General features: G+C 38.9%; 11 protein-coding genes and 1 pseudogene across 11 annotated transcripts in view; 7 read left to right on the top strand and 5 right to left on the bottom strand.

Annotated features, from left to right (window-relative positions):
• The window catches only part of LOC145491972 (neuronal pentraxin-2-like), a 5,160-nt gene extending 1,580 nt beyond the window's left edge, over nt 1–3,580 (top strand). The window contains exons 2-4 of the mRNA XM_081471277.1: nt 318–396; nt 1,534–1,744; nt 2,277–3,580. Coding sequence (XP_081327403.1) covers nt 327–396; nt 1,534–1,744; nt 2,277–2,685 — 690 coding nt within the window. The 5' untranslated portion in view covers nt 318–326 and the 3' untranslated portion in view covers nt 2,686–3,580. The remainder of the gene's footprint in view (nt 1–317; nt 397–1,533; nt 1,745–2,276) is intronic.
• Nucleotides 3,581–7,209: 3,629 nt separating this feature from the next.
• Nucleotides 7,210–12,332, top strand: LOC145492761 (neuronal pentraxin receptor-like). Its single transcript, XM_081472148.1, has 4 exons — nt 7,210–7,260; nt 8,789–8,888; nt 9,862–10,075; nt 11,300–12,332. Exons 2-4 carry the CDS (start codon nt 8,804–8,806, stop codon nt 12,222–12,224), a joined length of 1,224 nt encoding a protein of 407 aa, XP_081328274.1. The 5' UTR covers nt 7,210–7,260; nt 8,789–8,803; the 3' UTR covers nt 12,225–12,332.
• A 2,582-nt stretch (nt 12,333–14,914) lies between these two features.
• LOC145492867 (neuronal pentraxin-2-like) lies at nt 14,915–18,073 on the bottom strand. Its single transcript, XM_081472244.1, has 4 exons — nt 18,003–18,073; nt 17,375–17,453; nt 16,072–16,282; nt 14,915–15,577 (listed from the first exon to the last, which is right to left on the bottom strand). The coding sequence occupies exons 2-4, from the start codon at nt 17,442–17,444 to the stop codon at nt 15,175–15,177; spliced, it is 684 nt and encodes a 227-aa protein (XP_081328370.1). The 5' UTR covers nt 17,445–17,453; nt 18,003–18,073; the 3' UTR covers nt 14,915–15,174.
• A 785-nt stretch (nt 18,074–18,858) lies between these two features.
• Nucleotides 18,859–22,143, bottom strand: LOC145493717 (uncharacterized; annotated as a pseudogene).
• Nucleotides 22,144–38,099: 15,956 nt separating this feature from the next.
• Nucleotides 38,100–49,173, bottom strand: LOC145491970 (uncharacterized). The gene is made up of 2 exons (XM_081471275.1): nt 48,877–49,173; nt 38,100–39,283 (listed from the first exon to the last, which is right to left on the bottom strand). Exons 1-2 carry the CDS (start codon nt 49,162–49,164, stop codon nt 38,867–38,869), a joined length of 705 nt encoding a protein of 234 aa, XP_081327401.1. The 5' UTR covers nt 49,165–49,173; the 3' UTR covers nt 38,100–38,866.
• Nucleotides 49,174–55,580: 6,407 nt separating this feature from the next.
• On the top strand, nt 55,581–66,616 carry LOC145491931 (UDP-glucuronosyltransferase 2B4-like). Its single transcript, XM_081471230.1, has 5 exons — nt 55,581–56,856; nt 61,236–61,839; nt 62,467–62,673; nt 64,649–64,937; nt 65,577–66,616. The coding sequence occupies exons 1-5, from the start codon at nt 56,698–56,700 to the stop codon at nt 65,863–65,865; spliced, it is 1,548 nt and encodes a 515-aa protein (XP_081327356.1). The 5' UTR covers nt 55,581–56,697; the 3' UTR covers nt 65,866–66,616.
• Nucleotides 66,617–68,009: 1,393 nt separating this feature from the next.
• On the top strand, nt 68,010–72,844 carry LOC145491932 (UDP-glucuronosyltransferase 2B10-like). Its single transcript, XM_081471231.1, has 5 exons — nt 68,010–68,793; nt 69,317–69,920; nt 70,264–70,470; nt 72,085–72,373; nt 72,554–72,844. The coding sequence occupies exons 1-5, from the start codon at nt 68,650–68,652 to the stop codon at nt 72,840–72,842; spliced, it is 1,533 nt and encodes a 510-aa protein (XP_081327357.1). The 5' UTR covers nt 68,010–68,649; the 3' UTR covers nt 72,843–72,844.
• A 1,311-nt stretch (nt 72,845–74,155) lies between these two features.
• Nucleotides 74,156–78,309, top strand: LOC145491933 (UDP-glucuronosyltransferase 2A3-like). The gene is made up of 5 exons (XM_081471232.1): nt 74,156–74,362; nt 75,332–75,935; nt 76,555–76,761; nt 77,506–77,794; nt 77,919–78,309. The coding sequence occupies exons 1-5, from the start codon at nt 74,156–74,158 to the stop codon at nt 78,196–78,198; spliced, it is 1,587 nt and encodes a 528-aa protein (XP_081327358.1). The 3' UTR covers nt 78,199–78,309.
• A 1,123-nt stretch (nt 78,310–79,432) lies between these two features.
• LOC145493809 (UDP-glucuronosyltransferase 2B17-like) lies at nt 79,433–85,294 on the top strand. Its single transcript, XM_081473284.1, has 5 exons — nt 79,433–79,846; nt 80,853–81,459; nt 81,871–82,077; nt 82,775–83,063; nt 83,351–85,294. The coding sequence occupies exons 1-5, from the start codon at nt 79,703–79,705 to the stop codon at nt 83,637–83,639; spliced, it is 1,536 nt and encodes a 511-aa protein (XP_081329410.1). The 5' UTR covers nt 79,433–79,702; the 3' UTR covers nt 83,640–85,294.
• Nucleotides 85,295–85,303: 9 nt separating this feature from the next.
• On the top strand, nt 85,304–87,820 carry LOC145493810 (uncharacterized). Its single transcript, XM_081473286.1, has 3 exons — nt 85,304–85,568; nt 86,374–86,631; nt 87,616–87,820. Exons 1-3 carry the CDS (start codon nt 85,496–85,498, stop codon nt 87,780–87,782), a joined length of 498 nt encoding a protein of 165 aa, XP_081329412.1. The 5' UTR covers nt 85,304–85,495; the 3' UTR covers nt 87,783–87,820.
• A 74-nt stretch (nt 87,821–87,894) lies between these two features.
• LOC145493811 (uncharacterized) lies at nt 87,895–90,697 on the bottom strand. Its single transcript, XM_081473287.1, has 3 exons — nt 90,305–90,697; nt 88,994–89,224; nt 87,895–88,691 (listed from the first exon to the last, which is right to left on the bottom strand). The coding sequence occupies exons 1-3, from the start codon at nt 90,390–90,392 to the stop codon at nt 88,543–88,545; spliced, it is 468 nt and encodes a 155-aa protein (XP_081329413.1). The 5' UTR covers nt 90,393–90,697; the 3' UTR covers nt 87,895–88,542.
• An 813-nt stretch (nt 90,698–91,510) lies between these two features.
• On the bottom strand, nt 91,511–111,976 carry LOC145493808 (very long-chain specific acyl-CoA dehydrogenase, mitochondrial-like). Its single transcript, XM_081473283.1, has 25 exons — nt 111,219–111,976; nt 109,147–109,207; nt 108,728–108,806; nt 108,279–108,343; nt 107,666–107,758; nt 107,155–107,196; nt 106,639–106,746; nt 106,355–106,381; nt 105,731–105,796; nt 105,472–105,539; nt 103,616–103,661; nt 102,802–102,887; nt 102,109–102,157; nt 100,417–100,462; nt 99,960–100,063; nt 97,095–97,199; nt 96,368–96,454; nt 95,435–95,497; nt 94,399–94,500; nt 93,977–94,071; nt 93,222–93,294; nt 92,766–92,838; nt 92,497–92,569; nt 92,327–92,402; nt 91,511–92,233 (listed from the first exon to the last, which is right to left on the bottom strand). Exons 1-25 carry the CDS (start codon nt 111,314–111,316, stop codon nt 92,096–92,098), a joined length of 1,923 nt encoding a protein of 640 aa, XP_081329409.1. The 5' UTR covers nt 111,317–111,976; the 3' UTR covers nt 91,511–92,095.
• Between the last annotated feature and the right edge of the window lie 14,789 nt (nt 111,977–126,765).

A 126,765-nucleotide genomic window follows, 5' to 3' on the forward strand; every position in this document is an offset into this window, starting at 1 on the left:
TTAAACAGAGCAAAAACGTTAGAGCCAAGAAAAATAGTTGCTACGCGAGAATAAGCATGACGTGGCGAAAGTATTTGGTTTATCATCGAACAAGGTATATTTCTGAGAGAACATGAAACTGAATGTCTGACAAGAAGAATCCATCTGATACAACCGCCCCAAAAAGTAGATGACCTGCAGTCCCTAGCTAAGTGTTCACAAATATTAACAAAGAAGTGTTTTTCGACCCAAACATTTCAGATGAAAGCCCTAACAAAAGGCGGCTATGAATAGTAAAAAGAGGAAGGTGAATCACACTACTTTGTTTTTTCTTACAGGAGTAAATCATGGCCGTTATATTTTTATTGATTTTGACTGGCGTCTTCCATAGTTATGTCAGTGGGTACCCTGCCAAAGGTATGCTTAAGATAATCAACATCTTTTTTTTCGTTTTCTCTTTCTTCTTTTCAGTTTATCTTATTCTTATTCCGTGGAATTAACGGCGGAATCATTAGCTACTCTTGTTCGAGATTAGATGTTTTAACACAAGTACTGCTTACAAAAACTTAATATCATATGAAGGCCGCTTTTTGGCGAGAGGGTCCATTGATTAACAAACCAAAACAAAATCCTTTGCTTTGAAAAACAACCTAAGCGAAATATTTTTACCCTTTCGAGAGTAATACAGAGCCACTTCAAATTATGTGGCTACAATACCCTTGAAACTGATTGGCATAAACTTTTCGTAATCTATTTTCCCCACAAAGTAAAGTTATACTCCCCCGCTGAACCCCTACCTCCAAAAAAACCGAAGGAAATTAATTATCTCTTCTCGATCCCTTACCATTAATAAAGAAAAATCACGCGGGCTTGTGGTTCCTTCTTGTCCAAGCACTTAATTAGAGAACGAGGTGACACCTTTCTAAAACCAAATGGAAAATCAATTACGTCTTTATTCACTGGAAAATTTCACGAGAATCAAAAGTGCCTTGAAAATAATTGGAATAACCTCCTACAAATTAAAATTTCTGTCACTTTTGTTGGTGAAGAGAATCAGTAGAAAACTAGCGATCTCCCTCTTTTGACAATGAGCAGCCGAAGTGCCATTTATCCATGTAAAATGAACAGCAATTAATTCCTATGATACTGATACATTCCTATATGTACACATGCATGACTTTATTTTGTCTCGAAATTTATAAAGTAGCTAAGAAGCTAAATTAATATCTTCCAGAAAAATAACATTGTAAATATAAAAGCAACACGTAAACCTCTAATAACTATTGTTTGACTATTAGAAAACATCTAACCGGTGTAGTAATCAGCAATTATGCCTGAAAGGAAACTGTTTTCGAGACGCGTTTAAAAACTAGACAAAGTACTGGCTCCGTTCTATGTTCTCAGGTAGAAAGTTACAAGTTTTGCAAGCAACATACTTAAGTATGAAGACCATAAGAATTGGAAGCAGTTTTACACAATGAAAATATATCAGGTCCTCTGGGAAGGTATAATATATGTTAGTTGTTTCTTTATTCCTTATATTTTCTTGAACAGGTTATGCTCTCTATTTCCCACGCCAAGGAGTGACTGATTACGCCAACCTCCGGGGCATGCGCAGTTTGACTCAGTTTACTGTGTGCTTCTGGATGAAGTCGAGTGCTTCAAATACTGGCACAGCATTCAGTTATGCTGTACCAAGGCAGGCCAATGAGCTGCTCATCTACAACTACAATGATTTCCGTCTGTACATTGGAGACACATTCATGTAAGCTAAATTTAATTTAGTAGTTCAAATTTAGCGGTTTTGAATTGAGGTGAAACGTGACATCTAATAGTCATAGAGGGAGAGTTTCCACGCAGAATGATTTAAAATTATCCTTCTGCTAATCTGATGAATAATGGAATCGGAAAAAAAAAAACTTTTCTTGGTGGCTGGCCAGCCATTGATATACATGCATTTTACTAAGAAGCTGAGATATACTTTAATAGTCTTCAATACTCATTGTCTAAAGTTACATGAAGCAAAGTCAACCATTATGAACCAATTGTCTCGTTTACAAACCTGAATGTGTGATACGGCTTATATTGGATTCACTCAAGCAGTCATTTGCATCAACAAAAATATTCTTCTTCCATTGGCAAGGATTTTTATGACAAGCATTTTTTTTATTATTCCTAATGATCTTAGCCAGAATTTGAAAAGAAAAAATTGTAAAAACAAGCTTGAAATGTGTTGTGACTGAAATCGTTTTTTCAAGGAACTAAGACCCGGTCTTAATTTTTTTCTACTGTTCCAGGCGAGTACATGGGTCAGCTAATGATGGCAGATGGCATCACATTTGCGTGACGTGGCGAAACAGTGATGGTATGTGGCAATTCTACAAAGATGGGTCACTACGCAGGTACGCCAGAAATCTACGCAGAGGATACACTATAAGAGGAGGAGGATCCCTTATGCTGGGACAAGAACAAGATTCAGTTGGAGGAGGCTTCGTTTCCAGCCAGTCCTTCCAAGGGTCCTTGACCAATGTCAACGTGTGGTCCTACGTCTTGACGGCAAGTACAATCAAGAGTCTGTCGAAGTCTTGCCTGTTAGGGGTGGGGAACGTGTACAGGTGGTCCGACTTCATTTATGGCGTCAATGGAAAAGCCGCAGTTTACGTTGTTATTCCATCTCCTTGTTATCCGCTCAGTTCTTGGGGATGATTACTCCGCGGCCCCAGACACATTGTGTTCAATCTTTTCAAACAAATATGGCCAGGTTAAGTAAAACTATGGTAACTGTAAAGGGAATCCCACAACTGTGAGGGTTTAACGTAAAATATAAAGTAATAGCAGACCAGCTGCGAACACAAGTGTACAACGATCAGAATAAAAGCTGTTTTCATAGCAAATGTTTGTTCCTCAGTTGAAAGCCTCTACAACGTAAAGGGGTACCTAACGAAGGTTTTTTTTTCTCAAATGCTTGAGAACTGGCTCTGTAGGTCAATTTTAAGCTGTGTTATAAAATTGTCATCTGTTTTGTCATTCTAGGGGAACTTGAGTCTTTTTTAATTTATCAGGGAGTTTTTGTCTATTTCACGAAAACCTCGGGTTTATTGCCTTTAAAACAACTCTCATAGCTGATATTTTTTTGCGGTACCCAATACGACGTTTCTTTATCAATTTGTAAACCGGAGGCAATAACTCTCTGAAATCAGGAATGTTTGAGGTGACAATTCTCTTATAGGAAATCGAAGGAGATCGATTAAAGGCAAGAGAAAGTGAGTCATCTTCTCTTGATTAAAGGTCTACCTGAAATATTATTTACCAAAACGATGCGTTGGGTGCCTCTGAATTTTAATTGGCTGAAACTCCATTCAAAGTCATGTCCTCGATCGAGTTGAAATAACACGATGATTCGCGTGATTATCGATTTGAATGAGTCAGTTTTAATTAGGATTGGACTTCTGAAAAACTTCAACCTCATTTTCGTTTTTGTTTTTTGTTTTGTTTTTGTTTTTTTTGTTTTTGTTTTTGTTTTTGTTTCAGGCTCTCTTACTATTCTTAAACTTACCATCTCCATATTGAGATTGGGACCCAAATAACTAAATAGACCCCTCCCCCCCCCCCACCCCCCAGTGGAAGATACTGGTTAGAAAAAGTGGCTATTTCATTCAGACCAGGGAGGGGTAGGGGGTGAGGAAGTTTACCTTTTACTAGGACGTCGGTTTAGTGATTTCCCCTTGGATATGAGATCAGACGAAGGGGATGGGGGATGCTGGAGAGGGGGGTAGAGGGCTGGGCTCCTTCAAGATTGCTCTTAGTTGCGGGTGATTTGGGTGCCATATCTCCATGAGTGTGTCCTTTAGGTTAGACACCACCAGCTTCTGGTTAATTTTAATTTCTTAAAATTGTCCAGAGACGAATGGAACAGCATTTTCCAGTAACTGCATGCTGGGGGAATGGAACGCTTCCAAAATTTTCGGAAAAGAGGAGAACTTCAGCTCGGGAGGTGTACCCAAATTTAATTTTCGCGAGTTTCTTCTCAATTAGAAAATAGTTTGACAGTTTTCGGATTTTCTGGAAATTTTCTAGGAAATTTCGATACCATGCCATTCGCTCCCATTTTTTATTAAATTTTCGGGGTTTTGGTCAAATGAAAAGTCCCCTGTGTAATTTTGTCCCCCTTCCCAACTTTCGTGGTCTACTTACTTTTGTTAAACTTCATCTGCATCGTATGTATTTTTTAACCAGCTCAAACAAAATTTATTTTGATTAAAGACTGATTAACATGAAGTATAAGGAACTCCACTAACGATAGGACCTCGATAGAGCTAATTATGGGCTTTCGGTTGTGCAGCACTTTAAAAATATACAGCTGCCAATTTTATATATCATTCTTACGTATTTCAATGCGATACCTTTCTTTGCTCATGTTAATATACTTAGTGCAAGGAATATGTTAAGAATTCTCTCGCCTTCCGAATCGTGTTATTTAACAGAGCCAAAAGTGTTCTAAAAACAATCATTTGCAATAACCAATTTCACTACGAAACCAACGAAACAAGAGTAAATTTTCAAATGACCAATTAACTGTTAGCTGATGGTAGATGATTGTAATATCCACTGAGCGAGCCCCTTACGTAAGTTGTAGCGAGTAAATGTGTCAGCTTATATCTGACCAAATTCGCAAAAACATGTCCGCATTGACTCAAAGACAGTCCCACCGGCCAGAAGTTCTCTGACCACCCCCCTGGCTAGGAGATTGGCCCCTCACTCATGCACTGGCATGGGCAACTCCAGCAGGGTGTCATGTCAACACAGAACCCTAGAACAAGGTTCAACAACTGAGTAAAATACCCAGAAACACAGTCAATATCAAGGTTATTTAACACTGAAAACTCAAAGTTTAGCTAGCTGGAAGTGTCAGTACAAGACATCCTCCCCTCCCCACTGCTTTTGACAGCTGGCCACCAGCAAACCACTAGCAGATAGGCCAGTACCTGGGCCATGTGCCCAGCCTGGCCTCCCCACCCCACCCCCCCCCCCCCCCTCTTAGCTGAAGGTCGCTAGCTCGCTAGCTTAGCCTGAACTAGGGCTGCGCCCGAATCCAGGCGAAAACCTAGCGGGCATGTTTTTGCGAAATCGCTCAGATATGTATGGCCACTATATCTACACATCGATCTTGTGAATCTACTGGAGAAATTGTTTCCTTAGTTGAACTGGAACGTCACTTGGTCGCCATAAACTGTCTTGCTTATTTCAAAATTGTTGTCTCTGTAGGACTTTAGTTCTATCAAAAAATTCTGATATTAACGTTAAGTTTCCAAAGAAACAAGAGAGAAACCTAATTCGTCGTCTTGGCCATCGTTCGTTTGAAATTATGAGAACTGTTTGTACGGAGTTTCAAACATATGATTAAATATATCTTAAGTTTCTAAACGCCAGATTATTCGTCGTTATAGAAACCTACGTCTTTTTCACGTATTCATATATTTTTCTGATAACTTTGCTTAATAATTATGCAATACTAGCTGAGAAAGTGCCTTAGAAAATAACTCTAAACCTTTTCTGTGTGTAAGCTTTAAATTTCTGACGCCGGCACGTCTGGGCCGTTTTGACTAACCTTTAACAGTGCACAACACTTTTCCTGTTTCCAGATGCAAATTTTAATTTCTATCCTTAATCACAATGATTAGGGTTTCTTAAAGGACAAAGCAACACGTTTTCCTAGTTATGGTAGTGAGGATCACCGTGACGTTAATTTTCACTTGACAAAGTTAATTGTCATCGATTTAATTGACAACTTAATGACATCATATTAGCAACTTTTTGATAACTTGTCTTCAAAAAAGACCAATCACAATGCAAGTATTGTTATCAAACCCCATATTGACGTTCTGACAATATCCCTCTTTTCACACCGTTAACTTTTTTAACCCGTATTGCAATGTATATAACGTGGATGAGTAGCAATTTCTGGCAGAAACTAACAGGATGAAAGTGCACGAAAACCTTAACAACGTTTATAAAAACGAACAGAAACGTTATAAAATCATCAAACCTTGGTTACTCAATAGGGAGCTTAAGCAATGACGACGGCAACGCAAGGACGACGGCTGGAAAAAAAATTAACTTAAATTTTACCTTTGAATTTCGCAATTTTCTAGAACCGTTCTGCAAGCCGAGCGATCTAACGCCAGCGAATAATTCTAGAAGAAAATACGAAAAATTAGCCGTCGTGGCTCACGTTATTCAAAATACCCAAAACTTGGTCATTTCACGTTGTTGTTTTGCAGAGGACGGCAAAGAAATGTACAAAGATTTATAACTCACGTGCACAGCTATTGTTTTGTTCATTAAACCTTTTGTTTGACGGCGTTTTCGTTGCCGTCGTGGTTTGCTTAAGCTCCCTAATGTCCTTAGTACGGGGACAAATACTGTAAAAATTTCAATTGGCTATCTTTGTGCCTTGTAGGCTGTGTTAGGTTCGCAAGGCCGCCATCTTTTTTCCTACAGTGGATATGTCAGGTTATATTGTAATGCAAATTCGAGAAGTAAACTTCGAAGAGAGTTACATTGACATCTGCGTCCTTCACAAATTCATTTACTTTTTTTTAATCAGAAGCCATCAAAACGTTGCTATCAAACGCCAAAAAGTCAACAAACAAATATCGCCGGATTATAAGCAGTAACACATTTAATTTTTTCGTTAGTTCCCGAACTAAAGCTAAAGTTATTTGAAAAAGTCGGTTCATTAAGAGGCAATACTCAGTGCTCAACACTCTGATATGAAGGTTTCGATAAGGTTTTTCACTGGTAGCTGAGAATTGGACAAAACGTTTTATTCTCAGTTATGAAAGTAACGGAGGTCTGAGATCTGCAAAATTTACTAACAACTGAGAGATGGGCTGAAATTTCAATTGATGACTGAGGAATACACCGAACATTCCAGCACGTCTGTAAAGACCTCATATTGCTACTTGAGCAGTGACTGACAGATAGATTCCATAACAACTTCATTCTTACACAGCAATGCCACTTATTACAGATACCGCGTCTAAAGTCACTATAATTTGACATTTAATATTTTCCCTATCATTTCTAGGCGATTCTAAACTGTCACGTGTTGTATTTTTGGGACTTAAGTTTAGCAAAACTTCTGCACGTAGCGGTGTGCTTCCTAGGTAACGCCTGTTAAACCGACGCCCAGTTCTCTATCGAGAGCTAGTCGGCTGCGAGAGGAATTTGCTTTTCAGTGAGGAAAATTCAACTCGACGAAGAAAATTCTAGCACATCGTAAGTAATAAATGTAACTACACTTTCTATTAATAACTAGGTAGTGAAATTAACGGCAAGCAAGACCAGTAGTTTGAGTTTTGGCGTTATCTCGTTTTCGTTTCAGAACGTACAATAACGCTACGTAACAAATTTCACACAGAGCCCAATCGCAACTAATGTAGTTACCTGTACGTGAAAACCTATTTTTTAAAAAGCTGATGAAAAGTTTGCTTTTGTGTGTTGATTTCTGAGTTCCTTCAGTAACAAAACCACTTTATTATACTTGATAGTTCCAGCTTTTGGCTAGAGAGGTCCATCTCAGTTTGAGAAGGTGTACACAGTTATAACTGTTTTGATTTTTTGAATTTTCAAAGTTTGAACCGTTGAATAAAACCATAGTCTGTAGTGCATTTTAGATACATCTTTCGAGAAAAGTAAAGATACTATGAAATTCAAAGCAGTCCCTTTGTCCTCTTTGTAAACAATAGACCTTTTCACAGTTTCAGGCGCCTTCTTGCTTGCGGAGCAAACACGGCAAAAATTACAGTAAATGTATGGGAAAGGGGGAGAATCTAATAATTAACAACTAACACAAAATTTGAATTCCGAAATATTTCTAAATTAAAAACTTAAGACACCAGGTAAAAGGATTTACTGGTCAAATTTTAAAGACAGCTTCTCTAGAAAGGTTAAGATTAACGTTATCGTTTTTCCATACAGTTGTCTGTAGAGCTAAGTCGAAAAGATTAGATCGGAAAATTTAGATACATTTGTACTGAAAATTTTAAGTGGAATTCCTCGCATCAAAACATATCTATGTTCTTCAAACTCGATCAAAATAATCCTTCTGCCACGTATTTTTTCCTTGTAACTCATAAAATCTTTAGAAGCCGTCTGTTCTATGACGGACATAATCTTTCCACGTGATTAAAAAAAACAAAAAAAACAAAAGAAATGAACTTTCTGAAAAGCACATTGTGGAAAACAGGTCAGAGAAATTGAAAAAACAAAACAAGAAAAAGTAAAAAGAAAAATACAAAACAAAAACAAACAAACAAAAAACTACGCACACATTTTGCGAGAGTAATTTTTATGTGCTTATGCGAGCACGCGCGCCTTAATTTGAGGGAATAATTTTATTCCGGGGCGTGAACAGAATTCGTCTATCACAGACTGTCCGGCTAAAATTTAACACTTGATTTTTTTATATGTAGTTTACTTTTGTTGCTTGAATGCTTGTATAAGTAAAACTCGATACGATTATTGAATAAGTGCTTGCATTGTATAATTTTGTTATTATGTGCATGGCCATTTAAATAAAATGGGAAGGATAGCTTTGATTTAGATTACGGTAAGTGGTCTTAAATTCACTGATAATTAACCAGACGCGTTCAAAAATAATAAAATACTCGTAAGAAAGTCAGACCGAAAAATTATTTTAAATTTTCAAAAGCCGCACAAACACGAAAACTTGTTCCGAGAAATGGAGGACAAGAGTCGATTAACAGCTCTGGCGAAAATTAATTGATCTTTGTTATATTCGCAGGTCGCAGAGAGAATCATGGGGTATTCTCTGTTCGCCTGCGTTAACGTTATTTGCTTTGGAGTCGTTTTATGGGGGCATGTTAGCGGTTACTCGAACAGTGGTAAGTCATGCTCGTTACCTCTAGTTCTAACGACATTTTGGACCCAAATTCAGAATTAACCAATTAGAAACTCTAATCTCTACACTATTACTCCAAGCTGCCAGAGGCTGAGCTGCCGGTCACCGCCACCATTCTGGACCCAAATTCAGAATTAACCAATTAGAAAGTCTAATCTCTATACTATAACTCCAAGCTGCCCATGCCAGAGGCTGAGCTGCCACGGTCACTGACGCTTAGGCTGACGCTGAACCTGGCACTGCCACCACTGTACTGGTGCCGGTACTAGTCTGGTAGCCAGTATTGGCAATGCCCGCACTGGCACTGCTACCCTTGTTGTTACTGCTACTTACGTACCAGTGAGGTGCCTCTGCCATTTCTATTGCCACCTGCTAACTGCTAACTGTCACTATTATTGTTACAGCGAGCGCTAATGTCACTTCTACCCATATTGCCTCCTCTAACTGCTACTGCTATTGATACCGCTGGGGTTAAAATGTTTTTTGGATATATCATTCCATTTCGCGCTCTAATCGGTTTTATCCTAGCTCTTCACTGCCACTTCACTGCCGCTTCGATACACACTGTGCATGTGTATAATGACTTAATCTGCAATCGAAAGATGCTGTTGGAATAATTTTTTCCAGCTTTTATTTATATGGAAAGCTACAACTTTGGTCACAAGGGTTGGAAAAAAAATCATTCTATACACATTTTGCCCCTCCCCACCTCTGAGCAATATTGACAAAACACTTTCATCTAACACAAGTTTGCATTTTACCATTTTCCAACATTGAATGGGGGAATGGGGTCGTTGACACTCATTCTGTAGGTATTACGATTATCATTTCATGATTTTGGCATTTTCCAACACTATTTATCCATGATTGTAGCTTAGTTGGCAAGAAAGGTCATGATCAAGTAAACTTTAGAGAAACTCAGATAACGAATTAATTGATATTTTTTCCCTGTGCAGATTATGCTCTGTATTTCCCAAAGAAAGGAAAGACAGATTATGCTAACATCTGGGGCATGCCAAAATTGACTAAGTTCACTATTTGTCTATGGATGAAGACGACTGAGAAAACTAAAGGCACACTACTCAGTTACGCTGTACCCGGACAGGTAGATGAACTGAATATATTGTATGACGATAAAGGCTTTTCTCTGGTGATTGGAGGCAAATCTAGGTAAGATAACTAAAACCCCAAATCGCCTCTATCAAAACCAACTCGAGCACCAGGATCACTACAACCATTAGCACTACTATAATGATTACCTCAAACACTACTATTATACCACCTGAAAGTGATCTTTAATGTGATATTTTCTTCCCGTTTTCATTTCTTGCTTTGTGAATTAGTTTAGTCTTAATTACTATTTGTTTCCTTCGTTCCTTCCTTTCTTTATTTGTAAATAAGCAGCAGTCAACTCGAAAGCTTTGCTACTTTGGCTGTTGCACGCTGACTCAAATTGAACATATAGTTATATAATCTCTGTCATTACGTTTTCTATAATTTCATTTTTTGTCTTACCTTTCTTTTGTACCTAAATAGTGTGAATAAAGATTGTTGTTGCTGTTGTTGTTGTTGTAACACTACCACTATCACCACCACCACCACCAGCACTATAACTACCACTCACCACTGCCACTACTGCTATCACTTTTGCGTCTCGCTTCTACAACTGCCACTAGCATGACGTACTTGACTTCGACCACCACTAAGTGCACCGCCACAACCACGACCGCAACGGCAACGGGAACGTCACTGAACAAAAGAATTAATGAGCAGTACAGTGTGTTATAATTCTTGGTATATTTCTTTGCCGTCCTCTGCAAGAAAAAAACGTGAAATGACCAAATTTGCAGTGTCTGGAAAACGTGAACCACGACGGCTAATTATTTTTTTATTTAAAGTTTATCGCTGTGTTCCGGATTTAGTTTTGCAATAGTTCGTAGTGATAAACAAAGTAAATGACTTTAGAGTATCGTGGGATTCGCAGGTAAAATATAAATTCATTTTTTAATCGACGTTGTACTCGGCATCGCCTTCATGGTTTCGTAAACTCCCTACTATCGTCACCACTACCGCTGTCACGAACATTTTTACCTTATCTTTACTCTACTGCCAAGACCGCTACCACCATCACTAGCTCTACTGCCCTTTCTTCTACTGCTACTGCTACTTCGAATGCCACTGCAACTAGTTGAAATACGGCGCAGCTCTTTTATTGCTATAAAGTTGTTCCCAAGAAAGAGCACAGATTTTAATTTGCTCAAGAATGGCAGAAATTGTTATTCTCCCTTTTCTAGATTTAAGGGTAAGAAGAGAACTTCCGACCGTGATCCCTCATTCCTTTTTAGTTGGTGATTCAAACAATGCAAGTCTCATACATTATTTTGTTTTCGACAGCAAAATCAAAGACATCTTTGCTAATGATGGAGACTGGCATCAAATTTGCGTATCTTGGCAAAACAGCGATGGTGCATGGCAGTTCTTCAAAGATGGAGCATTGCTCAAGCATGACAAAGGTCTGCAGAAAGGTCACATCATTAAGGGGGGAGGTTCGCTCGTGCTGGGTCAACACCAAGATTCCCTTGGAGCTGGCTTCCAAGAGAAACAGGCCTTCCAAGGAATCTTGACCAAGGTCGATGTGTGGTCTTACGTTTCTACGCCCAAGGCAATCTATTTGCTGTCAAGGTCTTGCATGTTAGGCGAAGGCAACGTGTACATGTGGTCTGATTTTATCAATGGTGTTAAAGGAGCTACCGCGCTGATCATTCCGTCTCCCTGCAAAGGCCAGTTTCCCGGTGGTCATCCCCCCGCGGGCCATAAACCGGGAGCCCAGAAGCTCGGGAGCCATAAACCTGGGGGCGAAAAGCCCACTAGTCACCCACCCACGAGCCACAAAACCGAAAGCCATAAACCCACTGGCCGCAAACCCGAAAACCACAAGCCTGGGAACCAGAAACCCGTCGGTAACATTCCCGGGGGCAAGAAGCCCGGTGGGCAAAAGCCGGCGGGCCAGAAACCCGGTGGCCAGAAACCGGCGGGCCAGAAACCCGGTGGCCAAACTCCAGCGGGCCAGAAACCCGGTGGCCAAAATCCCGGGGTCGGGGCTCAACATGTTGGAGGGCAGAATCCTGGATTCCAATATGTCGTTGCCCAAAATTCTGGGGGGCAGAATCCCGGGGGCCGAATTCCCGGGGGACAGAATCCTGTAGCCCAAAATCCTGGGGGCCAAATTCATGGGGGGCAGAATCCTGGAGTCCAATATTCGGGTGGCCAAAATCTCGTGGGACAAAATCCCGGAGGCCAGCATTTAAGAATAGGATAAGCACCCTCTGTTCAATGTTAATGACCAGAAAAAAGAGAATGTACCTATATGGTCACTTGAAGTGAAGTAGAATTAAATTGAAATAAATATAGAAGCCGAGAACACAAGTGTGCAAGAGTCTACATATATAGATATAAATTATTTATGTAACTGAATTTCAAAGTCACCAATTTAAAGTTTTTAAAGTCTTTAAAGTCTTTAACAGCAGTATCTACAATGGTCGCAGTGTAGATCTCTTTCTTTCCCTTACTGCGTATCCCAGCAGCGGTCAATGGAACATTTTCCTGTGTTTTCAAACCAATTTGTTCCACGGGGAGCAAACAAACTGAATGAATAAATAAATAAATAAATAAATAAATAAATAGATAGATCAATAAATCAATCAATCAATCAATCAATAAAACTAGTAAACAAATGAAGCCATATTAGGCCTAGGGCGAACGTCGAATCTTAGTCGAATTTAATTCGTCGAACCTATTAATTTTGAAATAGGCGCGTGAATGGTGCGACGTTTGCTGTAATTAAATGCGACTCAAATTAATTGGTTCGACTCTAGCATAGGTTTGACTTGCCAAGTCGGATAATGCGACAGTTGTTCAGCGTTTCAGCAAACGCCGCTCTAAACACGCGCTGAACTCAATTCATAAATCATGCAAATTACGAAATAACTGATTCAAATGTGATGGACTGGGCAAACGTCACAAAAATACATACTCCTCCATCTGCCAAACGCTATTCCCCCCCCCCCCCTGACGAGCATGCGCTGTACAAAGATAATTTCGGGAGCGGGAATGCTTTCTCGCCCCCAGAGGCCGCGCTCCTTTTAGTGCTGACCAAAAGGAGCGCGTATTGGCGGGAGGTAGTCGAGCCAAGATACCAAAGATTTATACCAATAATTTATTCGGCAATAATGATGTCTTGAGACCAAACGAACCCGATATGGCTCCGAAGCTACATACAATAATCTTAAATTACAATTAGTTATGTAACGTAACTTTTGTTTGCCATAAATCCTCCTGGTTTTCCAATATAATGTAGCTGTGTTAATCTTAAGGAAAGTTAAAGTGCCTTCAGCGTCCTCGCCAATAGTCTCCACAGTAGTCGCAAATGTGCAAATCGCATAAATCGGCTAAGACGGACTGGACAAGACAGGTAAGAGAGTTATTCTCCCATATAGACCTTATCCCCAAGCTGATATCATGTTATTTTTGGCCATGGTACTCAGTTCTTCCTCAATGGTTTAGTGGAGGAGCAGAAATTGTGTCTCAGGATTGGCTATTTCTAGCCCTCTGGGATTTCCGGAAGTAATTGAAAATAGTCTGTGAGGTATGACCTTGGGAATAAAACCTGCATGGGGGCTAAGTCTCTCACCCTTCATCCTCTTGCTGTGAGACATTTTCTCTTCAATTTTAGTTTGCAATCTTTTCCTATTTGTTCTTACCATCCCAGCATCTTCTTAAAGTTGCGTGTAATTAAATCCCATATTAACACGGGTTTGTGAGGTATTTTCGATCTTCCAGAGTAGAAAAGGGGTCGAGTAATACGAAACAAAATCCAAGAACTCGAAACAATGTCGATTATCGGAATATTACATTTTCTCTTCCAACCAAATTGTTTTTTCAGAGGATTAAAACATAAGGACAGTGATGCGATAAATTCTTTAGAATCAAACAAAGTCATGTGAGTTATGTCTACTCTGGCGCATAGTATCCTAACGGTTAATTGATGTTTTAGAAATATTAGAAATGTTGATTAAGCTGCTGTTTTCTGTCGTGCTTAGAAAGAAGGAGGATAATCAATGATACTAGCTGCAATTGTTTTTAAGTGGCCGCTCATTCGTCCCACCAAGTTCAAACCATGCTTTTTGTGTTTTCTCGCGTGAGGAGACTAAGGCCTTTCAGCTTTGTTCGTGTAACTGGTGGAACATATTACCATTTTAAGGACAAAGGACCCCATTACCTCGAGACGTTTTACAATCAACTAGTAATTGCCTCTCGTGTCTGGGGAGCAGATATGGGACAGTTATGAGAATGCTCGCCTCTCATTAAATGAAGGAGGCCAGGGTTCGATTTCGGCCTCGTGTCGTACGTGGGTTGAGTTTGTTGCTAGTTCTCGCCATGCTCTGAGGGTTTTTCCCGGGCTCTCCGATTTTCCTCCCTGGCTCCACAAAAACCAACAAATCCAAATTCCAATTCGACCGGGATAGAGCACTGGCATGAAAACCAGCTAAGGCTGATCTGGCCTCCTCTTTAAATATTGTAATTAAGTTTTTGTGTGTGTGTTGATTCAGAGACTAATTGTGCTCGTAATTTCCATTTTCTAGTTACTAGCTCATGAACTGAACATTTCTTAGTTCAACTACTTTTGCTAAAATCGAGGAAAAGATCACGAAAGTTTGCGAATTTATCCGGGAACAAATTAGTATGGCACTGGCGGGTTAATGCCTATTAGGAGTTTGATGATGCCTCGCTAACCATATTTCAAGGCGTGTAGTTTTAGATTTGGAATTTTTTAGCGGAAGACGGCTTGTTTTAATTTTCTAGCTTCCTTTTATTAGCTTTAATTACTTTGGACACACTTTTGTGGCTTTCTGTTGTCGTACAATCCCAATTATAATTGACTCATCCTAATCGAGAGTATAATCTATAATCTTGTTCTTGTTTGAACGAGAGGACATGACTTTCAATGGCATGGAGTCTGAGGCCGGTGATTGAAAATCTGCGTTGGGGACACATTTTAACTGAAGAACAAATAAAAATTTGCTATGAAGACAATTTTTATTCTGATCCATCAGTGTACACTTGTGTTCATGGCTCGTCTGCAATTACCTTATATTTTACTTTAAACCTTCACAGTTGCGATTTTCGCTTTACAATTACTATAGTTTTACATCAACTGGCCATTTTGTTTTGAAAAGATTGAACACAATGTGTCTGGGGCCGCGGAGTAATCATCCCCGAGAACTGGGCGGATAACAAGGCGATGGAATAACAACTGCGGCTTTTCCTTTGACACCATAAATGAAGTCGGACCACTTGTACACGTTCCCCACCCCTGACAGGCAAGACGTCGACATACTCTTGACTGTACTTGCCGAAAGGACGTAGGACCACACGTTGACATTGGTCAAAGACCCTTGGAAGGACTGGTTAGACTCGAACCTTCCTCCAACAGAATCTTGTTCTACCCCCAGCGTCAAGGAACCTCCTCCTTGAATGGTGTATCCCTTGCGCAGACCTCTGGTGTGAATGTGTAGTGCTCCATCTTTGTAGAATTGCCACACGCCATCACTGTTTCGCCACGACACGCAAATGTGATGCCATCTACCATCATTAGCTGATTCATGTACCTCCCTTGAGCAGTCGAAAAAATTAAGACCAGTTGTTAGTTCCTTTAAAAAAAGATTTCAGTCACAAGACAATTCAAGCTTGTTTTTACACATTTCAAGTTCAAATTCTAGCTGAGATCTTTAGGAATGAAAAATATGCTTATCATAAAAATCCTTGCCAGTGGAAGAGGAATAATTTTTTTTAGAAGGAATAATGCAAATGCCGGCTTGAGTGCATAGTGAATCCAATATGACCAGTAACACACATTCAAATATACTTTGCCTCACTCAGATTAAGATAATGAGTGTTGAAAACTATTAAGGTACATCAGCTTCCTCTCTAATTGTATATCATTGGACTTGCCAGCCGCCAAGACAGGTTGCTTTTTTTCGATTCCATATTCATCGGATTTGCCAGAAGGATAAGCTTATATCCATGACTGACTATTAAATTAGATGTAATGTTTCAACTCCACTCAAACCCCGTAAATTTGAACTGCCAAATTAAATTTAACCTACTTCCTTTCGCCTCCAATGAACAGTTCAAAACCATTGTAGTTGTAGATGAGCAGCTCATTGTCCTGCCCTGGTACAGCATAACTGAATGGTGTGCCAGGATTTGAAGCACTCGACTTCATCCAAAAGCACACAGTAAACTGAGTCAAACTGCGCATGCCCCAGACGTTGGCGTAATCAGTCACTCCTTGGTGTGGGAAATGAAGAGCATAACCTGTTCAAGAAAAAAAAAAAAAAGGAACAAAGAAACAATTAACAGATATTATACTTTCCTAGAGGACCTGATATATTTTCATTGTGTAAAACTGCTTCCAATTCTTATGATCTCTACACTTAAGTATGTTGCTTGCAAAACTTGTAACTCTTTACCTGAAAAGAGTAGAACGGCGCCAGTACTTTGTCTAGTTTTAAAGGCGTCGTGAAAACAGTTTCCTTTCAGGCACGATTGCTGATTACTACACTGGTTAGATGTTTTCTAATGTAGTCAAACATAATAGTTAGTAGAAGTTTACGTGTTGTTTTTATACTTATAATGTTATTTTTCTCGAAGATATTAGCTTCTTAGCTACTCTTGAAATTTCGAGACAAAATGAAGTCATATATGTATACACGTAGGTATGTATCAGTACGTTTTTAAGTGACTATGCGTAATTCATTTTGCATGGATAAATGGCACTTCGGCTGCTCATTGTGAAAAGAGGGAGATCGCTAATTTTCTACTGATTCTCTTCACCAAAAAAGTAACAGACATGTATTTTAATTTTCAAGGCACTTTTGATTCTCGTGAAATTTTCTAGTGAATAAAGACGTAATTGATTTTCCATTTGGTTTTAGAAAGGTGTCACCTCGTTCTCTAATTAAGTGCTTGGACAAGAAGGAACCACAAGTCCATGAGTTTTCTTTATTAATGGTAAGGGATCGAGAAGAGATAATTAATTTCCTTCGGTTTTTTTGGAGGTAGGGGTTCAGCGGGGGAGTATAACTTTACTTTGTAGGGAAAATAGAGTACGAAAAGGTTTATTCCAATTTCAAGGGTCTTGTAGCCACATCATTTGAAGTAGTATTGTTCTTCCCGCGAAAGGGTAAAAATATTTCGTTTAGGTTGTTTTTCAAAGCAAAGAATTTTTTTTTTTAATCAATGGACCCTCTAGCCAAACTGAGCGGCCTTTATATGATATTAAGTTTTTGTAAGCAGTACTAGTGTTGAAGCATCTAATCTCGAACAAGAGTACCTAATGATTCCGTGGTTAATTCCACGGAATAAGAATAAGATAAACTGAAAAGATGTTGATGATCTTAAGCATACCTGTGGTAGGATACCCACTGACATAACCATGGAAGACGCCAGTCAAAATCAATACAAATATAACGGCCATGATTTACTCCTGTAAGTAAAAACAAAATAGTGTGATTCACCTTGCACTTTTTAGTATTCATGGCCGCCTTTTGACAGGCCTGGGGCTTCCATCTGAAATTTTTGGGTCGAAAAACACTTCTTTCTTAATATTTGTGAACACTTAGCTAGAGACTGCCGGTCATCTACGTTTTGGGCCGGCTGTGTCAGATGGATTCTTCTTGTCAGACATTCAGTGTCATGTTCTCTCAGTAAATAATTGGCTAGGAAATATACCTTGTCCGATGATAAACCAAAGAACTTTCGCCACGTCATGCTTATTCTCGCGTACCAACTACTCCTCTTGGCACTAACATTTTTGCTCTGTTTAAATATATATATATTAGGATGGAACGACTGTGATCTGTAAATTGTAGGGTTTTTTAGCCCTGGATGAAAGGCAGTTGCAGGTTATATTTCAAACCTTTTCGGTGCTGAGGCTAACTATTTAGAAAACCAAAGTCAATTGGTATGCATCGCTTACAGACGCAGTCATACTGAACTTACCAGCTCAGATCAATCACTAATTTATCACAGTTACCTTTCAAATGCCAAACTGGGGATGCGAGGCCTTCGATAAGTTCAGCGTAAATCAACCTGTGTAAATAAAACTGATGTTCCTTAACTCGCTGACAGTGTCCACCTTCCAAAGTAAATTGAATGAAAAATGCTAATAAAGCAAACAGGAAATTGCCTCTGAAACTTGTTCAGTATAACCCCCGAAGCAATATTTATTGTCCTTTTCTTCTTTGCTTGTTTAATTATTGTTTCATTTTATGCATTGCCATTTATCAGCAGCACTGACTTCTTTTCATAACACTAGCTAAAGAGAAACTTAGATATGCGAGAGACCGTGTCGTAATAAGGATACTAAGGTTGTCAGTGGGCGAGATTGAGAACGCTTGGCCCTCAAAATAAAAGTCGATTAATTCATATATTTTTTTCGAATCATAAGATGTTTAGTCTAAAGGCTTAATTAAGTACTAGAACAACGTAGTATGATATATAAACAATCGCGGTAACATTAATATTTTACTTTCTTCGGTGCACTGTTGGCTCGCTACGTAACAATGTTTTCTTCTGCGAAGACTTCGCTGATGCAGTACAAAACTGAATTAAAGTTTGCTGAATTACAAACGCATAGTTTACCGAGGAAGCAAGCCTAAATTATTGATTATGTTTCCTGTGAATGTGATCGTTATTAACATATGCAACGCTTTACTGAACACAGAGATCAATTGTTCTTTGTAACCTATAAAAGGCAATTTTTCGAATTACAGCAACAGACGCTATGTATACTTTAATTCATTTTTGTACTGCATCAGCGAAGTCTTCGCAGAAGAAAACATTGTTACGTAGCGAGCCAACAGTGCACCGAAGAAAGTAAAATATTAATGTTACCGCGATTGTTTATATATCATACTACGTTGTTCTAGTGGGTGTTAAATTGTTTTTAGCTCTTTAAGTCGTTTGTAAAAAGCTTGACCACGTTTTCTTGTTGTCTCACATTCATCATTCGCCAACCAAAGGGCACCAGTTAAAACTGTACTTAGTAAATTGTGAGGCTCAGCTAGTTTCACTCTTACACTGGTTTCTCCTGTCAAATGATGAGACCATTTTAGCCACGGAAAGCCATCAGTGTAATCCATTAGAATCAGACAATTATTGGCTGTATTGATTACACACTAAGTACCAGTTTGGGTAAGAAACAATGAAATGTACTTTTCAATGTCAACATGACCTAAAACCACTTCTCCAAATTCAGTGAATTCTAGTAAGACCAATTTGTTTCAGTAATTCTTGGCATGTGTCATTCAGATGACCAAAAATCTCATCCTTACTTAAAATTGGATTGATGCCAATGGGCCCTTCCAATTTTTTCCCCCACTTGTTTCTCAGTACATTTTGGTTTCTTTTTGTCTAATCGTAAGTGACCTCACAATTCCACAAGAAAATTCCATAAATGCTGAGTGCTGTTTTCTAAAAACACAAGGCATAACAACTTCCTTAAAGTGCCACTGAAACGAAATTTTCGTACTCTCTTTTATTATCCCAATCTATAGTTTCAAATGTGCTTAAAGTAATGGTGAACTTTATTTCTGCCAAATCCTAACGGAAAGTGCTTTTTTTAGATGTTGAAATCGACTTTTTGGAGCAAAACTGTGTCCGGGCTCTGGAACCGAGTTTAAGGACCTTGTGACGTCACTGGTTGTATTCACGCAAGAAGCGCTATAGATTCTCTCTTGTTTTCACTTGAGTTATTCAAGTTTATTCTTCATATTGTCGATACCTACTAGTTTTCTACCTTATAATTTCTGTCCAGCCTTGACAGGAAATACACATCATAAATGTTGGAGGGCGCCAGAGAGGGTAGATTCACCAGAATAAATGCTACAGATTATAACAGCTCAGTATACTTTTCGAACGTCTTGAGTACTCGATTGGAGATTTCGAAGACGAGTGTGGCAACTTTTATATCACGTCCTGAAGCCTAAACACCATATTTCGTCGTCTGTTTTCAGCCTGGTTCTGAAATTTGGATTCTCGCGTTTATCTAAGGTCTATTAACAAGGTTCGAATATATCCTCGGCAACTTTACTGCATTAAAAGTCGTAAGCGGATCAGCCATCCGCACAATCACGAAGTTATTAACGGTCCACCATCTTTGAGTCGAGTACTTCTTTGCACACTGAGGGCATCTTTTTATGATACTAATAAGTGAGAGTTCTTGTGGTAGACAAAATGTATCTTTGAAAATTGTGATCCGCAGCAGGGTTTGCCTTATCGCCGCATACGTATCAGTGTAAACAAAGCGGGAATTTCGCTTCTCTTTTACACGTATCTCCCAATTGCAATATTTCACGGCCGATGGATTACTTTGAGTTCTTTAGCACATACTTATGTCTATGATATTCATTTAATAATATCCAAGTTCAAAACAGTTCGTTAAAACGTCACTAGTTTACACTCCTTTCGAAGGTTCATTAAACAGAATTTGAACTAATTTGCATATATGACCTTTCGCCGCCGACATTGTCACGCTTTCTCTCGTTTCCTGAAAACATACCTGTAGGATCATGGCAGCTTAGTTTACCTTTATAGTTTAAATTCGCTCCCTCATATAAAAGAAGAGGGTTTCTTAAATTGTTGCTGTTGTGATAACTTGTAGGATGTAGCAGATACAACTGGACTAAAGGTCACTGTGGCACAATCTCGTCCGCCGTGAAACTCACAAAGCGTCCGGTTTCCTCGAAGCGAAGCAACTCGAAAACTCGAAGCGTTGTTGCTGCGATTCGTGCAGCAGCAGTCCGGATAATATTTTCAAAAGCCGCTTTCTCTTGTTTTCATGTCTTTTCTTTTTTACTTTATGAGTGTAGATATTGTTTAATTGAGTGCTGGCATTTCACCAAGAGTCCCGATCATTTTTCGATCTAAGAACTCCCACTCGTTTGCTTGCTTACATAAAATATCCTGCAAATATCCAATTAAATAGACTGGAAAGCCCCAGGATCGACTCTCGACCTCTTCATGTCTAAGGCTACTGTGATTATCTGCTTTACAGCTCTGAGATGTCCTAAAGATGTTTTTTGGGGGGCTTCGAACAGTAATCTCTTCTCCCATAATCACTCTAAATTTTCAGCGCAGCATGAGAGTAATACAACCAGTGACGTCACTAGGCTGTTTTGGCCGCGCCAAAATGGCCGCCAATTTTGGGCTTAACCAGCCAACTTCGAACGGCTGAAAAAGCAGTTTTCGCTTACCGCATGCGAAAAAAAAGTTTGCAGTGTTTCCAAGTAAGGTTGAAACTTTATTACTAAGCAAAAATCTCACATACAAAAATTTCGTTTCAGTGGCACTTTAAAAAAAGAACCATTGTCAATATCGAGGAGTTAGTCGCAAGAATAAGGTTTGTTTTGTTTCTTTTGAACTATTTCAGTTAACACTTGCCTCTGATTATAGAAACCAGTGCTTGGTGAGAGCTCTGGACAAAACAGCGCTTGAAGTTCTGGGTAGTGCAGGGACAGTAACTTGCTGTGAAAATCGCGAGTTCCAACAGTTCCGTGCAGTACAAAGTCGACAGGTGACACAATTTTGGCAATCCTTGTTAAAACTAAATCCACAAGGTCTTCATCGTTCAGACAGTTCAGCAGCTCGCTGGCCCTTTGCTTCCTTGAATAAGGATTACTCTCGTCTAGAAATTTTTCTGCGCATTGTCTAAATGAAACCCGTTTCAGGGAGGTTGGCAAGCTACCCGGTTTGTGCCCCGGATAAAGACGAAGATGTTCGTTTAAACTCTTTGTTTTTGTAAAATTTACCAGTTTTGAAATGGGCAATGAAGACGAATTACTGACTCGGTGTTAAGCACATTTTCCTTAGCTCGACAAGACATCCAAGCAAACAATAAAAAGCCATGATAAAAACAATTAGCCGGCAAAAGAAACAATACTTAAGTTCTTGCCGCGTCAAAATGCCCGCAAGAATTGTGCCACCCGCGACAATGGAACTGACTTCGAGAGAGCAACGAAGGCTCCATCGAAACTTCTTTAAAATCAGCACATGAAAAATAGAATTAAGACAAACACACCATCCCCAAAAACCAATAACAGCTTTAATACGAGTAACATTTAGTGTTGATAAAGCCAATGTCCAGTACATAACAAAGAAATAAAAAAGCTAACTTCATACAAAGCAGGAGTACATCGAGCTTACGTTTGGATTGTCTGCAACGCTCCTCGCCAAAAGTTGTCAAAGCATTCAACAATGTGCTTTCAATTTGTTGATGCTGCTTTTAAAATACTATCATTTTCTCATTTAGATGCTGTTTTTTGAATTATTACCGAGAAATATGTAATAATAATAATTCTACACGTACTACAAATTTTTATATCTGTCGAGTAAACTTTCCTACAACAGTTGCAAGAGGACTTTCTTAACCCGTACAACTAAATCTCGTGACTAGTGCTAGATTAGGCATAAAAAGGCGGGAAAAACAATTTGGAGAGTCTTGAACTGTACTATTTCACTCTACATTACGAATCACTCTACATTACATTCTCCAAACACTACCTTATACCAACTGTAAGGGTAGCAAGTGGTGCTGGCCAGAATGTGACTTGGTCCTAACTCAACTAAATTGATCGGCGGATCATTTCTTCCTACCACAGCTAATAAAATGTTCCCCTACGGGTCAAAATCTTGCGGCCTAGACGATATTGCCTACGATACGTTTCCAGATTCTCAGAACTTGTCATTGACCATTTTCAATCCCTTATTCTACAGAAAACAATATATTTTTCTACTGAGCCAATAAAACGTTTTTATGGCTGTCATACTAATAAACCTCACGTATAGAAAAATGTTTGCGTTATAGTGCTGTCAGATCCCATTAATCAATAGAGCGGTTTTCAGTTGAGTGTCGGAACTAATCAGGCAATTATTTACTTTGGTTTGGTTTTGGTTTTACTACTGTCCGAGATTGGCTGAGTAGTCTAATTAATGTAATTGGTTTGGTTAATCAATTGAAAACCACTCTACAGAGAAATACCTTTTTTGGAAACGGAATACCAATATGGCTGCCTTGACGTCGTCAGAGAATGCCTTCCATGGTCGATCATTAAAAAAACGTTCAGCCCATGCTTTGTCCATTGACAGAAAACAAACTTTTCATACTTCAGTTCTGTTTGCATTGGATAGTCCCATGTCCATCTCAAGTGTACCCGATCTTAGGACAGGCAGTAGTGGGCCTGCACAAGCATGGAATAACTGGGTAATGGAACTGTGCTTTCCTGAAGAACGTGGGTGTAGGCTGACAGGTTTATGACAGATCAGCATTTCTGTGGTTGCTCTCAGAAGGCAGTACGTTAAATGTCTGACTAGCCGCAGGTTAAATAACTGTAGGCAGCGGGCATTGACGACTGGGCGAACCGCTCTATCAACTGAAAATAAAGAGGGTAACAAGATAGGTTAAGTCTGCATACGAGCCACGTGGCCCATCAAACTGGCGATTATCTCCGATTTTCAGTATCCTGAAGCGACTAGGAGTATTTCTACCCCATTCCCCCCTGGATGGGATGTTAGTCCATCTCAGGGTTTCCACAAGAATTAAATTTTCCGGTACCCTTTTACACACCCTGGTGGAGAGAGGCACTGTGAGAGTAAAGTGTCTTGCCCAAGAACGCAACACAATGTTCCCAGAGGGAGGAGAGAGGCTACAAAATATTTTCAGCAACCGTTCGAAAATTCCTGACAAGCTAAATATATACGGCATGTGGGCAACACAGACCACTTCACACATACTTACAAGTTTCTATCGTCAGGCGTCGTTTTTTAACACTGATAGCACACCGAAGGAGCAGGAACATTCAATAGGCCTGTCTGGTGGCAGGGGCGACAAATCTCGCTCACCCTCTAAGCTGGACTGCAAGGTGTTACGCGAGAGAGCTGACCTGTCTTGTCCTGTATGCATATGCCAGTGTGGAAGAAGTCTGTACATGGCCAGCTGGGAGTAGTATGCAGACTGAACTAGACTGGACTGAACTGGATTTGCAAGTGGAATGATGCTGATTACGTGACACGCTGCAAAATATAAACTGCAGATCGGATACAAAACTATTGGAAATTGCTGGTCATTCGACAATACCTGCACATAGCTTCAGTATTTCGGGCCTAGATTTCCGTTGTCTTGACGATGTTAGCAGTTATAAAACAACAGGTCCCCGTTAAAAAGAGATCACTTTAAACTTTTATATAATACTGGTAAGCGTTTTTGTATTCAAAAGTTACGAGGCCCACTTCAAAGCCTTCAAAGTCTTCCATTGTAACTGTGCAATGGCTCAACTGTCCATAATGTAATCTATGCCAGGTTTAAGTTATTTAGAGCCTCTGTACAAGGAACGTTTCCAGTTGTCCGGAAATTAACAACACTAAATAAAAGGATACTGATTTTCTGCCAAGTACAAGGTGAAATGCGTCCGCACACAGGAGGTTTGCTTGTCTAGGTGACCAGAACACCCCCAGTGCAGTCCTCTCTGTCTGGATTTGCTTTGGCTATATACAGCTGAGAGGTCAGGCCAGACTCTGTACTGATTGGTTACATTTGCTGTGTTCTTCATCAAATCAGAACTGACCGACAGTGCATTGCAATGGGTGAAATGTTTGTTCCTGCTGGGAGCAAACTGCATAATTTTCATTCAACTCAGTCATTGCCGCTCGGTTAGTCATCTAGAAACAACCCAAGTCTGTAAAAAAACTTTGGAGAACCATTAGTATAGATACCACATAAATATACATCAGAAGTTTAAAACGACATCTGCATGAAATGTGTAACGTGACATCCATCTGCACCACAGATTTGAGCAATTTTTCTTGAGGAGAATTTTTTAACGGCTGTTTTCTCAGCAACTAGAACAGTTTTGTTTGATTGATGAGGTTCATTGAAGAAAGAACACGAACCGGCTACATTCCTCACGGTACTCACAATTAAGCTTCACTGGTGAGAGATCCATCCTTCATACTTGTCCATGATCTTTGTCTTTGTCTCAGCTTCATTGAAACAGCGGCAAAAGAAAGAAAAGCCTACGCAGACTTGACTAGAGATGAATGAATTATCAATAATGAAAACATTACCCAAATAGCTCACTTTGATTCACTTGCCTCGATGATATTTTTTCATTATGTATAGATCATCGATTATCTTCTATGCAGTCGTGAGGCACTGTTCATATTTAGTAACAGCAGAAGCTGATATGCGGTTACAGAGATACCTCAAAAAAGAGTAGTAAAGAAACTGCCAAACATTTGAAACCGGACCACAAACCATCAAAGCAAGTTAAAGTTTTAGAACTACAAAGGATTACTTACCAACTTACCTTTACTGGGGTAAAATGTACATTGTTGAAAACAATCATGGTGGTGGCTTGATAGCTTACAGATGGTTGCACGGTTGTGTCTACACTTCACCCCTGACCAAAAAAAAAAGAAAGACAATTGTAAGATAACCGCACACGAGACAACGCATGTAAACTTACCTCGCATTTCAACGGCGTGAGCTCCTTGAATTCTTTGCTGAAGACATATTTGTGTTGATAGCCGTCAACTTCGTCTTTTGTTCGTTTATCAGCTGAAGTAACGCAACTGAAAAACTGGGCTGTTATACTCGTTTATACCCGCGCTAACGCATTTCACGACGACGAAACTGCGTCCTTAGAATAACAGGGCACGAAAGCAGAGAAATTCGCTCAATTCGTCCCCGAAAATGGACGACAATTAACTTAATTCATATTTAATTCGGACGTTCTTAGGTACTTTAGATTCTTCGTCGGATACAATTGAACGAAATAAATGTGTCCCCGAAAATGGACGCTCGATATAATTACATACGTTAAATAATTTTTAGTACTTAACCACCTTCGCTTACCACCTTCAAAAGAGCGAACTTAATTCATTTGCGATGTGGTTACGTGCAAATATCTAAAAATAAAAAGCTTAAGAATTGTATTTATTTGTTTATAGTATTTAAAACCAAATGACACACAAAGCATGACAAAGCAAGCGTTCGGTATAGCAGTGTCAGACTTTATTTTCAAATTGAGAACGAGAAAGTTTAGTACAAATAGATATTTAAAACAATCTGTTATACAGTTAACTACACGTAGGTACGTTGCAGTTCTTCATTCCGACAAAAGAAACGCAAAATAAAAACAGACATTCTAAAAGTTTGTTGTATCGGTCTTTTCTGCTCCCGAAAATGAGCTACAACAGAGTGCCATTGCCACAGATATGATTTAAAAAAGACGTCTCTGAAGATCAATAGGTGACTGTAACCCTAAGTTAAAATAATGCTCGACACCCTCAAAATTATACGAAACATTTTTCGAAGACCACATTTTAAGAGACAGTGTCTAATGATGAAAAAAATTAATTGTCTTGTAGTGAGCGTCCAGTACCGGGAGAAAAATAAGTTCGGCCTAATTCGTCAGTGTATTTGGACAAAAGAAACACAAATAAAGACAGACCATACCTTTTGTTCAAAAGTGAATTTTATTCTTACAGTTTGTGTTACATGCATGCAAGTGTTCAAGTCTTTACTGCTCCCGGAAATGAGCTCCGACAGAATTCCATAGCAACAGATTTAGTTTAAATGAAAACTTCCCCGAAAATGGACGAATGAAATTTGTGATGCAATGACAGCCGCAAATCCTGAAAAAATGTGTCAAGTGTTAGCAGCTTAATATAATTATATTTATTCAGACAAAAGAAACTACACATTTTAAGGACAAAGGACACGTTCAAAATTGCTTTTATTCTTTCAAGTCTGGCTAACAACTGATTCTGCTCCAGAAAATAAGCCCGGAGTACTGACTGCCCACGGATATTATGCAAAGTCTCCGAAAATGGACTAATTAATTTGCAATTGTCAACAATTACAGACAAGTTAATTCAGAAGCGCCTTAAATATATTTGTGATTGGATGAGCGTGGAACCCTGAAAGACAATTGAGAGTTAGCTATTTATTCAGATAAAAAGAAACACACAAGCAAACGTACACTTGCTCAAAGCTGAATTTTATTCTACACAGTCTGTGTTATACAACTGTTATCAGTCCTTACTGCTCCCGAAAATGAGCTACGACAGAATAAAAATAGCCACGGGTATAGTTTAAATGGAACGTCCCCGAAAATGAACGAGTGAGCTGTTGTGTTCCGTGAGCCAGAAATCCTGAAACAAATATGTTATAGTCACTTACCTGTCCAATGTTTAGAAAATTAGAAACACACAAAATAATGACAAAACACACTGTTTCTTCAAAAGTGGTTTTATTTATTAAATTCTATGTAACAACAGTGGCTTTTGCTCCCGAAAGTGAGCTCCGACATCAGACGTTTCCAAAAACGAACAAAAGAAAGTTTATAAAACTTAACAAACAAGTTAACTAAAAAAGCACTTGAATATATTTGTTATTGTTATTGTTAGGTCAGAGTTAGCTAATTATTTAGATCAACGAAGAACCAAAAAATACAAACATTTGCTCAAAGAAAAAATATTCAGTAATAGCCTTCTGAGCGGATGAAAACTTACGGTTTATAAATATATACAGATATTTGAAAGAGTCATTGTAAATGTTAGTCTCAAGTATGCTTAAAATTCTTTAGTTACATCAGTTTACATTATATTCTACCGGACCTAAAGTAATCCATTAGGGGGTGCGCTCCTAAGTTTTTTTTTTCATGTGCCAAGAAAAACTAAGAACTTCCCTGTGTAGAAAAAAAAAAAAAAAAAATGAGAGATTGACACTTCTTTTGGAAAACTCAGGGCTGCTTGGACACGTGTCAGGGGTTTGAATTGGCCTGCTATCGAGAAAAACGCGATTCCAGGCTCTTTTAATAGATTCATGGTTGAGACCGAAAGCTGAGGACCGAACCATAGACCGAAGTGTTCCGAGAGGATCTTAACCGAAACGTTCACCGAGCCGAAGCCGAAGCGACGCTATGCTGTCAAACTTATGAATACTCGCTCCCGCACCATGGTCCAGACTGCATGTTTCGCACTGCTTTCAAATACGAGTACAAATCTGGTAATTAGTTTTGTGTAACAGACAATTGTGAGTCGACTCACAATGGAAACAAACATTGTGGCCCAGAGAGAGCGTTTTATTCCAATGTCCAACAGCATTCATTCGCGCGCGTGGCGAAAAGGACAACCACAAGAACCTTTATGTTATTATTTTCATCAAATATGAATAAATACCACCTAAAGAAAGTCTTACGTAAATTAACGATTATTTACCGACCTCAGAGTGAATAATTGTTGTAGCATGTACCAGATCAGCGAATGAGGAGGAATGTACGTATAATAATTTTGTAAAATAATTCCAGATTCACCTGAAACTGTAAAGAATTGAACGAATTTTGTTTAACTATTGATCAAACGAATTAATTCAAGCACCCGCACTCAAACTAATATTCACTAGTGTGGTACATACTAGTTCTATGATTATTCTCTATGCTGTCTACACGAAGTTGTTTTTGACCAACTCAGATGTGGTAGAAGCCGATGTTGTTTTGTCATCTTGTTTAGATATTCCAGAATGTTCAATGTTGTCTTGCTATTCCAGTTGTCCTGATCCACGTGTTTTGTCGGCATTGCGACTACTTAACTAATTTGCCCTAAAACTGTCTTGCTATTCCACAACAAATTGGCTTTTCTTCTTTACCCCAGCAATTAATTAGTATTTAACTTTAGAGGTCTTAACAACTGTTTTCAATTTAGCTCGTGTCGATCCAGGCTCCAAGTGATGCCCTCCAGTTGCTCCGCCTGATGTGAAGTCTATCAACGCCAACAATTTGTAGACGGTCTAAGCTTGCTGCGCCTGCGAAGTACAATGCAAGCGGATTCCTTAAAGAGACTCGTCCCACCAGGCAACGCTAGCAAAGAGACATGTGCATATCTGGTTGATAGCGCTGTTTACAAGTGAGATAAGCCCTTCAGGAAATTTTAACTAACTTCCAGGCTATGCTAACTGTCTGTTGACTCTCTTAATAGATGAAGATCTTTTTGCAGGATCCATCTTGTTGGTCAAGTGTCCGGTAGATCCATTTTGGAGGCTGCCTACGTTAAACTACGTAAGCGAGCTAACTAGGGTGTGTGCTCTGTCCCAGATACCCACTACAGTAGAGCCCAACCTAGTTACCTATCTGCAACTAAGTGACAGCTTAACGTGACAATTCTAAAAGTCTGGATGAGCCTTATTAAGCCGAAAGATGACCCTTTAAATAACAACGATAATGCTGCCATTAAAGGGAAACGTTCCTATTAATAGCAGTGAAAATACTGCCATTGATAGAAACTATGGAAACAAAAAAATATTTTTCATAATTGGAAAACACTAAGCGGGAGATGCACAGTAGCCGAATTGTTGACGAAACAATGCCGAACTGTGCCTAAGAAAAGCCGAACAGTAAATCTTGAGCAGAATAATTAAATCAATGAATGAAATACCCGAAGGCCAAATTATGAAACCCAGAAAGGAAAAGGGGAGACACGAACCCAAACCACCCAATGCTAACTAAGCTATTTAACTTAGGTTAAGCCGAATCAGCCGAATATAAGCCGAACGTTTGCCGAATTTGAGGTTCATCCAGAGCTCTAGCTATGTACCCACCCTGCCCTGCCCACAAAGGACTGCACTAACCACTACCAGAAGGGCGAACCTTCTGTCTCTCGTTACCAAGGCGATGCTGATAGCATATCGGACGCTGACGAGTTGAAGTTTGGAAGGGTTGCAATGGAATGGACTGCTAACTCAGGACATTAGACTGACCCCTGGACCATGTGGAGAGGTACTCATCTGAAAGAACAAAAACGTGGAAAAAAACAAAACAAAACAAAAACTAAGGTGACTGAAATTTCAACTCCGAAATAAAATTTACGCTTAGCGTTATACTTGATCATTTCTTAGTGTTCCTCAGATACGAGCAGAAGGGTTGACCAACATATGCATAACTTAATATAGCATAAAATGAAAATTTTGCCCATATTCTCATAATTCTCGCTTTGTCGTATGACTATACAGCTAAAATAAAAACGAACATACATTTCTCTTGAACAAAATATATAGATATAGAGGAAAATAGAAGGTAAGTTTTGTTGAGACGCTTTTGATTATTCTTAAGTTACGAAATTCTGACACACCTTCCTTCTAGGCGATGTAACCGCTTTTCAATATTTGTTTATCAAGAATTGTTCAAAGTGAAACGTAACGACTCAGGTAAAATACACATACATGCACTGAAACTAAGGACTAAAAAATAACTAGAATTACGGACAAACGTACACGTACCTACCTGAAATGAGTACTAATGGGGGATGTAAAATATCAAACACGACAGACAGCGTTTCATCGGGATATCACATGTCTTCGGTGTCATTAAACGCCGGGGTTTATCTGAAATATGTTCCGTAGTTTTGTCGTAACCTCGAGTGCTTCCTTCAAGTGCTACCTCTACATTGAAAAGAGCAAAGACAATTAATTTTATTACTGCAGTTCGCTAAGAAAGTTTATAGTTATGACTTAATTTCTTGGTTCAAATTTAATTTTAACTCTCTCGGAATTGGACAGTTTGGTTCCTTTGACTGAATTGAAACTATTATAAGACACTAGCTTACCTACCGCTTCTTTGTCAGCTAACAGTACTTCTTATGGTTCAAGACAGACCTACAACCTTGAAGCTATTCCTTGGGATTGCCGACATGGACGAACAAGTTTCAGCTGATTTAGACTTGAGAAAATTCACCGACATCTTCGTTCCTTCTCATGTACAATTTGAATAACTAATCATCATGTTCAAGTTGAATGCACGCTCTCGACCAAAGAAGTGCTGTGATTGGTTCACGCTATCAAAGCAGCACGGAATTTCGCTGTCGCAGTGTGGTGTTTAAATGCTAATTATTGCTTTATTTTTTTAACAAAAGGGACAAAAAAAAAAAATAATTTTTTGACGAAAAACCTCGCGAATTCATGTGATCTTCATGTGCTTTCCATGTGATCTCTAAAACCGCTGCCAAAAAAGTTAAAAATAAAATTTTCAAATTCCACTGATTAATATTCAGTCCAATTCGGTTTATGTAGGAACAAATATCAAATTGCGGCCTAGTGAACACTGGGACCCGTAGGGAGTCAGAAAGACGGCGGAAACTGAGTGTTTTAGCAAGTGCGGGAATACCTTTTTTGCATTCTATACTTCTTTGGGAAGTTAATTGTAAACGTCTTTCTGACTCATTTAGCTGATATATAGGGATGGGAACCTCGTACTGTTCTGCTGCAGATGGCTTTAACACTACCATCATCATGGCAATGGACTACTTTTACTTCGGCAATTGTGCGTAAAGGAGCTCCTTATAGGTCCCAGTCCTCAGAACTGTTGGCAGCGAACACCCGAGACTGTCTGGATTGGCCTTCACTTCAAAAGAGAAGAAAATCTGCTATCCTCACATTATTTCATAGAGCTATCCATGGTAAATCAGCATTAGAAATCCCATGCTATATTAAAAGGCGCAATCATTAACAACGATCCTTTCACGGAGACAAGTTCATTGAACTTAAACCAAACACTGAGGTCTGTGGAAACTCATTTTATTGCAGAACCATGCAAGAATGGAACTCATTGCCTAGCAATGTTTTGCTGAGATGTGGCATAAACTTCAATATTTAAGATAGCTCTTCGTTGATAGAACAATAAAATTCTAGTTAGGATGTCTACTGTATTAGTATCAATTGTATTTTTTTTCTTAGTTAAGTACACACAGTTCCATATTGTAAGTGTAGAAACCTAATTTCTTATGACATTATTTCGTATTTTGCGCAAAAGGAGCAACAAACAAATGAACAAACAAACAAGCCAAGTGTCAGTTTTAATGCGTTCACCTCTGCATACAGGGGCGTTCGTATGGAAACATTGGAAGTGTGGTGACCTAACAGTTAGAGCTCTGGACCCCATATCGAGGGGTCCGTGTTGGAGTCACAGCGAATTCAGTGCGTTGTGTTTCTAGGCAAGACACTTGACTCTTGCAGTGCCTCTCTCCACCCAGGTGTATAAATGAGTACCGGCCGCGGCGAATTTAATACTGAGGGTAATCCTGCGATCGACTAGCAACCCATCCGCCTCATGTTTTCATGCTACAGAAACAGGGAAATGAAAATTCTGACTGTACGGGAAATTGACCTGACACAGAATTCACCTCATATGGGAACACACCAGCACTGTAGGGACTGTTCAGATTGTTTGGACATTTTCGAATTTCCCGTGGAAAAAAAAGGTCCCTTATAAAACGGTAACTATTTGCAAGTAGAATTGCCATTGTTAATAGCTCGGTCCGTCATTCACAGATTGTTCTTTATAAACAGTGAAAAAAAGATTGCGGCCAATAAGATAGCAATAGGCTATATGCATAGTCTCTTGTTCGACGGTTGCAGTTGAAGACCTACAGTGAGTCAGAAGTGTCACAGCAAAGCTAACAATTCAGGACCTGCTATCGGCAAAAGAAACGAGCCGATACGGCGAACGGTTGAAGAAACCTTATCCCATATGTAGCGAAGTGTAGGCTTCCGAACGCATCGTCCATAGATTTCATTATCGTAGCCCTGTGAAAAATAAAATTCCCAGTCGCCGTTTCCGGCAATGATGACAAACTCTCCGCCAGGCTGGGTGAAAATGAAGGAAGCGTTGCTCAAGTCTCCTCCGACATCGATAACTTCCGGGATGAAAGAAATTGAGGCACGCAGAAATTTAAGAGTTGTTTTTCTTCTGTGGTCAAGGTAAGGGTGTTGCCCTTCATTCCCACACCGTTTTATAATCTCTCTTCCCAGGACTGGAGAGGTTATTTCTTTTACATGGATTCTGACGTTTGGAGAGTAATGCTAAGAAACAAACAAAACAAAACAGTGAGTAAAGCCTACAGTTAGGTTAAACATCCACGCTCTTTTCAAGCTTTTGAAATGAGCCCATGAAAAGTTCTTGTTCTTTTGAAGGCCATCATGGCTTCACGTTTAAAGCACTGTACTCACCACGCCGGGAGGATTTAAAAACGAAGGTTTCACTCTGAAAACAAATTAACTGTTTTCCGTCCACATTACGCCGGAGGATTTTGAAAACGCAACAATAATCGACCATTTTTGGACTTGTGCTTTAGGAATACTCAGTCAGGGAAATCACATTACTATCTTGATGCCATCGTTTTCGAAAAGCTTTGTTTCAAAACGTTTTCCATCCACACGAAAACGGAAAGATGACGTTTTCAAACTCTTCTCGTTTGAAGAGCGTTTGGAATTTCGAAAAGCTCCGTTTAGTGTGGACGGTAAGCCTAACCGTAGAAGCAAGGCTGCGTTTTCAAATTCATCCGGCGTAGCGTGAACGGCGTCTACAAGCTGATCGTGGGACGTTGTTGATAAATTACCATGCGTTTGCAAATTACCTTTCCACTTACCGTAACTTTAGAGAATTATCGCTTGGGTTTGTTTTCTCGCTGGTTCTTAACAACCATACACTGATATAGGTTATTGATTAACACAAAATAGATGAAAGACAGCGAACAAGCAAGCGAGAAGGTAAGCCGTAAAAATCGAATACCTAAACAAGGCAACAAAACTCGATTCCTTAATTTATTCTAAACTTAAAAGGCTGAACCCCTAGAGCAGCACTATTTCACGAAAGAGTGTTTTTTTATTTTTTTTATTTTTTTATACCGAGCTGTAAGGTTATTTTCTGGTGCATCATTAGATTACAGACAGGAACCTGACAGTCCGTTCTCTATCTAGCTAATGGAGTTGACTGTAGAGAATAAACACCAAAACGACGTCAACTTTTTCTTGAATGTAGTCTACTAAAAAGGTTTATCGTCAATTGACATGCCAAGTTTATTATGGCATCATTAAGCTCCTAAAGATGATATAGCTGTGATTTAGCGGTGAAAAAAGGGAAAAAAAATTCAAGCGAAAATAAATAAATAAATAAGTAAAAAATAAAAGAAAATTCAACCGCAATCTTGGTATTTCTCTTCGAAATTTCCGACAAGCACCCCAATCCTTTTAATATGGGGGTTCTCCGTTCAATCCACCACGGTTTTTAATTTGGCTCGCACCCTCGACAATCGTTAGACAAAATAAATCTGTGAACTGTTAAAATTCCCTACGATGTGGTTTGCTTTTTGAACTTCATATGGAAAGATCCAATGCGTCTTGCATGAAAAGATGATGATCTTGTTTATGCCTGATTTGGTTTTGAGGTTTTTGCGGTTTAAGGAATAAATTGTCCAAATATTCATTTCTATAATGCTTGCTTTACTTGTGTTACTAACTTACAGCGATGCACACGGAATTGAAAAAAAAAAAACAAACAAACAAAAAAAACAAACAAAAAAACAAAAAAAAGAGAAAAGAATAAAATACACATTTAAGGACACAGAAGACTTGAAAACAGTATTATAAAAGATAAACCAACTGAGCACTTAACACATCCCTTTACTCTGCGCACAAATAGGGTAAATTCTACGTTAAAGACGAGAGCTTCCAAGTGTGGAAAAAAATTCTGATAGCCAGTTACTGTGGGAAGCATTTCAATTTGCTTAAAAATATCACAATACTACCAATGCTAGTAAACAATTATCAAGGATTTAATTGTCAAAAAAAAGGTAATGAATTTGTGTACTGTCCAAATCGAATTTCTAGCTATCTGTGGTTTAGGTTGACGTGAGAGAAATTAGCATGAGGGCTGATATTGTTTGTTACTTTGTAAGCGGAAGATTTTAGAGAGACAATGTTCTTTGTTTACATCTCCTTTGCATACGCTAATGAGAAAAACCCCGATTATTTAGAGCTTAGCACAAGTTCTTAAATTTTGTTGAGATTTTCTTTTAAATAATTAAGTCATGTGGCTTCTATTACGTTTTTATTTTCAAACTATAGAAACAGTCATAGAGTAACAAAACAAACGGGTCTCGCTCCACTTCGCAAACATAGAATCGATTGTAGAAAACAAGCCACCAGCTACCTTTAGGCGTGCATCATGCAACTGCCAAACTGAATGATTGCTACACTTAGCTTGATTAGTAATATGTTCCTTGATTAGTAATACGTTTCTGATCGTTGCTTGAAACTTATGAACTGAAACAATGCTGTCCGTTTTTAATTTGGTCGAAAAACGTAAGATGATCCCAGAAACAACGACATGCAGTTTGCATCATTGCATGTTTCATGGTGCAAAGCCTGGACATCAGTATACAGTGGAACCTCGATTTAACGAGCCTTTATATAATTAACTAAGTCTTCGATATAACAATTTTCCTGGCCCCAGTAATAGTAAAATATATGGAAAAGAACCTCGATACAACGAAACCTTGCTAGTCCCTAGCTTGGCCCTTCGTTATATCGAGGTTCCACTGTATCTAGAAACAGACAGAATGTGCTATCAATAATTTGCTTACCTTTGTCACTCTATTTCGTCCAATCAAGTTGGACGATGGGTGCCCAATGCTATCTCCTTTGTAGTGAGTGTGCGAGCCCATGTTCTTGCCGGTGTGGCGGGAGTACGCTGGCATGCCGCGCTGTCGATTGGAGTGCGATACTGTGCTGTGTTCTGTTCCCATAGCCAGTAAACAACGTGTGGAATTTTTAAGATTCACTCATACTATTGCAAACCAGCGTTGGAAAAATCATTCAGCTCCTTCCAATCGGTAAGATGTAAGTTTGACGTCAATGGTTTCCTCGTCTCATTCAATTTACCTTTTGAATTAAGGTATATGATTATGCTAAGCTCCAGCTGGTTAACGAAAATGGAGTGGCTGTGAGTATTGCGTTTTACCGAATCGCGGCAGTGGAGCAGAGCCGGACTACGTAAACACCCTTATTTGCTACATGATACATAGAGACGGCACTGTATGCATGAGTTTAATGGCCACAGAAGGTGGGCATGATTTAAAGCATCAAGCACCCGGTTATGCACGCTGGCTGATGGAACTTAATGACTAACTACCGCGAATTTGGCGAGACAGTTTTTCGCGGGGTTATATTTTCGAGATTTCAATAGGCAAATATGAAAAGAGGGCATTAAGCGTTCTCAACTTCATTTTATTTTTCAAAAGTCTGAACTTTTTAAAATTTCTAGATAAACTGGAACAAGCAAAATGCATTTTTAAAATGGAACATGCAAAGGGCATAACGTTATTTCACAACAGAATACAAAATGGAACTCACCAGGAAAACCAGTTCACAGTTTGTGTAGTTGTCGACAGAAATCTTGTATATGTTGTTGCAATTACATGTTAATCATTTTTTTCCCGTGATTTGAATTTTCTATATGGGTGTTAACAGTTTCGCCGGCGAGGATTCTTATTTTGCGATGACAAATGGATGCATATGGCTGAACAACGTCGAGAAGCTGAAATAATAGGAACTTAAAGATATGGTACGGCGGCAGATAGTGAAGATCACTTCCGGTGATGTCATGACGCTCTTACCAGCACGGCTTTCCCGCCGTAGCCTTGCTTTCTACTACGGGAAAGTACCTGGTTTCACGTACTCTTCACTACGTGAGTACAAGCCTGCTGTTTACTTCTCATTTTAACACTTTTTCACTGTTTGAACAGCCTAGTTTGAATATAAAGTTCTCAATCATAAAAATCAGTTCTAAGATCATTGTTTTTTTTGTCATTTGTACAGAAAATTTGAACGATTTTCACACCTACCGCGCGGTGATCAATTCAGTCATATTAGTATCGAACCGAACAGCTGTAGATAAGAAAGCTTCGTATGTTCTATAATTGTTAGCTATAATTGTTTATTACTATTCAAAATGCATTTTATTATAATCAAAAGCTTTGTATTTCCGCCCGAGCCTCTAAATTTCGCAGCTTCCACGAAACCAAAAAAAAAAAAAAAAAAAAAAAAAAAAATAAGCAAACAACGCCAAAATTCTCCAACTGTCGTGAAACTATTCGACAACAAATTCGGCCAAGTTGTAATCTTTCGACTTCGTTTTGTATTATTGGAAAAGTACTGTCCTTCATTACAAGGTAGCGAGAAAACGTGTTGAATATGTGTTTTAATCAATGCTTGTCTTGTTGATAAGATACAAGTGATAGCAGCGTATTTACAAGGCAGATACAGCACCAACTATGCTATGTATGTATAAAGTACATTGCGGACTAAACTAACACAGAGAATAGCAACTCGCCAAAAGGTTTAACCGCGAGCCCATAATTCAAACTCGTGAACTGGGCAATCCATACACATGTATCACATCACTAATGAAATGATTTTGGAAAACCTATATACAGGAACTTTTTATATAACTGAGAAAATTACTTCATTGTGATCGGCTGAGAGCAGCAATTTATTGTTAATATTTATTTATAACGCGCGCGCTTTCGTGATTTTCCTAGTCAAACATAACAAATATATAATCGTACAGAGGTTCGAGTAATTATGGATTTCCACTACTCAAAATATTGGAAAAATTTTTTCAAACTGCACTTACCTAAAGGCTCGTGCAATTTTGAGAGAATTTTCAAATATCATTCGTAGTGTAAATACTTAATTGCACTCGCATTTGTACGATTACCTAGTACACACATCAACATTAAGGTCCCATTAACCGATCTTTTCGAGCCGTTCCTAAGGAGAATTTATTCTCATATAACCTCATCATTTTTAGTTAGTTCAGAGTTATTTCATGTGTTTTAACTTTTTCGTGATCAGTAACACTAGTGATGACGTCATCAGGCCACGCCTATGGTCATGTGACTAATACAAGAAAAATACAAAGGCTCCCAGGCAAATTACTTTATCAGGATTTTTTTCATTGATTTAATATTTTAATTTAAATCTTCGTTACGCTATACATCGATTTTGTTTCATTTCTAAAAGGTCAGGTTTTGAGAGGATTTCAAAATATTGAAAAGTTCGTAATTTTCTGAAAAAAGTATGATTTCGAAAAAGGAATGCATAGCTATGTTTTCAACATTGGCTTTAATCGAAATTCGTCGAAAAGGGTTGGATTTGAGGAAAAACCGCGTTTCCCTTAGCATTTAAAGAAACCGGAAGTGCGCCCGATATCTATTGAAAAGTTACCCCTTATTTTGTCTTTGCTTGTACTTTTTCTACTTTACATTTTGTGAAACACAAGGAAAAACATTTAAAATGTAAGCGAATCTGCAAGTTTTTGAGTTGTTAGTATTTTCCGCGGTCAGGCTGACGTAAGTAACCGGAAGTGAAATTTCACCTCCTTAGCAACGCGCGCGAGCGCGCGCATGAATCGGTTAATGGGCCCTTAAGTAAGACTACTTATTATATGGCTAGCTCCGTGAGCGGGCAAGATGAATCAAACCCTGCGCTGTGATTGGCTACCCGAGCGGGCAAGATGGAGCTATCTTGCCCGCTCGGGACTACCCGCCGTGTCCTGCAAGAAAAATTTCCCCGAAAGCCATAAAATAAATCCTTTATTGACCAAGCTTGTTCGGTGAAGATGGCTGGATATTGGCCTAGTTCTTTTTTTGCGAGTTTATGCACCTCGATTCCGTCTCGGTCCATAAACGCGCAGAAAAAGAACTCGGCCAATATCCAGCCATCTTGACCTCACACTCGGTCAATAACCCATACATCGTTACTAATAGACCACGTTCGATATTTCAATATTCTAACAAGGCTCCGAGGCTTTCGGGTCAAAATTGTAATTTTTTAAAGTTTCTTTTGTCTCTCAATTCCCAAAAGAGACTTGGAGACAAACAAAACGCCACCAAATATAGAAGTTTGTCCTGAAAGCCTCGGAACCATGTTAGAATGCTGATATATCGAACGTGGCCTATTGAAAGCAGCAGCAAAAACTTTAAAAAATGTTGCAGTTACTGTACATTTGGTTATGCAGCTGCCAAAGCAAGAAGCGAAGGACCAAAAATTGGCAAGAGGAACGAGCCAACACGGCGAACAGTTGACTTAACGCCATCCCAGATGTAGCGAAGCCAGGGCTTTCGCACACAATGACCAGAAATTTCGCCTTTGCAATCCGGGTAGAAAAAAAACTCCCAGTCTCCTTTCCCAGCGACTATGGCAAACTCTATTCCTGCCTGGGCGAAAAGGAAAGATGCGTTCTGCATATCTGCACCGGCGTCCAAGGCGAGGGGAACGAAAGAGATTGCAGCTCTCAGAAACTCCAGTGTTGTTTTTCCTTCTTCGCTTAGGTAAGGGTGTTGACCTTCGTTTCCGCATTCCGCAATAAGAACTTTACCAAGAGCAGGGACAGTAATCTTTGACATAGGATATATATACGGGAATTGCTGTTTAGGGTAAAGAGGAAAAGATTTAAATTAGACAAAAATTTCAGGTCAACTGTTTCACACTCAGTTGATGATAATAATAACAAAAAATGATAAATGACTTTCGGTAAGATTATAACGTTAACATGTTAGCAATGGTTACGGGGGGGGGGGGGGGGGGGTTTCCCTCCGTCATCAGAGGTCGAAACTTTCTCGCCTGTTTACCTGTGTCTATAGTTACAGTCAGATTATTATTTTTTTCTCCTGTCTCTACCAATGTCCAACCTGAAGAAAACAACAGCTGAATAGCTATTGCGTTTTTTGTCCTTCTTTTTTTTTTCAATATTGCCAAACTGATCAGTTGTAATTTTATTAATTTTGAACAATGCCTGTTTCTTGTTAGCAGATGTTTTCTATTCGCATCGATTCACAACCTGAGATAATTTGTCTCTACTTGTTTTATCGAAATCCTGGCAGTCTGAGCAAAAGACCAAAAATCACGGAAGGACGCTTATCTTTTATTTTCTCCAATACTACACTTTTTTCTCAATGTTACTGCAACGGCATTCAACTGCCTCGTCACGCTGTTTACGTTCCAGGAAGCAGTTCATATCCACCATAAGAAAATCAAAGTACAGTAAGAACAAATCCGTAGATTTCTCGGTGCATGATGATTGACATAAGCTAACCTTTGCCTAAAAGGGAATTACTCTTTTCATAAAAAAATAGTTCCGTATAGCGGACATGTGTGGCTTACGGGTATTAGTCTAGTTAATAGACTTCTAGCAAAAAGTGTTAAACAAGGAAAAGCGAAAAATACAGACGGATCCTGGGCTCAAATTCGGGTCCAGATTGGAGCGCGAGTTTTAGCCATTGTAACACGTAAGGGACCTCTTTCCGAGGAGGAAAATTACAAAGCCCTTCCGCCATATCTTAGTTGGCTAGCAAATATACTAATATCAGCAAACATGCGACATACTCTCTCGCAAACTGCAAACTTCTCGGATACCGACTTTTGGTGTGGCCACACAAATACACAAATAAAATGACCAATCGATAAAAGGTCACGCAAATCCTCTTAGTCGATTGATCATCGATTATCATTATCGATCAATGAATTGATATTGATTAGTATCAATTGTCATCGATTATCGATTTTCATCGAGTTCGTATTAGCCTTCTCTGCAGAGGTTCATTGTGCTGGCGGGGAAGGAAGCCGGATTGCGTGACGAAACTTGAAAGCGTCCGCGTGGGAGACTTAGTTCGTATATTTGGCGACTGCTCTTACCTTACTTCCGATTCCTGAAGCAATAGCTGAAAGCCGGATGCTCTCGCAGGCTATGCAAGTGTCTAAGTGTCTCAAATTGAACCCATGTCACGAACCGTATTCACTAGCCTATTAGTTAATAATTTCCTCTTATTATATCTCTCAGTTAGAACGCGCGCTGTGATTGGTCAATTTAGCGGGCCGTACTCTCCTGTACGGCCCGCTAAAGTTTTAAGTTGGTTTTGTTGCCAAACTGTTTCGTATTTATCGTCAAGTGTTCTTAACTTTTATAGCAAGTGAAAGTTTAAAACTTTCATATACTCTAATTTGTGTAATAAAGCGTGCTAAGGACTTCAACAACAACAACAAACATTTTAATAGCTGACACAATTACTGGTAACCCAGTAGTTTACATTGTGGGCTATATAAAAAAAAAACAATTTCAAACTGACTCGTTTTATTTTCGAGGTGCGTCAGAAATATGAAGCCTTTCCGAGTCCGCGTGAATAGAAATCGTTTCCGAACCCGTCAGGCACACAGTAGGGATATAATAAATATCTTACTAACTTAGTCTTCTCGGTCCGCTTCGCGCTTGGGCCATAAATCGAAGGGGAAAAAACTAGGTCCGTAACTTACAGTACGGAGCTCGAGCTCGGTTAGTAAGAGGTATTTAATAACTTCCAAAAGATTCCGTGTAACCTTATCACTGTTAGGAGAACAATCACGCACATGGAGACATTTCATTTCGGAGTTGTTTTGCAGTTTTTTATGCCCCTTATCTGGATCTCTAGCGTAAGTTTTCGTTTTCTCTTCTTGATTTTATTCAGTTGTTGTTTTTCCTTGCGATTTTTAGCTATTACTTTTTGTTACACACATCTCTGTAATTTTTGTAGTATTCAGCGAATGGTTCAACTAGTTTAAGATCTTCAGTAATCAGCAAATAAATCATCAAAACAACAGACAAACGTGGGTGGTTGATCACGGCGAACTTCGGGACGATACTCCACGAGCACTCGGTTCGGGAACGTCGCGACAACCCAATTCGTTGGAAAAAACAAACAAACAAACAAACAGACAGACAAATGGGCCCAAAAGGTTTTGTCTGTGAGAGGAATAATCTGCGGTTATCAAAATCTTTAGAGATTTGTGAGTTTGCGGTGTCCTCAGAGAGTTTTGGGATGATTAAATCTGCTGCATATCGTTTTCACTGTCACGCAACAAAAAAATACATCAAAAACTAGTCACTGGATAAAGGCAAGAAATACTAATGGTATAGGAGAAACGTAAAGAACACACTTCTTAAACTTTTAGGTCTCTGGGTTTTCCTAAACTTCAGATATTCGTTGAAATGTTTTGCGCAAATTTACAGAGCCTAGTATGAAGCCGCCATGTTGGTGGAGCTCCTTGCTTCACCAATATGGCGGCCGGAAGATAGTGTAAACATCTGGAACTTACTTTGGCTATCTAGTCGACTGATTATCTGAGCTAAACCAAACAATATTTACACAAACAATTTTCCTAATACTTTAACTCCTAAAATGGCTAGAAATTACGAGATAAGTGTATATTTTTCGACAAACGCGATCTTAGCTTTGTGTCACGCACCGCCCTAACTCCGAAATTCAAAATGCGTTGGTTCCAAACTAAGCACGCTATTGAGAAAAGTTGTAAACAGAGATAAATTTAGATTCCCTTATGCCTGATGAGGATAAAAACTTTCGTGGCTCTTTAGTTTAGGATTTTGAAATGTGATGACATCACGTGAAAACTATCTATTGCTGGTTTTCAGTGTCACGCAATTCAAAATAGATCAAAATAAAAATCAAAACCGGTCAATAGATAAAGCTCGGAATCTGGGAAATGAAAGAAGGTAAATATGCAAAGACTTTCGCCAAAATTCTGGTCACAGCAATTTTTCTTATGCGAGATATGCGGAGAAATTTATAGAGATTTGTATGGAGACGCCATGCTGGTGCCCATCCGTATGGGGGTGTCTACAAAACGAAGATCGAAGACCGAAGATCGAAGACCGAAGATCGAAGACCGAAGACCGAAGACCGAAGACCGAAAAACGAAGAGCTCATATAATTTTAGGCCTTTCAAACTCAAGGCAGTTATAATCATCGATAATCAGGCTTAAGTACTTTATCGGACGCTATCACACGCGAAACCGACGGGGTCTTCGTTTTGTAGTTTAGGCCGGGTCAAACTACAAAACGAAGACCCTCGCTCAAACGCTCTTTAAGACGCCAAAAGACGCGAAACCGACTGGGTCTTCGTTTTGTAGTTTAGGCCGGGTCAAACTACAAAACGAAGACCCACGCTCAAACGCTCTTTAAGACCCCAAAACTCTTTTCCAAATTTCGATCTCACACGATCAGGCGTTTTCTGTTAGGGGTGGACCATTAGATTTTTGATTGGGGGGGGGGGGGGGGTGGGTTGTGCAAATCCCAAAAAAATATCGATCATATGCTTCTAGTTTAAATAAAATATCATGCACATTTGTTATGATTTAAAAAATGATTGACAGGCCTAGCACGACTCCCACTGTTTCGTGATAAACGGTCTTTGACCTTTAGAGTTTAGCTCTAACAAGTATGTCTTTCAGAGATTTTCCTCTCCTGTAGGAGATGAAAGGAGGGTCTCTGTATATTTCTCTAAGCAGAGGTTGATCTTGGATTAAATGCCATTTGCTCATTAAAATGCTTTTAAGATTGGGCACTGATGGATTATATTGTGTGACAAAAGGCAATAATCTCTTTTGCAATTTTGGTTTCTGTTGTAGTGCCGACTTCCTGTTTTTAAATTCGATTTCTGCGAGGACTTTGTTGACCAGTTTCTCTGGATAGCCTCGAACACGCAAATTTGATCTGAAATTTTTGATCTTTTCTTCAAAACTTGTTTTTGAAGAGTTTGTTCTCAGAAGCCTAAGTGCTTCACCTTTTATAAAACCTTTTTTCACACCTGGAGCGTGACACGAAGAGAAATGCGTGTATTGAAATTTCTCAGTCGGCTTGATATCAAAGATTGAATCTTTGTTAAATCTCTCGCCTTTGAAGACAGTAGTGTCTAGGAAATTTATTTCCTTCTCTGATATTTCAGCCGTGAATTTAATGGTAGGATGGTGCCTGTTTGCTTCTGAAATAAACTGATCTATTTCCTCTCTGTTTGTGTTCCACAACGAGAACACGTCATCTATGTATCTCTTCCACTCAATGGGTTTTATCTTGCTTTTACCGATAATTTTAGATTCTACTGCGGACATAAAAATGTTCGCGAAAGCAACTGCCATTTTTGTCCCCATTGCGGTACCATGGGTTTGGAGATAGTTCCTTCCGTTGAAATGGAAGGAGTTCTCCTGAAGTATAAGTTTAAGCATGTTGCGGAGTGAATTTGTAGGAATGGGAGTGTTGTTCTTATAGAAGTCTTCGTATGCTATGCATACAGTGTTTATCCCTTCCTCTTGGGGGATATTGGTGTACAGGCTGGTAACATCCATTGAAACATTGAATCGTATTTTGTTGGACTTTTGTCCTTTCTATAAAGTTAATGAAATCTGTGGTATCTTTGAGGTACGATTTTTTGCGCTTTGGCAATAGGCTGGAGGATGTGGTCTATAAATGATGATATACGTTCTGTCGGACCTTCACAGCCCGAAATTATTGGTCTTCCAGTAAGAGTCGGTTTGTGAATCTTTGTTAGTGTGTAAAACACTGGTATGCGCGGTGAGTTAGGTGTTTGAGAAAGCCATTCTTTGGTCTTTGCGTCTATGTGACTTCCTAAATGGAGTTCATTAATTAAATCTTTGACCTTTTGTGAGGTCTCCTTCACCATTGGTGTTTACAGGGGCATGTAGTTCTTTCTATCATCAAGTTGAGTTTGGCCCTCTGTTATCTTATCTTGTTTGTTCATAATGATTTTAAGAACACGAGAGAAGTGCTAGAAGCACTTGGCTGCGCCTCGTGCTTCTCTATGCACTTCTGTCGTGTTCTAAAAATCACCACGTGCTTAAATAACTCAATAATGCATTCGGATACGTTTTTTATTTCTTTAATAATGAACTCGAACTGACCAGTCACACCCCGCGCATTTTATAAAACGTGATGAAAACGCACCATTTGTATTTGTATTAGAGAAAATTTACTACAATTTATCTCGATTGGCTGGCTTTCAGTGTACGCATTGTCATAGAAACTGAATTAAGCGCAAACACAATGGTTTATGGCGGAAGAACAGGGTCTTAAGTAATCTAAGTTGGCAGAAGAACAGACAGACGCCGAGATTTCTAAAACAGTTTCCTCGACTGTAAGCACTTTCGGATCAGGATCCTCAAAATTGGCAACTTTCTCGAAATTATTAACTTAAAATGAGGGCGGGGCATTTGTTTGTTGTCTTTTTGTGTCTGTTAGTTGGTTGCCAAAAGTGTCTTCAAAAATGTAACTCGGTAGATCGCGTTTTAACCACTGAATGAATTGTTTCTTGCGTCAGTTGTTGAATGATACGCCCTGTAGATCGGGAATTAAAAAGTAAAATGAAACTGTAAAGCACACATTTTATCATAATATTTCCCCGGGAGGAAATTAAGTTAGTTGATCATCAGACATCTTAGGAGGTTCTCGTTGAAAGTTAAAAAATAGATATTGTTAAAACATAAAAAGTACACACGGTATATTATAATGAAATTTTTAAGACGCATTTTCGAAATATCGCAAAATCTACAGTCCGCTGCAATGCGGCAGCAAAAAGAAAATAATCTCGAGGTTCTCGTGGCTCATGTTCATATTTCAAAGTCTTGCGTAAGTCAACATGTCAAAACTTTTTTAACCGAGTAGTAAAATTAAATTTAACATCTCATACCAAACATTTTACACGTCAAGTTTTCGAGCCTTTTGAAAACGCTAGAATTAGAATGTGGGAAACTTGCATTTAAATGTTCACATTTTGGTGGATTATTGTATAAACGACAGTATTATAGACGCCGTTGTTACGGCAATCATTTTGTTACTATCGTAGAATACCATAACTATGGAATTATATTTTATCATGAGTTCGTTTCGGTTAGCATTATAAGATGTACGTTTTTAATCATAAAGGTAGTAAATTTAAATTGAACATCTCATACCAATATTTTATACTCACGGTTTCAAGACTTTTGAAGACGCTGGAATTAGAATGTGGGAAACTTGCATTAAAATGTTCACATTTTGATTGATTATTGTATGAACGAAAGTATAAAAGACGCCGTTGTTACGGCAATCAATCTGTTACTATCGCACAATACCGTAACTATGGAATTATATTTTATTCTGAGTTCGTTTCCGTTAGCATTATACGATGTACGTTGTAAATCTTAAAGCATTAACTCACTCGAAAATATCAGATCAAAGCTTAACGACAAGCCGGATTGTAGTCTGGATATTCACTGGCGCTGAATATTGACCTAGACAAGTTTGTATTTTTGGCACCCGAAGAATTTGTTGTTCCCCACAGGATGCCATTTTCTGTAGCATTACTTTCGTTTAATCCACATTGTCTGCTCAACATAAATATATACATGTATACGCGTTTCTCATGTCAGTTTCCCTTTGCTATTCCGGCAGCACAGCTCTTGGCTACCTATACTATTTTTCGGTCTAGTCTTCGAGCTTTGATCTGACAACCTTTATGGAAAAAAAATTCTTGGCCATGCCCTACTTGGAAGGATACGCCTGTATATCAGGACAAGGAAAGGGAATGACATTCGGGTTTCAAATACAATGAATATCGACTATACTTGGATTGAATTGTTGTAAAAATTATTTTTGATACTGTTATTCAACTGAAAAAAGGCAATAGGGAATCGGAGTATAAGAATAAGATAATCTTTAATTTCATTATTCGTCACGCTTTCTTCAAGGAAACTGTTTGAGCGAGGGTCTTCGTTTTGTAGTTTGACCCGGCCTAAACTACAAAACGAAGACCCAGTCGGATTCGCGTCTTTTGGCGTCTTAAAGAGCGTTTGAGCGTGGGTCTTCGTTTTGTAGTTTGACCCGGCCTAAACTACAAAACGAAGACCCAGTCGGTTTCGCGTCTTTTGGCGTCTAACAAAGCGTTTGAGCGAGGGTCTTCGTTTTGTAGTTTGACCCGGCCTAAACTACAAAACGAAGACCCAGTCGGTTTCGCGTCTTTTGGCGTCTAACAAAGCGTTTGAGCGAGGGTCTTCGTTTTGTAGTTTGACCCGGCCTAAACTACAAAACGAAGACCCAGTCGGTTTCGCGTCTTTTGGCGTCCAACAAAGCGTTTGAGCGAGGGTCTTCGTTTTGTAGTTTGACCCGGCCTAAACTACAAAACGAAGACCTAGTCGGTTTCGCGTGTGATAGCGTCCGATAAAGTACTTAAGCCTGATTATCGATGATTATAACTGCCTTGAGTTTGAAAGGCCTAAAATTATATGAGCTCTTCGTTTTTCGGTCTTCGGTCTTCGGTCTTCGATCTTCGATCTTCGTTTTGTATACACCCATCCGTATGGGCACCAACATGGTGGCCGGAAACTAACAGAAACATCTGTCACTGAGTTTTGCTACAAAAGCGTGAATTTATCCCTCGAGGAACTCTAAAACATTAAAATAATACTTTTTCTAAGACATGAACTGTTCAGATAGCCAAGTTCCCCGAAATAAGTCACTTTTTTAACCATCATGACAGCCCTCTAGGCCATCATGTAAATGCCTCGTCACGCAAAAGCTTAGAAATTCACGCGTAGTGTATCACAAAACCAAGAACCCATTCGGAGCGAAAATTTGTATGAATATTAGTTTTCAGCTGCTCTTATACATTATTTAAGTAAAATTTCAGGAAGATCAATAGTTTTGTAGTTCGAATTTTGGTGACGTCATGTGAAAACCAGCTATAAATAGACAAGCTTTTCGCAATAGCTGTTGTGTGACGTTGCGTCATGATATGTCGCCGAGTTGTTGTTTTTGAACAGGTAACATTTTAATGTTCGGATGGAATTTCAGTTCGTGAGGCTCTACCTCGACTCCCGCTTTGTGGGATTCTCCTTCCAATGCGACTTATGTTTCTTCACTGTTATTTGTATAACATGAAGAGTTTGTCCTCAAAAGCATGATTTTCTCGCGATGGATTCCACTGAAGCCCGCGGTCGAAACTTATAATCTGACGTTATTAAGAGCTTTAGGGCTCGCAATACCGCGGTGTTCTTAGAGACTGTTTCGACAAATGCTACGGTGCCTCAAAGAAACTGTTCGTTTGGTTTTCGAAATGCTCTTATTTGCAGTTCACTGTTAATTTAAGATAAGAATTGTAATAGGAATGTCAAAATTCGAACCATACCCAGAAAGCAAACAGAAACAAGTTTTCATTTTTAGTGCAACAATCGCAGCCACGAAATACATGTACCTTAACCTAGAAATGTAAAACGATACAAGTGCCCGCAATACTGACTAATACAGTGATTTCAGGGGCTTAATGTACTGACCAGCAAAATTACTCTAAAAACCTCACGGATAATGGATGACGTCATTTGCATATTATTTGCATATTATACATTGTGGTCACCATCTGTCTTCTCATTGGCTAAAAACCTACAGTTAATTCTGGGAAACAGCGAAACGTACAGATTCTTCACTAATCTTGCAGATTAGTGAATAATCAAGGTCTCGGTTAGTGTTATCAGCCTCAGCCTTCGGCTTCGGCTGATAACACTTACCTCGACCTTGCTTATTTCGGATATCACAAGAACCTCATCCAATAATTGTTTATAATCTGCACCACAACATAAACCCCTAGATTGCTTACGCACTCTCCGGGTTAATGAAAGAACTCACTGACGTCATTGTTGAATAATCGGCGAGGAAAATCGAGTGGCATGACATCAATTATACAAAGATTGCATCGCCACTCTTTCATTGAGTAGAGTCTGGTAACTACAGTGTATGGGCAGCAAAAATGGCATGCGAAGCTGCACGAATGAGGGTGAAAAACTTGCGACAATTTTACTCAAAATAAAATTTTTGGAAGTTTGATTGATTTCCTTGCCTGTCGCCAGCGACAGGCTTGAATGCTTTTTTAACTGCCGCTTCCGAAAATTATTTAAAATCGACGGGTAGGCAGGTGTTAATTTGAACCTTTGACTCACGAAGGGAAAGCAACACAAAACAATTCAAACGTAATTATTAAAACGTTTCAAATAATGAAGCTGAATTTTTGCTAACATTATGATTTATATGCGATTTTAAACCTGATTGGTTATTGCCGCGGTGTCAATGCCGTGTAAGTCATTAAACTTCCTATATATTGTTCTTGGTTTTACAGTTACACTACGTAGATAAGTAGATATTCCTCTTACCTCTGCAAGTCTTGTGCGGCCAATATAGACCGACCCAGCTTGACTGTTATGTGTGTAGGAACCCAATTCTGCTCCCGTGTGGCGCGAGTATGCTGGTGTAGCTCTTTCAAGACCCTGCTGATACTGATCATGATAATCAGAGTATGGCACCCCCGTCCTTGAAGTCCAAGATGTGTTGTCCATGGCTTGATAGCGTGAGCGTGTTGACTTCGGTCTTCCAGAACTCTGCTGATACTGGTAATCAGAGTATGTCCTCCGCCTCTCTGAAGTTGAAGATGTGTTGCCCATCGCTTGATATACTGCTAATGAACGTAAAATTTTACATCATCCAAGACGCTGCTCTTTTACCCGAAATTCGTACACGCTAATGTCACGTGCAGGTCACTATATATATATATATATATATATATATATATATATATATATATATATGAGATTGCATAATCACTGATCTCTGATTGACAATTAACCGCAGTTTACGTCTCCCCTTTGGGGCTTTTGCGGTCAAGATCATGTTTCCATTATATTATTCCACAAACTTTCTCATTCGATCTTACATTATTTGCAAAAGGTCTTTTTCTAACTGCGTAGAGATGTCATTGAGTGTAATCCTACAGCGGCCTTTATTTTACTTTCAGCAGCGGACGAGAAAAACAACGCCGCGCTAAAGTATTTCGCGTCATCAGTTAATTGGACTTTGAGCGCACTTCAGATTACTTCTGTATTTGAAACTTATCTGATCTCTCTGTCAGGTCAAAGGCAAGAGAACACAAAATAATTGTAGCTCAATATACGACATGTGCTCCAATTGACGTAAGCGAGCTTCAGTATACATTGTGTTTATAGCAACGCCAGTAAATACTTCCGTAAACTTTAAAGGGATTTTTCCCTTGGTCACGAGGGGCAGCAGTAGACAATAGAATTTTATCTGAAATGACCTTCGTCTGAGCAATCAAAGAAATCGAGCTTGCGATAAGATACCACAACGTTGAATAAACATAAATTATTAAGTTATGCCAGCAAGAACACTTTCGTAGTCTTTGAAGGGATTTTTCCCTCAGCTAAGAAGGGCACCACTTCACCGATAGCACTTAACTTAAAATGACTGACCTGTGCTTCAATTAAAAGAACTAAACTTTCGGTATTAAGGATTCTGTCGCGTTCAATAAAGACTTATATATTCCGTTGTCTACAAAGGGATTTTTCCTTTGGTAACGAAGGACGGAAATACACAATAGAATTCTAGCTAAAATGAATGTTTTCTCAGTTAAAGGAACTGAGCTTTCGAAAAGATCCTACAGCGCTAACTGAATTATGAAAACAAGAAAATATTCCGTAATCTTCAAAAGAATATTTCGTTGGTCACGAAGGCCGAAGATAGTTCGGTCACGAAGATAGTTTGGTCACGAAGACAGTTTGGTAACGAAGATAGTTCGGTAACGAAGATAGTTTGGTCACGAAGATATTTCGGTCAACGAAGATAGTTTGGTCACGAAGATAGTTCGGTCAACGAAGATAGTTTGGTCATGAAGATAGTTCGGTCACAAAGATAGTTCGGTAACGTAGATAGTTCGGTCACGAAGATAGTTCGGTAACGAAGATAGTTCGGTAACGAAGAAAGTTTGGTCACGAAGATAGTTTGGTCACGAAGATAGTTTGGTCACGAAGATAGTTTGGTCTCTCGCTAGACGATGAGCGGGAGACCAAGCTATAGCTATTTCAGCGCACCGTGATCGGGAAGAACCCATCTTCTGAACATCGACTTGGAATCTTGCCGCGTTAAGGTGTCTCGTCACAGTGTTTTTTCTGGATCATACCAAGCATTTTCAATCAGTTATGAAAATTACACCAGTACTGTGGAAGCTCTCGTAAGCGGACACCCACGGGACGCGAAAAAGCCTAACTGTGCTGGAGCTGTCCTCTTACGAGAATGGTTCTCGTAAGCGGCCACTAGAGTTGTGAGAGAAAGATGGCCGCCTACGGGAGCTCGCTAAGCTCACAAAAAACATCGGGAATACAAAAATATCACCAAATTGTTATTTATTTATTTATTGAGGAAATTCACGAAATTGCAACTACTGAAGGTAAATTTAAAAGAGGGTTGGGATAGATAGCTAAGCATTTTTCCTCATTTCGGAAACCAAATTCTGTTTGTTTTCATGTTACTTTTCAAAATTCTCGACATCTTGTTTCAGCTGTCTTCTACATTTTCTAGTTGCCTTTTTACTTTTATCTAGTGGTAAGTGCTAGTCATGACGTGACATCGCTTGCGAAATGACGTCATCAAATTTACGTTAATTTTCGACTTTGAACCTCAGAATTTTAGAAATGACAGCAGCTGGTATGTACGTAATAAGCATCTCCCTCCCTCGTCCAACCCCCAACCCGCTCCCCCACCCCCACCCCCAAAAATAACAATGACACAACGACAACAACAACAGCTATAACGAGCTAAACAGATAGCTTCATTTTGTATCCTTTAAGAAGAAGGGATAAATGTATAAATCCTTATGTTTTGAGGCCTTTGTTTGTTGGTTACACAGCATTTTTTCAGGTGAGCCAAACTTTTAGAATTGTTCTAGATGACAAAAATGTTACATACATAGGAACGTGTGCCCTGATGGTATATTATTTTCAAAGTTCACAAATGGTTTTCATAATCACTTACGGTAGTTTTTCATTACCGCAGGCACCACCGCTTTCCCGAAATCCCCCTCCGCCCCTATAATTATTGAGAGAACAGAGAGATCATGTTAAATCCCCCATCACTCTCACCCTTTCATCTCTAACCGCCTCTCCTACCCGTACCTCCTCTTACTCCCCTTTGGATGCTTGTAGACCTGCCTAGCAAGTAATTTCGACTTCTCAAATTTAGCCAGTGAGGCATGTCGAAAGAAGTGAAGTTAAGATGATGTAAAAAAAAAAATGGAATGGGCTTCTACTGGTCGAGTTCATTAAAAAAATAAAAACAAAACAAACGAACAAAAAAAAAGTGGATGCAAAGTTCCATTCTAAGCGAATTTGTTGTATTTTATCAAGAGAGAAAGGAGGGCAAGAGAGTTTGTTTCCCAAATATACCTCTATTGGCGTTGTTTAATTTTTGATTTAAACTTGACTCACTTTGGGAGTGCTACTATCTTTAGTTAAGATAATTTATGTATCTTATTGTATTCTTGTAGATTCCCTTTGGCGCACACGCATTTAATTCTGAATGTTTAGGACAAAGGTACGACACTTCGTGCAAGCGAACCTCTCCTTACGGCCGACTTATAATAAGGGCACTCATCCATGTCTGCCCTTTTGGTGTCATGTACTTAATAGTGTATCCATGTTATCCAAACTATTGCAATGCCCTAAAATCTGATTATATGAGGCAGCCCGATTTAAGCAGATAAATGAAATAATGCGCTGAATGGGTAGATCTTTGCTTCGAATCTCAAAGCGAAAGATGATGGTAGCCATCACTTTATACCCACTGTCAGTGTGTGTTTTTCTTTTTTTAAGGGAGCTATTCCAAATGTATGGAATATCTCATATGTCTATTTTAACGAGGGTAATATTTTGTAAGTGTCCTCGTATCATCGTGTCTCACGCATACCCATACCAGTGGGAATCAAACTGCAAGGGAACAGAGCTTGGTTATCGCATTCATAGTCCTGATTACTACAGAGGTAAAAAGAAAATGTTTAGCTAGGCTACTCTTTCACTTGACTGATGACCTTAAATTTTTTAAAATCTGTTTAAGACAGCAGAACTCCCTACGTTGTAACTTACCGTATAGTCCACATTCAGTAGGGTACGTTCATGGAAAAATAAAAGAAAGATCGGAGATAAATAAACAAATGAAAACACCAACAAAATAACAAAAAGATAAAAGTTTAAGCAAGGTTTTCAGAAATGGCGAGACTCTCAACCTTCAAAGTTAAGGGCTTAGTGGGAACAACACTTGTCCCTTGTTGCTGTTGCTTGTTTCGTTTTTTTTTTTTTTTTTTTTTTAAGTATTTTGCTTTCTTAGCTGTTTTTTCCATGAGGCTAGTTATGATATGCACGTTTTTGATATGCATGACAACCATGAGCGTGGTGGAACGTTTTGGGAGTCAACAAAATACAGTAAGTAATAAACCGTTTTCTGTTGTCTACTGAACTCGGTAGCGTATTATGAGTCAGATCAATTTTGCTAAGTTCAAGGTAATGGTTATTTATTATAATGCTTAACCGGTTTTGAACATATAACAACGTCGAGAATATGATTAAGTTAAGTTTCTCCATTTTTCTTTACCTCTTAAGATTCTTGCAGGTCCCTTTTTATCCGTGGAGGAAAGGAAAAAAAAAAAAAGAAAGAAAGAAAGAAGGAAAGAAAGAAGACTGAGAAAACAAAAACACATGAACATTCGCGAAGATTCAGTCTGATTTTGTTTCTTTAAGGTACAAACAGAATCCTGTATGGAAGTCCATGTTCCAGTTTTGGAATACATCATGCGAATCAAGGGCTTTTTTTTTGGTGAAATAGATGAGATAACACAAGGAATCTTGTCCGCAAATCCGATGGCCTGCTTGTTTACAATCTTTGATTTTATGCGTGCTTGTGAACGATATTTGTTTAAAGTGTTTCTTGTACGTGATATCGTAGATTTGGGTTATGCTTAGAAGAGAGAGAGAGGGAGAAGAGAAGGCTAACAAAACTCAAAAACAAATAAAATAAAACAACTAAAACATGTAAAGACATGAATGACCATCGCAGTGATAAACATAAAATAAGATTAAAAAAACAAAAACAAAAACGCTACTATTAAAAAGGTCGCGGTTATTCAGAAACGCTTCTTTTTCTAAGGGAGTTATTACGATTAGTGACCTCCTTTCTGATGCTTAATCTTCCTAAAGGGCGTTAAGGTGTCGACTTCGTCTCGGTAATATTCACAAATGTTCACTTCGCCTTGGGCGAATAATTGTAATTAGTATATTCTCAGCTCCGACTATTGCATTTCTAGCTCTCTGATTGGCTCAAAAACTCCGACTATGAGCCATTAGTCGGAGTTTTACCTTATATGGAAAACAGTGCGCCAAGTTTAAAAATTTTCCGCTCTGTAAAATTGTTGAAATAAAAATCGGCGGCAAAAACCCGATTAAGAATATACTAAAACAATTATTCCATTCGACCTTGTTGGATATGAAGTGATCATAACCAACTCGCGCTACGCGCTCGTTGGTTATTTATCACTTCATATCCAACGCGGTTTCATGGAATAATTGTTAAATAGAAAACGATGCGAGAACCAATCAGATTCACGGCGACTGCATGAGTGGCGACTTAGGCCTAGTTCAGACGTCGTGCTTCTGCCGTGCCGAACTAAATTCAGAAATTAAGTTCGACAAAAGCACGGCAGAAGCACGGCGTCTGATTCAAACTTTTGAATTAAGTTCGGCAAGTAATTAAGTTCGACAAGCTCTGCCGCGCTACACGACTCTGGCACGGCAGCGATTCAAACGTCGTGCTTCTGCCGCGCTAAACAAAATTCATAAATTGTAATAATGTATTTTGGCGAGATTGCGTTCCCACGGGGAGTTAGCAGGAGAATTGCTACGAGGCATCAGTGTATCCTAAATTTGGTTCGACTCTGGCACGACGTCTGAATCAGAGTTGTTTTCCTGCCGTGCTACAGTCGAACCCAATTGCAATTTAGTTCGCCACGGCAGAAGCACGACGTCTGAACTGGGCCTTATACTTGTTATCGCACGGTAATTGTTTTTTACTTCTTAAATCCTCCCAGTCCCTCTTTGGCCGTCACAGAAAAGAAAAAAAAAAAATTCGAAAAAGAGCCTGAATTCTAAAATTCTTCCATAGTTTTTAGAGGGAAACGAAGCCCGGCAAACATCAAAGGCGCAAACAAAGATGCCAAGATTTATGTTGGAAGGTCCACGACAGTGCACAATCTTTTGTTGAGGCCTTCCAAGGGGTTTGAGCGACAAGCGACATTGCGTCAAAATGTGGCGACAATTTGTTACCAAAGTACCGACAGCCGAGGGAAGTCGACATGAAAGGAGCGACAATTTGCGAAAACGACAATCCATTTTTCATTTCGACAAAGCGACAACTGCACTTTTTTTCTTCGACAGCGACATGACTGTCATGACTTAACAAGGCCAGCGTGACTCTTTTGGAGCTCTATTGATTGCGTTCATGGTAGATCAGTTGTACAAATATTAACAAAAACAAACCATCATTCATTCCCTCCCTCCCGTTTTTCCTCGGGGGGTGGGTACGGCTACACGTAGGCTACCTTTATTAGGGTATTCAGGTTATTTTAGGTGATCTAGGGTCGGGTGAGAGTCGGCCAATTGTTTGCCAAGGGCAAACATAAGAAAGACAAGAAAAAGACCAACAAGAAGAGTAGAAAGAAGGAAAGGGTGGAAAAGGGTTACGGAAAGAAAGACAGGAAAGGTGAGTTGGCGCTTTTCATAGTTAATCGGTTTTCACGGTCTCAAATATTTAGCTTTGTTGACCATTGTTTGGCAGTCCTTTTTTATAATATGGATGATTGTATCGGATAGATAAAGCATTAAGTCATTAAGTTTATATGGCGATCAGCGAACATGAGCGAGCTAGAAACTTGCACTGCACTCTGTGTACACGTGGACAGATGACATTGATTTTGGAGCGTCTTTTTGCTTCTCGATATTGTTTATTTATTTCTTAGCACACTAATCTCTCAACCTTAACTTGGTGCAGTGTTTGGCAGTTTATTTTTCCAATCATAGACCATTATACTATTGACGATTCATCATAAAATTATGAAGCATCTACGGCGAACAGCGAGTTCGGATCAGTTCGCAGCCTGCAGTCTGTGTGAGTGTACACCGACTGTGCGCTGGAGATAAAATTAATTTTTTTGCCTTTTGACGAATACGTTTACACAGAATGCTATATTAATGATTAACATTGCTGCATGTCATTGATAATAAATTATGGAGACAAAATTGAAATACTTGCAAACACCTGACCTTATCTAGCACTGGGGCGCATGCGTGTGTGTTTTATTTTATAATCATCCCGCTTAAAATATATTTATTCATAAATGTGTCGGTCGCGGGGTACAGTTGAAGTCGTCATAGCATTTAGCCCCAAGCCCCATTAACATAGATGTAGACATCTGGAATATTGAACTTTTGTTGATGGTTATTATCGAAAATAGAGTTTTACAAAAATGTTAAACATTTTATTTAAAATTGGAGGTTATAGCGCCGAAATAACCCTGCATCGTCACACGTATACTCGTCAAAATTAGTACGTTAAGATTACGAGCGGCCTTATTTTAGAGAAACGTCAGAGACAAATTTTTGTAGCGACAACGACATATGAATTTGTACAGAAAAACGACAGCGACAATTTCCTCCGCTGGTTAGGCGACAAAGGTACACAGAAGGATGCGACAAGGCGACAAGACTACCCCCCTTGGAAGGCCTCTTTGTTTTGCGTTCATACACTATGCATGAATTACGTAACCAGAACGTTTCCATTGGTTAGTTCCTCAGAGTAAACAGCTATTGTGTTTTGTTCACAAAGAACTTTGTCGGGTTTCATAAACATGCCCCTTTTTTTTTTACTGAATCACTCTATGCTTAATTAGAATAAAGTAATGTTGCGTGACCTTTGAATTGGTATACAAATGAATCCAAAGTTGCACAATACTGTATTCTGTTAACACTGTACCCCGTGATTGATAGACTATTATTCGTGCGTGATGACCAGAGAAAGAAGCTTGCCAGCAGTCTAAGCACTATCGCCGGGTCAAGATTTGCTTGCAGCTGGGCTTGTGTTTACACATGCGATCAATCATGATGTGGATTGCTGTGATATTACTTTGTGCTGTATCGTATCCATCAAACGGTGCGAGAATGCTCGGGGTGGTTGGAACGGACTCAAAGAGTCGCTATGCGAACATGAGGAATTTAGCTGATGAACTGTGTTCGCGTGGGCATGAGGTTTGTTATGTTATTTGTTATTCTTAAGGAGGAAACGAAGATGAATTTAGAAGTCTTTACTACGACTTCGGAGAGCCTGATAACTGAGTTACGATAGCGCGCGTCAAAATGTGTGGTCAGTGAAAGGATTTTAAAGCCTGGCCACCTTTAGACTTTCTGAAAAGTCCTTCGTCTTATTCAGTTTATTCAATACTTCGTCGCTCGCTCGGCCGCTTGGCGACCTTAAAACGGCCGCTTGGCGACCTTAAAACGGCCGCTTCGCGACCAAACATATTCTACCCTGAAATTCATGAGGTCGACTTGTGGCAAGTCTATATATGGCCACCTCTGCACGCGATCTTCGAATACACGCATCAAAGATCATCTTTGAATACACTTTTGCCGCATACATCAAAGGTGGCGAAGGTCGTTTTTACTCACCTGTGAACGCATTGATTTGCGTAGAATGCAAAACAGCCGTAATTTTTGCGAACGCAAGCGACGGTCAATATTCGAACGAAGGTCTGGAGCAGGAGGGAGGGGGTGACTCTGTTGTTTTCCGGTATTTATTCGTGACCGACTCATCGCTACCAGTGTGACGTCACATAGCAACGAGTGAGCGCTTCGAGTAGCTTATTCCGATTACGCCATTTAAGAAGGACAACAGAGTCTAAGAAAGACAAAAATACAGGCCTAATATCGCTTTTGTTCGCTAACTAAGTGTAGGTGTGTGCAGTTTGTTAATGCTTTTTGTCTGTGTGCATTATTTGTTTTAGTTTTGTGCGCGCGTTATCGTGTAACCTTGTTGAATTTTGTTGCGGGTAACTGACGGAACCGCCATCTTGAAAACGAGATGAGAGCCCGGGGTGTGGGGGATGGGTACTCTCAGAAAAGCTGGGTGGGGGTGTGCGGCCCGCTTCCCAAAACCCTTACCCTATTTATGACCAAAATCTGCGATATTCCTTACCCTATTTGTGGTCTGACCAAATATTCAATACCCAATTTATGACCCGACCAGTAAATCAAAACCCTGTTTCAGACCTGCGTTATAATAAGTTCCCTATTTCAGACCAATGTTGAATTACCGTAAACATAATTTGTGATGGGCTTTTGTTAATTTTCTTTTCGATAATGATGAAAACGTGGCTTCTTCTTAAAAACATACCCATATCAACGCTAGAGTCCAAAAACCATACCCTATTTATGACCAAAATGGCCGAAATAGGCTAAAATCGATACCCTATTTATGACCAAAACGGGTGAAAAACCATACCCTTTGGGGCCGGACATACCTATATAGCTCATATAAGGGAGTACCCCACTCCCCCCCCCCCCCCCCCCTCCGCGGCGGATGAGAGAAGTCAACGTAGAACGTTCGCGTTTTCTCTCTTAACCCTTTGAATACCAACTACGCATCCATGCGTAATTATAATGGTCGTGCTATTTGTACCACTTGTGACGTCATCAATTTCAATGCCATTAGAATGATATTCTTGAGAAGCGATAGTAGTGCTAGGCTAGGCCTTTCCGCACAATGGTCAGGTTTAGATATCGACGACATTCCGATGTCGCAAATCGAAAAACAACGTTATCAGTTTTGGTGCAAAAACGGTGGTAAAATGGTCCACTACGCCTATGATTGATCAAGGTCCATTTCTAGGCTTCGCCCGTAATTAACATCCAACTTTTCACGGCAGCCAGAAAGAACATACAACGCAAAAGGTAGCCAGTGTAAAAAAAAAAGTCCAAATTTTGGCTTATGCGGATGCCCGGAATTGAAATTTTGCTCAATTTTGTACCTAATCCTCAAAAAATCTCTCCTTTAACAAAAAAAAGAGCTTTCTTAGCAAAACTTAGGCTTATTTAGCGTCATGGCAGCTAAAAAACCTGACTAAACGGTTAAAAACGGTATTTTTTGGCGAAAGTTTGGTATTCAAAGGGTTAAATGTCGTACCAATAGTTTTGTTAATAGGAGGTTTTATGCGTCGATAGTATACGTTTAATCCGCGTGTATCGCTGTGTCAATTGAACCAGCCGTTCCTCTCATCACTCCGTTTGAGTGTTGAGATGTTGTTTATTTCTTGATTTCCACCAAAATTTCCCTGCGATGTGATCGGTTTTTGTATGTTTTGGAGAACTTTTGGTGGTAGTTATCAGGCCTATGAATTCAGTTCTTTGTGTTTTAATTGTGTCCGCTTTATGGTGATATTTGTTGGCTATTAAGGCCCAGTTCAGACGTCGTGCTTCTGCCGTGCCGAACTCAATTGCAATTTAGTTCGACTATGACACGGCAGAAAAACAACTCTGATTCAGACGTTGTGCCAGAGTCGAATCAGATTTAGAATTTACTGATGCCTCGTAACAGTTCTCCTCCTAACTCCCCGTGGGAACGCAATCCCGCCAAAATATATTAATATAATTTATGAATTTTGTTTGGCGCGACAGAGGCACAACGTTAATTCAAAAGTTTGATTCAGACGCCGTGCTTCTGCCGTGCTTTTGTAGAACTTAATTCCTGAGTTTGGTTCGGCACGACAGAGGCACTGCGTCTGAACTGGGCCTTAATCGTACAGCAGCTTTATTTGTTGGCTTTTGTTGTGAAGGTTTGTTGGCTTTTTTTTGGGTACGTTCTCGGTCAGTGGGCACGATCGAAAAAAAGGGCCGAGCAACAAGCGGGTTCTTGTAGAGAAAGAGACGGAGAGCTTGGAACAGGCTAATGATCATGCTGCAACTGTCCTGCATTGCCATGTTGTAATGGCTCCTATTTCTTAAGCCTCCAAGAATTTCAAGGCTGCATTGTAGTCTTTTCGTCCCTTTAAGTTCTCATTATATTCCAACTAAAAAACAACCCTCCACTAAATGTCACTAAATAGATATTGCTGCATAACACTCAAAATAAATGAAAGCAAATGCTAAGTGTTAGAGTGCAGAAATGCCGTAAAGACAATCTGACATTTATTCTTATTATGCCTATTAGCTCTTTTTATTTATTCTGCTTTTATAATCATCTCCTGCTCTTCACAGGTCCACATAAGCCTATATGTGCCATTTAATCCATCAAATATTGTCACTTGCATGTCTTTGTCTAATAGCATCACTAAATGCTCCAGCTACAACTTTGAAATATTCTCTAGTGAAGTGGCATTCCCCTTTTTTTAAATCTTCAAGCAGATTCTGCACATTGCCAAAAATATTTGAAGGATAATAAACACAACAGCTTCCATTTGACTTTCAAAATATGGTCGATATTTGTCCTTGGACATTATCTGTTCCTATCTTCTCGGAATGGATAATGTCCACAGAGTGGACACCGAATGAAGGCTACTTTTCATAAAACCTGCATTACTAAATAAAGGAATGATTGATTGACTGAATCAATATTTCTCCCTCGGACTCCGGAGGTCCATAAGTTTCATTCTCCTCCAGTGTGCTTAGCAGCTATGCTCCCATTCTGACCATATATGGCCATACATGCCCTGCCTGATCCATTGTTAGTGGTTTTATTTGTGGTTAGTGTGATAACAGTCAGCGCTGAAAACCTTGATGTTAGCTCCAGAGAATTTCCCCTCTTTTGCTCTGTTTTGCGTCTTCATAGCTCAATGTTTAGTTATCCTGTGTAAAAATGGTTGAATTTCACTACCCTAGCTTTTTCTGCAGTATGGTATCAAAGTCAATAAGGTTGGTGGCATCTATTTCAGTTGCTGATGTAACAGAAAAATCACATTTTTTTAACTTCACACCAATTAAGTGAAACTATCGTAAATTTGGGATCTCATATTCCAAATTAAGCTTGTCAATTGATTTATACTGGCAATCAAGCTGTGGTAAACCTTTGTATGACTCTGTTCCTTTAAAGGAAATATCTTGGGCTGTCATTATCAATGGGAGTTTAATAAAGAGGTGTGGAAAAGTGCTTAAGGTGGCTCCCTAGAGTAATTACGAACAACCCTCCCCATAGAACACGAGTTATAAGAGGAAACTTAGTTAATTTCTCTTACAGTTTTCCCCATAGAGATTTACCAGTATGGGTACTGTTAAAATAAGGCTTATTTTTGGATTAAGGGCGTTACCATGGCAACATCTCATCTAATGACAAGCAGATATATTCCTCATTTTGACCTAAACTCTTTAGTATTTATACTTTCCTTCGGTGAAATTTTTTCATACTTCGCCACATCATGGAAATTATATTGCTTGACATTTTGAATCGGTAAACACTCAAGGTTGTTCAGACGGTTTTTCCAATATTCTGTAATTAGTCATTATTCTAAATATATTTATAATTTTATAAAAGAAGCCCGTTTCCAGTAAGCAATAACTACGCCATAGGGCGCTATGCCCACACATGTACACAATGCGAACAATTTTTTTATGTTGCTTTCCATTTCTATTCTTTTCAGGTCTTGCTTATTGTTCCCAGTAATTTACCATTTCCGCCGTCGAAGACAGTAAAGCATTCGATTTACGACAATCCTTTGGAGATGGACTACGCTGAGAAAAACATTATACCCAAGTGTCTTTCTGGATCGCGATGGGAAGTTATTCAGCAATCTAAAATGTGGATAGATGTCTTGGTGAGCTTCTGTATATCAATTATAAAACACGTGAAGAAGCACCAAGAAGAACTTAAAGAATTCGATTTGTTATTTGGTGATTCACCCCCAGCTTGTCACGTGATCATCGCCGAGTTTCTCGCCCTTCCCCGAATTGATATCGAACCAGCCTTTCCAATGAGACTGAAACCCGAATTAAGTCTAGTGTCATATATTCCCAGCCTATTATCCTCAAATAGTGCTGAAATGAGCTTTATGGAACGACTTCAAAACTTATTTTTTTTTGGAGTCATGAAGAGATCAGAAATGTACTTTTCTACTCGTTACGGGGAGCTTAAAACAGAATTCAATATTATGCCAGAAAGACATTTCCAGGTCTCCATTCATATGGCGGAGATGACCATTGTCATGGGCCACTTTGCACTGGAATATCCTCAACCACTTTTACCAGGTATTAACACACAATTAACAACTACTTCATATAATAAAATATGTGCAAGTAATGTAAGTCATCGATCTAGTGGAAACTAAGTAACGCAACCATCCTATGCTATTGCTTTTAATTCCCACGAAAAAATGGAGAAATATTGGACAAATTTGCAGGTTCAGTGGTTGACCAAGCTGCATGCAAATATTTCTCCAATATTTTCGGTATGTCTCCAATACGGTCCAAACAAGCAGTTCAACAAAGTATTTATTATCATAGTTCTTTTCAATCTACGGCTAAATTGATGAATTTCTGTTATGTATTCTCGGCAAACGCGCGCGAAGGGTAAGCAAATTTATTCACGTTTCGCATGTCGCTGATGTTAACATTTAACTGAGTAATTTCCTCGAAACATGAAGGTAAAAAGATTTCTACCTAACAAAAAAACCTGTTTATTTTCTGTAATGAATTGAAAAGCAGTTCGCCGAAATCAATTCGTGAGCGTCCATCTTAGCGGCCCGTATTGCAAAAATTGGAAACCAACCAGACTTCTCCTTTACTTTGCAGACCATTCAGCCATATAATTTTTATTTATTATATGTAACACATCTACGGTTTGATATTTTTACCCATTCATGTCTCAAATCACAGACACTAAACTAGTGGGACCGTTAACAGTGAAACCCCCAAGGTCACTTCCACAAGACCTTCAGCAGTTTATCAGTGGAGCAGGAGACAAAGGGATAATACTGTTTTCATTAGGAACACTCGGGGATGAAGTGTTGCAGAAACACCAGGTGGACATGTTGGCCGAAGTTTTCGGAAGACTGGAGCAGAGAATAATATGGAGATTAAAAAGTAGGTCCTGTAAGAAATTTGCTCTAAAAACAATAAGAAGAAACTTCTTGAAAAATGACAAAGGGCTACGCAGTGCAATAGGGACTTTAAGATATGGTACGGCTAGGCTGTAGTACGGCTGCAGATAGTGAAGATCACTTCCGGTGACGTCATGACGCGCGTACCAGTACGGCTTTCCCACCGTAGCCTTGATTTCTACTACGGGAAAGTGCCTGGTTTCACGTACTCTTCACTACGTGAGTATAAGCCTGCTGTTTACTTCTCATTTTAACGCTTTTTGCACTGTTTGAACAGCCTAGTTTGAAGTAATAATTTTAGTAATTTTAATTCATCAATTAGCCTTGTGGCCGATTGTTGGGGTGGGATGGGTAGCGTGCACCACGTAAAACGTGATTCACCTACCTCAATTCTCTCATAACATCAGAGCTATTTGACGTATCGAATGTGGTTTAGCGTTGTCTGTACTCTTATCGACAACGATATGCGTCATCATAGTGGTCAAAATGTTGTGCACCCATGAGGCGCAGCCGAGTGAGACCACTAAAGCCTGCGTCATCAGGAAAGAATGTTTTGTAGCTCAGCGACGGCAAATGGCCATGAGTTGTGGTAAGAAAACAAATTTTCCGTGTAGCTCGGCGACCCTCAGATCTGTGGTCAGAAAATAAATTTTCCGAGTTGTAGCTCAGCAAATTCGTGGTGGCCATAATTGGTTGTCGGAAAACAAACTTTCCATGTTGTATAACTCGCCAAAAGGCCGTGTTTTGTGGCCAGAAAGGTTAATTCACCTTTTTCATTTGTGAAAAAGAGATGAAAATTCGAACAATGTAAACAAACACAAAACATTTGACGACGCGCTACAAACGTTGGCGTGAAGGGGTGAAATTGTCAGGTTTGCAAATTCAACGTATTTTTGAATTAAGAATTGAAAACAAACAAACAAACAAACAAAAAAAATCAAATCAAAATCAATCAAAATCAAAAACACCAGAGTAAAATTTAAGAGTTGTCGTGAGAAACAGTTATTGTAAGTAATATTTGGACCTTGAATGAAAATACACACGTGAAACATACACACTCCTAATTAAGATTGTGTCGTATCGAGGTTTCTGCCCCTGCCCTAGCTGACCACCAAGGTAAATACAAACCGGGAGTGAACCGAGCAGGGGTGACATTGTATGTGACTACTGTGTCAGAGCTAACTGTTGTATGTGAGATTGTCTCACTAGTTTTATTATGGAAATGTGCTGCGTTTGGTCAAGTAAATCTTCTTAGGAAATATTAAAACAGTTCTGTCATGAGGGTTTAAAGCCAACTTAAAATTTAGATCTTTTTTTTCTAATTGTTTTAAACTTATTTATCCAGTTCATACTTATTGTTGACAATCACCGTCACTGAAAAAGCCCGCGCGCCCCTCTTGTATACCGTAAATACTCGAATTAACGCCTCCTCCCAATAAGCACCCCCTTCGAATAAGCGCCCCTCCTATCTGCCACAATTTAAAATAAGCGAGTACTAAGATCGACAACTGAGGATGTATTGCACTGGTTGTGTTTCATCACAAGCAAGTGATTATCGACTCATCAAGCACTGCGCATTGACCGTCACAACGGATGGTAGTGAAGATCTCCTGATTCATTGCCTAATAAAGGCCGACCAACCTTGTGCAGTAGGCCTAAACCTGCTAAAGGGGTCGCATTACAAAGTTCGTCAAGAAATACACGATTCTTCTGAGACTTCTAAGGAACTGACACATACAGGAGACCATGACCCTGGAAATACAAATATCAGAACAAACGATCAAATCTGACCACGTTTGGGAAAAATTAAGTAAGCGTCCCTCCATGCACGATTAAGCGCCTCCTTCGAATAAGCGCCCCTCGTCTTCTCCCAAATTTGAAATAAGCGCCCCGGGCGCTAATTCGAGGATTTACGGTAGTTTCCTAACTCCACGTAATAAATTCTTTTTCCATTGAAGGGCATATTCCAGAAGATCTTTCCTCGAACATCAAAGTTCTCCCATGGATTCCACAGAATGACTTATTAGCCCATAACAGCACCAGAGCCTTTATTTCACACACAGGTCACAACAGCTTATATGAAGCAGCTTTTTATGGTGTGCCACTGGTTTGTGTGCCAATTTACGGTGACCAACCTAGTAACTGCATCCAGGCTCAAACGGTTGGGATGGCAATTGGTGTCGATTTAAAGACGCTGACTGGTGATGAAATGTACCAGTCAATATGGCGAATCCTAGAGGAACCAAGGTAATTTTGATTCTTTGCTGTCACTTTGCTGAAACTGTTACATATCGATTGTCATATATTTCTCTTCATGAAACTAAAAATAGAATCAGTATATATCCTTTACGCGTACGCGATGAGCCATATTTCAATAAATGAGTTAGATACTGTGAAACTGTTGGAATGAAGAACGAATACGCAAAAATATTTAGCCACAATCTCGCTCACAAGGTGACAGATGATCATCGTTTATATGTATTTCAGGGATCGAAATTCCTAGTTTGATATTGTTTAGCTTTTTATCATCTTGTCATCATTCTGGAAGTTGCAAAAGGTTGTTAAGATTTTATGTTTATTAGTTTCAATTTAGCTTAAGTTTTAAGCAACGTTTCGATGGGAACAACGTCTCATAATGAAATGATACCTTTTGGGGTGAAAATAAATTTAGGTTTCGCCCGCGTACGGGTTTTGGTGCCTTTTAAGAGTCAAAATGGAACCCTTTCCCAGAGACGTATGATTCCTTGGCAATAGGTTATCGACTACTACCACAGTCGCGTTCATATTCAATTATGGTCAGATTTGTAAATCAATAACTTCGAATTTTAAGCCTTGAAAGTCTTCGGTCTCTTTATTAATCTGTATGTGTTTGCCTTTTCTCTTTAGCTTTAAGGGTAACGCTACTCGCATCTCGCGATTGATGCGTGACAATCCGCGACCTTCCGTTCAGCAAGCCGCTGACTGGATTGAATATGTTCACAGACACAAAGGAGCCAAGCACCTCAGACCGGAAGTGTATAATCTCCACTGGTGCCAATATTACCTCTTGGATGTAGTTGCATTCCTTTTAACTGCAATTTTTGCATTTTGCTTTGCAATTAGAGTGCTTTTTAGACTGTCGTGGAAGATTGTTACCAGGCTTGCGAAGGGTAATAAGACCTCGAAGCAAGAATGAGAACTGCTTCAAAGACAAAACATTACACTGTTAGTAGTTGTGATTTAATTTTACAACCATGGCTTCTTTGGTGCTTGTTTCCAAATTTTTGTCAACAATGCAATCCCATTGAGACAAGGAGGACTGAAATGGGGGAGAAGGGGAGGTGTGTCTTTGCACAAGGAACTTGAAATTCCTATTGTAACCGCTTTTCGGCAGACATGCAACTTCATCCTTTCTTTTCTTTCTTTTCTTTTTTTCATAATTAAAGACAACTTTGGTTATCGTTTGTTAAAGGCGCGGTGATCTAATGATTAGTACGCTGACTACGGATCAAGCCGTCCACGTTCGAGCCCTGGTCGGGGACATTGTGCTGTGTTCTTGGGCAAGACACTTTACCCTCACAGTGCCACATAGGGGTATAAATAAGTACCTGCGAATTTAATGCTGGGGTAGCCCTGTGATGGACCAGCATCCCATCCAGAGGAAAGTAGAAATATTCCTGGTTGCTTCATGCTCCAGAAATTGGAGATACATGCCGGCCTGATGGACCACTTGGCTCGTACACAGACTTGGTCTTAGCTATTTTGTTTGTTTGTTTGTTTTTTTACTTTATTTTGATTTTGTTTTTCAAATTGAAGAAATCCAAGAGAGCAGATTGCGCCAGTTAGAAATGATTCCATTCAGTTTTACGACATATTACGCCAGTATTTTATGTTATTGATTGTGAGACGTGCTATGAAGCTGTCAAGTTACAGGGTGATTGGTCTCTGAATCTCAGAAGATCAAAAAATAAAAAAAAAATGTCTGGTCTGAATCAAGGCCGAGTCAGTTAGAGTTGGTATCACACACAAGGTAATTAGCATACCGGAGTGTTACTGTAGATAAGGGTATCTGTAAATACTATTAGACAAACGTCTAACGAGTGTATCTAAATGTCCAGAGTCGAGGGTAACATGTCGAGGGTCGAGGGTAACTTAAAAAATATATTTAAATAAAGTGAAAAATAAAAATACAGTATATATGAAATAAATTGCTGAAGAAATAAAGACAGAACTTTTTTTAAAGAGAAGGGATGGCAATGTCTGTTTTATCCACTTGTCACGCGACGTTTTGGTCATAGAAATGATCTCCATTAACTGCATTTACTATACTCGTACGCTCAAAAGACTACAGTTACACCCTGCTTTAGAGCTGGTGGTCTAGTATTGCCCAGTTTCCAATAAATACCAAACAAACTAGAGAGAACTGTTTGAAATTATCCAATGTTATCTTGGGTAGTCAATGAACAAGCAGGAAGGCATTGAGGGCTAAGATAAGATGACAGACATGCCATACCCTATTCTTTAGTACTTCACATAACCCTATTTCAATCCACTGTGTTTACGTTAATTTTGTTTGCTTGGCGAGTATTAGAACAAGCCATGAAAACAATGAAAACAAAGATAGTTACTGGTTTATAATAATGTTCTACAGTCCTAAATGGAGATAATAAGCGTAAATATCGAGAAATGAAAATTGGCGTGCATGTGTCACGCAACGCTTTACTCAAAAAAAAAAAAAAAAGCTGGAGAAAGAAAATTCTCTCTTGATATCTTCAGCAATTTATTTCACATATACTATATTTTTATTTATTTTATATTTTTTTATTTTTCACTTTACGTTAATATATTTTTTAAGTTACCCTCGACCCTCGATATGTTACCCTCGACTCTCGACATTTTACCCTCGACTCTCGACTCTCGACAACTAGATAACGTCTAACATAACGACGTTAGAGAGGTTAAGCATGACGTTTACAGCAAACGGCAAACGGCAAAAATTAAAATGTTGTCGCCTCTCTTCAGCTGTGTGTACAGTAGAGTGAAACTATTTGTATTTACAATGAATAGTAGGAGACGTTATTCCATTTTTGTGTGCTTTATTTACGGATTAGAAGAAAAGAACTCAAAATCAGAAGTTATCTATCAATAATTCTAATACGTGTTTGGGTGATAATTGATGAAATGACGGGTTATTAAATAAACGGAACATTTATCTTGCTAACACATCTGCGTGATCTCTTGATTGTATTCACACATTCTTGACTACAGCATTCACAGGAGATTAGCAGATCAGAATCGCTGACACGAGCCATGTTTATGTTTGAATGCTTTATAGTCCGGCGCAATTTCCATTACTACAGATATTTTATGTGTGTTCTATTCCTTTCATGAAATTACAGGTTTGCAGCACTTAGAGTTAATTGAAAGAATTCGTGAAAAGAGAATGCATAATACTCGTGTGAAAGTTCGAAATGGTGTAAAAAAACAAGGTTATCACCAAGATTATTCAATTTCAAGACAAATATCAAAGGCCGCTTTAATCGGCTCAGACAAGCCAGACACCAGATAGTAAAGGGCTCTTGATTCCTGTTTCCGGAGCATGATATGATCAGAGCCCTGATATTCAAAACACGAATATGGTAACCAAGTATAAAAATGAATTTGGGCCCCTTTCACCCCTACTTATTGAGTGCAAAACATTACCAATGAAGGAAACTTTACCCCAAGAAGAATTGCAACATTTGTTAGATGGCCTCGATCGGATTTAGGTGATAGTTCGGAACTGATGCGTTCTTTTTCGACAGATTACCATGCTGACCTATACTGTAGTGCATAAGTGCTCAAAGTATTGCGTTACTGGGCGTTACCAAGCTTCACATTTATAGTCCCGCCTGTCTTCTTCACACTGAGTTTTCCGCAATACTGTAGCTGCACTTTAGCTCACTGCTAGGAACATACCACGCACGGGTGAACGTTGGACATGTGGATAACTGTGATCCTAATTTACATCGCAATTCCTCTAATTAGTGGAGCGAAAATACTCGGTGTGCTAATGACAGAATCCAAGAGTCATTACTCGAACTTGAGGAACGTGGCAGACGAAATGGCATCGCGAGGTTATGAGGTTTGTGATCTCACTGAGTTGGTATCAATGTGTAGCATTGGAGTTACATGTAAGACTGATCACTCAACACGCAATTTTTGTAGTCGTAAGGTGTCGTAGGTAAGACCATGCACTTATTTGGGGTTCGGTAAGTTGTTTCTATGCGGAAGATTAGGGCGATGTTAATTGGCGTAACTGTTCCATCACCGCGTTTGGAAAATTAGCGTGCTATAAAAGGCTTGGGGCTAGGGGACAAAAATATATTTTACAGCTATTATGGAGTTCTCATGAATTAATCGAAATACCTTACTTTATTAGACTGCCTAGGCCGCTAGAGGCCAGGCTTGTTTCATGTTCTGCGTTAGAAATTAAGTTGATTCAAGGGTCATTCAAGGGTCAATAACCACGCGGCCTGGGCCCGAGCGCGGTTCGCCAAAAGAATGAGGATCGAGGACAACCCGCTCCGGAAGGATTCTACTGTGGTAGTTGTGTGTAGTCATCATCACTATTCTCACTCCCTTGGTTTCATTTTTATCTTTTTCAGGTAACTTTAGTTGTCCCATCTACCATATCTTTTCCAGCGTCGATCTCAGTGCAGCATTTAGTTTACAAATACCCTTTCGACGAGAAACATGTAGAAAAGACATTAGTACCAATGTCGCATTCTCGATCGCTCTCGGAAATTGTAGATGATCACAAAATGTGGATGGATTTCTTTATCACCTCGTGTAGAGCTTTGATAACTTACGTTAAGCTTCATAGGGAAGAACTAAGCAAATTCGACCTAATGTTTCGTGACACTCCTCCAGAATGTGGAGCTATCGTCTCCGAGATGCTGGGTATTCCAAGAATCGACATCAGACCAGGAATGGCGATGCGACTTTACAAAGATATAAGCGTGGTGTCATATATCCCTGATATGTTCTCCTCGAACTCTGATAGAATGAGCTTTGTGGAACGAGTTGTTAACTTGATTTCTCATACTCTGACGTGGGTAACAATTTACCAATATTACGCACGCTTCGACGAACTAAGGAAAGAATTTGGCGTACAGGAACAAAGATCGTTCGAGGACTCTCTTAACAACGTAGAGGTGGTCATAATCACGGGTCATTTTGCTCTGGAATATCCTCAGCCAATTCTACCAGGTAAGAGCTATTATTCAAACAGTTAGAGGTTGTCACTTGGCGCTGGTGATGTGGAGACGGCTGATGTGGTATGATCGCTAACGTCGAGACACCAGTCGTCCATAAAATCTGCTCTCAACCAACATTGACACCGAGTTGAATTTTTTTTACTCGTGTCCCTTCTTCACCTTTTTCATGGTCCGAGAAGGAAATCAACTTTTAATAACTAGATCTTAAGCATAACCTTTACCACCATGGTGGCTGCACGACTCGTGCTGAGGAACTTTTTTTTTAAATCTGTACATATCTTATTGTAACAACATCGACACAAAAATGTTCGTTAATCTATTGTTTTAAATCAAAGCTACCAAACTAGTGGGACCATTGACAGTGAAAACTCCAAGTCCACTTCCAAGAGACCTGGAGCAGTTTATCATTGGAGCAGGAGACAAAGGGATAATCCTGTTTTCATTGGGAACACTCGGGGATGAAGTGTTGCAGAAACACCAGGTGGAAATGTTGGCCGAAGCTTTCGGGAGACTGGAGCAAAGAATCATATGGAGATTAAATGGTATGTTAAGACATTATAAGAATAGCAGATTACGTTTTATCCTCAGGACACATGAATTCTAGCGATCTCGTCGACTGCAATCTATGAATCAAGGAGCTTTTAATTCGGTATTTTATCAAACAAATAAAGATGCCCGGACAGTGCTCTGTTCTGTTGTAAAGCACTCAGGAAGTGGTAGAGCACGAAAGTGTAGGGAGAAACACGAGTAGTCGAGTGTTTCTCCCTACTTCTTGAGTGCTCTACCGCTTCCTTAGTGCTTTACAACAGAACAGAGCACAGTCGAGGCTTCTTTGTTTGTTTGTTATAAAGAATCCATTAATTTACCCAAGCATTCGACTGAATTTTCAAACCGAACTTTATTTTCCAAACGAGGAAAAGTGGCGTCACTGTGCATCTGTTCTCTGATAAAGCACGCGAAAATACGCCAATCACAATCATTGTTAGGATTATTCAAATAATTTCCTTGGCTAACGAGACAACAGCTGTCAATCACAACCTGAATTTCATTGAGTTAACCTTTCGGTTTCGGGTAGCTTTCGAGAGAAGAACGATTGCTTCAAAGTTCGCTTCTTCGCTTGATTTTTTGAATAAGGATCTAAAGGTTTCTAGTCCAGAGGAACCCGGCCGCATTGGGGCTTATGAAAACGTGCACTTTTCCAGTGGAAATTACGAAACAAGGAGCTCAAAGCCCGCGGATGAAAATGGGAAATGCTAAGTTGTAATTGAATGGAACTACAGTTACTTTACGACTTGCAGCGAGATTGCCCGAACTAGCCTCAAAGCTGGAAAGACTAAGACTACTCCTAATGGTTCTACTCTGAGTACAGGAGAGAATATCTGAGCAAGCTTTAAACTGATCGCTCGTCGAGTGAGCGTTTTAATTGTTGAGGTTCACTTCGCTGAGACTACCGGAGATCGCTAGTAAGCAAAGGAGCGTTACCACATTGCATGTCATTGTGTTGTTTTAGCATTTGTGCAAAAATAAAGCTTCCCGTCATAAACAGAGACAGCTCAATTGGCATTTTCTGTCGTTGTTTTCCTTAACTATAATTTATAATTTATAAATTTGTGAGCCAGCTTACCGTCATCAACCCGCGCGTCTGTTCTCTGATAAAGCACGCTTTTTCAGCCAATCAGAACGCGCGTTATATGCAAACGTTATTATAAAGCCTCTTATACTTGTAATGATCTGCGAAACGATCGCTGGATGAAGGTCTTCTGTGTTTGTTGTTGTTGTTGTTGTTGTTGTTGTTGTTTTTGTTTTGCTGTTTTTGCTTTGTTCTTTTTTCATATTAAAACTGAAGGCAGTTCCTAGCAACCAGTGTTCTTTTCACTGACCCTACTATTCACGTAATCTGGGACTCTTCCTTCTCCATCAATGAACCCTTTCGCTCCTCCTGATGCCGAGGAGTTCTTAAAATACGAAAGCAAGAATCCCGAACATCGATCCTGCTACTGAACTGACAGGATAAGCCGACCTCCTAGAAACAGGATCTAGATTTCTGAGAGAAACGTACGAATCTTCTATATAATTATGCATCAGTATAATTGTAACACTTTACTCCTGTTGCTAAGTCTAAGCTTTGTAACTCCAGAATGTCTTCTTTCCTGAAGGTTATGTTCCAAAGGGTCTTCCTCCAAACGTCAAAGTTCTTCCATGGATTCCACAGAATGACTTATTGGCCCATAACAGCACCAAAGCCTTCATCTCCCACACAGGTCACAACAGCTTATATGAGGCGGCTTTTTACGGTGTATCACTGATCTGCATGCCGCTTTTTCTTGACCAGTTTAGTAACTGCGCCCAGGCTCGATCAGTTGGCATGGCAATTGGTGTTGACATAAAGACTGTGACTGGTGATGAAATATACCAATCCATAAGGCGAATCATTCAAGAACCAAGGTATTTTCAGTTATAACTTTAACACCCCCTGCGTTGATGCAGCTAGGTTATCCGAAAGAGACTGACATTGACTCAAGCCAAGATATTGCCACTGCCCTAACAGAACCACCAGCTATGCAAGGCTAAGAAGGCTAAGGCCAGATCCTTTCTCCTAATGTTTGTGTGTGCATTCCTTTTTAGCTTCAAGGGTAATGCTACACGCATCTCGCGATTGTTGCGTGACAATCCGCGGACTTCCGTCCAGCAAGCCGCCGATTGGATTGAATATGTCCACAGACACAAAGGAGCCAAGCACCTAAGACCGGAAGTGTATAACCTCCACTGGTACCAATATTATCTATTGGATGTACTTGCATTCCTTCTAACTACACTTTTTGCATTTTGCATCGCAATTACAATGCTTTTCAAACTGTTGTCCAAGATTGTTACCAAGCGTGCAAAGGGCGATAAGATTTCAAAGCAAGAATGAGAGCTATTTCTAATGAGCACAGTTAAAAGATGCGGACAAAACTTTCGTTTGACACTAAGTTATTACTGTAATGAGGACGGTGTTTAGAACATCGTGTAGGATTGTTTCCAAGCGTGAAAAGGTCGGTCTTAGCTCGAGGCAAGAATGAGAGCCGTTTCCAGTAAGTTAAATTTGTAGGCACAGGGGCAGATCCGGGATTTTTCTTAGTAAGGGGTGCACCACTAAGGCATGGCGTAACTGACTGGTGAGGTAAACAAATTTCAAAAACAACTACGAAGAAAAAAGCTTCATCTCAAGGGAGGGGGGGGGGGGGGGGGGGTTGCGCAGCCCTTGCTCCCGTCTTCTAGATCTACCTCCGAGGCACCTATAATGAGTCATTTGACCCTAAGAAATGGTTTTCACCAGGGTAGAAATACTCTCCTTCGTTACTTGGGAAACTGACGCAGCGCTTCTCCTTGAAAATGTTGCGAGACGACACAAATGAGGGAGCCGTGAGATAGACATTTAGGTTACATCCCCTCCTCCCTCTCTTCGACGTCCTCATGGAGTCTGCCATGCCAATAGTCGAAGCATTGCAGCTGCTACTGTTGAGTTACTGTAGGTGACACGCGTACAGGCCAACAGAATTGATTTCTTTGCAAAAGTAGGTAAAACTTAATAAAAAAAAAAGCTTTCTCCTAACTGTTCCGTCTAAACATTAGTTTTTTGTCTTATCAACGTTTTTGATTTTGAACTACAATGTAGAAGAGAGAGAACCAGAATCGTCCGTATAGTGCAAGGCATCAAAAGGCCGCCATGTTTTAAAACAATCGGCCTTTACCTACTAGTGAAGGCATTCCACTTCCATCTACTCACTCCGCGTTTCCTTTAAACGTATCGTGCTTTGTTGTGTGCATGCCGTTCGATTTGCGATCATTTTGCATTTGGTAAAATTGCTGCTTACTAACGTCCAGAAACGACCTGCTTTACCCCCTTCCACCCTTACCCCGCTAAACTTACAGTGAATATCACGACTTTGGGTGCATTCCTTGGGATGATCCAGATCAGGATCAAGGAATCGATGAATCCACGCTGGCGAAGGATTCATCGATTTGTTTGATGCACTATGTTCTAATCCGGGTGATCCTAAAGAATCGCATCCTTTCCCCCGTTTAAGTTTAGCTGTCACGGGGTTATCATGTGCGACTTTTTGTGGAGTGGTTGAGTCGCTTGGCAAATGGCCTACTTAACAGTTGTGATTTACATAAGACCCCGACGTAGCCATACACGTGGCAAAGATGATATAATATTCGGTGCCTACTCTCAAGAGCTGCATGCCATTTACATGCCCAACTGAGCAGCTCTGTGAAGGTGTCGGACAATTATTAATCATGTGTATATGGATCACTGTTATTCTGCTTTGTACTGCGTCTTATCCGTCTAATGCAGCCAAAATACTCGGCGTGTTGATGACAGAATCGAAGAGTCGTTACTCAAACCTCAGAAATGTGGCAGATGAATTAGCATCACGAGGACATGAGGTTTGTGAACTTACTTATTGAGATTGTGCATTGAGTATCCATGATCTGAATGGATAAGCTTCATCATGGTGTACAGCCTAGCACCTGTACAAGATGTATGATTGAATATTACGTTTTGTTGTTTTGCTGTCACATCCAGATTTATAAAATATTTGGTAACAGTTGAGTAGGTTGTTTGTATGCAAGGCTATTTTTGACCATGTGGCAATTTTTCGCATAATTTTATAGAAAATCATCCAACCATTAAGTGGCTTTCTCAATTAGTATCTATCAAAACTAATATGTGACAACAATGATGTTTTTCTAAGGAGTCCTTGAGTACGATTCATGGCTGATTAAAGTAGTGATGTTTTTAAGTTCTGCCTCAAAGTTGCACTAGTCTGCTTTGCACTTAACATCACAAGCAATGGATATTTCCGCGAGCTGACAGGATTAACTTAGTCCTGCGCTGTGATTGGGTACACGCGCGGACCATAAGAACTATCCTGTCCATTCGGGTTTCCCCGAGAAGTTTCCCTCGTTGGTTGTTGTTAACCTCATGCAATGACCCTTTACCGACTAAGTCTACTCAGTGAAGGTTAGATATTGTCCTCTTTCTTTCTTGCGTGTTTATGGACCTCCACTGTGTCACGGTTCATAAACATAAAAGAGCTCTTGGCCACCATCAGCCATCTTGATCATAACCCATACTCAAACACGAAATGTAACAGAAGGTTGCGTGAACTTCAATCTAAAGAGGTAACAGGAAATGCAAAAATAAATAAATAAATAAATAAATAGATGATTAAAAGAGGCGACTGAAAGAATGAAGGGAAACTGTGGAGCTCGGTAGGTAAAGTCAGTTGCGTTTCTCTTTTGAAAAGAATTCACACGCGTGGTATGGTATGGCATCAGTTATTTTTTGACTAGAAATTTAGATTAAACTTTTAGTCAATAAGTTTTGTTTTTTCTTTCTTTCTATATCTTCAGATCACTTTAGTTGTTCCATCCATCTTACCATTTCCAGCGTCGCACACAGTGAGGCATTCCGTCTACACCTACCCTTTCGAAGAGGATCATCTGGAAAAAACTATAGTACCAAAATCTCATAATCGACCTCTTTGGGAAATTTTCCAGGATAATAAAATGTGGATAGATAACTTTATCATGCCATGCAGAGCTTTGATTATTTACGTTAAGCTACACAGGAAAGAACTGAGAAATTTCAATCTAATGTTTTGTGATTCCCCTCCAGAATGTGGAGCTATCGTCTCCGAGATCCTGGGACTCCCAAGAATCGATTTAAAATTGGCAGGCGCGATGAGATTTTTCAAAGATATAAGCGTGGTTTCATACATTCCTGATATTCTGTCGTGGAACACTGATAAAATGAGCTTTGTAGAGCGGGTTGCAAACTTGTTGTATCACGTGCTAATGTCTGCTACAATAATGTACAATTATGCTCTCTGTGACGGACTTCGGAGAGAATTCGATGTACAAGAGGAGAGATCTTTCCAGGACTCTATTAACAAGGTGGAGATGGTTATAATCATGGGTCACTTTGCATTGGAATATCCTCAACCAATTTTACCAGGTACGAGATAATAGTGAGGCCGGATAGAAGCCCAGACTGGGAACTGCTCCTCAAAGCGGTTTTCCACAAAACAACTCAAACGGTTGATCGTAACATAATACGGCCTAAACCATGCAAAACTGTAATTTTAGCAAGTGCTGTTTGAGGGCAGGGTGTTTCGTAGAGGGCCGCAAGGCCCCTCAAAGATTCAGAACGATGATAATTAATCTTCAATAACTGAGGAAGTCTATATCACAAAGTGTTTCACAGAAGGGTCTTCAATTGACAAAATATCACATAAAAATGAAAACAATTAAGGAAAATTACTACGAACTTACGAAAACCTCAGATCTAAAATTGACCAAAAGTAGCTATTAACAGGTGGGGCATGTAATGCGTGTGTAGTCAAATACCATTTCTTGAGTGATTGGATTTGATATTCTTATAGTAATTCAAATTCTCCCCTGGCCCAAGCTGGCTGGCTCACTTCAAGCGGCTTTTATGGTTAGACCAGGAATTACCTAACTCACTTTTTTCTCAATTACATCAGCTCCGTGAGTGGCTGCCCATTGTTTCCGTGTTTTACGTAATGATTACATTTGAAACTATAGTTTAAGTTTACCTCCTGTTTTAAGCACAGCCACCAAACTAGTGGGACCGTTAACAGTGAAACCCCCAAGTCCACTTCCACAAGACCTGCAGCAGTTTATCAGTGGAGCAGGAGACAACGGGATAATACTGTTTTCATTAGGAACACTCGGGGATGCAGTAATGACGAAAGACCAGGTGGACATGTTGGCCGAAATATTCGGAAGACTGGAGCAGGGAATAATATGGAGATTAAACGGTAAGTTAAGGTATAAGGTGTTAACTCATCTAGGGAGAGAAATAAGGAGCATTATAACTGTTAGTGTGCGGTCTCATAACGCAAAATCATGTATGTTAAACTTGGCGTGCGCTTTTGCCGAGATTGTCCTCGGTCACCATCAATGGGCCTGCCATAAAGCGCGTTACTGAGTTAAAATATATTGGTGTTATCTTTGATGAACACCTCAGCTGGAGCGAACATGTTAAAGCTATTGTTGGTTTCTAAGGCTGGTAGGCGGATCGGTATGCTAGGCCGTGCGTGCCGATATATCACTTTACATAGTGCTAATGCCATTTATATTTCAATGATTGCACTGATTATAAAAGTATATCAGCATACAAAGATTCCGGCAAAATCAGTATATTCTTCATGGGAGAGTGAAATTGTGTTTACTTTACTCTCGCAGTGCCTCGCTCCAGCCAGGTGTATAAATGGGTGCCGGCGACCTTAATACTGTGGGTAACCCTTCGATGGACCTGCATCCCATCCAGAGGGGAGTAGAAATGCTCCTAGTCACTTCATGCTACAGAAACCGGGATAAGTTCTGGCTTAATGGGTCATTTGGCTCGAATGCAGACTTAACCTTTACCTAATGTATCACTCGGTACATGAGTATATCCATGAGTCTCTATGAGTACTTCCATATATGAGTACTTCCACGAGTATATCCCTAAGTATCCATCTTAAACTCAATTGTGTCGCTATAATGTCTTTTTCCCAAAGGATACATACCGATGGATCTTTCCTCAAACGTGAAAGTCCTCCCATGGATTCCACAGAATGACTTATTGGCCCATAACAGCACCAAAGTCTTTATATCGCACACAGGTCACAACAGCTTATTTGAAGCAGCTTTCTACGGTGTGCCACTGGTTTGCGTACCGATATTCTTTGATCAATTTAGTAACTGCGCGCAGGCTCAATCGGTTGGCATGGCAATTGGTATTGATATCAAGACAGCGACTGGTGATGAAATATACCATTCGATAGGGCGAGTACTCGAACAACCAAGGTAATTTTACTCAATTTGTATAGTCACCTACTTCGTCAATAAATAACTATTTCATATGGCATCGCCATTTAATCCTACGGACCACAAATGAACTGTTTTATCTGTTTTAACTTTTTCTTCATAGCTTCAAGGGTAACGCTACTCGCATCTCGCGATTGTTGCGTGACAATCCGCGAACTTCCGTCCAGCAAACCGCTGACTGGATTGAATATGTTCACAGACACAAAGGAGCCAAGCACCTCAGACCGGAAGTGTATAATCTCCACTGGTACCAATATTACCTCTTGGATGTACTTGCATTCCTTTTAACTACAATTTTTGCATTTTGCTTTGCAATGAGAGTGCTGTTTAGGCTGTTATGTAAGATTGTTGTCAAGCAAGGACCAAGACTGGACTTCCAATAAAAGCCTTTAGGCCGTTTCGCGACCGTACTACCATGACAATGCAATACGCATACATAGTATTCAGCAATTTTACGTTTTAACCTTACCTAGCTTAACATTTTTTGACCTCGCGTTTTAAACGAATTTATCCCTTTTTAAATTTAGTTTTTTTCCTATATTTGATGGTGACATCTAGTTAATTAGTTGGTAGAAAAAAACCAGACTTCAATACTGAAGATACTACAAGAGAAATGAAGCTACCACTCTAGAATGTTGTTCGAATAAAGGTATTATCGTTTTTAAACATAATTCAGTGTCGCTGTGATTCTTAGATATATAAGGTTCAGTTGATAAAGGAGAGTGCTTGACAATCCAAGTGGGCCTCAACCAACGCGAGGTTATACGGTTCACAAAAGATTCCCAAACCTCTGGCGCCCAATTCTACGTATAAATCTACTTTTCGTCCTATTGTTTCTACCATCCTCGTCCTATTGCTTCTACCATCCATCCAGGAACATCCAATTACAACCTTCATGACCAAAATCTGCGATTTTCCCTACCCTATTTATGACCTGATCAAAATTTTGATACCCTGTTTATGACCGTTGCGGTTGACACAGTTGCCCTAAACATAAGTTATGAAGGGCCTTTATCGATGGTCTTATCCATAATGATGAAAAAGCAGCTTCCTCTAAAAACATACTCAATTGAAATCTAGATTGCAAAAACAATACCCTCTTTATGACCAAAATGGCCAAAATCGATACTCTATTTATGACCAAAACGGCTGAAAAACCACACCCTTTGGGGCCGCATATACCTATATAGCCCATACATGGGAGAACCCCGCGCGTAATTGACGTACATTTTGGCAAACGTTCGGGTAAAAACCTTACCAAATAACTGGCTAGCAGACATAACTGAAAACTGGTTAGCTTGGTTGTTTCCGAACAACTGGCAACTCTCGGAACTAGGCAGCTTTAGTTAAACGCGTTACGCGATAAGCACCATTGCGATATATAAATTCAAATGCAGCACGCGCGCAACATTGAACGTAAACGGCGCGCGTCAAACTTGACAATTAAGATAAGCTGACTGTTCAGCGAAAAAACGTCTTTGATTACATTGATTATTTGAGTTTCGCTGCACAGAGGTGTACATTAAAATATGTACTTTTAATCATAAGGCGATCTCACTTCATGCAAGGAGATTTGGAGATCCTAAATAGAAGCAAGAGCACGCAACGAGTGAAAAAATACACTGCTTTTCATCCAATGGGAACGAAAAGTAGCCCTAGTATGAGAATGCAACAAAACTGCATTTTCGCAAAACCGCTCTACTGTTTCGCCCTTTTATTACAGGCCAATTAAAGTACCCGTGATGCAATAGCAGAGTCGTTGCGTGACCTCAACATAACAATTGAGGCTTGAGCTCTGCAACCGATTCACTGGTTGCAATTCTGTTTCAACAAACTAACAAGGCTCACTAAAAAAACTGGAACTTTACGTATTTACGATTATCTATCATGTTGTTCGTTGTTATCTTGCTCTTTACTTTTTGTTATCCGTCCAATGGAGCGAAAATACTCGGTGTGCTGGTATCAGAATTCAAGAGTCACTACTTAAACATTAGGAATGTGGCCGATGAATTGGCATCGCGGGGTCATGAGGTTTGTAATCCACAGTTTATGTGCCCGTAATACTGAAAATTTGAATTGATAGGCTTGAGAAACGTAGAGAACTTCAAACATATTTAACATGTAAGATACATGTTGGGAAAATGTTACGTAACAGTCGAGTACGGTTAGTTTGTATGCTGCTCAGGCTAAGAATGCTCATAACTTACTATTCCCTCATAAATTTTAATAGAAAAGCATTTGATAGATTGGTGCACTACAGGTCGTGTGTTTCGTGATAAAGTAAGCCTAGAGAATCTCATTGACATAACCGAGTGCTGTAAGCATGCAGCTCCAGAGGGAAAGAGACGACCGTAGTCAGTCGTGCGTGAATGTTGAACCGGGTAACAACCTTTCGATTTTACAGCTACTTAGTCATGCAATATATCTCATATTAACCAAGCTCAGGGAGAGAGGATCGCGAGAGTCGGAACATGTCACCGATATTCTCACGAGGATTCCGCCGATATCGGCTCGATTTCGTGACCTGTCGCCAGATTTTCAGACACTTCATTTGCCTGCAACACTCATCAACCCTCGCTTATGTCATAAACAATGGAGTGGAGTAAGCTAACGCAAGCTTACATATGCACTGACGCACAAAGCCACCCTTGCATGACTCCCTAATCTCAACTCAAAAAGTTGTTTGACTCGCTCATCGTATCCTTATTCGCGTACGGCCTATAGGTCTGAGGACCTGCTTGCCAGAAGTACCTGAATCGAATTGATAACTCGTTCTGTAAACAAGCCTACCAATACGGATATTCAACCAAGACTGACTTCAAAATATGTTCATCTTATTGCTATACATAAGACTGTAGATTATAAATTGCATGTATTCATCTTGCTTTCATTCAGGATTTGACTGTAAAGACTCGCGTCTGCTTGATCTGACGTTTTTCAATGACAAAAAATGTTATTATTATTATTGTTATTATTATTATTATTCAAATAATGTTTTTCACCTTAACATTTACCTTTTTTTGTTTTCTATTGCCAGGTCTCTATAGTTGTTCCATCTGTCCTGCCGTTTACTCCATCACCCTCGTTTAGGCATTCTACTTATAAATTTCCTTTCGGCAAGGATCACTTGGTAAACACTTTTGTTCCGAAATCGCATAATCTATCTTTTTTCGAGGGTGCAGAAGACAACAAAAGGTGGATGGACTACTTTTTCATTTCATGTAGAGCTCTGCTGAGTCACGTTCAACAGCACAAGGATGAACTAAAGAAGTTTGACTTGATGTTTTGTGATTCACCTCCAGAATGCGGCGCTGTCGTCTCTGAAATCCTTCGACTGCCGAGGATTGACATCAAACCTGCAGGTTTTGGGATGAGATTTAATCTAGTTCTAAGTGTGGTTTCTTATATCCCGTGGATATTTTCATCTAACAGTAATCAAATGAGCTTTTTCGAGCGGGTTGAAAACTTGTTTTATCACACACTGATTTCAGCCTCATCTTGGAGCTATTACGCGCGCTACGACGGACTCACGGTAGAATTCGGCGAAGGAGGCGAAAGATCTTTCCAGGAAGCAATTAATATGGCGGAGATGACCATCATCATGGGTCACTTTGCTCTGGAATATCCTCAGCCAATTTTGCCAGGTAAGAGCCAATGAATAACTGACCGCATGACAAACCGTCAAACACACATCCGAGCCCCCAGCTCTATTTAAACTGAGTGACGAAGGCTTCGACACCGATCGTGCCCTCTAAATCGCGGCCGTAAGCAATGCCTATCCTTTTTTCTGGACGAATAATGTCTCGCAGTCTACTCAATCTCAATCGAGTGAAGAATAATTTCATGTAAGGAATCTATCCTCTGACTATTTGCTTTTAAGACCCTCAAAGCTAGATTCCGTGAACAAACATATTTAACGATTTTTTTCCCCCAGATCTTTTCTGCTGACCTGTTGTACAAGGTATATCAGAATTCCCAGAGACCTAACAAGCCGCACAAAGGTATTGAACTTTACTGTCACATTCACACTACAACGTTTCTGTTTTGAATCACAGCCACAAAATTAGTGGGACCATTGACAATCAAACCCACAAATCCACTTCCTAAGGACCTGGAGCAGTTTGTCGACGGAGCAGGAGACAAAGGCATAATCCTGTTTGCATTAGGAACACTCGGGGACGTCGTATTGAAGAAATACCAGGTAGACATGTTGGCCGAAGCCTTTGGGAGACTGGAGCAGAGAATCATATGGAGATTGAAGGGTAAGTTTATAAATGTGATCACTGCATTGCAGCCTAACTCCCTCTCTGCCCTCTTTTTGTAAACTTACAACACCCTCTACCATACAAAATTCAATCTCCTTATACCCACTGACTTCAGTGATGACTTGAGAGCCCATTAATTTGAGGATTCTGATACATAACATCATTAGAGCCACAAAGGTCGCCAGAGAATGTACTGCCTTTATATATAAATATGTTTTGTATACACCAATGTGATAACGCTGCCCCCAAAATGATCAAAGATTTTGTCAAACTAGGCAAGCATTTTCTGGTACATAAAACGTCACTTGCTGATTTGCATAAGACACGAAAGGAATTGGACAGTGCTTGTCACCGAAGCAGAATTTCCAGCAGTCTAGAATTTTCTACCCCTACACTCCACCCTTACTTTACTATTATATCCAACAATTGTTTGGTCCAGGATCGTGCGACGAAGGTCCTCTGTTTCCTGTATTTGAATTGAAAGAGTACACAAGGTTTCAGTCATTGGAGATTTCACGAGATTCTAAACGTTGATGGGCGATAATATGACTAGTGAAATTTATCCCCATTCACCCCTCTTTAAGGTCGAGGGGGTGAGGGGGGGTAGGGGGGGGTGGGATTTACCTCTTAAGGAGATTATCTCTGTCTTCTTTTTAAGTTTTCTCGGACTCTAAAATATTTTTCTTTTCTAAAGGATATATTCCAGACGATCTTTCCTCGAACATCAAAGCTCTACCATGGATTCCACAGAATGACTTATTGGCCCATAACAGCACCAAAGCTTTCATATCACACACAGGTCACAACAGCTTATATGAAGCAGCTTTTTATGGTGTGCCATTGGTTTGTGTGCCTATTTTTGCTGACCAGCTTAGTAACTGCGTCCAAGCCCAATCGGTCGGCATAGCAATTGGTATCGATATAAAAACTGTGACTGGTGATGAAATATACCATTCAATAAGGCGAATTCTCGAGGAACCAAGGTAATTTTATTCCTTGCATTTCATTTCATTTCATTTCATAACCTCTAGAGATCTTATAGAGACCAGGCAAGATTTTCCAGTTTTATCAACTGAATCTAGAAAATCATCTTTCATCTTCTTTTTTTGAGAGCCGAGGATGCCGTGAAGTTGTGAGATCATTCACCGCTCTGCGCCTCCATATCAAAATACCTGAACAAAACGGAGTTCTAGTTTTAAACACACCGTTTATTGCAAATCCATCATCATCCGTTCCCCTAATATTTCTGCAACCTTAATTTCTTTTTAAGATTCAAGGGTAATGCTACACGCATCTCGCGATTGTTGCGTGACAATCCGCGAACTTCACTCCAGCAAGCCGCTGACTGGATTGAACATGTCCACAGACACAAAGGCGCCAGGCACCTCAGACCTGAAGTGTATAATCTCCACTGGTACCAATATTACCTCCTGGATGTACTTGCATTTCTCTTAACTGCGCTTTTTGCATTTTGCATCGCAGTGAGAATGCTGTTTAGACTGTTGTGCCAGATTGTTACCAAGCGTGCAAAGGGCGATAAGGTTTCGAAGCAAGAATGAGAACTGTGCCTGATTAATAAGCTCAGTTAAAAAATGTGGGCAACAACTTTTAATTGTTGCTTTTTTCTTTGTAATTAGAATGCTCTTTAGACTGTTATGCAAGATTGTTGCCAAGCAAGCAAAGGTTGCTTGTAGTTCCAAAGAAGACATAAGCCTTTAGGCCGTTTCGAGAACATAATTATTGCCATATGAATTTTTAGCATTTTAACCCTACCTACCCTATTACACCTCATTTAAGTCTATTTTAGAAATATTAAGGCAAACACGCAGTTATGGTGATTTCGTCAAAAGCCATCTTATTGCAACTCTCGCAGTTTGGCGCAGCTAAAAGTTTGGATAACTTGCGTGGAATGTAAACATTTACATTGTAGCATTTATATTAGGATTCATGCAAAGTCACCCACTGATATGAGGGCAAGATCAAATAAACAACATTTGGATCCAAAAATAAATAGGGAAAGCTCAAATAAAATGGAAGAAAATTACAACAAATAAAAGTGGCAAGTGATGGTGGCCTGAAAGAGTATAGAACATACTTCATTTATTCCAGAAGCAAACTACACATAAAATTCAAAACTGGAAATAAGGAAAAAAAGGGAAAGATGCTTCTAGAAAAGGAAGTCAAGAGCGGGTTATCCCTGTATGTTGTGGAAGAGTCTATCGACAAGTAATCAAGGGAAAGACTGTAAACTGTAAACAATCGAAACGTGTTGAATCAGGTAAATCGATCAAATACTTTTCTAATTAACGACAACTGGGAAATACAGAACGTTTTGAGATAAAGAACTTTGTAAATCCATAAAACGAAATGGAAATGGGCCTTTTTTTCTTTGTTTTCGAAAGATAAATTTTAAACAGCATTAAAACACGATCTAACATCGGTACTGATGAGGTTAAAAACTAGCTATAAAATTTTAGTATTTTCTTCGAACTGATCTCTTAGCTCTGGCATAACTAAAAAACTGGTACTTGACGACAAAAGAGAGGCTTTTTCCATGAAATAAAGCAAAAACTACAGAAACACCGTGACCAAACAACTGCGTGTGATGCAAACAAAGTGAGCTTTGAGAGGGAAACGAATTAAATAGGCTTCATACTTGAGTAATCGAGAACGTTTTGCGATAATGAGTTTTAGAATGAGTCCTTGTAGGCAACTAACGATTGTCAAAGTGAGTATTTGTTTCACGGGCTTTCATTTCTCATTACAGTGAAATTACTATCCTATCACTTCACGGATATCATTTTTAGTCACGGCTTTATCACACTGATAACCACATATAATATATAATAAATACTTTTTTCATTTAGTGTATACCACACAAGTGAATAGTGCTTTTCGCGCGCTCTGATTGGTTAACTCCGAGGTGATTAGCAAGTACTATTCACCTCCAAGCAGCCGGCGCGAGAGATTTAAAAATTTCCGACCGCTTGTCACACATAAAATAAAGTTTTGGTCTGCTAATTATTCAGCTTGTCTGGTATATACTAAAAAAATTATTCACTTCAGTGTAGGTGAAAGTGATGGATATTTACCGAGCCGCAAGGTATAATCACTTTGGGTTCATCAGAGTAATCGGACTGAACAAACACACAGTATACACGGTATACTGAATAGCTAATGCATGCGCGCAGAGCACAAATCACTGTTCATTAACATTCACTGGGCGGGAAAATTATTGATGTTTCAATGCTTGAGTAACGAAGCATGCCTGTCTCCGCATTGTGCTGATTACAGGGTATTGTTCTTTCTTAGTATAAAGAGGATTGGTCTCAAAGGTATAATCACTTTGAGTTCAGAGTAATCGGACTAACAAACTGCTTATCGAAGACAACCTCAGCAGCTTTACCATAGCGTCATGACATTTCTGCGTAACTTCTCGATTGCCTGTGCCCTTCTTGGGATGTGTTTAGCAGTGAGCTTCGCTTACGGTAAGAGCTTACACACAGGTACAGATATTTGAGGCAGAATTCGTTTCACGATAATATGCGCGCGAAAGATTTGGTGTTGATACAATGACGGTTATTCTGCAAACATGGTCAACGCCTTTTAGATATTAGTGCATCTTAGCAAGAGCTAACTGTAAATGTGTAGAGTATAGGATGGCCTGATCTGATCTTTTATATCGCCACAATGTGACGTTCATCATAAGCGTGACCCCTAAGAAAAACACACACACTTTTCCAAAATTCAAACGGCGGTACGTTTTTGTCATGATAAACAAGTCGTTTTCTCTTTATACGTTTGATGCGTTAATGCGTATTTTTTACGATTGCAATTGCCCGTTCGCTCTATCGGGTCCGTAGCTAGTACGCCGGAGGCAGGAGGCAGCGTGGAGGCAGCGTGGAGGCAGCGTGGCCGAGTGGTTAGGGCGCCCGACTTGAAATCCGGAAGTCGCAGGTTCAAGTCTCGTTCTGACCACTTAGCTGGAGTTGTTTCTCGGTAGACCCTAGTTCAACTCCTCGGTCATGCTTGTAAATAGCCAACTGGTCTGCCTTCCGCCGGTTGGGATTTTTAATCCTATTACGTTTAGTTGATATATTTGTTTCCTTCATTTAAAGTGGCATGCCTGTGAACTAGCTAGGTGTAGCTAAGCGCATTGACCACTATAAACAACAACATTTGAACATTTGAACGCCATCATAAACGCCCTGAAAACCTTGGATGAGAATTTTTGCATGCCTCAGTCATAATTTTAACTCAATTAGCGGCTAAATAAACGCTTGTAACTTCCAGAACCAGATCTGGACAATATGTGCAATGTCCGTTACCGTAACATTGGCTGCTACAACGACTTTCACATGAGGCAACGACCCCTACCTGATCGATTGTCGCCCAAAGAGTCAGAATGTCTGAAGCTGAGAGACCTCAAGGTGATACTGAATAACGAGACACTGATGAAAGCCTGGAACGACAACATGTATGAATTTGTTTGCCGCTGTGCTGAGGCGGCAAAGAAAGAGAAGTACAACTTCTTCGGGGTGCAAAATTGTGGTAAGTTACCGAGATCTTGCATGCTACGCCTATGAATTTTGTCGATGATTTTAATTTGTTTCTCGCGGAGCAGACGGCCAAAATTAATTCCAATCAATTGGTCTGGTGCGCTTAGAAATCCAGAGCGGTGTTGTGAGTTAGACATCAAGTACAACGTCGTCCCTCTTTCGTCCGTCGAGCCTAACCGTGAATAAACCGCGACGAAAAAAACGGACAGCGACAGAGCCGTAGTCTATTGCGAGTGGTTAATTCTTTCACATCTGCTATCACCGGTGAAGTTTACCTGAACAATATCGCAGACAATGATGGCTTTGTTTCCTGGATCAACTATTGACGATGTAAAGAGTTAACGTTGTCATATGCATATTGACAAAAGACGCTGCAAAATGCATTCATTTCAACATGTCCCTAAAGGATTAAAAAAAACCCACAATTTGTGATAATTGGTTTTAATATAAATAAATACTTTGCCGACACGGGACAGAGAACCGGGTGCGAGCGTAGTATGCTTAGGCTCATGGTTGGTACGCTTGTAAAAAGAGACAGTTGAGAAACTTGTGACATTTTACGGTCAGGCTTGCCTCTCGCAACTTCGGACAAGGTTTATATTTTGTTCTTGTTATGTAAATAGTGCTATCTAATTTATCTTTCATTCTGTTGTTAGTATAATAAACTTTAAACCCAAAGGTAGCGCCACTGCGTTTGGTCGGGGGTCATAGTTCCTATTTTTCCATATTAGAAGCTTTTGGGGTCGATGTGCCCCTCTTTGACGCACGTAGGATGTGTTTAGATGTACCTTTTATCCACTTTGCTCGAATCTTATGTTGTCAATTAAAACCGTCATATCTTAGGCGTGGCTGACCAACGCGCCCATGCCTTAGAACCTTGGAGTGTGAGCGGTTGTCAACTCGCTAACTGTCATCTAGTCTATGCGCGGTTCAAAATTATTTGAGAAAAAAATTTTTTTGTTCTCTTCCTTAATAGGCGAATGCTGGGCCGCAAAAGGAGAATTTCTGGTGAATGTGAATGGTTTAAGTGATCAGTGTTTGACTTACGACGCGGAGGATTGTGCCTTGAACTCCAAAGTATGTGTTGGAGAGAAATACACCATTTACGCGTACAGTGTTGTAGCCAGTCGATTTGGAAAGTAAAATTAAAGGATCATTGCTTTCATGAAAGCTTTCAGTGTATTGTAGTCCTTGTGTGATTTTGTTTTTCTTATTATATAGTTACACCAAGTTACACTATGACGCTTGGGGAAACACTCCAACGGATCGGAATTAATAAGAAATGCGCTCATGTCATCTCGCGTACGGAGAGGAAGGAAGGAAGGATTTACAGCCGTTGTGGTTTTCTTAAACTCTCTGAAATAATATCGATTCCCGGACGCGATGTTTACGTTTGATAGCCGTCAACGCTGATTTTTGTCGTCATGGGACCCGTCATTTTTAACCAATCAGAATGCTGCGTTCATGGGCGAACGCGCTGTACTCGAAAAATAATGCTTTCCGTGCAGGCTCTCATTTCTCGTGTCAAGCTCCTCACGGGCTATCTTCCGTCGCCGACTCGTCTCTCGTGGCTTCTCCTTGCTCGTGCCGCGGCCCACGAGAGCCTGGGATGGAGGGAGTGGGGGAGGGAAAGGTTAAAGGAGAAAAAGGAAAACGGTTTCAATGTTTTTCTCCGCGCAAAAAGAAATACTGTGTCAGTTCCCGCTCTCAGATTCCCCTACCCGCTGCTCCACGCCTCTGACCGAGCTATTAACAAAGTTCATACTACAGAAATCATTGCAAGAAAATAAATTTATTTCGTGCAGTCTTCAGGTACCTAACAGTGCTAAAATATGTCAGTATGATAAAGAGACCCTAACGCTACTGTGTTCAATATCAACTTTCCGGCCGCTGCCTGTATTCATCACTGCCGAACATTGTACACGAAGAGACTAAATCCCTCGCCAACACACAAACTGGATGAAACTGTGCATGGTTCGTAGTCGGAAGACATACAACCCTCCCCCAAGCCGTCGATGTTGAAAGTGAATTCTTCCGAAGCCCAGCATTCCCCTGAAATTAAATAAAAAGAACAGTGAATAATTGGAAAGCCTATCCATATACCGGCCGCTTTATGTGGGTGGCAGAAAGTAGGCAGCAGAGTGGTGTAAAGTTTTTGTCTAACTATGGGTCTCAGCGGTTCTTTTCCAGTTCTATTTCAGTTCCATATCAAATTCGCAATATTGTCTTCTGGGATGCACGCATGCATATTTAACGTACCATCTTAGAGAACCTGGCGATTTTACTAAAAACTCTGAGCTGGATCTAGCTGAACTCACTGTTTATGATCTTGTAGGTTTACTTCACAACCATACCGTAAAACTGCAGTCCAAAAAACATGTAGCCCTGAGCCTTCGCTTGTTCGGCACAACGGCACACAACATCCTTCATGTACGAGTCCAGATTCTCCCAATCAATTCGTTTGCCGCTAAATTTGTACGATTTAGGATCGCGGTCGGTGAAAAGCAGATTCGACAGTGGACGATGGCCTCTTGCATGTTTATCGTTGTAGCAACCGAGTTTTAAGTAGCTGGCACCACAGGACACTATCAAAGAAAAGAAAATGTACTTTAGCCAACTAAATTTTAGAAGTAAAAAGTCTGGTTTCCCTTAGCAGAACTTGGAAAAATTAACCTGTATTGATTATACTAACAACAAGTTTGTTGAGGATGGGTTGACAAGTAAAACAAAATACTTCTTAGTAACATAATTCGTATCCTTGCAAATTACAACTATTTGTTCTAAAATATTAATTTTATAACCTGCGATACGCCAGAACACAAAGTGAACGCAAAGGTATGACCAACACTGAGTCAGACTGAAATCTCCCACCAAACTTCTTGATATATAGTTCGTAACTTATCTAATGACGCGAGCCTCTTTATCTTGCCGCCAAATATTAATTTCTGGCTAATTGGCTGTGCCCGCTAAATTACATAGTTCATGATCAGTTGTTATGATCATAGAGATTATCAAGAAAAGTTAAATAAAAGTTCTAAAGGCTTGGAATTTATTTACACTTCATTATAACTACATGCCTAAGGTATACGATTTTTGTGGGGAATTTTTAAGCTGTGACCAGCTATAACCGGCGTTGTTTCATTATTTAGGAATTGAAAAAAAACCAAAACAAAACTAAACTAAACAAAACAAAACGACAGAAAAAAAAAAAAAAAAAAACGAAAGAAAGGAAAACATGGCGTGCGTAGAATTGTTTGTATAACTCGTTGCTTCCATCAGCTTGTTCACCGACTTATCACTTCAAATAACAAATAAAGCACTCTCTTACTTTTACAACTAAAAATAATTATTTACGTTAGAATTCGGGTTCATCTACGGGGTCACGAAAACCATTTTGGAAAATCATTTTGGTTAAGTTTGGGCGCCAAACAAAATTCATTTCACATCTTAGGACAAATATACTCAAGCCAGTAAACAATTCACCTATTGTTAGCCTACAGCTTAAGTAACTTGTAAACGACCCTGTTTCCCAAATTTATTGCAGATTCCTCTAAATTTCTTTAATTGAATCAGCAAATAGTTGATTGCGACAACACGGGCGAAGATCGGGTGCTTTGTAGTATTTTTCTGCATGGATATACATTCTAGAAAGGATGTTTCCTTACCGTAGCGTTTTCCAGGATATGCTAGCGCTTCCGCCATAAACAGTATCCCACAAAAGACGAAAGCCACATATAAAGCACTGGAAAGCATTTTTCAATAATTCTTTCTCAGAGAGTGGTCTACTTTCCAACTCGAGTTCGGTCTGTAAATGGCCGGGGTGTACTTCTATTCTCTACATAAAATGCTTGTTGTTCGGAGATTCTGATTGGCTCTGGCCCTGTCAGCCTTCCAGATTTGGGCATTGTTATCCGTTAATCTAGTGAACACTTGAAACAGCACTGTCAGGGCCTAAGGGGCCTAGTTTGTTTCCCCATGTTGATAAACATCACCTCCAAAAATAAAAGGCGCTTAAAATTTAATGTTACTTGGGGAAGACGGCAAAAATCGACGCCTCTATAACAGTATACCTTTGCTTTGAAGTTCCAACGAACTAAGTAACTTCTCTCTTAATGAAACCCTTGTCGTTTGCTTCACTGTTAGATAATCTCAATTTTGGCGCCAAACTTCGGCCCTCAAAAACGGGGTAAAATGGTCGAGGGAAAAAACAATGCAAATGAACCTCTCCACTATGGCCCCCTTGGGGACACAGGGAATTAGTGGTTGTAGAGAGGTGCCGGACCGTTATGGGGAGGTAGGTGTGTGACATGACGCTGTGTTTTCGGGGGTGCAACATTACTTTTCTTTTAAAAATGTTTATTTTGGAGACCAACGAAGCGTGGTACAGATCAAGTTTGGTGACCTTTTACAATGAAAAAAGTGGGGTTTTGTATACACCGTTCGTCAGTCAGTGGTTAACTGGCTTTTGTCGAGAGGCTATTTTATCGGTCGGGACGCGTTTTATTGGCTGTTGCCTTTTTGAAGGTGGCCGTTGTAGAGAGGTAAAAATAAGAGTGAATGTATGGACTGTCCGTCGGGACCATGGCCGTTGATGAGAGGTGACCGTTAATGGAGGTTGACTGTAGTATTCTAGGTCAATGTTCGTGTGTGATGATTGTTATTTACCCAAGGTTTGAAATTTGATGTACCAAAATAGGCGTGCTGTTGAGCAGTTTACAATATCACCAATCGTCCGCGAGAAGAGCATATTTTTCTTTTCCTTAAGAAGCTGGACTTCGTGAACTGCTTCTGGGTAAAATGCATGTTAGAGGATACATAAACGCACACCAAGCGAGACATTACAGTTCTCATCTAAACACTTGTATTATATAAGAAAATCGTGTAAAGGGTTAGTTTTCCAGTCGACACAAATTTTATTGTAGGATGTTAAATTACACAAGACCAGCCTGATAAATAACGTCATTTGAGTTGTGCCGTTATATATGTAAAAGACACTGCACTATCAGGTAATATTTACTTCCATTTCTGATATTTCTCTGTACAATTCTTGCCGTGGAACGAGCTATTGACTACAGAACATTTCTGTCATTATTTCGGCTCGCTAAATTCTGACTTCCATTCAGGTCTCGGGATTGTCCAAAATCTCCTTGGCTCTACTCTAAATGGATTGCTAAACACGTCATGTTATTTGCACTGAAATATCGCAATTTACAATAAATTATCTTTCATAGGACCTGGAGTTGATCTTATAGCGCAGGTTAAAGTGAAACAAGTAAACAAAACAAGGATAAAGACATTTGGACGTGTGGTCATCGTTCGAAATAGTTTCCAGTTTCCCAAAGCGTATTTCTGGCAATTTCTAACAAGATGTAACTTGTTCTTGGTAGCTATTTGCAAGAAAGATCTCTAGATATCAGCCACGAATTACGAAAATAAAATTCCGCCATTTTTTCCCCTTAGAATCCCAGAGGATGAAGCGGAACCGTGTTCATATTCTTGATGACTTCCGCTGCTATTCTCGACATCTTAGTGTCATTGGAGAGCTTGTTAGAGTCGTGTAGGGAACCAAGGTTCTGTCTTACTCGGTCGAAAGCCTAAAAAAAAAAAGAAATACAAATAAACCAGAATTAAGATAACGTAGTGAAAGAGAATGAAAGAGAAAGGATGCCATGAGTAGGTGACTTTACCTCATCGCAGAAGACGGTTGCTATCATTGCTTCGTGTTGAGCACTTTCTATGTTGGTATTGAGAGATCGGGATGCCCTGAATGTATAAAATTAGAAAAAATAAGAAGAAAGGAAAAGGTCTGAAGGTCAGTCCATCACTTCAACTAAAACAGGTCTGAACTTGTTTTTACCTGGAAAGCACGGCAGCCATGCCATAAATATCAATAGCAGCATCCGCGAGCCTCTTAAGTAAGAACTGCTGGTCTGTAATACATAGTGTGAAACATTAAATGAATCTACACTAAGTAAACGTTCACAAGACTTTCAACAAAATCCAATGTGATAGTGTTCACGAACAAAACAAAACAAAAAAGTACATGTAGCACCATTAGCATGAAAAACAACAACAACAACAACAACTACAACAATTTTGCGGCGAACAATACTTGCTTGCAGTTACCTCTAATTCCTTTCCCGTGTCTAATCAGTATCTTCTCTACTGTCGCACCGAAGTCGCCTGTAGCTTCTGCCGCCTAAACAACAATCAAACAACGCAACCCAAGTTACATTTACCCAAGAACACAGATTTCAATGATTCTGGCGGGTTAAACACCAGTACGAGTATATGGTCTTGCTTGCATTTTCAGGCCCACCCTCCTTTTTTTACTCTGCTTCGTATCTCCTTACCCCCTCTCCCCGACCTTATACTTTGCCTCTGCCATTCCCCCTCCCAAACTGAATCTCAGCCTCCCCTCTCCTTCTCCTCTATCTTTCTTTCCCACTCCCGCCATTTGTGTCGATCTCCCCACAACCATCCATCCGTGTCTTGATCCCTCACTGCTCCCCTCCCCACCCACCCTTCACCTCCGGCATCTCTCTCCTGTACCCTCCCACATCAAGTAGCAACTCTACTTACAAGCTTAGCTGAAGATGCCAGATCTGGATGAACATGTTCCGCTAAAGAAGGGCCTGACTTTATGCCCACAGCCCTGGATCGTAAAACAAACAAATAACAAATAACAAATAAATAAACAAACAATAATGAGGCATTAGTCAGAAATAAAATAAATATCAGTAGTCCAAAATGGATCCGTGACTGCGTGGCACAGTGTAAATAGTTCAAAAGTTACAATAGTAATTGAAATAGTGCCAAGAAAATCAATTATTTAGCCGACGTTTTGGGCCTAGCCCTTCTTTAGTGCTGTGTTTTTAATCCTTAGGGTGCGTTTCTTTAAGAAAATCCAAGATTGGATTCTTAAATTGGAAAGAATCCGAAAAAAGCATTTTGCGTTTCTTTACTAAACAGATCAATCCAAGATCACCCGGATCATGGTGCGTCAAAGGAACCGAAAAATCCACCCTGGGAGTGGATTCTTCGGTTCCTCAGATTAAAGAAAGCATCGTTGCCATGCTCAGGGCATTTTATAGGTCGGTGGTATGCCTTTTTGAACTAAAGAATATTTGACCGCACACTTAACAGCAATATCAGCTACCTCTCGCATTCCTGAATAATGCAAATTGAGCAGTGATACCACTTTGCAGCCACGACCTTTACCTTGCGAATACACGAAAAAGCAATTCCCAAGGACCCAGGTTTCACTGTAATTGCAAACTCACTCAGAATAACAAAGACAAAGACAAACAAAACATTTAACCCCAAAGTGGCAATACCTGCGTGATCTCTTGATTCCCTCTGACAAAATGAGTCCAATATTGGCAGGATTTGTTAGCTTCTTCTGAAGTGCTCTTAGGAATTTTCCCGCATCCTTAAGATAACGAAAAAATAAAAAGTACTTATTAACTACGAAAACCACTGATCGGCTCCCAGTATCGTGCGAGTTTCTACGAATAAAACAAAAAATGACTTCAAAATAAACTTGCTAACTAACAAGGACTGTAAATATTCAAAGTTCCATCTAATTTAAGAACACAGCAATTTTGAGCCTCTGCTTTCGTACATTTTTTTAATTCCACCAACTTGTACTGTTTTTTTTTTTTTCTTTTAGTTTTTTTCGTGTAAAGTTAATTTAAGCCCCACACAAGCCTGTTTTTATGAATTCAACTCACCAAAGGGACACTTCATTTAAGCTTACCTGAAGACCAGTCAGAGAGACGAATAATCTCAAAATGTCATTGGTCCCTTCGAATATTCTGAAAATTCTAAGATCACGCATGACGCGCTCAGCTCCACAATCCTTTCAAGGATTAAAAAAGAAAAGAAAAGAAAAAAATTGTCAGCACAGTCGAACCTACATGTACTCTAGCAGAAAGTAAGTACACTCTAGAGACAGAAGGTAGCACTAAATAGTAAAGAGCGCTAACAAACTTGCGACTCTACACAAACTAAAAAAATAATAAACTGGTAAATAAGCAAAATTTTAACACTATGTAAAAGAGCTACCCAAGTAATTTAAAACTCTACTGTACCATGAAAGTTCTGGATTTAATGTGAGTTACAGATAATTGCTTCTTTGTCCCCTTATTTTTTACATATCATAGGCGAGAACTCTTCTGAGTGAACTACATTTTTCTGATCATCTGGGTGTATTCGCGGACACGAGTTTCTATTACATGAATAAATGAATAGCAAATTTTGGATGTAGAGAAAGCTCTGGGCCGGGTTGTTCGAAAGCCGGTTAACGCTAACCCAGGATTCAAAGATAACCGAAGTATTTATTTGTCTTGTGTAAATGTGTTTTGCTCTACTTATTTGTTTCGTAGTTTGAGATTATTCAAACTCAAAACTGAAGGACGAACAATGTAAACAGAAAACCTCACCGAAAAGTTGCAAAACTGAAGTCAAAATTCTCGCTAATCCTGGGTTAGCGTAATCGGGCTTTGAACAACCCGGCCCTGGGCTATTTGGCAATAGGAAATGAGATCCATCATGTGCCTACTTTCGTACAGAACAGTTAGTACAAATGTTCATAAATTGTAGCAATTATCATTTCTAGAGCGTGGTGACGTCTCGGTCTCGAACACCTGAAGATCCGCCCCAAGGTACCCCACCCTTGTTAGCCCCCACCAGCCCCTCCCACGACGTTGCGCAGATAAGCCTTAGAGAAAATTTGCTACTAGCACAAACGGTCATTGGTGTTATCAAGACTAAGAAATACTTCCCTTCCTCACCTTCATGTAGCCCATTCCGCCAAGAATCTGAATACACTCATCAGCAACGAACCAAGCAGATTCCTAACAATTTTGAAATAATTATAATCATTTTAGATCTTTACGCAACTCTTTTTTGGGCTGCACCTTCCACTTATGTAACATTAATTTATAAGAAAAATAGATTGATTTTGTGGCCTGGGATTGCATGAGACCACAATGTATATTTACATTATTTTAATTGTGGGCCTCCTGCGAAGTAGCTTTATAGCTAATTCCAGTTTGTCTCTCTAAATAAAGAATTACCTAATTACCTATCCACGAAATTGTGCAACGGTCAATTGTCAGAATGAAGACAACAGTTTTCCTCTCGTTACACATGAATAACCAGTGTGGAACATAACATTCACAAAGCTGACGGTCTCGAGCATTTGCACATCGTTGGAGCAACTACTGGAAACAGTCTTGTGAGCTGGCGTGTGAATAGCTCCAGTGTCACACACGTTAGCTATTCCATTAGAACAAACGCCCAATTCATCATGGTCGTAATTTAGGTAATGTTATCCAAGGCGTTTTGGACAGGATTGGGTAAAATCAACCTAGCAGGGCTCGTACCACTGGATTTTCAATATTAGAACTTCACGCATATTGCGAACTTTCCGATTTCTGATTTACGATAAAACATGAAGTGCTCTAAGGTCCACTCGTTCATACCCCCTCTTCAAATCCAATGATACATGGTTAACTATCACTCATCTGCACATGACAACAATAATATAGGGAAGGCGCCTAGCTGAATTCTAGAAACATACATTTTACAATAATTTACAATTGCATGTTCAAATCAATTGACGATGGCAATTGTAAATTTACTGTATAATTGTATATTTTTCCGTCACCGCATGACACTCGTAAGCAACTGACCAGTACTTTTGGAGTACAAGTTAAACTTACTGACGCATAAATTTTACTGATGGCCGCTTCAAGCTGAAAATCTGTGGCTCCCTGATCCATGTTGGCACTAAGCATATACGCCATCGACTGGAAAGAGAAAGAACGGTTAGCCTTCAGAGAATGAGGAACTATCAATGAATTCCGTGTACCTTTTATCAGTCTCTCCATGTTAGCTATCATTCTCACCTATCTATCTACACGTGGTAAGGCGATGAATATTATGCTAGTATCGTAAGTTATGTTAGTAGTGTAAGTAGCATTAGTACTATATAATTCGTGTTACGGTATACTAATTAATTCCTACTATTGTAAACTTGTAAGGTAATGGCAACGCTGTAGGTAGTATTAGTATTTAAGAATTGTTGCTATCGTAGCTGGTAGTGTTATTAAAGTAAGTAAGATTAGTATTGTAAAGAAATAAAAAAATAATAATAAAAATACAATAAATAAATAAATAAATAAATAAATAAGGCGATGTATTTGATTCCCTTTTAGTACAAGTACCAGTAAGATCTCCCAAAAATTTGTGAATACTACATTATGCCAATTGGCAGGGCAAAAAAACAAACAAACAAAAACAAAAGAAAAAAAATGCACTCATAACTCTGACATTCAATGTCGGAAGGGTCACACTTAAACGTACCAAGGGGGAGAATTTGTTACAAAGAGGATGGAGGGGGTTAATGGAGAATATACGGTATGGTTTGAATACTATTTTAGCTTTTACCTCAGTAACATACTGGCACATTGCCATCCGAGCCAACTTTTCTTGAATAACTCCGAACGTCTCAAGTTTACTGCCAAACTGTACTCTGTTAGCGGCATGGTCAGCCTGACATAGGCACAAAACAAATGACAATCATTCTACAAGTTCACACTGACCTTCAATTTTCATTCACCCCTTGTGTAAGACATGCCAATGAAACTGGCACTCGCTTGGAAAGGTGGGGTGGGGGGGGGGGGGGGAGGGGAGAAGTTCTTTGTTTTATTGCTGCTGCTGTGGCTGTTGTTGTTGTTATTGTTGTTGTTGTTGTTGTTGTTGCTGCTGTTGTTGTTAACTGTTGTTCTTGTGAGGAATGACTGTTTTAGAATAGTGAATCACGATCATACCCAATCTTGACCATTTTTAAGTCAAACTCAGCTCCAGAAAGTATTCTTATAGATGATGTATCTGTAATGACAGCTTGACTCAAGAGAACATGTGTTAATCCACCGCCCGCCATATTAAACTAACCTTGATTGTGCCCTTGATGTTTTTCTACCTCAGCCTTTAGTCAGTGATTAAATGTTTCAAGGCTTTCATGCATGCCGTGATGAAAGAACGCTTTGCGTATGTTTCCTTGAGTTTAAGAGCTACAGTGCAGCTCAGATATATCCGAACCAAAATATACGCGTAATGCGCGTCAGCCCAATACGCGTATACGCGTATGCATATACGCACATACGCGTATGCATATACGCACATACGCGTATACAGCATATACGCGTATGCCTGATTAGTATGTATGAGCTAACCTATTGTTTCTTCTTTTCTTATCAGGTCATTGTTGTTTTCAATGGCTTGACAGCTTGCCACAGAGCGAGAAAGAGTTTTCTTTATTTTGAATACGCGTACACAATATACGCGCGTATGCCTACAGATTAAGTAAAATGTTAGCTGAAACTAACATTTTGCAATTGGGCACTTGACTGGAAAGTAACTGACTGAATATTGATTAAAAGAGAGAGTATTTTGTCGTTAAATCAAAAATTTACTATTTTTTTTTTGTCAAATAGAACCGGGGATACACGCTTCAACAATCCCATCTTCATGGAGCAAACATCACAACCGAAAGATAACATCTTCTCGAAACAAAGTCTGAACACGGTCCAAGCAAGCGACTTGGAAACGTGTGCCGAAACACACAACTTTTCCTCGAAGAAAATTAAAAATAACAAAATGTGAGCGGCGCACCATAGAATCTTCGATAAACAATTCTTTTGTCAGGAAAAGAGTAATTTACTATTTGAATGAACGGTTTGTGTCAGATACCGGAGATATCACTTTCTCGACAAGGTCGAAACGCTTCAAACAATAAACATCTCGCAAGCGACTTGCCGACGCATGCCGAAACACAGAACTTTTCCTTGAAGAAAAAATAACTAAACGTGAGCAGCGCGCCATAGAAACTTTGATAAACATTTCTTTGGCTAAAGAAAGAGCATTTTACCGTTTGAATGAACGATTTGTGTCAAATAGAACCGGAGATATCATTTTTTCGACAAGGTCTTCGGAACGCTTCAGACAATGAACATCTCGCAATCGACTTGCCGACGCATGCCGAAACACAGAACTTTTACTTGAGGAAAAAATAACTAAACGTGAGCAGCGCGCCATAGAAACTTTGATAAACAATTATTTTGACTAAAGAAAGAGCATTTTACTGTTTGAATGAACGGTTTGTGTCAAATATAACCGGAGATATAATTTTTTCGACAAGGTCTTCGGAAAGCTTCAAACAATAAACATCTCGCAAGCGACTTGCCGACGCATGCCGAAACACAGAACTTTTACTTGAGGAAAAAATAACTAAACGTGAGCAGCGCGCCATAGAAACTTTGATAAACATTTCTTTGGCTAAAGAAAGAGCATTTTACCGTTTGAATGAACGATTTGTGTCAAATAGAACCGGAGATATCATTTTTTCGACAAGGTCTTCGGAAAGCTTCAAACAATAAACATCTCGCAAGCGACTTGCCGACGCATGCCGAAACACAGAACTTTTACTTGAGGAAAAAATAACTAAACGTGAGCAGCGCGCCATAGAAACTTTGGTAAAAGGAAGAGCATTTTACCGTTTGAATGAACGATTTGTGTCAAATAAAACCGGAGATATCATTTTTTCAACGAGGATCTTCAGACAGTAAACGCTTCGCAAACAACTTGCCGACGCATGCCGAAACACACAACTTTTCCTTGAAGAAAAAATAACTAAACGTGAGCGGCGCACCATAGAAACTTTGATAAACAATTTTTTCGTCAAGGAAAGAGTATTTTACCATTTGAATGCATGATCTGTATCAAATATAACCGGAGATATCATTTTTTCGACTAGGATCTTCAGAACGCTAATTCAGACAATAAACATTTCGCAAACGACTTGCCGACACGTGCCGAAACACAGATCTTTACTTGTAAGAACATAAAGTTCACGTGTTAAAATAGGGAGTTCAAGCGACTGTATCAATTTTCTTCCCATTTTTAGTAGCTTAAGATCAAGTGTTGATAAACGGTAGTTTGTCGGTGAATTTGCGAAGTGATCGAAATATGATAGCTTTTATTGACCAGCTGACGTTGTAACAATATGCAAATTTCGCTTTGAAGCCATTTTCATTCTCAAGAAACATAATGTCCTTTGTTTGACTAACAATGCTTCACATAAAGAAACTTGTGGGAATGCATAACAAAGAGACATATACGCGCGTATATACGCGTATATATGCGCGTATATACGCGTATATGTGCGCGTATTGACATACGCGTATACGCAAAATACGCTCGTATGATACGCGTATGCATAGTTCGCTTATATCTGAGCTGCACTGTACTTACAGCCTTCATGATAAGTCCCTTCATGGTCCCAGACAGAGCAGCAGCCATTCCAAATCTTCCGTTGTTAAGAATGTGCATGGCAATCTTAAAACCATCGCCGACATCTGCGAAACAAACACATCATAATCATATTACAAGAGGTCATTTGTCTTTTTTATGGGGTCGCGTAACTCTTTTACAAATCATCCTTATGACTTTTTTTATTTACCATTACAATAATTGTTGTAATTTGCCATTAAATTGCGATAACTAAACATCAATACTTAAGTCGCTAACCAAGCAAGGATTTTGTGTTTGAGAGTCAGCGGATTATGTTGTTTAGTTGTGAAGAATCAATAGGTATTGAGGTAAGATTGATTTTTCTTTTAACATCAAACGCATTCCACAAAATCAAAATCGACCAGCGTTTACTTTTTCTACCTAATTCGTAGAAGAACTACTCCTTTATGCAACTTACTTCCAAGTATATTTTCCATGGGTACTTTGACATTGTCAAAATTCACCTGTCGAATGGATTTGGGTATCAGACACGTTTATTGCAAAATAAAACTAAGCAATGCAGTGTATGTTACATGTACTTGAACAAAGTGACAAATTTAAGTCGATTTTTCAGTAGCATGAAGTGACTAGGGGTATTTCTACTTCTCCCCTGGATGGGATGCTAGTCCATTGAAAGATTATCCCCCAGCATTTACAGTAATTGGGCAGAACCCATTTATACACCTGAGTGAAGAGAGGCACTGTGAGAGTAAACTGTCTCGTCCAAGAACACAACTGAACACCATCTCCATGGCTTGAACATTATACAATTATACAGTAAATTTACAATTGCCATCTTCAATTACATTGTAAATAACAATTGTAAATTACTGCACAATGTATGTTTTCAGCAGTTAGCTAGAGGTGTTACCTATTTTATTCTACAACTGTACTACACTACATAAGGGCTTATTTCTAACATGAGTAATTCTAAGCCTCGGATAAAGCAATTCTAGCTTTCTGATTGGCTCAAATAGTCTCGGTTGCCAGTCATTATACCTGTGTTTGACCGTATGTGGAAAATAAGTGTGGCAAGTGTTGCTTAGTTTATAATTTTCCGCTATTAAAGGAAAGCTGTGTTGGTATAATACAATTGTATAGAATAATTCACAATTGGTATTTACAACTAAATTTAAAGAGAGATGTATGTTCCCAAAAGTCAGCCTGGTGCATTACCAATTTTGTTCAACAACTGTACCATTATTTACATGTACATAAATGTATGTAATTCTAAGCCTCAGATTTCTAGTTTTCTGACTGGTTCACCTAATCTCAGTTACCAGCCATTATACAAGTACCATCCTGTGTTTGACAGCATAATTATGGAAGTAGGTGCGGCAAGTGTCACTTAATTAAAAATTTTCCACCAGTAAGGAAAGCTCTGGGCTAAAAGTGGCATTTGGTAATAGATGGCAAACAGGCTCCCAGCGATTGCGGAAAAAAAATCGGCGAGCTTAACAGAGTTCTTCTTTTTTTTTCACGCTTGCTTCACTTGCCAAATTTTTTTCTTCCACCTACCCCAAGAGCCTGTCAACAGGCTAATTTCATAAGCTTTCTAACACTAAAATACAGGGAGTAACAGGCAACACTACAGAAAATGACAAACTTTAATTAGTTAACTCAACTGTACGTACCTAGAGTTTGATAGGAAATATTTAAACAAAAGAGCCTGTAGCATTTTAACAAAAGCTACTGGAGGATGAAAAAACACAACAAACATTTCATGGGAGGATCAAAAAACAGGCACATTATCAATGTCACATTTTTCAACAATGTAGACAATTATGGAGGTAATTATGCAATGAATATTTCTGTTTGAAGACTCTGTCTGGCTCGCTTTCTTTGTTTTGATCAAACTGAAGTGTTCATATCATCCCGTCAACTGAATTGACTATTGTCCTGAAATTGACTTGGATGTGAGGTGATTGATTAAATGTGCACGCTACATGCCTTGTTTGTTATTTATTACCTTGTATCAGACGTGGGCTCATGGAATAATTATTTATTATTGTATATATCACTTAAATCAATACAATATTTTAACCAAAAAAAAAAAAAACAAGCAACAAAACAGACAAACAAAAAATAAATTAATGGTTCAAGCTCCCACCTCTGCAGTGTTAGAGGCCTTGATTCCCATTTTCTTCTCAGGGGGACCACTGTAAATGACATAAAATCACAGCAAATTACCGTCATTGACTAATCAGCAACTTGCAAAAATAGTTTGTACAGTTTTAAGAGCTGTCAATTACGATCATGCTCCTAAAAGCATAAAAAAGTTACTAGATTTTAGAAACACTAAAATTAATATGATCCGAGGGGAACCGACATTTTAAAACTGCCTAAGGTCAACACCACAACCTACGGACTGAAATTGTGGCGTTAGCTGGCGCCAAAGCTGTGGAACCTGCTACCGGAGTCAGACAGAACTATCAGAACTTTTAAGGCCTTCAAAAACAGTATAAAGAAATTGATCTTTTGGGCCTTTTAACCTAACTTTTTACTTGTTGTTATATTATTACTTGTACATACATGAAGATTATCATTTTCACTTCTTAGCAAAATGTGTAATTATTTTACCAGTAGATTGTATTTCATTACCTTACTTAAACTTTTCAAAATTTACTTTCAAATTTACTTTTCATTTATGTGGAATACCTGTGAATTAGCTGGTGTGACATTGCATATCATTGCATTATATTGTATTGTAGGCTAAGTGCAGTTATAATATTTAGGATTTACACTATGGGTGATATTTGGAAATTCTGTAAAAATTTGAGAGAGTTTTCAAATATAGTTATACCTTGTTACTCCTCCAAAGCCTCTCTCTACAATAAATGCAGTCACTTTGTCTTTCGTTTCCCCTGTGTTCGGGTCTTTCACTGGCGTCTTCAAGAGAACCAATGCAAGATCATTAATATTTTCCTAATTTTACTTAGTAATACATGATTAATTGATTGATTGACTGACTGACTGACTGACTGACTGACTTACTGACTGACTCAGTGCACAATTGGTCCATTTATTGATTGATTGGTCAGATGATTGATTGATTGGTCTGTTGATTGATCGACTGATTGACCAACTGACAGGCCAACTACTTGTACCAGCTGGCTGATTTGAGAAACTGTGCAACAGATTCACTGATTTATTTATATTATTTTGGTCTCTGTGCCAGTTCATGAGATTCTGGTATTTCACTAAACATTGGCTAAAACAAAATTTACTGAAATTCAACTGTACAATAGCAGTTACGGACTTAAGGGAAAAAATTTCCATTTTGTCCCCCAGACTTTGCCAGAAAATGCACTTTTCATGGTCTTTCTAAATCTAGAAAACTAGTTTGCAAATTTCAAAACCTTTTCAAGAATTACGATTAGACTCTGTAGATGTACATACTAGCCTAACATGTGACAGAAGTACACTGTAAATTTAATATTTTGCAAGGTTAAGCCTTGTGTTACATATACATGAATAGGTATGCACAAAACCACAGTCTAAAATTGGCATATCAATGGCTTCGAAGAGTACAAGCAAGAAAGAGATAGAGAAAAGGTTCAATTTGTTTCAGATCTTAAGAAAATTCTCTACCGCGTATACAGCTGAATACTTTATACCTTGGCAAAGACTGTAAAAATGTCTGCTACTCCCCCATTACTGATCCTATAAAAGAGAGGAAGACATACATTGTACTATCAGTACAACATGCAAGAAATTACAATAAATGGCAAATTAGTGGGCAACAGGAGACTGCAACATTCCCCAGTGGGCTGCAGCCACACAACGTATCAGATGCACCCCCCAATCTACAATTACTCCTAGTTAACAATTAAATTTTGAATAAACTGTAAACCCTCAAATTAGCGCCTCCCCCAAAATACATGTAAGAATTGTGTGTGCACAATTCCTATCAACCAAAATGTAAAAAAAAAGTGCCTCTCCCCAAGAAGCGACCCCCTCCCTTCTCCTGTCTTATGGAAGAGTATTGAGACACTAAAGGATGTACATTTGTATAGTTTTGGTTGTGTTCAATCACAAGCAAGTGATTATTGACTCGATCAAGCACTGCAAATTGACCGTCAAAAGGGATGGCAGTGAAGATGTGCTGATTCATTGCCTAAAGCCCAACCAACCTTGTGCAGCAGGTATAGACCCACTAAAGGGGTTATATTACATTGCAACAGGATCCTTACCACAATTTGGGAAAAACTAAATAAGCCACTCCTCCTTCGGTTAAGCCCCTCCCTCAAATAAGTGCCCCAAGAGCTATTTTTAGGATTTACAGTAATAATAATTGGACAGCAACTGTAAAATTACCATTCCATTATGTTAGCTTACTATTAAATTACTTGGTGGCCAATTTCATGTGATAATTAGGTTCACAATATCCAAGATAACACTTTCCATTAATAATAATTATAATTCTACAATATGTTCACAGTTACTATTTAAAATCAAAATTAAAATTGGTAATTGTGACTAGTTGTGAAAATACACTTCTGATAAGTACAGTTGCTGTTGGACATTATACATAGCATTGGTTAAATATATGACTGTGTGATTCTACAATGTTATAACACTTGAATATATAATGCTATTTCCCTTAACAATGAAAACAGTAAAATTTTGTAAACTAATTGTAGAATTTACATTTTCCCCAGTTAGCTACAAGTAGGTGCACTTTACGTACCTACATGTACAATTATTACACACAGTCTAAAAAAACTCTCAGTATGATGTATTTTATATTAATAGATTAATTATTGTAAAACTTGCACTTTAGTTAATTAGTCCATGTAGCTTTGGTTGTATGTGACTATAATTCTACAACAAGCGTACAATTGCTATTGTCTATGAACTTGAAAATAGTAATTGTACACCAATTGTAGAATTTACATTTTCCCTAGTTAGCTAAAGTAAGTGCGCTTTACGCATATACAATTAGTACATACACTGCTCATACAAGTCAGGTAATTATTATATTATCACTCCTAAAAGTCACGCACTGTGGGTTCATGTATATGCAATAGAAACTGTTGATTTTAGAAAAGCATAATAATAATAATAATAATAATAATAATAATAATAATAATAATAATAGTAGTAATAATAATAGTAATAGTAATAGTAATAGTAATAGTAATAGTACAGTAATAGTAATAGTAATAGTAATAGTAATAGTAATAGTAATAGTAATAGTAATAGTAATAGTAATAGTAATAGTAATAGTAATAGTAATAGTAATAGTAATAGTAATAGTAATAGTAATAATTATAATAATAATAATAGACATGTATGTATTATTTCATTATTAAAAAATACTGGCATTGAAGGTTGCTTCAGCCGCTTGACTGCGCATTTATATGAAAGCATTCATCAAGTATCCCATTGCAAACATTAAAAATCTTGTAGAAGGTTAGTCAACTAGTAAGCTGCTTTATACTTTAAGTACCATACAACACAATTTACACACCATAGCTTGCCTCCATTTAAAATATAATGTTTCCCATCACTGCTTAGCTCAGCTCGGGTGCGTATGGACTACAAAATAAAATGAACACTTATTAACTCAAGGTACAAGTGTACATGTAGCCCTTGGTCTTTCAGACACATGGGGTAGGGGTGGTGTTGGATGTCAAACTCCCCAAGAGGTTTTTCTCAGGATTGTGATGAGAAAATTCCTTGAATTCTTTATAAATGAAATAGACAACATTTCACATTTGTGTTCATACCCCCGCATCAGATCCACTGGATGGTTCAGTTAAACAAAATGCTGCCATCTTTTCTGCTGGTGCAAGCTGTGCAAAATAAAACAAGTATATTACATTGTAGTCCAAGATTTTCCAAAATTGTTAATTGAAAGCCTTGGCATCAATATTTTAAAACAAAGGGTCTTGGCACCTCATTGAGTCTCACTACTAAGTTGTAAATAATAGTTATGAATACCGGTAGTTCCACAGGGTAATTTTATCGGCATGTATATGCATGGGACTTTCAATTCTCATAATATCTTATAATAATGTTTTATTTAACAAATAAGGAAGCCTAAATCATGTATTACACTGTGATAAAGCACCACAGGCATTTGAGAACATGAGGGAAATGTAGAAAACACAAGCCTCAGGCCAGTGTTTTCTACATTTCTTGAGTGTTCTCAATATAATGTCCAGAGTATTTTATCACAGTGTAGTGTGTGGCTTAGGCTTCTTCATTTTCTTTATGATATAGAGGTAATGTGGCGAAAAACAATAAAACATGCTTTTTCTATGTTTTATACTCTGATAAAACAAGGGTTTTTGACCAATCAGAGTGTGTGCAGGGTCCTATCTATAAATGAAAAGAAATCCATGGCTTACCAATGGCAAGTACTTCTCTTTTTGCTCCTTAAAAAAGAAAAAAGAAAAGAAAAGAACCATTGAAACTGCCTCACTTCAAAACTACATCATTCTATTTATTAAAAGTACTAAGATTAATCTACATCAGGCAAACTGGTCTATACTACAATCATGTACCAGAGCTTATCCTGGCTTCTCTAGAACTTATGGACTAGGAATATTACTATAGATCTACTCTCCCTGGATGGGTTGCTAATACATCACTGAGTTACCCCTATGTGTGTGCTTTCTTGCAATCTACTGACCTTGTTTCCATAAAGTAGAATTCCTTTAAATCCAATGGACTGATGAGCACCCAGAACTATTCCTATAGCTAGATCATGGGCACCAACGATCTCAACCAGACGGGCATACTGAAGTCATATCAACAAAGCACAAATTTAAAATTGAAGACAACAATGATACAAATTACTTTCACCTGATCTAAATATTACAGTGTACATGTACAGTCTGAGTATGAGGGGAGCCAAAAATCTGCAAGGAAGCCACACAATGTGTACATGTAATGAAGCTGGACATCTTTAGATTCATTGTGGGCCGCTTCAAAACCTATTTGTCCTTTGACAATCTCCATTATCAAATTAAACTCTCCTAACAAAATATTAATTATATTTAACCATCACACGATGACTCATAATAAGTAATGTCAATGACTACATGTACAATGTAAGTGACACCTTACAGGAGGTCTCTAATTGGGAGTTACATGTACATGTATTCAGTAATTTACATGTAATTATAATGAAATGACTGTCTAGTACCTGAGTGTTGGTAAGACCAAGTCCACCAAGGTCTGTTGACACCTACACATAATAAGATGACAGAAGCAAAATAATTCAACATACACATGGGCATGCTTCAAGTAACTCTTACTCCAACATGCTATTCATTCCACTTCTTGATGCTCCTTCTAGGACAAGAGCGTCAAAACAATTTTGCAGTTTCCTTTTCCCAAGTTCCCACTTCCAAACATACTTTCTTCTCACGACTTCTATAGAGCTCCAGGCACCAGGGTCCCGGCAGATCCTCTGCCCGACCCCCCACACATTAATCAAAACGACAAAATGCTAACACTCAAACACTTTTACTGACAACCAATAACTGTTTAATTAATATAAGTGCATTGTGTCAACATTAAATGTGACTGTATTCCTCACCATATTTAATTCAATTTATACATTCACAAGCTGTACACGTACAAGTATAATTTTATGGACAATTCATGAATGTATAAAATGAAAATACATTGAATTTTATGAAATAATAACAAACCTGCAGGCCAAAGGCACCCATCTCTTTAAGCCCTTCTAAAGTATCATCTGCGACTTTTTCATCTGCATCATTTTTGGCTGGGTCATTGCATTCCTAGAACAAGAAATTAAAACAATTGTACCCCTTGATTTTAATGTATTTTGCAACTACAGTGTACTAATTAAAAATGGAATACCGTAAGTGACTGCCATGCTAGGCAGCCATGCAATTTTTTTGCAGAATGTTTTTCTACTGTTTTAACCCGCATTTTATATTGTCCGATAGCAAAAAATGAAGTTAAAGTTTAACTTTGGATGGAAAAATGGTTAAATTATTTTATGTACAACATAACAAAATGAAGTCCAATAAATAGGAAAATATATATATTGAAACCTATTTAATTAAATTTAAATACATTTACAATGTGTTTTATTATTACATGTACAGAAATGATGTATGTATCTATTTTAAAACTGAAATTTGTTATGTTACGCATGTACTAAACAGAAGCAAAGTCTGAGAGAAGTTTGCACACCTGGAGCATTTTTGGGTTTCTCTGTAAATTCATGGCAATGCTCTTGCAACTTAGCTAAAAAAGATTATGATCGACAAAATTGAAAAAAAGGACACCAACCTCAAAAAACTTGCTCACAGGATCCACATATGATCGTAATGTACTTTCTTGGTCTGAATCTAATACTGTAGGGGAAAATGTTTCATGTAATCACACAATTATATTGGGGGGTATCTTTAATTTAAAATTATTCCACTAGCACTTGTTGGATATGACATGGTTGACTTGACACTATGAACCTCATATAGGCTATCTACCATCTCATATCCAATGTGCACTCATGAAATAATATTATTGTTAATTCAATCTAATGTCATTATATTCACACAGAGACCACTTGTGCAACTGTCATGTACTGCAGTGAAAGTACAGGACACTAGATTTCAACACATAACACACAAATTTCTTTATGCCTCTGTTATATACATAAAATAAACAAGTGTGTTCTGACTTAATTGTACATTTATACGTGTACCTAGAAAAAGGACAAAAATGGTTAAATTGCATACCTTCTGGAAATGGAAACACTTGATGTACATTAAGATTTCCTTTAAATAAACCCATGACAAAGGATTTTGACTCTGTGGACTAGAAGAAAGATGACAGACAACAGATATAGAGAAGATACATGATTGTACAATGTACATCTAACATTTTTCTTTTGAGATTGCGAGTTTCAAGTATCAAAATTATGTTCTATTCCAGAAAGCATCCATATATTTGGTGGGGTGGGGGTCGGGGGGGGGGGGGGGGATCAAAAAGACCAAAAAATTTTACGAAATGTATGAAGCTTAATTGGCATTTCCAGAGGGGTGGGGAAGGGTCTTGGAAAAAACCCTTCTGTGGGGATGGGAGGGGGGGGGGGGGAGTATGGATGTTTTGTGTAACCACACATTGTACTGTAGAATTACTGTATCCATGTACACACCTGGGCATCTGTAGCATAGCCATGCCTTGTAAATCTTGGTGAACTATTGAGGACTGCAGCCCTACATGATAAAATAAAAGATATATACAGCTGTACGTAACAATGCACACATAAGTTGCAGGTTAATACGGGTAATCAGGGCCGTCATTAAGTTTTGAGTCACCTGTGGCCTCGTTCTCTGCACCCGTAGCAAACTTGTCACTTTGTGGTTGAATTCTATCAACAACAGGCGATTTCACCCCTAGCATCAAGGGAAAATCAAGCATACTCAGCCGTAACAGGTGTTATGGGTTACGGCCCTTAAAAACAGCCCTGGTAATGTTCACCAACATAACATGTCTTAATTAGTAAAATTTCACTTTAATTAAAATTCCACATGACAAGTACATGACAGTAATTAAGACGAGTTGTTATGTCCACTCATCAGGGGATCACATGACTTGAAAATTAGTTCAAGTAATTTATGGACTCTATTTATCGTCTTCCCCACTGAGTTTTCGCACAGACCTACCCTTCCCCTGGGGTACATGTACACATGTAAGTATTTATGAGGACAGCTATGACTAGGTGGCCATGGTTACCTCCAGGCTGGCCCAGTTGCCCAGGCCCAAATGTACAGGCCCTAGCCATGTCTGGCCTTGTCTGTTTCAGGCACTGAATTGCTTTGTTTGTTTGTTTGTTTGTTTTTGGTCTGATTCAATGTAACAAAAAGCACAGTACGATACACATACATATACACATAGAAATTATCCATTATTTTGATCCTAACTAAATGATGTATATAACTGGATACAAGACATTCCTCAATCATCAGGTACACAGATTAAATATTACATTTATAAGGTTATACCAATGGTAGAGGTGCGAAATTGAATAAATTAAGATTAAGATAGCTGTTCAATGTTCATGTTCATTCCAATGAGGTGTCAAACACTGGTAATGAGTTCAGTGTCTGTTCAAAGCCTAAACAAATACTTTTGCGCGAATGGAGTCTGACTGTGTGTTAAGGCTCGGTTTCTTCTTGCGAATCCACAACATTTCGTGGATCAAGCAATCGAACTTTCCCTGACATTTCTTTAGGATCTTAAAATATTTACGCACAAATATTTTTTAACTTGAAAATGGTGCCAGGATGACACCGAAACGTCCTTCAAAATGAACACCGAGTTGATACAGTTGGTGACCTGACTAACAACTTTAAGATCCTAAAGAAATGTCAGGGAAAGTTCAATTGCTTGATCCACGAAATGTTGTGGATTCGCAAGAAGAAACCGAGCCTTAACACACAGTCAGACTCCATTCGCGCAAAAGTATTTGTTTAGGCTTTGAACAGACACTGAACTCATTACCAGTGTTTGACACCTCATTGGAATGAACATGAACATTGAACAGCTATCTTAATCTTAATTTATTCAATTTCGCACCTCTACCATTGGTATAAATTAGTTTACTTTTCGCACAAATATTTATAAGGTTATTACGTAAACGGCCCTTTCGCCTAGTTTCGTTAAAAAAAAATAGTTTCTGTGTCGTAATTCACTTAAGTAACTATTTCTATTCATACAGTTGGGAATTAGGAGCAAGAAAAGGATGACAAAAACAAACCAACTCATCGAGTGTGTCCATGATCGAGGTAGCTTTCCACTGTTGCCGCACAATACATGTAAGCTTACGTACTTGATGATTCTGTCCGTAATTGTAAAACTGTTCGTAATTTCTCGGAAGATTAATCAGCTGTTACAGCATTTATATAGAGAAAAAAGTTCGCCTTCTCCTACTTATCAAGACTTATTAAGTTTCACATATGCATTTAGCAATTTAAGTTATGTAAGACCTATGACGATTTGCTTTAAGCTTACTTGTAAACAAAGTGTTTCGCTTGTAATTCATTTAGTTTAGATAAATTCTAGTCTTCTACATGGTCTAAACACAACAAATACATGTAATAATCGATTCAAGCTGGTCTTGGTCTCGCTATTTTTTCTTACAGAATCCTAATTCTAACAGGAACGGAAACAGAAAACTTCGATCGAAACTTTACATAACAACCAAAGTTTTCACTAAAAGCTTACCGGTTAATGTTTAAGCAGTTCGTGAAACTTTGACTAGCCTTTCCTTTAGGCAGATTAGCAACACCCTGGGACAACCTAAGACATCCACAACGCAACATTCTGGCAAAGTATACAGGCAAAGAATCTTTCTTGCCTCTATTGCCAGCGTGTTCGAACGAAAGCTTCAGCTACTTGCGTTGTGCCGTTGACGTCACAAACAGATGAGCGGCTGCTAAGCCGTTCAAAGTCCATTTCCGTTTCCAGAGCCCGTGGTCGGCAGAACGAATATCCAGCGGTAAGATACTTGTCTTCTTTTTCTCTTATTTTCTCATGTATTTTTCCGACTTTTCTTCGATTCGTGGCGTCGATGTAGAGAACCATATATTTAGGACCCTCTTATGGACGTTTGCAGAAAAAAAAGGAAGAAAGAAAGAAAATCTGACAAGCACAATGTTGGTCAAAGGTAGGTTTGGCGGCATGCGGGATGAGAATCTCGATTGTAGCTGTACTGACTGAAAAAAAAAACAAACAAAACAAACAAACAAAAAACAAAAACAAAAACAAACAAAACAAAGCAAAACAAAATGAATTCGACGCCAACAATAATTTCACCACGCGTGCGTTGGCCTCTTCTATCCCTGGGATAGTCCCTTTCTTGGGCTAGGAGTATCAGGATCAGTTCATGAGCTGAAGCATAGAACGGAAAAGAGTAGTGAGAAAAACTGTCATTTAGGTATTTAAAACTCAAAATATCCCGGTACAGACACACCTTAAGGCTTGTTCTTCCAAGTCGGTTAGTAATATTCGTTCGAGAAACAGAGTGACAGTAGCATCACTGTTTTCATACAGAAAATAGAGTTATTGTTTCAAATTGAGGTAAGTGCCGTGACGGAGTACTATTTTCCTTCCGAAGGAATAAAAAGGGCTACCTTTTCTGTGAAATATGAATAAATGTGCGTGCGCAAAATAAATAGATAAAAGCGCAAATCAAGAGCCTGGTGCAAATATATTTTAATTAAGGGCAAGGGTTTGGTCCTCAAGGCGGACCCGTTCCCCAAACAAAACGACTTTGTTTATCGCTTTAAGGAATGCATAGACCTATAACTCGGTAGGAAATATGAAAATGAAAATATTTTGAACATTTTCAACCCCTAAAAAATGCCGACTTAGGGAAATAAATCAGATCCAGCTTCTCCCAATCGGAGTTTGTGTCTGGAAATATGTTGTCTGATTTATATAGGAAATACCATCTGTAAATGGGAATGCCACGGATAAACTTGCTGCTGTTAGCATGCTGTTATTGATATTGATAAGGCGGAACAGTGGTGATCGACCGTCAACCACCGCCCAACGGTACCTTTCGGAAAGCACAATATATCTACCGCAAAACATTAAAAAAGAAACAATTTTTTCCTGGGTAAGAACGGCTAAGATATACTTAGATTTTTTGAACCTAAAACGCTCTTAACATTTCTTGTGTTGCGTCTCACTGACGTGTCCTGGAACGTACAACCGAGCGCATACAACCCCAGATCGTTGCTTTGAAATCAGAACCGAATTTACAAGACAAGCTCAGTCTACGGTTATGTTAAAATATTGGTCCTTAAAGGCATTTGTTCATTAGCAATTTAGATCAGTGTAAACCTTCATCCAGCTTAGCTACCCGGGGGAGTTACTCCTCGACTATTGTGGTAGGGGTGTGTGGCCCGAATCTTGAAACCCTTGAATTACTCTATCTCAGACAAAAATCTGCGACTTTGCAAACCCCTATTTCGGACCTGAGCTAAAACTCGATACCCCATTCCAGTCTTCTAATCAATGATCATAGTTTATTGCTCTAAGATATGACCGAGTAACCAGAAATGGCTTCTATTTACCGGCAAACAGCTTGAGAAGGATTACATATTGGCCAATGTTGATAAGGAAAAAAATAAGTTTCTTGTAGAGTGAATAACATACCCTATTTCACCAAAATGGTCAAATCTGTGTCCATTTTCAGATCAAAACAGCTCACTGAAAACCGTACCCAGTTAGGGCGGCACATACCTATATATAGCCCATATGGCCCATATAAGGGAGTTCCCTCCACCCCCCTACCTGGGCTTAGCTAAGACTTTCGACCATGAATTCAATACTCACCGTTGTTTATCCGAACACATGCCTCGGCTGAATATCAATTAGCTACCCTGCGACGCCCTTTCTTGCCGACTGGATTTTGACGGTGTACGTTGACGCCATTTCGCCCGTAACGCCGGTCAAGCTACGTCTTTTCCATCGGTCATGTGACTTAAATTAGTCGTACGTGGTTTTCAAGTTGCGCTCCGCTTGGAAAGTAAGATATGCAAAAGGCACTCATTTCATTTGCTTTTACATCAGTTCCTTTTAAATTCTCGTTAATTGTCGAGTGCTTTGTACATGAGCAGCTGTGAGCCTCTGGTTCAAACTTTAACATTAATAAATTGATTGATCGATCGATCGATCGAACGATTGATTGATTGATTGATTGATTGATTGGTTGATTGATTGATTGATTGATCGATTGATTGTCTATACTACGAGCTTTATGGTCTCTATTTTTTGTCCGTGCTTTTCGTGTCCTCTTTCGCATGAAACACTGAGCCTTTACCGAATTAATACTTGCCAGAAGCTAGAAGAGAGAGAGAGAAAGGAAAAGAGAAATTTAGAGATAATTAAATAACAACAGCAAAAAAAAAAAAAAAAAAAAAAAAACAGTAAGGATAAGGAATAGATTGTTTTCGACATATTAAAATTCAGCTTGGCAGCGAGGCCTAGAGGACATAAACAAAGGAAACTGAATGACCATGTTTATTCATTTTTTTTGTTTGTGTTCTCAATATCAAACTAAATTTTAATATACCGAAAGTGGCCTATTGCTCGCGTACCAAGATAAGGCCTCGTCGTAATGTCCGCCGGTCACGTCTCAACTTCCGTAAAAAAATGTTTTCAACGATACTAAAATAATTTGACCGACATTTTAGGTATGATTTCTTGTTGTAGAACCCTATTGATCCGATCTTGTACAGCCGACCTCGTTGGGAAAGCAAGCTGATCGATGGAATCATGCAAAATATTTTCTTTTTACTTGAGAAAAAGAACAGTGATAACACAATTCTGTTTGCAAAGGCCTAGGTCACTCCCAATCTCGACATACATGTATTGGCTCAGAAAGCGTCTAAATTCCACTCGCTGATTATGATTATTGAGTCCGATATTAGCTGATATTGCTATAAAGTATTTCCGAAGAAAAAATATCTGTTCAAAGGTCGTCAACTCTACCCCCTCTTGTGCACTACGTGACTCTGATTTTGACCAATGAGGTGATGTTGGAGTGTTTTAAAAACCTGGCTTAGTGCTGAAAGGAAACCAGCCATCTCTTTAGGAGTCCCAGTGCCGTCCATGATCATATGCATTGAGTTCTATACCAATGATTGGTGTTTATAAACGTTCCATCGGTTAACTTAGGCATAGTATTCCTCGGTGGAATGTCATTGCGGCTACCTCGGCCTGATCTGGTGGTAGATATATATTAACATCACTGCGTATTTAATAACCCGCTCAACCGGGACGTAAAAACAGCGTTTAGCCATCGGCGCTCTTTAAAGAAGAAGTAAGAATTCCTGCAGAGCCCCTCAAGGATTGCAAGCAGTTTTCTCCAATGCTACAAACCTATCTGAGTTTCGGATTGTGCGACTATTTCAAAGACTATAGCCTCTGTTTGATATCTGACAAGGTTAGAAAACATAAAACTTTCTCTCTGAAATATCAGTTCTATGTTGATATATGGCACATGCATAAGACGTGATATATTGAAACATGCTTTACTGACGAGTTGTTACTTTTATTGACTTGCAGTGATTGTTGCCAACCGATGTGGAGAACTAAAGTACTGGTGACGCATTTTCAAAACGGATAAAATGTCACTGGAGCTATGGCCGCTTAAAGTCAAGGTAATGAGACAGTGTATAAGCATGCGCGGGTATGTGTTCTTTATTTGTTTTTATGCCTGTATCACTACAGAATAACACATTCAAGAATCATTCAATGAGCTTCAATGAGATTCCCTAACATGAATCGGTTTGGTTCATTTTGGGCCGCGAGAAAATTACCCGCCTACTCCTGGCTTTTTTATTAAAACCGAGATCAAACCAGCAACACAATTTCACGAACAAAGGTTTGATATATATATATTTCTGTACAGTACAGCTCGAAGACTGGTAACTCTACAGGCCTCCCATGGTGATGCAGTGTACTTGAGATGACTGGAGTTAAAATGTGACAATTCGATTTGCGTGGGAAAGCAAATCAGTATATAACGTTATTTTGATGCGTCACTGAACTAAACGTTATTTATTGTAAGGATCAGACTTTTCTGCTTCAAACATGCAGAATAATTTTTCAGCATTGCAAATAAGACATTGTTCAACAAGGAGACGAGTATGTAACTTGAAAAGTGGAGTGTTGTCAAATTTTTCCGTTGCTTCGCAGCGATTGAGTCAGACAAGAAATACTGTAATTTTAAAAGGAGAGAAAAAACAAAACTATAGGGAACGTTTTGTCGGAAAAGTCAACATTTTACACTGTGGGACCAATTATTTGTCTTTCTCGAATCTTGCACATATTTGACCTTCAATGGAATAGAATTGAACCACTGTTCCTCCTAAAAATCGTGATTTCCGATCAGAAAAAAAAAAAAAAATTGTTCGGCTTTCAAATGTTAAGCCGACTCAATTATTTTGTTTTTGTCCACGCGCCAAGAACAGAAACTGCAGATGGTCATAATAAGCTAAGCCTCCTATGGACCTCTAAAAAATTATAGCTACTGTAAGACACAAGACTGCTAAGGAACGAATTGTAGGCACATCTTAAATTGCTAGCAACTTTGCCTGCATCTCGAATTTAGAACTTTCATTCGATTTCAATAGCATATATTAGTTATGTGCCTGTTTGAAAGGATACAGCATAAAATCTGCTTTAAACGCTATATTCAAAAGTTGCAGAATTTCCGAATATTTGCCTGAGAAAAAAAGCTCTTGACCTCAGGCCCACAACTTCCGGAAACATTTTACAAAAGCAAGTAACTTCTACGACAATTATCCTGTATTCCCCTCATATCTACCAACATATGCGCGCTTGGCAGAGTAAATTTTAATTGCCGTTCAGTCAGTATGCCAATGAGGAGATTAGGAAAATCGTCCTAAATTCACGTGTAAGAAAATTTAACAAACTCTGTTCTACCACAAGAGAGAGCAAGCGGCCTCTGAATGAAATATTTACCATCCTACCACACATAACATGCAGCCACAAGCCTGAAGCCACAAAGTTTTCTATTCTATTCATAGCTAAAGTTCTATTTTGAGCTCATCAAGTAAAAATAAATTTTGTCGCACAATATCCCTCGTGTAATCGTGGTACCCAAATGAAAGCTCATTGAAACGCGTCTATGAAAATAAGCGAAAAATCTACAACTATATTTAGACGAACCTCTCCTAACTGACACCCTGATCATACGGTTAGCTCTTTTTTGCTTCCATTTTTAAGCCCAAACGAAGCCAGGCTGGGACAGTTTATAATGCGGAAGCATCTATAACAACGACTCTCTGTCTACTAGTTTGGCGCCTTCGGCGTCTGTGGTAAAATAATTGCACCTTTTCAATAATTTTAGTTTTCTTCACCAAATTGGCACTGGAGTAGCTACGATCAGTTCAGCTCAGTACGGCGTGTAAGTAAACAGAACTGAAGGTTGGAATACTAAATTTATTCAATCTATTGTATTACAACATTTCGAAGGAAATCTTAAAGTTTTCAATCAAATTTTAGATCCATTCGAGATTTATAGTACGCTTTCATTACCTTTGCAGAAACTGGCTAGGCGACTAGTTCAAGCTTTGTGGGCCATCTAGATCTTTTCCCTTTTTCAATAATATGGTTTGCGGTAACAGAACTTTGTCGGTGTTATGTCTGTTAGGCACGTCGTCTACTTAGTGCCCCAGTCCTCTTACGTACACGTGGGAAGAAATAAAAGCTTTCCCGTGGATTGGCCAAGTCTTAACGCTGACTTCTTGGTGGGGTAAAATATTTGTCTGAAACAATTATCTTCTCCGCCAAAGGGGTGTACCTCACGTAAACAAGGTATGTCGTCAATCTCACAAGGTATTTGATGCTTGATGCATGCATGTCTTATGCGAGAACCAAAAATCATAGTTTAACAATTTGGAAAACAGCTACATGTAAGATACGATACCTGGGAACAATTTTGGTATGCGGTGTTTCCTTACTCGGAATTTGTCATGTTTCCATAGCAGCTGTATTCGACAGTCAGGCTTTTCCAAAGTTCCAAAAATCTTCTGGCAATTTGTGCTGCTTTTAACGACTTTGGAGTCATATTTGGTGGTTTTCTGGAAATTGGTCTTCTGTGTCTCATCTACTATATTGACAATTATACACAAAGTATAAATAACATACAAGAACATCGACATAAAAATAACAAAGTATATAGATTATGATTTACTGACAAAGAACCGGATATTTCTTAACCATATTTTGATTTCATTATCATAAATGTCTGTCTCTGTATGTTTTTGGTTTTCCTTTCCCTTCTCGACAATGTGTTTGAATGGCACTGGCCGCATCTCACCAGACTCAGAGCTATATATGCATATATCATATTAGTGCGAGGAACTAGTGACGGATTCTTGCTGCTAAGGATTCTCTGTTCTGCCCAATAAAGTGTTCTCAAATGACGTCACGGCAGCCATATTGGTGTCCCAAAAACAAAGAAACATTGGTTTCCAAACCAACTCTTTAAGGAGTTGAACTTTTTGCGTAAATAAGCACTTTCGTTTGCTCCAATAAATTTGCATGTCTGCTGGCCACTCGATTGAAAACTCTCCATAACACCTGCTCTTCAATACCCCAAAAACAGTTTATCCAATTAAAATCTAATTATGGAAAGCGTTGATTTAGAATGCCAAGCTAGCCCCCAAATAACATTTCAACTGTTCAATATTTTAACGCAAGCATGCAGTATATAGAGAGACAAGATTTTGATAGAATCTGAGACCAAAAGCGACTAAATCTTAATCTAAATATGTTAAATTTTGGTTCATCCCTTGAACCGCAGTAATTTAATCCCCAATGGAGAGAACATATAGATGATGACATATTGCTTTTGGATACTAGCCTTTTCAGCCTCCTTCTGAGCACAAAAGAGTCTCTTTTTCCTTTTTGAGCTCGATGAATAGAAATGGCAACGAGAACTATTATTTAAAAGTGCAACGTAAGTGCAATCTTTATAATAAGATGGAAATTCAAGCCTGTTTACCCTCTTGGGGATCCAATCAGGATTTGCTCACAGCAAGGCTCTGAAACCACATAAGCCAACCACAATATAAAATTTTCCTTCAGCTGCTTACTTTACGAATTGATTTATCGGTTTACAAATAACATGCTGCGAAAAATCACGCATCATCACTTTTTAATAGCAGCAAAATTCAGTATTTTTGCGATTTGCTTTCCTTTTCTAACGCTTGCCTGGCTTTCCGAGTGAACTTCAAGAACCACATATGAATTATACTCGAGGTGATTGCGGCGACTTGCATGATGTCCGAGTTTTATCCGTGGAACCCTGGAAAATTTTAGTTCGGCTGAATCCAAGTTCAGTGCTGTCTTTCAGAGGTAGGTTGTTAAACGCTCAGTACAGATGCTTCAAACGTTTATACACCAAGCTTTCAAAAAGTAGTTTAACTGCTTTGATAATTCACGTTTTGTCCTGTATGCAGGGAATTTCTTGAGTTTTTTTAGCAACATGTATCGTCTCAAATTGTTGAATTTCTGTTAACCGAAGGCGTCACTTAAACTTGTCAGAATACGCCGCAGTTTACACAACATTAAAATTATCCTTGAAATTTTCAAAATTCAACTTGAAAAATGATAAAAAAAAGTTATATTAGATCAATTGAGTTGCTATCGCAGAAAGTGTCAAATCTTACCAGGCCACGTCTGTCAATGAGTTTACTTCCGTAGAGACACAGGAAAATACTTTTTACCCAAATAATGTTTTGTTTTTTAATTTGTTAATATATTGGATGTAAACTAATAGGTGGAAATTCTAATTTTCCACACGTAAATAGCGGAGAAATAAAATCTGATATTGATGCAAGGAAAGAGTATAAAATGAATGGAGCAGCAATATTTTGAATTTTTGCCTAGCACAGTCTGAAGTAAACCTGATTGAGACATCAAGCCATCGCAAGAATTGTACAAACTACTATTCGCTTGATAGTAGCTAGACTTGAGATGTCGTTTCCTTATCGATAAGAACTGTAAATAATAATCAGTTCTCTAATTATTTCAGTCATTTACAGAGACAATCTACCGTTTGCCATAATCGCATACGGATTCTACAAGCATGCAGACTGTACAAGATGACGGCAAATTTCCAACTGGTTTTGATTACATATTTAAATTGTGGTTAGACCCATGCTGGTATTTTTATGAAATCTCTTAACAAGCTTTTCAAGACAGGCGTGACAGACAATTTGAGAAACTGTGAATGCTTTCTTGGCGAAACGGAGGTTTCAAATTAAACAAGTAATGTTTCTAAATATAAAAATCAAAGTGCTCTATGAACAAACTCGTGAATCTCTCAGTAAATAATGATTGATATGAGCTGACGTTTGTTTTGTATGGAATTATTCTTTTCATAAAAAAAAAACAACAACCCACTAATGTTAATACAACCAGCAATGATCCAAGCTTCTTTAACTGAAAATAATGATTCTGACAGTAAACTTTCGTAAAGATATTTTTTCTTGACTTTATGCCCACAGTAGAAAGGTGATTTAAACTGACTGTTTACCAACGACGTACGACATTGTTGGTAGATCTACACCAACCCTTTCGTGTCTTAAATTGACGATTTCCTAGTCTGCACAGCATAAAAATCACAGCTGGACGAGTGGTAGTTTTTATCAAAGGCAATACAAATTCTAAAGTCTAAGTCGTTAAACTTATGAAGCTCTTTCCGCATATTATTCTCAAGCAAATTATTTTATCGATATAGTGCTTCGTTTTGCAAATGAATCGTGAACGAGTTTCTGAACTGTCCGAAGTGTTGATATTTTTCTATATTACTTTTTCTTTCGTTTTAAGACTTCATAGCAGGTAAAGGTGATAGCTTAGTAGTTTCGTAATGGAAACAACTTAAATTGATGTTAGAATTCAATTTACTTCTGTCCATTTTCATTTCAAATAAAGAGGAAAATTTTAGAAACTTTAAGGTTACAGTATACCTTCGGGTCGGCAATTTTCTTCAAATTTGGATTTTTGGGTCAAAATAGTGGTCGAAGAATAATCTCTAATTTCTGAAAAGAAAATTTGAAAAAGGCTAAATATTGGCGGAGAAATGGCGGTTTTACGTTTTCACCGGAAGTAAAAGTTTACCTCTTTATTGACAGCCCTATGGCGCGTATGCAATCAACCGAGACGATTTTCGCGGGAATTACCTATATTACCTATATGGATGTCACGAATTGACTACTCAGTTGATCAGCATTGTTGTTCTGACTACCCAGCATTTTTTATATTAGGCGTGTCTCTATTAAGTTATAAGTAAACATAGACCATGTTTAAACCATGGACCGGTTCGAAAATGCGAAAACAGCGAAAAACGAATGAAAATACATCAATGAGTGAAGAAGCGAAAGTTCGCCACGCGGATGAAGCTATAGTTATTGTATAAGGCGGGCAAATATTCGTGGTAAGAGAAAAGAAAGGTTCTGTAAAAATTTTGGAACTTGACAGCAATAACAGGGATGCTGACAGAGACTCTTCTGATGAGTCCGATATCGACGAATCGTCGGACTCATTGAGACCATTTGAAATATTATCCATGCACAGTTGCCCACACACAGTTGCTCTCCGCGCTGTCTTTTGTTTGTTTCCTTCGCTCAGCCACTCTAGTGTTCGTATCCTTTTTAGTCTTCCCCATTTTGCCAGACTAGCTTCAAGAAAAACCGAGCTACAGAAAAATTATCTCTCTGCCTTCGGTTCCTTGAGCGCATTGCGAAACACAAGAGTTTTTAGAGATTCGCGCGTAAATTTCACCAGGAGGTTAACGGTAGTAAAGTTTCCCTGCACTGATTGGCTTAGTTATCTGAGAACCCAGTTGAAGGCGTTTGTGGGCGGAGTTTGTTTGCGAAGCAGAAAATTTTTCTTAGCGCTGTTTTCTCGAATAAATTTTTTCACTTAAAGCAGACACTTTAAAGAGTTATAACTCAAAGGGAATTTGTTCAATTGCTCTTAAATTTGGACAGTGGCTAGTTTAACATATAAACTACAAAAGTTTGTCTGGGAATTGTTAATTTCGAAATACTTTTTCTTCGAGAGCGATTTTTGTACGATCACTCCACATTTTTTAAATCCTATTTCGAAAATGTTCTGTAACTTTTTACTGCAATCGAATATGCCAAAACGCAGACATGTTTTTTAAGCGCTTTGGGCCCTGAAACCGAGGAAAAAATTAAGTTGGCGAAAAACGAAATTCGCTATGACTTGTAGCTTTCGAAAGAAGATTCGGGTGCTCGCATTTAGTGGTCGTGAAAAATTCGACAATTCATTTTCTTTCAAAATTCTTGGTATAGTTTGATACCCAGCTCCATAAGCTTTAATTTGATATAGGGGTTTAGGTATCTACAGCTTAAACTGCACGCGCTACATCGCTTGCGCGCGAGACATCCCTGAAGGTATACTGTAACCTTAAAAAGTATTGAAACAGGCCGACACTCCCTCCCATAGGGATTTGAAAGAACACGAATATGGTCGGTGGCTGCATGCTAAGTATTAAAATTTTGTTCAAGTTTTTTTTCCAGAATTACTCGGTTACCAAAACCGCCCATAAGTTATTCTAACAACACTTCTTTCCGCCTCAACGAAACAAACTGTGCAATGATCGACAACTCGTGGGACACTTTATCCATTTGCAGAGAAAAAATCTCTTTTCCTTGCCTTGACTCTTACGGGAAAAGCATGTCACATGTGGCGTACTCAAAATTATTCAGATAATAACATACAGGTCACTTAGTTCTCGCAGTATTTTCATAAACAGTCGACAATCAGCCGTTATTTGATGCTCTTTTCTTGCTTGCTGAAGTGTTCAGTATTCCATTTGATGTATGAAAAATGAAAACCGGCTGTCAAAAAAAGAAGCTGTGAAACAAACTGTTCGATGATCAAAAACTCATGGCAAGTTTCATCTATGTACAAGGAGAAATTCTTGGTCTACGGGTCTTCATTCTTACGGGAAAAGCATGTCACATCACGCACAGTTAAAATTACTCTGACAATGACATACAGGTGGTTCTATTTTGACAAACTCGTCCTGTCACTAAGTTCTCGCATTCTGTTCATAAACAGTCGAAAATCAGCTGTTATTCTATGCCCTTTTTCTCCTCGCAGAAGTGAGTGTTATTCCATTTGATGTATGTAAAATGAAAAGCGGAACCTTTTGGAAGTTGAAACGAGGCTTGGCAACTTGTTGGTGCAAATTTGCATAAATCAGGAAAGTTGCAGGTTACATCGAACAAACTGGCAATCAGAACTGGAACGATGTACCGCAAACTTTGCAGTGACCTCGTCAAAAGGACATCTGGTTCATTAACTGTAAACCTAAGAGCATGAATAGCAATTCTAACGGCTGAAAAAGAGTTCATTTTAAAATCAATATAGGCGGTTCTACCTATAAGGCGCTTCACGCTTATTGAATAAATTCATTCTTAATATTCATTTCCACCTGCACCTTAATATTTCTGCAAAGGCCAAAGAGTGACAGATCTAGAAGAGAACCCTTTTTAAAAATTATTGGGTGAAAGTGGTGGGAATCGTCCCTTCCTCTCGCCCTTATATTAAGAAGGATTCGCCCCCGCCGATTGAAGTAGCCGGTGAAGACTTTTTGCAGCTTCTGTCACTACTCTGTGCAAAATTATGAGAGCTGTAATCAAATTAAAATAATACGTGCAATTTGGAGCAAGGCTAGGTAACTTAACCTCATTAGACATCGAAAAAACTTGTGTAAAAAGCTTTACACAACAGTCACTCTATTTTTTCAGTTTTCAATTTTGACAAATTGCTTCAAAACACATGATTTTCACAAGTTGGTCCAAATTAAAATCGACCCTTGATTAAACATAATTGTGTGGCTACATAATGCATCAGAGATCGATATGAAACATTGTCATTGAAGATAATTGCGCGAGTGTCTTTCTAACTTTTGTAGGGCATATACCAAATTTATCAAACGGTGGCTTTATGTAGCATATAATTCACAGGCAGCGATGCGGAGAGCTATTTTGCGTTTTGAAAGCCAAAATCGACCAATTATTTTGCGTTTAAGATCGCCTGTGTCAAAGACAAGTAGATAAATGAGAATGCAAATCAACTAGAACTTCATTATGGTTTGTGTTAACTGTCTAACCAACTGTCAGGGATCCTTTTACAGTTGAAAGAAGAGAGTATAATTTAACTGCACTTTTTTTTTTTGAATTGTGTTTATTTGGTAAAATAAATACAAGATCACTTACTGATTGTCGTAAATCTTTCATTATTTCTCATTTCTGCCGGCGAGTAGGGTACAAAAAGGGAAAAATTATACATATACATACATTCTCCTTATCTCCCGTCTACAATTATTTTCTTACTCAGTTGAATTTTTTTGGTGGAAAAAAAAGTTACAAACACTATTTGGTTTTACTCCGGAAAAATCATAAACAGTATATAAAGCAGAAAGAATAGTTATTTACATTTAATAATACTCAGCTAGGTAGCAACGCAATATCTTTGCCGCACATGTTTAAAAGTGAATTTACATTTAAAATATCGTGGCCTCAAAGGGAGAGGTTTTGTTTGTTTGTGTTTTTGGAGAAATAGGGAACGAGTAATTGCAAGTAACATATTTATCTGGAGAACCAATTCTCTCTGTCCATTTGATCCGAAAGGAAGCTGTCACTCATAAGGTAAATTAAAAACAAAAATGAACAACACCCTATCTGACGACAGCAGAATATTGACCTAAACATTAATTACTTGGACGAGCGCCAAACTGACTACATAAATAATTTTAAACGGAGAACGTTTTTTTTTATACCTATTGGTCTTCTGTCACTGATGAAGCACGCAGCACCGATAGAGATAAAATATAAAAAAAATAGCGACTTGACGAACAGGTGAAATTTTAAGTCCCGTTGAAACAAGTTTTTGGAAGGTGAGTCGATCTTCATATCATCCTAATATTTATAAATAGCATCCGGCAGCTTTATTTTTCTTTCAAACCGAGAGAGCATCTATTTTGTGGTAAACATATATTTCGCCCATTGCCGCTTTGCATTTTTCCTTAGCCATTTAATTTGTCCTCGGTTTCGTGATTTAGGCCTTATGTTGTAGTTATATAGTTAGCGGCGACTGCCACAGAGTTTATATTCCTATACCTTCTAGATTTGGAACTTCATTAATACTTCAAATAGCTTGCACTGAGCTAAAACGAACGCCAGTTTGCTCGAAAAGGTAGTTAACAAATTGCATAAAAAGTGAATAAAATAGTTAGCAACTTGCTCGTCCATTTTCTTTCATCGCATATTATACCGTAAAATATTTATTTATGTGGTTTCGGCTGCAAAATGTCTGGAGCTAGGCTAGTGCTTCGTCGTGGTTTTGCTCTAGATGCTATTTTGTACTGACAGTTCGATTCAATTAAATTATTCAATTATTCCTGAAAAAGAGAGTCCTTAGATAGACCAGAAATTGTAAAAATTGCATCTCTGTTGTATTTAATATGAAACTACGAACCTTGTTTGATTGTTTCAATGTTGGCTATTCGTATCGAGCTTCGTTTACAGGAAACAGTTCAGTCCTTCTTGATGTTTTGAAATTGTCAATATAACTGATGACACGATGATTTTTAACTACAGGAAAGAATTGGTTGTCCAACAAACTGAATTAATGTTAAGTACCGAAAACTCTGAATAAGTTTAGTAAGGCAACACTGTTTCTTGTAAAATAACACTTGCTAGCATCTAAAACATTTCTTTTCTTGTGGCGGATCCATGTCACCTTTGGGGCAAGGAGAGAGGTGTCACATAAGCTACATCGTTAGGGTGTTAGAGGCATTCTCTTGATCTAAGGTAAAACAACGACAATAACGTAACGATAAAACATTCAATAGAGTTATTATTCTGTTTGATTTGAGAATGTCATTCAAGGTAAATATGGCGCCAGTGTTCAAGAGGCACAAATCACAAGGAAATGAATATGAGATTGCTTTCGCAGGCCGTTATAAAATTTCTCTTACCCTATCGACTCATTAATAAAAAGAAAATTAAGGTTGTAAGTCTGGCGACACCATCATACCATCTCATTAGCCGAGACCTAATATACACACAGCAATTATTATAGCAGACGTTCTCTGTCTCGAACTTGTACAAAATTATCTAACAATAAGTCTGAAAGACCGCACGGAAACTTGGTATTTGCATCACGTTGCATAAGTGAATTTAAGTCAGAACAATAGCTTATCTTTCTCTGCGGAAGTATCGTTTCAATTAATCTCAAAAAGTTATGCTTTCCTTTCTCTAAATCATCAAAACAACAGGCTATTTTTATCTGCTATAAGTAGTTTACATGTAACATTCCTATTTTAACACAAGTGTACTAATGAAAGGAATAGCTAAACGCACGTTTGGGCAACTGCAATACATTCTAACTTAACTTCTCTTTAAAATGTACGTATTTCTTTTTCCCTGAAACAGAACCAATTTCTAGCCTTTCTTTCTTTCTTTCTTTCTTTCTAGCCTTATGTCAAAAAAAGAAACGTAGCAAAATATTCAGTCTAGCTCACAACAACAACAAATTTAAAAAGCAGACAAAGACCGGATGGTAATTTTAACATTGCTATCATAATAGCTTAGAATAACGACTTTAATTATGACTTCAAGTAATAAGTTCAAACATTTCTCACCGGCGAAGTGGTCAGTGAAACCTTTGATAAGCATTTAAAGACGATTTTTTTATACACTGTTTGTCGGTGTATCTATGAACATGCCGACAAATTTTCGAAAGGATATCGAGATATGATATTGTCAGGATAACTAGAAAACAAATGTGATATCTCGTTTGATCGTGTCAGTGGCTTGTATGTCAGAGCATTCACTGAGGCACGAATCTTTGTCTACTGGTGTAAGTTATATTTTGAATGCTATATCATTTTGATATTACCATTATTTAATATTGATCTAATATTAGTTTTGTCCTCGAACGTGGATAACAGTTTTATTCATTTACTGATTTATTTTCTTATTTTAAAGGCAGCTTCAGGAAATTCAAAATAACTCTGTTTTATTACGTTCTTGGAGCACTTTCTTGATCTCAGATTGAGGAACTGCATCACGAAATTCAAATAAATCTCTTTTACTACGTTCTTACAGCTTTTTCTTAATATCAAATTTCCAGAACAGCCGTAAAAGGAAACAGAAATAGAAAACAAAAACACTATGTTTTCCGT

The sequence above is a fragment of the Orbicella franksi genome, chromosome 7 (assembly GCF_964199315.1).
Source record: "Orbicella franksi chromosome 7, jaOrbFran1.1, whole genome shotgun sequence".
Lineage (NCBI taxonomy): Eukaryota > Metazoa > Cnidaria > Anthozoa > Scleractinia > Merulinidae > Orbicella > Orbicella franksi.

What these genes read in the sequence shown, in the direction of transcription:
- LOC145492761 (XM_081472148.1), top strand. Translation starts at nt 8,804, where the DNA reads ATGGGGTATTCTCTGTTCGCCTGCGTTAACGTTATTTGCTTTGGAGTC. An exon ending in TAGCGGTTACTCGAACAGTG is followed by an intron (nt 8,889 to 9,861) that starts GTAAGTCATGCT and finishes TTCCCTGTGCAG; the next exon opens with ATTATGCTCTGTATTTCCCA. An exon ending in GTGATTGGAGGCAAATCTAG is followed by an intron (nt 10,076 to 11,299) that starts GTAAGATAACTA and finishes TGTTTTCGACAG; the next exon opens with CAAAATCAAAGACATCTTTG.
- LOC145492867 (XM_081472244.1), bottom strand. Translation starts at nt 17,444, where the DNA reads ATGGCCGTTATATTTGTATTGATTTTGACTGGCGTCTTCCATGGTTAT. An exon ending in CAGTGGGTATCCTACCACAG is followed by an intron (nt 16,283 to 17,374) that starts GTATGCTTAAGA and finishes TTTCTTGAACAG; the next exon opens with GTTATGCTCTTCATTTCCCA. An exon ending in TTCATTGGAGGCGAAAGGAA is followed by an intron (nt 15,578 to 16,071) that starts GTAGGTTAAATT and finishes CGACTGCTCAAG; the next exon opens with GGAGGTACATGAATCAGCTA.
- LOC145491970 (XM_081471275.1), bottom strand. Translation starts at nt 49,164, where the DNA reads ATGGGCAACACATCTTCAACTTCAGAGAGGCGGAGGACATACTCTGAT. An exon ending in GCCGCACAAGACTTGCAGAG is followed by an intron (nt 39,284 to 48,876) that starts GTAAGAGGAATA and finishes TACCCTAAACAG; the next exon opens with CAATTCCCGTATATATATCC.
- LOC145491931 (XM_081471230.1), top strand. Translation starts at nt 56,698, where the DNA reads ATGCGATCAATCATGATGTGGATTGCTGTGATATTACTTTGTGCTGTA. An exon ending in TGTGTTCGCGTGGGCATGAG is followed by an intron (nt 56,857 to 61,235) that starts GTTTGTTATGTT and finishes TATTCTTTTCAG; the next exon opens with GTCTTGCTTATTGTTCCCAG. An exon ending in CGAATCCTAGAGGAACCAAG is followed by an intron (nt 64,938 to 65,576) that starts GTAATTTTGATT and finishes TTTTCTCTTTAG; the next exon opens with CTTTAAGGGTAACGCTACTC.
- LOC145491932 (XM_081471231.1), top strand. Translation starts at nt 68,650, where the DNA reads ATGTGGATAACTGTGATCCTAATTTACATCGCAATTCCTCTAATTAGT. An exon ending in TCCTCAGCCAATTCTACCAG is followed by an intron (nt 69,921 to 70,263) that starts GTAAGAGCTATT and finishes TTTAAATCAAAG; the next exon opens with CTACCAAACTAGTGGGACCA. An exon ending in AATCATATGGAGATTAAATG is followed by an intron (nt 70,471 to 72,084) that starts GTATGTTAAGAC and finishes TCTTTCCTGAAG; the next exon opens with GTTATGTTCCAAAGGGTCTT.
- LOC145491933 (XM_081471232.1), top strand. Translation starts at nt 74,156, where the DNA reads ATGCCATTTACATGCCCAACTGAGCAGCTCTGTGAAGGTGTCGGACAA. An exon ending in TAGCATCACGAGGACATGAG is followed by an intron (nt 74,363 to 75,331) that starts GTTTGTGAACTT and finishes CTATATCTTCAG; the next exon opens with ATCACTTTAGTTGTTCCATC. An exon ending in TCCTCAACCAATTTTACCAG is followed by an intron (nt 75,936 to 76,554) that starts GTACGAGATAAT and finishes TTTTAAGCACAG; the next exon opens with CCACCAAACTAGTGGGACCG.
- LOC145493809 (XM_081473284.1), top strand. Translation starts at nt 79,703, where the DNA reads ATGTTGTTCGTTGTTATCTTGCTCTTTACTTTTTGTTATCCGTCCAAT. An exon ending in AATCATATGGAGATTGAAGG is followed by an intron (nt 82,078 to 82,774) that starts GTAAGTTTATAA and finishes TCTTTTCTAAAG; the next exon opens with GATATATTCCAGACGATCTT. An exon ending in CGAATTCTCGAGGAACCAAG is followed by an intron (nt 83,064 to 83,350) that starts GTAATTTTATTC and finishes TTTCTTTTTAAG; the next exon opens with ATTCAAGGGTAATGCTACAC.
- LOC145493810 (XM_081473286.1), top strand. Translation starts at nt 85,496, where the DNA reads ATGACATTTCTGCGTAACTTCTCGATTGCCTGTGCCCTTCTTGGGATG. An exon ending in AGCAGTGAGCTTCGCTTACG is followed by an intron (nt 85,569 to 86,373) that starts GTAAGAGCTTAC and finishes TGTAACTTCCAG; the next exon opens with AACCAGATCTGGACAATATG. An exon ending in CTTCGGGGTGCAAAATTGTG is followed by an intron (nt 86,632 to 87,615) that starts GTAAGTTACCGA and finishes CTTCCTTAATAG; the next exon opens with GCGAATGCTGGGCCGCAAAA.
- LOC145493811 (XM_081473287.1), bottom strand. Translation starts at nt 90,392, where the DNA reads ATGCTTTCCAGTGCTTTATATGTGGCTTTCGTCTTTTGTGGGATACTG. An exon ending in ATATCCTGGAAAACGCTACG is followed by an intron (nt 89,225 to 90,304) that starts GTAAGGAAACAT and finishes TTTCTTTGATAG; the next exon opens with TGTCCTGTGGTGCCAGCTAC. An exon ending in TTTTGGACTGCAGTTTTACG is followed by an intron (nt 88,692 to 88,993) that starts GTATGGTTGTGA and finishes ATTTAATTTCAG; the next exon opens with GGGAATGCTGGGCTTCGGAA.
- LOC145493808 (XM_081473283.1), bottom strand. Translation starts at nt 111,316, where the DNA reads ATGTTGCGTTGTGGATGTCTTAGGTTGTCCCAGGGTGTTGCTAATCTG. An exon ending in TGGGTGCCTTTGGCCTGCAG is followed by an intron (nt 107,197 to 107,665) that starts GTTTGTTATTAT and finishes TATTATGTGTAG; the next exon opens with GTGTCAACAGACCTTGGTGG. An exon ending in AGGCCTCTAACACTGCAGAG is followed by an intron (nt 100,463 to 102,108) that starts GTGGGAGCTTGA and finishes TCCATTCGACAG; the next exon opens with GTGAATTTTGACAATGTCAA.